The following is a 144,179-nucleotide window of genomic DNA, read 5'->3' as shown; positions in this document are numbered from 1 at the left end:
TAGCATTTGTGAATTATATTGTTGATATGATTTTGATGATAGCTGATTCTTTTCTCTTGATATTGCAGATTAAAGCCATGCGATGCAAGAAGAGCAGGTATGTAGCCTATGCAGCTTACATAATTGGGTTATCTTTCAGATGCAAGGTTCATTGTTTACTTGCGGTTTTAACGATGTAAGATTCCGTTGTACGGAAGACCAAATCGGCCAAAATGTCTATGATGTTTTTATTGGCGCTTTTCTTCGTATTTTTTTTGCACCATTTACAAGTTCTTTTTACAAATAATTTTTTTAATACTGTAATAGTAAAATAAAGATACATTTATTAATTATACGGAAAAAGTATCTCGTAATGTTTTTACACGAGATTTTTTTCCTGTTGATTTCTCTTTTTTTTTTAAATATTAAAATTGATTTACTATTTAAAGTGATTTTAAAGCCTTTAACATGACGGAGTTTATAATGAAAACCAAATTACCGTTAAAATTAAAATAATCTTTATTAGAAATTTGTAACAAAATAACAAAATTATAAAACTATTAGATTAAAATTGAGAACTTTTAATTAAACAACGTGAACATTTTATAATGAGTGTTTTCATGAAATGTATTTTTAATAATAAAAAAATAATAATCTTTATTAGAAATTTGTACCACATCGACTAATTTGTTCATGATTAAATGAAGTTAGAAATCAACAGGAAAAAAATCTTGTGTGAAAACATTACGAGATACTTTTTTCGTATAATTAATAAATGTAACTTTATTTTACTATTACAGTATTAAAAAAAATATTTGTAAAAAAAAAACTTGTAAATGGTGCAAAAAAATGTTATTAAAAAATAAGAAAAGCGCCAATAAAAACATCGTAGACGTATATTATCATTTAAACAGTATATCAATTTAAATATTTAAATTCAGTAAATAAATTTAAATATTTAAATTATGGCCGATTTGATCTTCCGTACAACGGAATCTTACATCGTTACAACCGCAAGTAAACAAGGAACCTTGCATCTGAAAGATAACCCATAATTGAGCTAGTTAGAAATTACAAAGGGAAATAAATTTTGTAATAACATAAAAGCAAATATTTTAAGCAAAGAGAAAAATGTTACAATAAACAAAAAGACAAAATATGGATATTTACAATAACTGATCGAATGGAAAATATTTACATTAACAGAGTTGACTTGTTGATCGAAAATAGTTTTGACAATAAACAAAAGATTATAAACGTAACAAATGACACAATTACATTTTCGTATCAGGTCAGCATTAAAGAACAAAGTGAATATTATTATATGAGGTTGATGCGAATCAAGAGGAGTGCCAAATCAAGAGATGAGTTTGGACTGAGACGTTCACTTGGCGAGATAACGATGATTTAAATCCTGGGAAGCTAAAGCAGGATGCTACAGTGAAGATGTAGCAAAATCTAATGAAGATGTTGCAAACTCTAGGGAAGCCACGGAACTGCGGAGTATGGAAATAAAAGTTTAACAAAGACTTTTGTGTTAACTGCATGATGCTACTCAATTATGTGAAAGGTCCTTTGTTCATGACAGGAAAAAACTACGAGAAACCATCTTGGAGAAAAGAGGTATGGGAATTAGGGCTAGTAGTAGGGCTTATATGTTTATTTGACCCATTTATACAAACTATCCATTTGAATATGCGTAAGAATTCTGCATACCTGCAGGTGATAACATAGTGCATATAAGATTATACACAGCTAAAGACTATACATACATTTAAATGTGGAGTTGTATATACACCCACTATGCAACAGTATATGTTTTATATACATGTTTATATACCTCCACTATGTAACATACATGTTATTTGAACTCAGAATATATAACACTGATTGTTGGAAAACCATTTCTTGGTGAGTTGAATTATCTATGGTAAAGATGATAATGGTGTTTTTGATTGTTGATTGATGGCCAGGATTAATTTCAGTTGTTCATTGGTATCTGAGTGGTTGTGTTGTAACTGACAAAAGTTTAATTGGCAAGCTGTGGTTCTAGTTTCCCTTTGTGCTTGGATTATTACATATATCAATATTCAACAGGCTCCAAATACGACTGTTTCGGATTGGTTGAAATCAGATCTTGATAACCAAACTTTAAGTATTTATAACTAATTAAAATTGAGTATTTTATAGAAATAGTTTTTTTCTTTTTGCTTCTGTTTTTTTTTTTATATTGCTTGTTGTCACTGTTTTTGTTAGTTTGGAACAATTATCTGTTTGGACTGTAGGGAAAAGGGGTATCAACCTGGTCTCCGAATTCATGATCGTGATGAGAGCATAGGTCGAAACTCCTTTCCCTAACAAGAAAAAAAAAAGCATCAGCAAATAGCAATGACTTGAGAACAAAAACAAACATTTAAAATAATAATTTTTATTTAATCAGGAAGGGTTTATTTTTGTGTGTGAAATATGTGCAAGTCATAGTTCTTCTTCAATGTTTGATATCTTCCCATGAATATGGAATTAAAAAGATTGGGGTCCATTAATAACGTGGAAAAATGTGTATTTTAATAAGACGAAAATTCAGGAACATCATTCGAATGGAAAAAAGAATATTTGAGTAATTGTAAAAGTTTTGCTAGAAATCTTTAGTGACTCAGGAAATCCTCCGCAACTGAGGAATTTATTAATGTCAGTATATTTTATGAAGAAAACCCTGTGAATGAAAAATACCAGGAGGGAAACAAGTTTGTGAGCAAAAAATATTCATCCATTGTTGTTTGTGTGAGCTTCATTAGTACAGGGATTGAGTAATTTGTCCATTTACAGTTTGAACATGACACTCTTACTAGTGCAGATTTTTATGTTGTGTGATGGAGAGTCCCACATGCGTGATAATTTTGAGCAGAAGCGATTTTGTAGTACTTACCAACACAACAAACGCCCTCGTGTTTGTGCCTTGTATAGGCATGCGCGACAACAAAACTTGGGTTTTTATAAGCGGAAGTCTCGAGGTTGTCAGGAATCTACAGGCGCATGCGCAAGAGAAGGGATTGAGATAGTGGTATAAAGGCAGGTCGAGTGAGAAGGTTGTTGTTGTTGTTGTTGTCATTGGACGTTACAGTGACGTGTGCGTTAGCAGGTGATTAAGAGGCGGTTTATTTTTGTGTGTCAAGTCGCGCACCTCGCTGAAGGTCATAAATCGTTCACCTCGGTGAAGGTGAAGGTCATAAGCTATTTCGGCGATTTCATTTTGTCTCTTTTCCTGGACAACTATGGCTGGGGCAAAGTTTGATTTAAAACTGATACCCGAATTCGACGGATCCACTTCTGTTGTCGACTGGGTCGAAAGGGTTGAGCTGACCTGCAACCTCTGTGAAGTAAAGGGGGTGCATACCGTGATTCCCCTGAGATTGGCTGGAGGCGCCCTAAGAGTATATCAGCAACTGAGTGCTGTGGAGAAGGCTGATATTACCTGTATAAAAAATGCTTTATACAAGGCATTTGCCATGGATCCCTGTACGGCCTACGAAACATTTGCCACTAGGAAGCTCATGCCAGGAGAAACCGTGGATGTCTTTTTCGCGGAGCTGAAGAAACTTGCAGTTCTATTTGGCAATGGAGTGTCAGAGCAAACACTGGCGTATGCGTTTGTGGCCGGCCTTCCCACCCATGTTAAGCAACTGTTGAGGGCTTCCACCAGCGTATCTGTAACGCCCATGGAACATTTGTTAGAACGCGCTCGAGCCATCATCAGATGATGAGCTGCTAATGACTGAGGTCACTGAGCAAGAGAGTGGTAGTTGTAGTTTGTCTGATCAGGCAGGATCAGAACCAGAACCAGAACCTGAACCTGAATCCGAGAGTGTAAATACCACCCTTCGCAGAAGCCAACGAACTAAGAGGCCACCCCCGGAGTGCACTCTATGTGATCATCAGATCAGGGGGGAGTGTAGTACTTACCAACACAACAAACGCCCTCGTGTTTGTGCCTTGTATAGGCATGCGCGACAACAAAACTTGGGTTTTTATAAGCGGAAGTCTCGAGGTTGTCAGGAATCTACAGGCGCATGCGCAAGAGAAGGGATTGAGATAGTGGTATAAAGGCAGGTCGAGTGAGAAGGTTGTTGTTGTTGTCATTGGACGTTACAGTGACGTGTGCGTTAGCAGGTGATTAAGAGGCGGTTTATTTTTGTGTGTCAAGTCGCGCACCTCGGTGAAGGTCATATAAATCGTTCACCTCGGTGAAGGTGAAGGTCATAGATTTGGCTTGCGAAAGGCGGTCTGAAAATCACGGAATCATTGTTGAGACTTGGTGCTGTTTTAACGTCCTTAAACGGAGTCTGACACGAGCAACAATTAGGGGCGGTGATGATAGTGACCCGTGGAAACAGTCTAGACTGGTTTGGATTTTTGGTGCGCTTATGCTTATATATGGGCCTTCTCGAATGTTCCAAACCATTCACTGTCTACATTCGTGAATAGACAAAAATATAGTCCCATGGATTTGTATGTAAAAGGGACGCATTACAGCTGACAGAACTGTGTGGGCGACCAGTGACAAAGTCAAATTGTTTCTGAAATAAATGAATTCCGGCTGAATAAATTCTTCTGACGACGTGACGAACGACTTGATTTAGTTGGTCTTTGGTCACTACAGGAGAAACACTTTACTTCGAATGAGATCTTGCCAATGATTATGCAACAATTCTCACTTTCTTTTTATCCTCGTCAAATTTTATATAGCCAATATTACGACCTCTTAGGCCTCACAGCTGTGTTCCAAAATTCATAATGATCGGTTAATTAAATACAAGTACACATATCTAACTTTATATAAACATAGATTTATGGGGAAAAAGATGGCCGTAAATGGGGTTTATGTTATAGATTTCGACATTTGAAAATGAGGCGCTTCTACACTATTGGGACGAAATTTCGGAAATTCTAATACTGAATTTCACATAAACAATGTTATTTACGTATTTTTAAGATGATTATATCCAAAAGTTACAAAAATCGATAAGGTAGAAAATTATTTATTAAAGAAAATAAAAGATAGAACTTGATGAAAATGATCGTAAGACACAGTTCAAAAGGGAGGTAATTTTCCGTTTCCGATTTAAACGAGATGGCGGCAATTTTTTACCTGCTAACACGATTAGGGTTACCCTTATTGATCCGTGCTGAAATAATAACTTTATTATTTAAAAAGCCATTCTTAACATAGGGAGGGTATTTTGTACCTATTCTGTACTTTAACCTTACAATTGAATAAAAGAACATATAAAACTTTAATTAAACTTGGAAATACGATTTAAAAAATAGCACGGATCAAAAGGTGGTTTTTTTTTTTTTTTTTTTTAATAATTCAGTAATATTCAACTAATTTCGATTGCATAATTTGAAAGCTACCATTGTAACTTATTAGAATTGACAAAAAAAAAAAAAGAAGAAATAGTCGAAACCATTCTTTTATATCTGAAAACTTCATTTATCGACTACAAAATCTCGTCCAATTCTGTAGAAACACCGAAAATGATGTTGAAGTCTTTAAATTAGTAAATAAAGAGTAATTTCTGGCTAAAATTAAAATGTAAATCGTACAGTCAGAAATTATGGCTTACTCGTGCTTCTCAATATAAGTATTTCTTGAACGTATTCCTAAACGAAGATTAAAATAATTTGATCAAACAAGTTAAACACGTGCTTTTTTTGTTTACCTTGTATAACACGCATTCAATAATTAAATTATGTAAATAAATCACGAAAATTAAGCGTAAATATCCAAACAGATTTTTTAAAATATGTTCTAATTGGACAATTTTTCCGATCGCGATGTTTAAATTACAAACAAAACTTAAAAAAAAAAAAAATTCGCCGAACCTGTCTTTTAAAAATATTCGACATTTGAACGTAAGAAAAAGTTGAAATAAAAGACATAAAACTTAAGCCAGACACAAATAATAATAAAAATATTAGGAAAAGTAAAACAAATAAAGATTCATAATTTGCATAGATATTGTTAAATATAATTTTGCCCAACTTACCTTTTAATAATCCTGTCTCCGAGCCAACAAACACGTTGTAGACGTGGGTCGACATTTTTTTATTATTTTTTTATGAAGTTGTGAATTATCTCCCTTACTGATTGAGTCCTGAAACGAAAAACGAAATTTATCCAGCTTTTTGTTTCATTACTGATTAACGTTGAGAATCCTGTGTGACTAATTTGTAAATTATATTTTTTATTTGCGAATGAATAATTTTTAATATTAAAGGCTTACTATTTAAAATCTTTGAGATTACATTTATTTATTATTTTTCTTTACATCAACATGAAAAAAGTCTTTTAATAATTCTTTCTGTCAGCCCTGTCCCCAGGATTTGGTTGGTACATGATATGTGTCTTTGTTGAGTTAATGGCAAGACTGTGATTGAAGGCATTCAGAATCTGCTGCAGGTGTTCTTTCAAGATGGACGCCACACAGTTGTCATCGGCATACTGAAATTCCATTAGGGATGTGACTGACGTTGTGTTTTTTAACCCCAGGCAGGAGAGATTGAAAGGTTGCCTGTTTGTCCTATAGACGATATCAAGTCCTGAGAGAAGGTCATTCTTGACCATGTGTGTGATGGCTGATGATGAGCGTTGGAGCAATGATGCAGCCCTGTTTGATACCATTTGAACTTTGAAGGAACTCGTCTGTGTTGCATTCATATCTTTGTAGAGAAGCCTGAGGATCTCGATAAATTTCTCTGAGCATCCAAAAGTGGCGAGGGTTTTTCAAATCAGTTCTCTTGGAATCAAGTTGAAGGCCTTGGTCAGGTCGAGAAATGCCATATAGAGAAGTTGATGCTGCTCCCTGCACTTCTCCTGCTGTTGATGCATTGAGAATATCATGTCTGTAGTTCCAAGTACTGGGCGAAAGCCAGTTTGGGTTTCTGGGAGAATTGTTTCAGTGAGTGGAGAGAGCCGGCTGCTCAGCACATGAGCAAGGACCTTTCCAACCATAGCCAGGAGAAAGTTCATTAGACTCTTTGGCTTTTCCAGATTTTGATGATGAGTTGATGCAGTTGGATCAGCAAGAGGTTTCCACCAATCTTGTAGATTTCAGCTGGGATATGATCAAGTTGGAGGGCCCTGTTATTCTTCAAGGATTTGACAGCCTTCTTGACTTTCTGGAGGCTTGGGATTCTGCCAAGAGATTCGTTGACATCCAAGACAAAGTCCAAAGCTGCCTAAAATGTGCTGAAGCACTTCGAACCTGTGTGTTTCAAGACAGAGACATCTGGACAAATACCAAAATGGTTATATACAAAGCTGTCATGCTCCAGATGTCTTGAAACCTGGATGACGTACTGTCAATACTGCAAGCCCCCCCCCTCATAACCTCTTTCCCACAGAAGAGACATTGTGAGACTGTCTTTGCTTTATTGTTATTTTTATGGCAAGTGCTCATCTGAGCTCAAAGTTATGGTCTCCCTTGCCACCAAACGTTCACAAAAAAACACTCAGTTAGCTACAACCACTATCAACAATTTGCTTTTTTCTGTAAGTGTGCCTAAATCTAAATGCAGATTCAATGAACAAAGTTTCTTCCCTAGAACTGCCTGCCTGTGGAACACTGTTCCACTAACCTGTTTCTCAACTGATTACAATATGGTTACCTTTAAGTTCAATATAAACAAGTTTTTGTTGAGCCGTCCCCTTCAATAATCAAATTCTACCCCATCTACACCATTAACCATTATCCTTGAGTGGCCTTCGGGCTTTGATAAGTGCTGATTCCTTTGTAAAAACAAAAAACAAAACAAAAAACGATAAAAATAGTTGCTAAGATTGATAAAATTGAACTTGCCAGGCATAATTTGACATAATGTGTAAGCTCTACATATGTGCAAATATATATTTAAACCTTTAACAACATTATTTTTAATATTTTGATATGCATATGGATTTAGCTCAGGGTAAAATCACTAAATCACGGTGTGAGTATATTTTAAAAATTCAATGTAAGCATTGAAAAATATTTTTTCTTGTGAAATATTATTATATGAGGAGTATTGCTGTCACATTTGGGCTGGTGCATCTGCTGCTAGTCTCTCGCTCCTAGACAAGGTTCAAAAGAGAGTCGCCAATCTGATAGGCCTGAACTGGCATCTAAGCTTCAGCCTCTGTCCCATTGACGAAACGTTGCATCCCTCTGCCTGTTCTACAAGTATTTTAATGGTGAATGCTCTGACGAACTGCCGACACTTGTGCCCCCACAACGTAGACACCCTCGACAAACACGACAGGCAGCTAAATCCCACCCCCACACAGTAGAGATCCCTAGATGTAAAAGATCTTTCTACTCCAGTAGTTTCTTCCCCAGTTCCTTCCACTAGACTCTGGAATTCCATTCCAGATCCCTGCTTCCCCAACTGTACTGACATGCAGAAGTTCAAGTGTAATGTGAACCGACATCTTGCTGCCCAAATCCCAACATAGTGCCCCAGTAGTTGCTGACCCTGATAGTAGCCCCCTACACCACAGTGGCAATGTGCCTTGTTTGGGGTGAAAATGTAATTAAAAAAAAAAATCTATTAAGAAATACACATTTTGTATTGAGGAATTCACACTTTAAATATGTAAACATTAGATAAAAAATAACAAATTATTTACCGTCTCTTTTGGGCCATAAAGCGTGCAATTCTCAATACAAAATGTGTTTCTCAAAATATTTTAACACGAAAAGATTCCTCATATAATAATATTTAACAACAAGAAAAAATATTTTTCAATGCTTATATATACATTATATATATATATATATATATATATATATATATATATATATATATATATATATATATATATATATATATATATATATATATAGAGAGAGAGAGAGAGAGAGAGAGAGAGAGAGAGTATATGTTTGAAAAATCTAGAAAAAAGGGGAAAAGAAAGAAAAGAAAAAAGACATGATTTCGTTTTCCGGTTAGTTTGAATTCTCGATTTTGCATAAATCCTTTCCATTACAAAATGGCTGCTTCCTACCTCGAATCGACGGCGCTTTTTCAATGTCGATGTTTATTATCTCGGCTGACGACTTTTCAGGGACTTTCCCGGACCTTAAACATAGCCCGATGTTCAACGGACGGTATGAATTTTTATAACTTCCAATCATTTTGTTTTGCGTTTCTGATGATTCGAGAACTCAACAGTTTCCGTAACGTCTACTTTCTCTTCTTAGTTTTTCAAATAAAACCATTATTTGCAAATATTTAAGCACATAAAATTATGTTTACGTTAATATGACGCATACAGGCGTTAATGTGCTAGAAAATGGTTAAAGTTGTAATTCATAAAATTTATTTGTTATTTACGTGGTTAAAAATAACATTTTTAGCGCTTCTACACTATTAGGACGAAATTTCGGAAATCGTAAAACTGAGTTTCACATGAAAACAATAGTATCTACGTATTCCTCGTATTTTTAAGATGATCATATCCAAAAATTACAAAAATCGATAAGTAGAAAATTATTTATTAAAGAAAATAAAAATAGAATTTGATGAAAACGATCGTAAGACACTGGAGAGTTCAAAAGAAAGGTAATTTTCCGTTTCTATTTAAATAAGATGGCAGCAATTTTTCACTTGCTAACACGGTTAAAGTTTTTTTATTTTTAATAATTCAGTGGTATTCAGGTAATTTCGATTGCATAATTTAGAAGCTACTATTGTAATTTATTAGAATTGACAAAAAAAAAAAAAAAAAAAATCAGTTGAAACCATTGTTTTTATCTGTGTCCTAATAGTGTAACTGCCGTATTTTTATTTATTTACTTTTTACTATAACGCGACCTGAACGAGAATTCCCCCCTCCCTATAATAATTTTAACCGGTATTCTGCAGTTGGTATTTTTTTATTATTATTATTTTTTTTTTTTAAACCTAACCCAGCGTAGTATAAACACCTCAAATCCCCCCATATTAAGAACGGCTTTCAAAGTTCGAAAACTATACTACATACTATAAAAATTTTAGTGGGAACTGGGACTGGGGAGGTGATTCTCGTTCATGTTCGCTAAATACCGAAAATATCGTATACCAAAAATCACGTAAATTGATCAAGTAGTTTTATTTTTTTATAAAGTTATTTTCTTTCCGTCACGAGTACGGGCATCATTGAGAATTAACCTTTATTTGTAGGTGTTTTTAGCCGCAGTTCATTTTAACGACGTTTTTCTGCAGGGAAGTGTCATCTTCTTACATACGGCGACTAATATTCCCAAATGGTCACCGATCTGGTACTGAATAAAGATTAAGCAGCAATTAGGTGATCTAATGTTAATCTGTGTGTAAACGTGATCATGTCATGAATGACCTATTCGTCCCTAGAATTTTAATAAATAAGGGGGAGTAACTCTTTTGGGCAAATTATTCAAATTTACAGTTCTTTGAAAATCATACTTAAGATGAGAACAGTAGTCCGAAGAATCCCAATAATACGAAAAATTAAATATTATTGCTCATTCTATCATTGTTCAAGTATTCCCCCCCCCCAAAAAAAAAAAACATTATCTTATATGCCACTGCAATATCATAAACTGGAAAACTAGTCTAAGACATTCAATAATAATTCAGGGGTTTTGCTGAAAAATTTTAAATACTGAGGATACTTTTTGATTAGTGGAGGTGGGGAATTATTTTCCAAAAACTTAAAATTGAATTTTTTTTCTTGATTTGTTTTACTTATTTTTTTGTGTTCAAACTTGTCAGTAATTACTTTCAATGAGGGTAGTTTTGCTGTTTAAATTTTACATGAACCATAAGTAATTAGGTTTAAATATTAAATAATAATAATAAAAAAAGCACTTCTTCATAGTTAGAATGAAAATCGAAAGCTGCAAAGTTGAATTTCTATTTAAGAACTAATGGCATATCACAATTCGTAACATATTGCATTATTACATAAAACATGTATTTTTATGATTTCAAGATCTATTGAGATGCAATTATTTGGAGAGGAGAATGTAATAAGACAGACTGTATTAACCCCCCCCCCCCGTTTATTCTGTTTATTATATATTGCAATTTTCTTTCAAAAATTATTTTCATTAATTGATTTTCTACTTTATCATTTTTTATAATTTTGGATATTTAATAATTTCGACATGACAAGTAGATGTGATTGGTTTTAATTGAAATTAAAATTTTCGATTTTCCTTCTCATCCTTAAGAAATGCGAAAAAAAATGCTTTTGGTATAAATAAAAATTATTGTTTATGTTTATTTGCGTGTCTTTTCAATTCAACTTTAAAAAAAAGCAAAATTAACTTATCTCCAATCAATTCACTGGTAATATAAATGTCAATATACAGATCAATCTAATATCAATATACAAATCAATGTATCAATATGATATCAATATACAAATCAATGTATCAATATGATATCAATATACAAATCAATGTATCAATATGATATCAATATACAAATCAATGTATCAATATGATATCAATATACAAATCAATGTATCAATATGATATCAATATACAAATCAATGTATCAATATGATATCAATATACAAATCAATGTATCAATATGATATCAATATACAAATCAATGTATCAATATAATATCAATATACAAATCAATGTATCAATATAATATCAATATATAGATATACAAATTAATATATCAGTATATAAATATACAAATTAATATAATATCAGTATATAAATATACCAATCAATATAATATCAATATACCAATCAATATAATATCAATATACCAATCAATATAATATCAATATATCAATAAATATACAAATCAATATACCAATCAATATACAAATCAATATAATATCAATATACAAATCAATAGAATATCAATATACAAATCAATAGAATATCAATATACAAATCAATATAATATCAATATACCAATCAATATAATATCAATATACCAATCAATATACAAATCAATATAATATCAATATACCAATCAATATACAAACCAATATAATATCAATATACCAATCAATATAATATCAATATACCAATCAATATATAAATCAATATACAAATCAATATAATATCAATATACAAATCAATATCAATATACCAATCAATATATAAATCAATATACCAATCAATATATAAATCAATATACCAATCAATATATAAATCAATGTACCAATCAATATACAAATCAATCTAATATCAATATACCAATCAATATAATATCAATATACCAATCAATATATAAATCAATATACCAATCAATATACAAATCAATATAATATCAATATACCAATCAATATAATATCAATATACCAATCAATATAATATCAATATACCAATCAATATAATATCAATATACCAATCAATATACAAATCAATATAATATCAATATACCAATCAATATAATATCAATATACCAATCAATATACAAATCAATATAATATCAATATACAAATCAAATTCTATTAAATATTTCATCCACTGCTTGTGTTATTTGTGTTATTCAGATTATTGTTCTCATGTTAAGTTTTATTTTCGCAACGTTTTGGTCGATGTAATCTCTGACTTCCTTCATGTGTATCTTAGATCCTTGCAAATAATCTTGCCTCAATAACCGAATATAATACAAATCTCCATCTTAAAAATTCAGTGACATTTCATCTATTAATTCTTAAAAATGTTCCTTTCTGATTGAAATCCACCTTTTTTTAATATGAAAGTTGATTTCTGCTAAATTGCTAGGGCCTTAGCTTCTTATTGATTTTATTTTTGCCATTGTTTAACTGAATTTTCTTTGTTTTTCTTCCTCTCTTTCACTTTCTTTATCTCATTTCACTTTTCTCTCTCTTTCTCTCTTCATCTTGCTTTGTTTTTCTTTTCCCTCTTTGTGAAAAGTGAAAAATGTTAATTTGCCATGAAGGCTAAAACATAAAGGAGGTAGGGAGTTGGATTATTTGTTTCATCAAAGAATGATTTTCTGTCGCTTTCCTCCAACATGGGCACACTACGTGTTTTTCTTAATTTTTACTTTCATAGTTGAGACTAATTGGAGTCGTTTAGGAAAATAGAAAGCCCCCACCCCCACCCCACCCCAATAATCTGAAAAATTGATTTGCCATCAACTCAATCTGACGATTAAATTATTTGTTAATTTTGTTTTTATTTACCAAAATTTTTACTAATTAAACATTTTACAAACTATTTTTAATGTCTTTAGCGCATTATCCAAGTTTCTTCTCCTTCCCTCTGTATTTAGCTCTCCACTGTGGGGAAAATATGGCCCAAGATCAGAGGGTGAAAAGAATAGTCCCACAAAACTGATGCAACCTGGCCCTTGAAAAATTTTCTGAGCAACCCGATTGGCATTTCCCAGTTAAGACGCCTCAGGCTTAAAACTAACTTCACAAAGCAAGAAAGCAAAGACCTTCTACAGCTGAACAAGACGAATACCACAACCTGGCAGAAAAAAAGGCCATGATTGTCTCGATCCCCAAGTTTCTGTTAGATTGATTGTTAAGGATCCTTAACTGGTATGCTTGGCATGAGAAAGAATTTCTTCATATTTGCACTGACCTCTCTCCATACACATATGCACGTCACAATTTCCTTTGTTTATTTACTTTTTTTTTCCATTGCTTACTCGCATTCCTCATACAGTATACTCATGTTGACACACTGGTTCTTGTTAGATCACCAAAGTTAAGGAATGGTATGCCTGGCTAGTATCAGATGGATGACCATTTGAGAATACTTGGTGCTGTATATAGGAGGGCATCGACACTTCCCTGCAAGAACTTAATGTAGTCGTCTCCTGACCAGGGATATACATGCATTTTGTAATCTTAATATTTCCCATGAAACTTTCTCGTTTGGGGGAAGTTGGTTCAACCCATCTAAGGTGTATTCCAGTAATATACATATTCACATCCATGATTCTTTTTTTTATCATTATTTTTGAATTTATTTAATTCTACTTCAAATGTTCTGTTATTTCTTTTTTATTATTACTAGCGGGGGGGGGGGGTACCCGGCGTTGCCCAGGTGTTTCGAGGTGTGTGTGCTCGGGTGGGGGGGTTTTAATCAAAACATAAGAATAAGCGAAGTAAATATTAAAAAAACAAACAAAAAAAACTAACATAAAGCAAACGAACGATGTAAAAATGGGAAAAACAAAAAAAGAAAACGCGAAACAGAAAAACGAACGTTAAAACTTCATTAAAAAATCTGAAAAATAAAAACCAAAAAAAACACGGGGGGGGGGTACCCGGTATTATCCGGGTGTTTTTGGGTGTGTGTGGGGGTTGTTGGGGGGTGTTAATGAAAACCTAAGAATAAGCGAAGTAAAAAAAACAGAAAAACGAACGTTGAAAAATCTGAAAAACACATGAAAAATGACTTAAATAACCCTGTTTCAATATTAAAATTTAAAAAATCGAAAAAAAAAAAAAAGAAGACATCTCACACCAAGATTCAAACCCAAAACCTTTAGATAATGAGGCTGCGCTCTAAGCAACTGAGCCAAGACGTCGCCGAAATTGTGTCGCTTTTTCAAATATTTAAAGTAAATCAGGTTACGACGTTGTATGACGCATGCGTAGAAGCGAATTCGTCATGAGAGGAGGGTTTTTGCTGACAGTTGGTTTTCAGGAGATCTGTGAGGTAGTTCAGCTACTGTGCCTCTCCAGGCAGGTTGGTCCTTTTGGGGCTCTTAGCCAATGGATTTAGGACTTTGGTCAAGTGAAGATCTATAAATGTGTCATTCAATCTTGTGAAAGCGAGCACCAGTTATCTAAAATAATAAACAGTATTTGTTTTGAATGGAATACTCTTTGTTTCAATGCTGACTGGATTGATGGACAACTTAAGCTCAGTCCAACATGTAGGATGATCACGACAGTGTAGTGAGGTGAATGAGCATACAGATATGTTCACATATTTTGCATTTTTTTGTGTCCGCATTCAAAATTTTAAAATATGAACTAATAAAATTTTGGTTTGGGATATTCCCATACAGCTTTTCTGATTGTTGACTGGTGATCTGTCTGACGGTAACTGTAACGATGATGGATGTCTGTACCCTGACTCAACCCAAATCTTGAATATGTATTAACCATATAACAAATGTGACTTACGTTTTTTTGTGTTTTTATTTTTTTTCTCCCTGAAATAAATTTTTTTTCTTCTTTTAATTTCAGTTTCTTCAAATCAAAGCAAACCTGAAAACATCTCAAGAGATCCGTTACCAATATTTTTAGACAAAAAAGTTCAGACATTACTTGAAACAGTTACTGGTTTTGATATTACTAAAATCTTCAGACCCAAGAAAATCCCATTGGAAAAACCTAAATATCGACTTCTGACAACCGAACAGCTTAAAAAGGTACACACATATATGCGTTTTCAGTCTGACTTCATAATTAGTGCTGTGGAATAGAAGTTGGTACAAATTTGTTGCTTCAAAAGTTAGTTGATAAAAATTGTCAGACTCTACCTATATATATAAATGTACATGTGGCCATTGGCTACGATAAATGGGTGTGTAAAAAAAAAGTCTAATTGGCTAACAAACTCAGCACCATTGGAATATATAAAAACTAATGGTAACATCGATTCCATGATGGATCTTAACGAGAATGAAACACAGAAAATTTTGTGTAGCTTAATTGCCATACATACTTTCAAAATATATATGTAGTAATTTTTTTTTAACTGCTTTTAATACAGGAGATAAAAACTCCTTATGTTCATAAATAATTGTTATTTTTTATTAAAGCAAAAAATTGTTTCAGCCCCTACTATTACATAAAATTCATATATGCACTTCTATTTTCCTTAGGCCATCATCATTGCTTAGATAACAAAAACAAATTGCCACGTCCACTGGGAATAACTTCATTGCAGGCTATCCCTTTTACAGTTAGTACTAAAAGGCATTTTAAAAATTTTTTTTAACTCTATACGAGTCCTAACATCCTATTACAATATGGCATGCACAAGTTATATTATATTTCATTGATTCAGATACCATGTTCATTTTGAAGTTAGATAATTTTAAACAAGAAATATAGGAAAATAGAAATACATGTATGGTTCCCTGTATAAAAAGTGATTTAAAAAAAACTATAAGTATTCATACCTCTAGTTCTGCTTTATTGGGCTATTAATGAAAATTTGTTTTATGTCTGACTATATATATATATATATATATATATATATATATATATACACCCCGAGATTAAAAAAAATGTGGTCGCAGCTGAAATTGAACTCACTGTACGAGTTTGTAGTGTAATTCAAATCTTGTCCATAGCTGAATACTTGATGCTTCGCCAGGGCTATCAAGGGTATTTTTTATCGTGACGCCATCACTAGATGGATTGGCTTCCATGGCTTAAGAGAGGCCCATCTATCTACCTTTGCGAGAAGGATAGACTGTGCCAGTTTCCCAACCTGGTATTTTACCTCGCGGTACATTCAGCGCCTCACTTTCCCAAATGGTCACCCATCTAGTACTGGCCAGGCTCAATGTTGCTTAACTTCAGTGATCTGGTGAGAACCGGTGTGTCAATGTGATTGTGCCATAATAACCCCAAGATACGGTGGCCTTATGATACAGTTTTTTTTTTTTTTTTTTTTTAACGATGTGGAATACAGTGTTTTTTCCAGCTCCTGGTTATGGGTAATTTGCTCTGCCTTATGTTGTTATTTATAATGTTATTTAATTATATACATGTGTATTATATACTGTACTGCATTTTGTTACTAATTTTTAATGCCGTATCCCGGGGTTCTACTGTATAAATCTTATATATCTCTAATGTTCTAATTATTTTGTCAGATTCAAAATTTTCAATCATATAGCATTTTATTTTGTTTTAGCCACTTTTTCATTTTCTTCCTTCCAGCATGTTCATTAGAATGTCAAAATATCAGTTCAGTTTGTTTGAAAAAAAATATATTCCCGTTAGAAAGACTGTTAAAATGATGACAATTTTAGATAATGACTAAAATGTCAGTGAGATATACCTTTGCATCTTAAAATATAAGTTATCTCTCTTACATTGTTTGAATTATTATTGAGCATTTTTATATCTCTTATTCTCAATTTTTTTGGTCCCCTGATTTATCGGAGAGGGACTTATGTTTTCAGTGGCGTCTGTGAGTCCGGACGATTGCCAGATATCCGTTGATTAGTTTTTCCTGAAATTTTGCCACAAATTGTATTTTATTAAATTGATGTGCACAGTAAAAAAAAATATTTTTGCAAAAATTCCTGTTGCGTCCCCAGGGGCTTAAAAGAGGTAAAAAATGCCCCAAAATGGGCAAAAATGACAAGTTTTGCTCCATAACTTTTGACCGATCCATTAGATTTTTCTGAAACTTGGTCATTGTTCTTAATATAAATTCAGTATGAGTGACCCTGGCAAAATTCTGGCTCGCATCCCTCTGGGACTTTTAGGGCTAAAAAAACATGCCTTTTTGGAGCTTTTTTATATTACTCAAAAACTTGATATGTATGTCTATATAGTGGTTTTCCATGGTGCTGAATTCAAATATACATGTCTTAAGACATGAAACTGCACTGTTTTCCCATTTTCACTGGGATTTGGCATTCCCAGGAGCTCAAAAGCAGGTTGCAAATGCCCCCAAATTGCAAAAAATGACACTTTTTACCTCATAAATTTTGCCGCATCCATTAGATTTTTCTGAAACTTGGCAAAAATGTGAAGGCAACGTTGGCCCTTCACACTTCTCACATTCATCATTTCTTCACTATTTTTTTGTAGCATCATCTCACATGTAGCACCAGAGGGAGACCACACACGTGTTGCCTGTATATCGCTGTATTGATTAAATATTTCACATGTTTCTCTATGTAACTTTAAAAAGTAGGCAATCCCCAAACTTTATACTTTGATGAATCCCAGGCAATACTAAGCAAGGACAGCTCTCTCCCTCTCTCATATACAGTGGAGGTCAAGTGTTTGCAAATTGTATAAATTGATAAATTTATGCTTCAATATTTTCCAATATAATAACTGTTACTGTTTGATATGAAGTAAATTCCTAGAAACGGAAACCAAATAATCATATTCTGGGTGGGGTGGGGGGTATGGATCTTTAAATGATTTCAGGAAGGAATATGGGCGAAAAAGAGTTCGCAAGCATTCATTTATCCGCAATAAATACCATTTTTAAACATGATATAATTCGAAAAATTGTGTCATCATGCTTATAGTACCATATATTGATAACATATTACAAGAAAACAACAGTTATTACTCAAATAACAATTAACAGAACAATACGAATTTATGAAACTATTTAACCCTTTATTCGCTTTCCTCCATTTTTAATCAAATCAATCAGCCTCCTATCAACAAAGGATGTTAATGTATGCACTTGCTGAGGTGTGATTTCAGAAGATACCTTCTTGATTCTCTCCCAAATGTCTTTTTTACTATGGAATTGATGCCCGTTTTCGTAAACCTTCCTCTTCAGAATCGACCAGAGGTTCTCTATCAGATTCAAATCCGGCTTTGAGGTGGCCAGTCCATCAGACGTTCACCAGAAAGCCAAACTTTTGTGAACCAAGAAGCATGGCTTGGGGCATTGTCTTGATTCTGGTTGAGAGCATCATTTTGTGAATTCAACCAGTGCAATAAATTTGCTTCCAAAAACTTGCAGTAGTTCACAGAATTCATTTTGATACAGTCAGGGATAAGAAAAGGACCAACAATCTTACTTCCAATAATACCAGCCCAAATCATCACTCCTCCTCCTCCCTGTTGACGTCTGAATTGCAAGCGTGGGCTATTGCCTTTAAGAAGCCATCCCTTTGCCCAACCGTCGGGGTCATCGAGGGTTGCTCTGGACTCGTCAGTCCAGAGAACATTTTGAAAATTGGTTTTCAAATATTTAGTGGCCCATGCTAGTCGCTTCTGACAGTTTATATTACTCAAAGCGGACATTTTGTCTGTGTTCTCTGGTCGGCTATCTGTTTCAAAATCCGATTTTGGGTCCTTTTAGAGATGCCAGACACTCCTGCATGGTTGAAAATAGCTTTGCTTGTGCTGTGTGGGTTTGCTAGCAAACTCCTCTTGATTTTTCTAATATCTCGTGGTGAAGTCACCTTTGGTCTGCCACTTTTATGTTTTTTTCTTCCATTTTTGCCGTCAATGACAAAACGTTTCACAGTTCGATGATCTCGTTTCAAAATTTCCAAAATTCCCAATGTAGACTTTGCAGCAAGAAATGTAACAATTTCACCCTTCTCTCTATCTGTCAACATCTTTCTTTAGCCATTATCAATAAATTACGATTACTAGCATAAACTTTTGGCTCACCTGAAAAGTGGAAAATGTCGAACTATTATTAAATTCTGGCTTTTATCGTAAAATGTAGTAATGGAACAAACCAGAATGGCAACCAGCAAATGATGGAAGAGTCCAAAATGAAAAATAAAGCAAAATTAATAAAGAAATTCAGAAAAAATAGGTCTGCGAACTTTTTTGACCCCCACTAATATATATATATATATATATATATATATATATATATATAATGTGTGTGTTAAAGAGATTTTGGCAATAGAGCCTTTCAAAATTTTCATAATTGAGCTAACTCAACATCCTATTGATAATACACATGCCTGAGTTAAATGTTTAGCTGGTGTTATGGCTTTTTTTTTCTTCTTTCTTAACTTTCAGGAACAAGCTGCAATGATTAAGAAGGGCCAGTCACGATTACAGATGCCTCTTGTGATGAAGGTTTCCGAGTTGAAGCCAGATTTGATCTCAGATGATTCCAAATTGGATAAGTTGAATCGGTCGAAATTTGTTTTCACTGATATTTCTTTGGACATTCCTCATAGGGTAAGAATCAAGTTAAATTTCATATTCCTCATTAAACTTCAGAAAATGTTTCACGAAACATATTTGATTCTTTTCTACAATAGAGGCATAAGTAAAAAGTAATGTTTTCCTTTGGTTTAGGAATACGAATTAACCATAATATTTGACTTTAAACTTTTAATCAAGTCAGAAATTATTTTCTAATTGACTTTTGAATCTAAATTTCAGCTATTTTTTAAATTATTAATATTACATTAAAATGGCTGACTTGTGTTAATTATATTGGAGATATTTCACAGAGAACAATCAAGAAAATGCCAGAAAATCATAAGTGTGCTGTTGCCATGCGCAATTTAGCAATTAGTGGCACTTCATGCCTATGCAAATTAGACTGTTTCCATTGCACATAGGCAAGTTGACTTGACTGCCAAACAAATTTCAAGACAAAAGTCAAGTATTGTTTAATTGTGCTTCTAAAAACATTAAATTTCTCAAAACTCTTGTTCTATAAAAGAAGGAAACCTATTTTTGTGCCCAAAAAGTGAAGTTATTACATTATAAGTTTAAACGCTATAAAGATTTAAAAAAAAAGTGTACATTTTGGTAATGTTAGCTAACAGCCAAGAACTTTTTAAAAATATTATAACTAATAACTTTCACCAATTACACAGTAATTTTTTACCAACCTATATATTTTTAACATTCTGAAATTGTTTTTAAGCTTCTATTTTTTTTTTTCTTTGTCAAAATATTGAAATATTTTGAAACTGAACGAAACTGTAGACAGCCATGTTTAATTTTTTACAGGGTCTGAAAGAAACCTATTGATACAATATTATTGTGAAATTAAAAAAAAACAATTAAAATAATTTCAGAATGTTAAAAGTAGACAAGTTGTTAGAAAATTAAATTTTATTGTATTTGGTAAAAGTTATTTGTTGTATATTAAAAATTTTTTTATCAATTTCTCACCTGCTAACTATACTACAACATTATCTAAATATCTAATTCAATTTTACAATTGCAAATATTCCTTTGTTTTTCATTTTCAGAAAAGGATAATTGCTGTTCGAGAATCTAATGGCAAATTACGTCACGCTTCTTTAAATGAACGAGCAAGATTTTTACAGGTTTACTTTCCAATGGAAGGCAGGAAGGTTTTTATGCCAAGAATGTTTGAAGATGAATTTTTGCAGGTAAAAAATAACTTTCAATAATTACAATTTTTATGAGACACTTAATTTTCTTTGTAATTTTTTGCATAGTATTAAAAAGCTGATTCCTCATTTGCAATTGTTAAATCCTTTGGGTAAAAGAAAAGCAGTATACTTGATGGTGGTTTCCAGTTCTGAAATTATAAATTGATAAGCAATCTTTAACGGGAAACACAGTCCCTCATCATTTTCGTCTACTTAAAATTTGACAGAATTTTTTATTAACACATCAGTAATTTCTTTTTCTTTCACTATCAACTATTTAAAAAATATTTTCAACATTCTGATTATAAAAAAAAATTATCTGATTGTTTGTAAAAAAAAAAAAAAAAAAAAAATGGAGAAAACAAATTGTCTCATCATCAAAACACATTTGACCTAATATTTCTTTGGTAACAGTTTTCTCCTTGTCAATTTCTGCTTTAAAAATCAGAAGCTATCATTAAATGGACTGTTTTTTGTTTTTTTACCATTCCATGTTTTTCTGTTGGATGCATTTGAATTGAAATTTGATTTTAAACTAAATTCCTTTTTATTAACCACAATTTTGAATTTGAACTTGAATGGTATGAATGTCTCCATTTATGATAAATATCCATATTTGTTATATTTTAAGGAAAATTTGGTTTTTGTCCAGAATTTTCCCTATTAAATTAAATAATTAAAGAAAAATCTGTGTGAGGAGAAAGTTAAACACCCATGACAACATGGAGATGTCATATTCCAAAAATCATGTAAATTGATTAGTTTCATTTCAGATTTTGTGAGTAACAAGAGTGGTTGTATGGTTTACCACTTTGCAAACATTCTAAAAAACATAAAAGGAGATAACTCAACAATAATTTATACTAGATTTATGATGCCTACAAATTTCCATTAATCGCTTAAAAATGATTTTCTTTAAAAAATGAAACTGCTTGATTAATTTATGTAATTTTAGGAATGTGATATTTTCGTTCTGTTAAAGGTACATGCATCATACAGATTTTTCTTTATTTTTGTTCTCGACAAGAACCAATTTTTTTCTTTTTTTTTTTTTTTTACAATACTAAATTTGAAAAATGATCTTAATTGCTATTAAGATCATTTGTAGTAGAGGTTCTCATTCAATTTAAAGTAATGTCGGATCTTCTCATTAGTATTATATTAAAAAAGTAATAGTTCAATCTTGAAGTTTGATTTTATGTTATTTTGCATTAAAATTTTAATTAAACTAAATTTTAAATAAACTAAATGAAACTAAAATGAATTTGTCACTTTTGTTTAAGTAGATTCTCCTATAATGAAACAACAAATTTTTCACCTCCCCCTTTCTTTTTTGTTTTAGAAATTGTTTGAAAAAGGCTCCTATGAATATGTTTTGGATCGGGCTTGTGTTCAGTTTGAACCAGATCACCCAGATTATATTCGGGTAAGTTTAAAAAGAGAAAAGAAAAACATTCTGCTCTAATAACTTTCGTTTGATTTTGGAGACATGTTGCAAAATACTGTTGTTGTATTAGTGATTATCAAAATGTGATTTAGGGTCATTAAATTTTTTCTATTGTCTAAATATAAACCATTATGAGGATTAATATTTAGTAAATAAAGTTTTGTAAAAGAGTAAAAAATACTAATTTTAGATGTGAAACAGTTAGGGCTTCTGAATTACCAGTCAAAAACAGCAGCCAAACAAGCTGTCATTTCTGTAGCCTCAACCTGTTAGAACAAGAGAAGCCCAGGCTAATTACGTGAAACTGAATGAAAACAAATACCTCATTTCCAGAGATAGAAGAATGGAACAGTTTTCATTGTCTTAGTAAGGAAACAAGGTGAAGCACTTGGTAGTGTAAGCAGACATCTGGCATCAATTGAAATGAATGGCTCTCGTCTTCAGGAGGCCTCAAGTTTTGACAAGCTTCTGGGCTTAACCTTTACTCCTGATCTTAAATGGAACACGTACATCAAATCTGTTGCCAAGGCCACTGGAAAAATGGTGGGATCTTTCTATCGATCCGGTAAATATCTCACTGCTGATGCTATTCTCTATCTATATAAGAGCCAGGTACGTCCAAGGATGGAATATTGTTGCCACATCTGGGCAGGAGCTGCTAGAAAGGTCTTGTCCTGCCTTGACAGAGTTCAAAATAGACTTCGTAGCCTCGTAGGAGATGTCCTTTTCTCTTCCTTGCAACCTCTATCTCACAGAAGAGATGTTGCGAGTTTGTCTCTGATGTATCGTTATTTTCATGGAAGGTGTTCAACTAAGCTTCAATCTATGGTCCCCCCTCGCCAAACTTTCACAAGAAACACTCGTCTAGCTGTACACACTATCAATAATTCCCCCCACTCTTTATCTGTGCCTAAACCTAAACGTAGATTCCATGAACAAAGCTTCTTTCTTAGAACTGCATGCCTGTGGAATTGTCTTCTGTTTTCCTGCTTTCCGGCTGACTACAATATGGTTGTCTTCAAGTCTAACGTAAATAAGTTCTTGATGAGCCGTTCTATATAAGTTATCAAATTTACCAAATTTTCATTACTAATGATTACTATATTGTCCAATGTCTACTGTACACTCTTTAACCCTTATCCTTGAGTGACCTCTTGGCCTTGATAAGTGGTGATGCCTATGTAAAAAAAAAAAAAAAAAAATGGCACTATTTGTCTTGAGTCATTCAACAAGGTAAAGTGAACTATTCTTTTTATATTTCAGGTAACACATCAAACTTATGAACATATCAGGGAAAAATGTGCTTTTGATGTTCTGTATTCAACTCGCCATTTTGGGCCAATGACTTTTTATTACGTATGGCACAAGAATGCTGAGAATTTATTAGTAGAAATGATTCAACGAGAAAGGTAAGACATTAGAATGTTTTGTTTTTTTGTTTATTCAAAATCTATTGATTTATGAACTTAAACTGTATTCACTGATGAAGTCACAATTTAGGAGTTGCTTTTTAGTTGCCGTTACTCCCAAATTCATTTTGACTGGCACAGTTCCAGCTATGGGTTAATTGTTTCAAAATGAATATTAACTGAGTAGAATACCCATCCCAGAATGGGTAAAATGAATTTCTTGTACAGAACAATTTTGCGTCACTTTAAGTCCCCATCACAAAGACTAATTCTAGAGATCCTAAAAAGAAATTGAAATTCGAAGAATCTTGAAGAAATTGAAGATTTTGCTTAAGTAGTGTCTAATAACTATGGATCAAATTTAATGCAAATCTGAAATATTTAAAATTTTCAAATCAGAGTTTTTGCTCGTATTATGCCCCATAAAATAGCAAAGAAAGTGGAAATTATTAATTGGTGTCTTAATATTTAAATTTCGCAAACATAAGTATATGAATTTTCAAAAAAGGGTTCCTAACCTCCCCCCCCTTTATTTTTGTTTTACCTCACTTTGCATAAAACTAAAGTAAATATAGCCCACATTTGAACTTCCTTATACCAAGCTGCTATTTTTCAAAATCCATAATGATCAATAAATTAGTTTAAGAGTGAATGCCGTAGATATACAAATATATAATCATGCGAACATATTTTTATATAGAATTTCAGATGCTGCTGCTGTTGTTCATTTGCATAACATTATTTATCCGGAGAGTGATTGTGCAACAAAATCTGCAGGCGTGGAGGATCATTTGGAATTGGCTAAAGTAAGTATTTGATTCTAGATCACAGACAAATCTTGACTATACATGATTTTTGCTTTTGTGCTCTATCCTTTCCAAAGGTTAGCAAAAAAAAAATATTTAATTGCTACAGAAGCATTGAACAGTGTGTCATCTTAGAAAGATACTGTGTTGATAAATAATGTTGAAATTTGTCTAAAAATTGTTGTTTTATTTGTTAGGCCCAAGACTTATTGAATGATATGAGACTAATTAAGTTGTATTCATTTAAAAATTGGTCTTGATTATTTATTTTTTTTTTGTATTTAAAATTATAATCATGGCAAATTTATCAATCAGTTACCATCTGAATCAAACTCTGATAAGGAAACTTGTACAGATTTCGATCAAATAAGTCAATAAAAACTGTCTATGATATTTAACAAAGTACAGGGTGTGGCAGAAATGCCTTCCACATTTGTATGACACCACATGGTTCCACCGACCAGTTCCTGACCCCATTACTATGTGCCGTTCATGTTATCTTCTTATAGCCATGTCATCATTTTTTACGCATTGGCATCGAGAGCGATGTACATGTTCATAAGTGTAAACATAGAATAAACATAGGGAAACAAGAAAAACACAAACTCTTACACTTATTTATATATATATATATATATATATATATATATATATATAGCAAATTATAGTGATTCAATGAAATTAAAAAAAAAAACCTTTTATTTAAATCAAGGATTTTTTATTATTCCAAGTAAGACAAAGAATACTTTAGAAATTTTATCTCCTTATCGTTTCGATGCCTGCCATCTCTTCAGAGGAGAAAATATTAGAAAATAGATATAATGGTATTCACCCTATTTGCTAAAGTCAGTTAGACATGGAAAATCATAATCAAAAATTGATTAAATAGAAGTCACATACCAGGGGAAATTGAAGAAAAGAATATAAAGGTTTAGTTCCAAATTGCGCGGTAAAATCCAAGGTGACTGTCCTTTAAAGCAGTGAGGTAATGAGATCCAAGCTGTATATTAGGTAATCCAGATCACAGAGTAGAAATTCAAGTTTGGGCATATTTCTGGAGTAAATTCTTCTTTATGGGCCGGTGAAAATATTTTTAAGGTCTGGTTGGAACTTTTTATTAAAGACCTTAGTATTACTGGAATTAAACGTTAGTGAGATAGAATAGGTAGAAAGGGGTAGTGGAGGGGAGAGAAATTTAAAATGAAGACATGGTTGGGGGGGGAGATAACATATATATATATGTATGCATAGCAGAAAGTGACGAAATTGACGAAATTCAAAAAAGCTATAAAAAAGTTGAGTAGCTGCTTTAGTAGGTCAGGTTAGGCTTGGGTATAGGGAAAGGGAGGAAAAAGAAAGAAGCAGAGAAAATATAATGAAAAAAAGAAGAGGAAAAAGAGGCAAATGAAACTCTGCGTTTTTCAAGCTGAAATCAACCTTTGAATTAATTAACCTAATTACATCTTAAATTCTTTACTCTGTTTAAATCTATTAAATCCAGTCAACTTCAAACTATTAATACATAAGGTGCTCTTTTTGTTAATTTTATACTCATTGATAATATCCTTTAAATGAGGGAATTAAACTGAAGATTTAGAGTAATGTCTGTAAGTAAATTGTACAACTAAATCTAAGCGTATTGATAGAATGTGTTATTTTAATTTTATAATACTAATGATAATCCTTTACTGTTAAATAGAAAATAATACCACCTTACTGGGAGGTATAAAAAATTTGGTAATAATAATTATAATATTTAATAATTAACTGGAAGAACTTTATACACACGCACACACACACACATATATATATATATATATATATATATATATATATATATACACACATACATATATTTTCATATACATACATACACACATTCACACACAATTATATATATACATGCATACATACTACATACACACTTTAAAGATTATACATTTAAATATAAAGGAAATATAAAACTAGTCATACTATTAATTATAATAATCAGTGCATGTAATAAAATTAATTATAATAAAAACTAATTAGCTGCTAATTAACCTGAAGAAAATAAGTGTATAGGGTTATGTAACTAAGGCTCTAGAGTTGGGTTACACTAGTACCAACAAGGATGACATATTATTGTGTATTACATGTCCATATTCATGTGTGGATCGGGGAAATTACTTTGCAATGTGGAATGTTTAACACTATTTGTGGGTAGTAAAGAGGGACGAATTCTAAATTTCGTTAATTGAGAAGCTACATATTAGTTTGAAACAGTATTCTAACAAGATCTCAGAGGTGCCAATTATGTGTTAGAATTTAAAATTGTATGTTAATGTGTGTATGGTGTGTCTTTACTTAAAATGTAAATTAACAATAAGAAGGTGTTATTATATAGGTTAGAAATGAGATGTTTGGGAACTTATTTTTAAAAAACATTTTTTAATTCGCAAAGTTTTACCTTAGATTTTAGTCACAAGCGATATGCATTTAGTATTATGTTTTTACCCATTTACATGTATATATAGAGTGTATGTTATTCTATTTTAAGTTGGCTGTATTTAAATTTTTTCTTGTGTTTACATCTAGACACTAGTTCATTCTTGGCATTTATTATGGGTTTATTGAAGGTGATAATGTTAACTGCTTCGGATATACAAAGATTGCAAAATTTGTCCCCTGGGGTATATGATCTAGATTTATTTAGTATACTCCATTTAATTGAATAGGGAATTTTCTTGTCTTCCAGGCTATTGATTAATGTAGTTAAGGATGTGCTATTATCATTGTTTTGAGATCTTTCATTTCTGAAAGAGTGCAAGTGGTTTAAAATTCTTACTTTAAGTTAGAGGATGCGCCTATATAAGTGAATGTTTTCCTTGTTTTATTATTGTTTATTGGTTCATTTATCCCAGTGTTAGGGAGTCTTATATTGGGGAGCTGATTTGAGAGGGGGCCTGAAGATGTATAACACAGGTGCTGTTTAATCCTATTCTGGTTTTCACTGGGAATTATATTATTGGATCTGTTAATCTGGTTTTTGTTGTTATTGTTATTATTAGAACCCAGATCATACGTTTCCCTATATATACTTGCGTCCTGGGTACTTCGATTATCTTCATTATTTCCCCCATTAGATTGGTTGTTTGCATGTTTTGGTAATTGCGTGACTGTGCAAGCGTATACCACGTCTTTGCAATCGTTATTGAGAGGGCATTCATTTTTATTTTGGCAGTTACATTTGTTACTAGGTTTTAGATCAACTGGGATGTTTTGTGCTTGTTTAATTTTCCTGTTATTAGTCGAAATTATTGTCTGTGCTAGATTAGGCATTGTAGAGTATGAAATTTTTATAGAGTTTTTGTTTAATATAGTGCTATACTTATTCGGGTATTTAAAGGATTTTTCCACTATCTGAAAGAATTCTTTTGGTATGTTAGTTTTTACATTGGAGCTGAAAGGAGGATTGAACTAAATGGTCTTTATACGTCTTTTCTATTTTTATTAAATTGTTTTTGGTTTGGGATTGTGTAAGGGGCTGTATCCTTGGTGTGGAGGTTGATATTATTAGGAGCATTATGGATTATTTTGTTGATGTTCTTTTTTATTGTCATATTATGGGTAATCACTGAATTTAGCTTCCTCACTAAAGGTTTTTTTTGTTTTTGTTTTTTTTTTTTGTTATATTCTATGCGTTCTTTATATCCTGAGTTCTTTAAAGCATTGTTGTAGAATGTCGATACTTGGTCAAAGGCTTTTTGTCCGCTGATCAATTTGATATTCTTTTGGAGATAGATGGAACTATTGACTTTGGATGATTAGATTGTTTATGTACATAAAATAGGTTTAGATTTGGTTTATGGTATGGGATGTAAGATTCATAACATAGAGACATCAAAAAAATTGGCTGTTTTTTTATTTGGGTCGATTTCAATTGTTAATCCAAAGTTTTTGAAAAATTTGTGTAGTTCTTTAATAGTGTTATTGTATTGTCTTGGTCTCACGGGGGTAATGTCATCCCTGTGACGCCCTCCTTGTAGGTTGTTGAATTCTATATTAATTTCTTTTAATAGAAAAAGCCCCACTAAGTCAGTTACTTGTGTACTAAAAACCTTAAAATGCTTTTCACCGGCCCATAAAGAAGAATTACTCCAGAAATATGCCCAACTTGGATTTCTACTCTATGAAATGGATTTGGATCTCATTACCTCAATGCTTTAAAGGACACTCACCTTGGATTTTATCGCGCAATTTGGAACTAAACCTTTATATCCTTTTCTTCAATTTCCCCTGCTATGTGACTTCTATTTAATCAATTTTTGATTATGATTTTCCATGTCTAACTGACTTTAGCAAATAGGGTGAATACCATTATATCTATTTGCTAATATTTTCTCTTCTGAAGAGATGGTAGGCATCGAAACCCTATAGGATAAAGAGATAAAATTTCTAAAGTATTCTTTGTCTTACTTGGAATAATAAAAAATCCTTGATTTAAATAAAGTTTTTTTTTTTAAATTTCATTGGATCACTATAATTTGCTTTATTTGCTCTGTCCTGTATATTGAGCAATTCCTATTTAGATGGGATAATACATAGAATATTACGACCAGTAATATTTTGTAAATCTTACAATCACAGGTTTCCATACCAGCTGATTGTTAGATAAATTTATTCAGAAGTGTCTACCTCACTGTTTATTGTTCATTAAGAAGCCCTATTCTTTATTTCTTTTGTTATTCATAAATTCTTTATTTTTTCCTACTTCATAGCATTTCATGACAACAGGCCGACCATGATATCACATTTGAGAGGTTGACAAAACAAAGATTTATGAAAGATTAATGTTAAACAAAAAGTTACAGTTTGGTTCATTTGGTTTTAAATATTACATACTTAAATTTTCTTATGGAAATCGTTCCAGACAAGATATAATGCCACTTGATGTAAGGAGGTAACAAAAGATGATTATTGAAAAAAAAAAATCAAGATTATAGATAGGAGGAAAACAGTCAGCAGGAAGAGTTTCACAAATTTGTAGTTTTTGAAAAAAAAAAAAAAGCTACTGGAATAGTAAGCCGTATCAAAACAATGAATTGATGGAAACCATAAGACCTACAAGTGACCGCTACTCCTTATACATTATTGGATGAGGTTTCTGAAGTTTTCCATTATTCCAAGAGTTATTATAGGAACATTTTGAAAACCAGGGTTGGTTTGTAATCAGTCATTAATTTGTATGGATGTGAGTTATTTTTGCTGCACTCTGTACATTTAATTTTTTCATTTGATTTGCCGCTCAAGTTAGTATTTTATTTTTAATTTATAGAAAGATCTTTTTTAAATTTTAATGTTTAAATTTTCTTTTTCAGATCTTTTGTCAGACTGAGGCCAGCCCAAAGCATTATCTCGAGTTAGCCTTACAGTCATATGAAGACAGACTAAACCGGGATGACCAATTGCAAATCTCCAGCACTAGCTGAAAAAAAAAAAACTTAATTTGGTTTGGGACATAGATTGTTTGTTTGTTTGTTTGGTTTTTTTTAAATTTTGAAAATATAATAAATTTAGTTTTTTTGTTTTTTTTTGTAATATTTTATTTGTATTCAGTTTTGTTTGTCTAAATGAACATCACATGACTTCATTTATGTGATTCCTATTAAAGTTTAAACTGTGAATATACCCGAGCAAGGGTTCTGCTTGTTCTTAAATCCTGGTATGCCACTTCAATGAATGAAGAGGCCATGCGATCAAAAGGAAAGTCATCTGCCCTCTGTTGGAAAAATTCTAGAGACTCTATGTTAAGTTGAATAGACTCCTTGTATGTAGCTGGATGACTCCTGCTGAGCCACCTTTGTGCCTGAGCAACATTTATTTTTTATATTCTTTATTTCATTCTCACCTCGAACACAACCTGGATTCTTCTCTTATTTAAGGATTTAATTGTTAAGTATTCGTTCAGTGATACCGTATGATCTGATTTTCCTGAGAAGACCATTGTGCCATACCCTGTCAAAAAGCCTTAGATATATCTAGGGCTGCCTCCCCTGCTTTGTCCAGTTTATGGATTCAAAGATTACGTTACTATTATCAATAGACAATCTTTGTTCAACAAGTTGATGTGTCATTCTTAGTGAGAATGCAAAGAGAAAGAAGGAACAAAATAAAACGACAGCAACAGTGAAGGGAAATAGACGACAACAGTCAATGACACGAGCCTTTGTTTTGGATTTTCTGAAATATATATTTGAAAACAATGTCGACCAACTACACGGTTCAGGTCGGTGAGAGAATAACAATGGATAACAAAAAATAAAAATAAATAAAAGGAAAGAAAAACAGAATACATCAACACGCTGTACTTCAACAAATCAGGGTCATGCGAGTTATGATTACTTCTCTTTTTCTGATAGTCCTATTCATACATCATAGTAATCGCCCATGTTTGAGGGATAGTAAAAGGGTTATTCACTTCTCGTGTTCTCAATGAAATAATTGTGCTAGTTTGAATTTAGTCTTTTCTTTTCTGGAATATTCTTTTGGCTGGATTGAACGCACCTAAATCTTTCTTGGGTTAACTGGTAATTTCTTGGTAGTTTTCTTTATAATGTCTGCGGAATGCCTTTACTGATCACGAGTTAATTATGGTGGTTCTCCATCTTCAATTTTTTCTTTATTAAGGGTTCAGTTCTTCGTTTCCGAATTACTATTTCTTCCTGGATATTTCAAGAATCTCTGCAATGTCATGATTCTTTCATCTGTCCATCTTTGGGGAACTGATCTGCTTTAAGTCAGAGAGCCTTACCACCCTAACCATCTACTCTGCAACTCAACTCAGCTCTAACTGAGCTCTCAACTCCAAACTTGACTCAAAAACTATAATTTAACTGAAGAAACACAGTTGTGTAGCTCTTTATACTAAGAGCAGTGGTTGGGTCAGAGGACGCTATCTCCCTTTGTCCCCTCATTCAACGCTCACCACACCGACTCTCGCTGAAAGATGATTGGTCAACTGTCTTTGCTACACTGGTTGCACATCAACCATACTTCCAAGGACAAATGCTATTCTCACGACCCGGTTCTTAGGCGGGGTCAATCTCTGGCTTTACACTTCTTGTCAACAATCGAGAATTTTAGCAAATTTGATATTTTCTCATCATTTGAAAACTAATTTTAATCAAAACAATTATTGCTTTTTTTTCCCTTTTGTTGTTTTTTTGTTCAATCTATCATTCGGCCAATATACATATACATCCACCCTGATATCTACTAGAGGACATATAGCTAACATAATCGGGGTCAATAGGAATTATAGTAACACTTCTATTAGATTTAGCAATTAGCCAATGGCTCCGGTCTCACTTCGTTTGGCCTAGGGGTTTAATCTTCTAGAGCTAGTTATACCAATGAGGCACTGGAGTTTTGCTCAAGCAACAGTGTTATATAAATATAAGTCAGTTGTGACTTCTATTTATGTGCATACCTCTGCCTGACAATGTAAATTAGAATTCTGTCAAAATGCCTAACTTAACCAAACTTTTTAAGGTCAAATTCGTATATGCTGTACTTTACTGGCTACAATATGGGCCAAGTAGTGTCTTTAAGAAGAATATTGTCAAAAATGTGACTTTTACCTGCTTTGTAACGTTTGACTTAGATATCCTCAAATTAAATCCATCTCAAGTTAGACCTCATTTATATTTTAACCAAGTTTGGTGACGATTGCTCAAGCTGTGTAGATGCTAGAATGTACATGAATATAGTGACAGATTTGACCAATTATATAATCTCTTTGCTGAAGGTAATACTGAAAACTTTTCATTTTATTCATATTATTCAAATTTTTTTGACTACTGTGCTCATCCTGTGTGTTATTTTCACAATGTTCCAGTTGATGTAACCTACGATCTTCTTCAGGTGTATTCTTTTGAACTTGTGAATCTGCACTGAATTTTGAATGGAAGTCTTTATTTAATCCACTGGGTAGGATGCTCTTGTTCAGTCAACCATGACTGGGTAGAAGTCTTAAGTAATGCACAATTATATTTTGAATGTTGACTGGATTGAACTTTCAACCTTCAGAAGAGTGTCATTTTACAACTGGATTGTACCAATTTTGTCAAAATGATTTTTCATCTAAAAAATTCAAAAACATAATTTAATTCTATGATAATTTATAGTCGCGACAATAAATTGTTCGCTCTTCCAATATCTTTTTATCCACCCTCTTCCCCCGTCCCCCAAAAAATCAAATATGGGTAACGAGTATCTTCAAATGTAAATGGCATAGTCATCAATACATGTCTTCATAAAATTAATATTTGATTGCTCAAAGCATAAAAGGAAATAACTGTTTCTGACATTTGGAAAATCTGAATAATCAAAAATTCCCATAAATACACCTGCTTATATTTATTTGCCTACCCACAAGGGCAGAGTTAAACGCAAGGTTGGTTTTTAATGTGGGGGAAATCCCCCCCCCCCAAAAAAAAAAGGGGTACACTCTGGATTGAAATATAATTGCCTAGGCTTGAAGGAGTTCTTCACTGATTAAGGACAAAATAAACTAAGTGAAGTATCAGAACAGATACTACACTTTCTTCCTAGCAAAAAGTTGAATTGTTTTAGGCAGATGTGGATAGAGTAAGCATGAGATACTAAAAATTAAATGACACAAACTATAAAATCATAAACCTATTAGATTAGAGGCTTTTTTTTTGTTTGTTTAGATCTTGTCTAATTGCAAGAATACCAGTGTGACAACAATACTTCATACATGACCGAATAGTGGCTTTGTAAACGTATAGGTGTTAAAAGTTTTTAGCTTCGTAAATAGTCCACCTACTCTGCAACAGACTTGACAGTTGGTACTGAAAATAAGATGGATAGCCAACCGATCAGAACAAGGTCCAAAAAATTTGTGCTCACTTTTTTTTTTCTTTTTCATTTTAGCTCGGTTAGTTCTCAAAAATCCAGGGGGGGGGGGCTCCATGGGCTTACCTCTGGATTTTTCAAACCTTGAGTAAAAAATATTAATTTTTCTTCGGCAATAATTCCTTTAACTATATTATAGTTTATCTAATTGAACACAATCTTTTTAGCTGTTGATCCTAAAAAAACTGATTATGAGGTCCACCCTCATATGATCTCTACAGTAAAAATTGTATTTGTTTCAAAATTTTTTAGATGAGGATTGATAATTTGGATTATTCAGATTACTGTTCTCATCTTGGATGTTATTTTGATGTTTCAGTTGATGCAACCTTCGAACTGCTTCAGGTTAATCTTATTCAACTCTGAAATCTTTGAACGATATTGAATTTTCAATTGAATCCTTTATTCAATTCACGGGGATAGCTTGCTCTCAATCCATCAGTCATGACATGTAATTGTATTCCTAGTATCACCCACACTTGAAGTTAAACCTAAATTTTGTTAGCCTTAGATTTATTCTTGTTTTATATGCATAGTTTTACTACTAATTACTGTATATTACAAAAAAAAAAAAAAAAAAACCCACACACACGGTATTATAATAATGTATTATTTATAATTAATTAGCAGGGCTACCCAGTGTAACCCAGGACAAAAGTGTAACATATTTCTATTAAAACTTCCATCTCTCTATCCTTCTCTCTTTACTCCTCCCTCTTTCTTCTCTCTCAGGACATACACACGCAAATAACTTTTTATAGATTCCTTGAGGTATATACATATAAGGGAAGTAACTACTTGATAAAAAAAAAATCGGTTTTGCTTTCATTTAGTCAATAGATAATCTGGCTTGAAAATCAATACCACTGTTGATGAAATATGCTCCAGTGTAGAGTCGAAAAATGAATATATACTTTTTTTCTAAATATTAGATATTATTTATGCAGATCAAGAAAATACCAACTCTATGAGTGTTTGTTTCATAGTTTTTGATATTTAGCTGGACATACACACACACACACACAATCACCCTTGATTTTATAGAAGGTTCCCATATTGTATTAGGTTCTATACGAGATTTACTTGGCAGGTTATTGTCAGCCATCATATCTTTTAAGTCATCTTACTCACTACTGTTCTTATGCCTATAATTTTTACTTTGTTCCATATGGAAAGATGGTTTCCTTTTTTTTTCCTCCATACGTGGTCAGCCATACCTGACTTTTCAATATCCAGATATTACGAATTTCCAATGTTCTCCTAGCCTTACTTTTAGTAGACATGTTCAACTTTTGTATATTTTCCACGTTTACATGGAATTGCATCTGCAGTTCTTGGTCATGATCTTTTCTGTAAGATTAAAGATGAGAACAGCAATACAAATAATGCATAGATTGCATGTGTCAAGATGACCTTTACAGGAGAAAGCAATAGATGGATGTCAACAAAAGGGATTAACAAACCTATGATTTAGTCAACATTTTTATTGGCCATGAATGTCCTACGATGTTCACAGCTCGTATTACAGGTTGTGAGACATGCTAAGCAAAGAGCACAAAAAAATGAGAAAACCTCATCCCTCCTTCATGGACGTGTCTTTTTATCGATTTGAGAAAGTCAGTATGGGTGTGCCAGGTTTGTATCCTGAGGTGTCCTTCAGAAATATCTAGTAAGTTTTGTGGCTTAGCTCACAAATTTGTTGGGGACAAGATAGTTAAGAAAATTGCATTATTAATATGAAACTCGTGGGACCTGTGGAAATTTTACAGTTCTGTAATGTAGTTACAGAATGTATCTTATAGGATTTTGTGATATCTTCTCATTCTATGGATGGGCAGCGCAAACACAGACCTTACAATATTATCGTACTGCTTTTGTTCAAACAAGTTTTTGAATTTAGGAAGTTATGAGGGTCTATCTCCAAAATTTCTGAAGGAATTTTTATATTTCCATTCTACAGATGTCCAGCATGAATACAGATTGCAAAATCTTTTTACAGAGTAGATCCTAGTTCAAAGGTCAAAAGCGAGTATGTTTGTTTGAGTTTCACGTTTGATACAGAGCAGACATTTAGGATTTCTGGTTCAAAGTAAGTATATTTAATAGTCAGAATTGCTCAAGGCAGTTTGTGGCTCGGGGAGATCCTCCAAGAGAATTTGGCTTTGAGCAAATCTGGATAGATGTGAAGAAGCAGGCAGAGATTTTACAGATGATAAGATGAGTGGACGACTTCACTTGAACAACAATGATGGCCTCGATAGACAAATTACTTCAGTTGGGTTCTAACTAATACACTGGAACTTTGTGAGTCTTTTATTGTGACTGTATTGTGTGCACACCCAGGGCACAATAGACTTATGCACAATGAGTTTGTTTTCTTTTGTGAATTTGCATTGTTTTTTGTATATTTGTGCCATTGGCGCTTGGCAGTGGAATAGACAACATGACCAGAATGAGAATGAAGACAAACAAAAAAACTCACAGTGCACAAATGTTGGGGTCGACGATCATTTAAAGGAAGTGACACAAGATCTTAACAACAACAGATGAAATTTTTGAAATTAATTTTTTTGCATTGCGTCTTCAGCAATCGTGTACTCCCCCCCTCCAAAAAAAAGAGGTGGTGGCTGATAATATAAGTATGGATATGAAATTGCATTATATATATATTTTATATATATGTATTTTTATATAGATGACATATTCTTAAGGAGTGGGAACAATAGCTGAATTTGTCACTGGTAATGAAAGAGACTCTAAAGTCTTTGAACATCAAACATATTATCACATCCAATATCATACACAAAGCCCAAGTAATGGAGCTAATATTGACATAAAATGTAAAACCATCTCCTTTAATGTTTTGTAAGAAAAGGTTCATGAAATGAGAAAAAAACAAACAACAAATGTTTATATTCAAGTGATCCATAGCAGGTGATTTCTTAGAGCATATCTTCAAATGAAGATAATCTCACTTGGCTTAGATGGAGGCAGGAAAAACGACCTTTTTCTTTGTTGATGCCTAGAAACTATGTGACTACTGTGTGAATCTTAAAAAATCTGGTTGTAGTCCTTTGAAGATTCAGTTGAAATTAATATGGCCAGGAGTCTTTGATCACACCTTGCAAAGGCTGCTCTCCACAAGAGGAAAGAAATGTTAATGAGCACAATAGTAGACCACTTCCATTGTTGGGAGACATTTTGAGAAAATTGTCTAAGGGACAAATGTGAACTTTAGTTGTAGCAAGATTTTCAAATAATGACGCCAATAAATTCTTATCCTACTATCATGTGCTCGGCAGAAATGAGGCCATACTTATAGATAATCTTCTGAAATTTCAAAGAAGATACGTGAGCGAAGATTATGATTTTATTGGAATTTATTTATTTCACGTTTACTGATTGGCTGTTGCTCCATTAAAACCCAATGTGATTGGCCACAAGTAATCCAATCTCTGCTCCCTTATGGGTCACGTGAATCAGCTTATAAAATAACCTTGTACACTCAGTTTTGGTCTTTTTTCTCTTCTCAAGTCAGTTGGACAACGCTTGGCCCCTCAGTAAGAAAAGCCATTGACAACTGAGAGCCATCCTCTTTCTTCTCCATTATCCACCATCTTGGACTTGGCTTGACTACATCTCAACAAAACTCTAGATGACGGTTTGTATTTAGCCAGCTTGCATTCATGGATCTTCAACCTTGGTTGTTATCAGCCTAACTACATTGCAACAGAAGCCCAAAAAGACGGTTTGCACAATAAAGACTATGCTTCCACACTGTAAGAGTCAAAATCGAGAAACCTTAATGTGCAAGCAGTTACTCGAACATCCTTAACCAGGTAAGTTCTCGTGAAATATGTATTTGCAAACATGAGCAAACCTCCTTTCTGTAAAATCATCATTTTCTGTCTAACATTATTGCTTACGGTATCACTGGAAGAATACTCAACATAATTAAATCCTTCTTGGATAAAAGAAAAATTCAGGTTGTCCTCGATAGTCCTACATCTAAACAATATGATATAAATGCGGGAGTACCTCAGGGGTCTATCCTTGGACCTTTATTATTCCTAATATTCATAAATGATCTCCCCGACAAAATTGCCTCTGATATGGGTATATATACTGATGACACCACGCTCTATAACAGGCACGACAAGAAAACAAACGAATACATATCTAAGGAAATGGCAGAAACACTAGAGGATGACCTTCAATCTGTAGTGGAATGGGGACAAAAATGGATGGTCAAATTCAATGCTGCCAAGGCTAAACTTGTTTCCTTCAATAATTACAAGAAACCTTCTCTACTACTAATAGCAATGGCCAAAGATTCATTATCTGAAAGTACTTCTTTTAAACTCCTTGGCCTAATGTTCACAAGAAACATGAGTTGGAACAAGTACATTGAGAGCATTGCCAGGACTGCTGCGAGGAAGATAGGCTCTCTCTACCGTGCTAGAAAGCTACTAACGCCTGAAAGTATCCTATATCTCTATAAGGCCACCATTCGCCCATGTATGGAGTATTGTCATATTTGGGCTGGTGCATTTGCTACTAGTCTCTCGCTTCTAGACAAGGTCCAAAAGAGAGTCTCCAACTTGATAGGTCCTGAACTGTCATCTAAGCTTCAGCCTCTGTCCCACCGACGAAATGTTGCATCCCTCTGCCTGTTCTACAAGTAATTTTAATGGTGAATGCTCTAACGAACTGCAAGCACTTGTGCCCCGTGACATAAATACCCTCGGCAAACCCGACAAGTAGCTAAATCCCACCCTTTCACAGTAGAGATCCCTAGATGTAAGAGAGCTTTTTACTCCAGTAGTTTCTTCCCCAGAACTGCTAAACTTTGGAATTCCATTCCAGGTCCCTGCTTCTCCAACTGTACTGAGATGCAGAAGTTCAAGTGTAACTTTAACCTTACACTTGAATAAAAACATAAAACTTTAATTAAACGTGGAAATACGATGTAAAAAAAATAGCGCAGATCACTCTCTGCATTAGTACCAAATATTATTTAAGCACGTTACCAATCCGTAAATTTTCTTTGAAAAAAAACTGTACTTTCACCTAACAATTTATAGTTTTAATAATAAAAAGTACATATTTTCTTATATCGAAACAACTGTTTAAAAAAACAAAAACAAAGAAAAAAAACAAAAACAAAATAAAACAAAAACAAAAAAAACAAAAACAAAAAAACAACTTCGACTTTTATTCAAAATGCAAGCGAGCAACTTTTTTTTGCCTGATATAAAGAAAAAAAATTTTAAATTAAAAAATTTGGAAGATAAAAAATTAATTTAAATTTTTAAAATAGGGGATGTTTTTTTTTACTTATCGAGTAAACAGAAAATGAAATCTAATTCGTCTCGTCAAATCGTGGTGTATGAAATGAATTGAAACAGGTCCGCAGTATCAGCTTACGAAAAATATTTTTATTTTATTTAATATTTTATAATTGGCGATGTTAATTTATTTTGATAACATAGAAACATCCCTCGACTCTAAAGATGGATTGTCTGAAAATTTCAAATAAATTGGTCATGTAGAAATATGATTTTATCGATTTTGAACGAACCAAGAATTACATTTTTATATATATAGATAGTTGTGTTCTTATAACAAAAGTTGCCACCGCATTTGTTTCAGTGTTTATCTACAGGATTTTTAATACATTCTCAGCTGCAAGAATTGAATTTTGTTTTAGGGTAAAATGATATCCAATAATTGAACAATAACACACGATCTTTGTTCGTGTGTAATACATGTTTAGCTTTTTGGTGTTTTCTTTTGTAAATTTATTGTTTGACTGAATACTCTAAAAGATATTTCAAAGAATGCTATTCTTCTCATCAGAGGATAGAAAGAAATCAGCAAATTATATTTGTAGCAAAGCTAGAATTTGCTGGTTAAGGCATTAAATGAAATTGCGAATTACGATAGTCATAAATTGCAAAAATGTATGCGTCCTTTAAAACAATGTGCTGACGAGAGAATTTGTTTACTTCTTTGTTATAAGTGTAGCGATTTTAATAATTTTTCAATCTCACAACTATTGAGATGACGTAGCAATTTTTATACGGTTTTCTTTTGCATTTGAATGTTCTCGCTCGTGAATTAATGCATTGTTAAGCTAGAACATTTTTGTGTGGGATAGCACTTTCACCCAAACATTTTCTGTCGACTTATAAACAGTCAGACTTTCAGCATTGTGCCTTCTTTGTTTTTTGACTTGGGTGAGAGGTTGAGATAAAAGATTTGAACTCAATCTAACTCTGCCTTTTCTACAAGTATTTTAGTGGTGAATGCTCTGACGAACTGCAAGCACTTGTGCCCCCACGACGTGAGCACCCTCGACAAACCCGACAGGCTGCTAAATCCCACTCCCACACTGTAGAGATCCCTAGATGTAAAAGATCTTTTTACTCCAATAGTTTCTTCCCCAGAACCGCTAGACTCTGGAATTCCATTCCAGGTCTCTGCTTCCCCAACAGTACTGACGTGCAGAAGTTCAAGTGTAATGTGAACCGACATCTTGCAGCCCAAATCCCTACATAGTACCCCAGTAGTTGTTGCCCCTGATAGTAGCCCCCTACACCAAAGTGGCAATTTGCCTTGTTTGGGGTGAAAATGTAATAAAAAAAAAATTTTTTAAAACCCCCCAAAAAATAACATGTCACTTCGACATAATATCCCTGTTTTCATAACTTTTCCACTTTTGGTTTGTTGATATTTAAATAAAATTCATTTAAATTGTACAAGTTTGTCCTTATAACCAAACTATGGTTACCCGTTTTTTCTCATGCATAGCAAGGTCAGTGAATAAATATCTATGCAGCAATTACTACAAAATAAAGATCCTGACATTTTCTCCCCTCTCTACTACTGCACTGTTTTGGTTTTCTGTGCACATCATGAGATCAAGGACACCCACAACTGCAGAGATTGTGGTGGAGTTGGATTCTCACACAATTGAGCCATTTTTCTTTTTATTATTTATTTCAAAGTTTCTACGCCTTCTAATATATTGGTAGCTTTTTTGTGTTTTATTTTTTGTCAGCAGACATTATTTGTTGCAACATAAGCCTTTGTCACTAAATTTTCAAGCTTGGTGGAAAAGAAAACGTGGTTTGGAAGGAGAGTGGAGGAGAGACTATAAACAGGATACAAAGGAATTCGAGTCAAAAACAAGTACATGGAAGAGCAGTGAGGGAGGAATGGACGAGAGAAAGAGGTGATAAGAATAAAAAAAAAAAAGGAAGAAAGAAAGAGGGTAAATACCTACCCCTCACACTCTCTTTTTCTTATCTCCTGAAAATGTTATTCCAATAAACTAACAAAGACTACTATATGGATGTATAGACGTATTTAAAAATGTTATTTTAAACTGATGGAACCTCCTGTAGAGATCCATTTCAAATAAATAAGTAAAATATAATTATTTTAAATTTCACATTCAAGATGACGCTATGTCATCACCACCATTATCATCGTCATCATCATCGGTTTAGCATCTGTTTTATATGCTGGCATGTGTTGGGCGACTTTAAGAAATTGACTTACAAACTAACCTATTTCTACCCAGGTCTTTATTTATCCCTCTTTCTCAGAAGTTAATTTTATCACTTCTTCCCATGTTTTCCTTGGTCTTTCCCTGTGAACTGGATCCACTAACTTAACTGTTGTACATCTACTAACACAAGAACTCTTATCTATTCTTTCAATGTGGCCATTCTATCAAAGTTCTGTACACGGCTCTCTATACTGTCCAAATTAAATCTTTCTCTGAAGTCATCAGAACTAAGCCTCTCTTTAAGGATAACATTTTACATTCATTGTATCTTACTTAAATCATTTCTCTTCATGCAACACATGTCTTCAACCCTCACTTGCCAGTTTTCATTTTCACATATTATAACACTGTGTACACATTCTTGATAGAATTTTCTCTTGGTAATGGTAACGTTCTACTGGTTCCCAACTTTTGTAATCACACTAGCGGCTGTTCAAATTCAAGCTAACCCTAACCCTCTGAACAATCTCAATAGTTTTGTCATCCAGATATATTTTCTGCCCAGCAGAGTTCTCATCCATCTCCATTGTCTTACACTTCTCGCACAAATACTCTTTCAAGGTTAAGTGTGATCGACTAATTGACAGAGCCTCTTACGGGGGACGATTATATGCATCTAAAAAGTGAAGTTCCATAAATAAAGCGGAAATAGAGAGAGGATGAGACAGAGAAAGAGAAACGTAAAAAAAAAAAATTTTAAAGAGAAACGAAATAAACATAAATTTTAAAGAGAAATGAAATAAACATAAATTTTAAAGAGAAACGAAATAAACAGATAAATTTGTAGTGAACTACTACTATGATGCTACTACGGTATGCTTCCCTTATTTCTCTCTTTTTCCCTACTCTTCTACTTTTCCCTTCCTTTCTTCTCTCAACGTCACCAGAGGTTTCAGCCAATCGGAATAGAGGACTGTCTCGGAGGGAGATACAAAGAAGAAATTTGTCTCAGACAAGCGGAAACGATAGAAGCATCAACACACGACGGACCAGTTTCCCTGAATAAAGACTTTTATCAAAGAAAATGTACCATCCTCTTTGTACCCTATATCTTGGAAACCTTTATAAAACATCATCAATCCTAAAGTCTCGTCGCACTTAATTATAACCGATGTTTTCTTTTACCAAACCATTCTTTTTCAGCACTCTTGTTCTCTCTCTAATGTCGGAAGTGCCCCAAAAAGGGGACCGACCAAAATGGTGACCCTTTTTCAAACATCGTTAAAATTTATGGTAACCACCATATATTTTTTTAGAGAGCTTCCCTACAACATCAAAGAAAGACGTTTTTTCTCTTGCTTCTGTTCAGCGCAGACAAACGTTCTTACTTTATTACTTCTTCACTGTGACACTGCTTTAAAATTTGGCAAGCTACACCTAAATATGTCATTGTTATTTATAGAAGGACTTTGTTTTCCTTTCATTTGATGACTCTTTTATTACAAATTATAGGAATTAGTCTTACAGTCCATGCAAAGATTAGTTGCTAAAAATGCACATAAACAACCATCTTTTTCCCTATAAATTACATATGTATTTAATTCTAAAAATAACTTCCATCTCTGGAACATGTTACCACAAGATTATTTCTTTAAGAATTAGAATATGGTCATCTTCAAGTCCAATATCAATCCTCTCACAATATTCATCATCATTTATCTGACAATCTATCCATCTCATTGACTCTTATTCCCGAGTGGCTTTTGGCATTGACAAGTAATGACTTATTAGTAAACAATAAAAAAAAAAGATGGAATCTCCTGTAACCCTGCTATGTTTCATGGTGATCAAAAATTTATTAGGGAGAATTTCATATGTAACAATGATATGACAATGGCAAGAATAATGCAGGACATCTGAGGAACATGAAAGAAGTACTGAAACGACACCTCAGCTGGAAATTAAAAAAGAAAAAATGTGTTTTAACCAAGTTAGCATAGCTGTCAGAAAATTGCAACAAGTCTAACACTTCTAATAGTAGACGATACTACATACAAAACTGGTTTTATCTCAATATATAATAAAATGACTGCAGAAATTCCCCAAGTGTCATAGGTTTGCAACAACAGATACCACATACAAATTCAATACCTCTAAGCTAATAGCCACTATCTTCGGTAGCTTTTGAACACCATTGTAGACACATTCAGTCGTGATAAAATACTACTTTGCATCCTACGAGCAATATCATCACAATCGCAACATCTTTTGACAAAGGAGTCCCTATTTTTCTCTCTAAATATTTAGGTCCTACCACTGCTACCAGTTGTCACCAGGATGAATTCTACATGTTCTGCAGATTCTGTGATTACACCGACCATAACTGGCTCATAAATACATAGACCTAACATAACCTTTTCAATTTCCGATTTATTTCCTCGCCAAAGTCTGTCCATTTTGATTAGCTAAGATCTAAAAATCCTCATATTCCAGTATCAAGTTCTTTGCTTTATAAACAAACGCTTACTAACATTAAAATATTGCATCACTAAGAGACATAGTATTGCACTTGGCGTCAAGTTCAATTAATGCAAAGGTAAAAACACAAACAAACAAAAAACAAATTAAAAAAATACAAAAGTTTATTTGTTAATTATTTCATCTTTTCCATTCGATTTGACAACATTAATATGTTTTCCATTATTATGACAATGAATATCATATGTAAAATTGTTGCTGACAAATAGTTTTTATATAATAATGTCATGCTTTCTGACGGGCAGCCAAACAACATATGAGCACGCATTGTTTGGCTTATGGCTAAACTATTTGTCAGCGACATTTTTACATGTGTTATTTATTTACAGATTAGCCGAAAAAACTATAAATATCGTCAAATTATGATAAATGTAAAAGGCGGTGAAAAACAATCAATTTAACCTTTTTTAACCTTGAACATTACTTTTATTAATGCTCTCTAGAGAGTATGGCTATATTGAAGATGTTAACTTTGGACTAAATTGAAGAGGTTAGTTCACAAATAATTGCGTTTTTTTTTTTATTATTATGCCAAGAAAAATATGGAAGTTTATTGGGCAAAATAAAAGGATCATTTTCTTTTTTTTTGCCAACAAATTTATTTTCATAACATATTTCTTTTAATAAAATTCCATTTTTTTTTTTCAAAACTAGAATGACCCATGTACTGGCGTTGCCTAGTGGAGATATGCCCCCCACCCCACCTGTAAAAACAAAACAATTAAACTACGGTTGTTAGTGGGAGCCACACTCTTTGTTTTTTCACTTTGGCATTTTTGTTTGTGAAAATCTGGCTATCGTTATCAATTTGACCTTTTCTGGCCCTTTTTCTGAAAGATTTGGCTTCAAATATTTAGTAGAGTCTAGCAACCCAATTTGCACATATTTACCCTTTTAGAATTTTTACAACACACACAACTTTCAGATTACAAAAAAAAAAAAAAAGAATTGGTGGGCCTAAACAATGCTTGCCCCAACCATTTACATTTTTTTTTTTTCGCTTATTCCTAAATTTTTCAGGTGATTATCAGCGCTTACAGGCTTAAATTTGGAATTATAAGGTTCTACTACAGTGAACACCCACGTTTGGCCACTCCCATTGTTAATGATGCCACTAGCATTTAGATTTCTCATTTTCAATTTTTCGCAAATTTCTACGGCGCTTATCATAGATTTAGCTTTCACATTACTAAAATACCTTGGAAAAAATTGTATACACTTCACAAACAGAACAGGGAAACATTTAATAGCTAGACACAGCATTAACAACTGATGTGGCAAAAAAGTGTGTGTTCCATTTATCATTACAAATTGATCCCGACATTAAAAATACTACCTTAAATTTCTTTAAGCCTGTACTCGATGATAATCACCAAAAAAAATTATGACAAAGTTAACAGGAGAAATTTAATGGCTTTGGGAATCATTGTTTAGGTCCGCTGCAGTATTTTTTGGTTGTTTCTTTTCCTCTTGGCACAAGGATAACACGTTTGGTGAAAACACAGAATAATCACAGCACATAATCAAATCCCCATATTAAGAATGGGTGTATAGATACTAATGTTGTTACTTCAGCACAGTACATTCATTTTGACCATGGGCGCTACTGGCCACTATTCTACTGAGCTGGCAGTGGCTCCCACTAGCTACCATAGTTTAATTGTTTCTTGGGGGGGGGCATACTTTTATGGGCAGTGGCAGTACACGGATCCTGCTAGTTTGCAATAGAAAGCACAAAAATACACAATAAATTCAACAATTAGCTAATAAATGCAGAAGAAAATGACAAGTTTACTTATATCACAAAAGCACCAAAATTGGAAAATACCAATCAGTTAAAGCCATATTTGGGTATAATAAACATTGTACTATCTATTACATTATGGGGTTAATCGATCAGGATGGCTATGATGATAAAAAGATCAGACGAGAGCATGGTAAACATATGCTTTATTTATGGACGCCATTACATGAAGAAGAAGAATAACTAAGGGCAATAACTTTTCTCAACTTCAGAGTTATAACAAGGGGTCATAAGCCTATCCTTGTTTTATCGTTATTTCCATGGCAGGTGCTCGTCTGAACTCCAATCTCTGGTCCCCCCTCGCCAATCTTTCACGAAAAACACCCGTCTAGCTGAATCCACTGTGAAAAATTTCCCCCACACTTTATCTGTGCTTAAATCAAAACGTGGATTCCATGAACAAAGCTTCTTTCTTAGAACTGCACGCCTGTGGAACTCTGTTCCGTCTGCCTGCTTCCCACCTGACTACAACTTGGATGTCTTCAAGTCCAACGTTAACAAATTCCTAATGAACCGCCCCTTTAAGTAAACACTTCATCAAATCTCCACACTAACGTACTGTACTTGCAATAACCCTTATTCCTAGTGGCTTCCGGGCCTTGATAAGTGGTGACCACTGTGTAAAAAAAAACAAAAAAAAAAAACAAACTATCCCAACATCTCCTTTCTTCAGTTGAAAGTTAAGTTATCTAATTACTTAAAATTTTATTTATTTTTATTTTGTTAATGGGAGAATGTAGAGTCTATTTGTCTTAAAGTGTGAGGAGTTTTATAGATCTAGTCTGCTTGGGGCCTTTATACATTTTTGAGATCTTTTTAGCTTGAGGGTAGATCCACTAATATGTGATTCTGTGGTCAGCTGCATTATCCCTGTAGATGATGCCTGGTTCTCAGATCACCTCTTCTGGCTAAGATTTCCTGCTTTCCGGCTGACTACAATATGGTTGTGTTCAAGTCTAAAGTAAATAAGTTCTTGATGAGCCGTTCCATATAAGTTATTAAATTTACCAAATTTTCATTACTAATGATTACTATATTGACCAACTTCTACTGTACACTCTTTAACCCTTATCCTTGAGTGGCCTCTGGGCCTTGATAATGTGGTAAAAAAAAAAAAAAACCTCTTCGAAGTATGTGTGTGGTGTTGGGTTATTGCTGATATGCAGTTCCTTTTGTGATGCAATTTCTTCAGATGTTGATCAAATCTTTAAAGTATCGAGTTTCTTCTTAGCTAGTCTGATGAATTGCCCATTTCTTCATAAGATTTTACCGCTTTCAGACTCAACTATTTATGATCTTGGTGCCGCAGCAGAATACAAAATGTTTCCGGGCCCCTACAGCTTTTTTTCCTCATGCTGGACATCGACTTTCTGCCCCGCACGTAGAGGTGGGTATTGTCTGTTATGCTACTTGTCATAACATTTCTTTGATCTCTCCTTCTGCTGTTGTAATGCTGTTCTTGCCTGTTCATCACCAAGTTGTTGCTTGGATACTAGTGGTATCCGTATTTGTTGGCCATTGAGCAATTCTGCTGGAAAGTTGATGATCGCAGACATTAGTGTGGCTCTGTATGCCATCATTGCTAGATAACTGTCTTGTCCAGTGTCTTCTGCCTTCAGCAGTATTTTCTTGCATATCTGACCATCTTTTCAGCAAATCCATTAGATTTTGGGTATGTTAAAATGATGTCTTGTGTAAGAAGTTGTATGATCTGGAAAAGATTTTAAGTTCCTTGTGAACTATACACCATTGTCCAAGTTCTCTATCTGTATAAAAGCCAAGTACGTCCAAGGATGGAGTACTGCTGCCACATCTGGGCAGGAGCTGCTAAAAACAGCCTATCCTGCCTTGACAGAGTACAAAATAGACTTTGTGGTTTAGTGGGGGATGCCCTTTTCTCTCCCCAGCAACCTCTCTCCCACAGAAGAGACGTTGCGAGCCTGTCTTTGTTTTATCGTTATTTCCATGGCAGGTGCTCGTCTGAGCTCCAATTCTTCATCTCCCCTCGCCAATCTTTCACGAGAAACACCTGTCTGGCTGAAACTACTGTCAATAATTTTCCCCACTCTTTATCTGTGCCTAAATCCAAACGTAGATTCCATGAGCAAAGCTTCTTTCTTAGAACTACACGCCAGTGGAACTCTCTGCCGCTTGCCTGTTTCCCACCTGACTACAACTTGGACGTCTTCAAGTCCAACATAAACAAACTCCTGACAAACCGCCCCCTTAAGTAAGATTCTCTATCAAAACCCCCAATACTAATGATTACTACAATACTATCTCATTGATTACTGTACACGCAATAACCCTTATCCCTGAGTGGCCTTCGGGCCTTGATAAGTAATGACCCCCATATAAAAAAATAAAAAATAAAAAAGTATAGAACTTCTGGTATACCTCATTCTTCAAATATTGCCTTTATATTTTTAATGATGGCTGCTGATGAGGTGGAGCGGAGGTGTCATATGAATGGACTTCGACTATACTGGTCTGCTACAAGTCCTTCCCAGCTATTGAGAATCAATCCATGCTGACATATTATCATGGGTAAGTAGGGTTTTCATGCTGGTGCATCGAAACTTGCCTGATACTTTCAGGTGTGAAAATTTATAGTGAACCATTAAAAAGCGCTCAATACGTTTTGTGTCTAGATCAGACACAAAGCAAGCTATGCGCAGTAGCACACACATGCAGAATAAGGCACATGACATAATGATATGACAAATTGATACGTGCGCATTTCCTGTAACCTCTGACCTAGCCTTCCATTTTCCTTTTCTTCTTTCTTTCTCTCTCTTGCCTGGCATCAAATGGTCCACATGTATAATTCACATGCTCCATAAACATGCACTCGGAGAGCAACAAACAGACTTATGAGGCAATCTGATCCTTCACAAACTTTAATACCAAGAACAATCAATTATTCCTAAAATTCAACAAATGAACTTTTCTGAACATTCAGTACACGCATTCTTACACAATAAAACTTGCGGTTATCTTCGCTTATTCATGTACACCAACAAATGTTTTCATGTTTGTATAAATAAATATTTCTTGTATATTTTTGTAACTTGGTATTTGGTTATAATTAATTAAGGTCAGAGTTATTAAACACATTATTATTTCTTTACAGATCGGTATACTCCAATCTCAACAAATGAAGCATTATATCCCTGATGCCTTTATTCATCCCTACCCTTGGGCTCTTAATCTTGTTTCCTCAACTCCTTGATGCGATGCATGGAGTTCTTCCAATAAACCTCTTTGCTTCTTCCAATATACTACTCCTGACACCATGTTACATTATAGAGTTAATCGGTCAGGATGGCTACGATAATAAATGGATAAGATGAGAACTAGATAAACGCATTCTTTATTTATGGATTCCATTATATGAAGAGCAATAATAACTAAGAGCAATAACTCTTCTCAACACAGAGTTATAACAAGAAGGCATAACTACCACAACACTATCATGGCTATTATAGAGACTTGGTCTTCACATGGACTGTAAGACCAACTCCTAAAATATTTTGTCATAGAATTTTTGTAATTAAAGTCATAAAATGAAAAGGAAACAAAATCCTTCTATATTTATTGTGTTTTCATTACATCCTTGTTAGAACATTTTTGTCTTTGGATGAACTGTAAGACCAACTTCTATAATATTTTGTAATAAAAGATTCGTAAAAGGAAAGGAGAACAAAGTCCTTTGATAAATAACAAATAATATATTTATTTGAGTGACCTACACCATTGGTTGAAGTTTGATGAACGTAAAAATAGTGTCACAGTTTAGGAAGTAATAAAGTAAGAAGGCTCACCCACTGGTTGCCTTCGAGCCATATATCTTCTATTGGAGTCTTTTTGGATATCAATTTGACTGAGACGAGAGAATAGGACCTTTTTTTTTTGGTGGTGATAGGAAGATCTATGTGACTACTGTCTAATTCCCTAGACGTCTGGAAGTAGTCCTTTAAAAGTTTAGTCGAAATTGCCCAGAAGTCTGATTAGTCCACGTGTGACTAAATCACCTTACAGGGTTTGCTCTCTACAAGAAAAAAGAAATGTTAATGTTTATGACTGCTACATCGTCAGTTATATTCAAACTCTTACACAAGTTGTTGACCAGGAATGAACTGTGGAATTGGTGCTCCAAACAAATCAAAGAGTTATTGCCATTTTTGACACCATTAATGTACCACAACGATTCTAAAGAAAATATACCTGACATGCAATGCATCATAATGTTGTTGGTGCAATAATACAAGGATTGCTCCAAAAATAAAACCTCATATTTTTTAACTCAAAAAGTTGAAGAGCTACGAAAAGGGAAGTGGTACCATTAAAATGAACAACCTTTTGCACTTCAGAATTTATTTTCCTTCATTGTCACCACCATTTTCAATGCACTTTGCCAGGAATTCAATGGCGCATTTCTACTTCTGATGCACATCTATGACAAGGGTTGGTTTCTTAGAGTTTCACACCATCAATATCTGCATCAGAAAGATGAAACCATCAACCCATGAATGAATAAGTTCAGTCATCATAACAATGCAATTTGTAATTCCCTCTGATTCATTCGGGCGGAATAAAATATAGGAGGCATTACTTTTGAAACACCCTTCATATTTCACATTACGAAAAATGGAGATAGAAGACTTAGCTTCCATAGGAAAAAAATATATAGATTGATAAAGAAGATTCTAAAGAAGTGTATGCCATGAAAAAGTTCCACAAAATAATGTATAGTCGATACTTCACCATAACAACAAGTTATAAACACCAAGACACACTCAGAGATGTACACATATGAGTAGACTTAGTGGTTTGGGAAAGGATGTAACATGACACATACTGATTTCCTTAACAGAACTCTTTATTCAATCCACAAAGATAGTAGCCATGACCGGGTAGAAGCTCCAAGTAATTTGCGATTGTATTTTGAGTATCATCCACACTAATGATTGAACCTTAAACCTCTATGGATTTAATAAAGAGTTACGTTGAGAATTCCATGCAGATTCCTGAGTTTGACACATGAAGAAGATTGAGGTTACATCGACCGAAATGATGTGAAAATAACATTCAAGATGAGAAAAGTAGTCTGAAGAATCCAAATAATACTGTGGTTAAAACAATCAAATGGTAAATTCGACACACTGCTGCCAAAAACTTGCTATCCAAATCTCGGCACTTTGCTATAAAAACTCAACTCCAAAACTCGACACTCTATTGTCAAAACTCATCTCTAGAACATGACACACTGCTGACAACACTTGCTACTCTACCATCCAAATCCAAAATCAACCAAGTCTCTGAAAAATCTTTTTATATCCAACCAGAGCATCTCATTTGCATGTTAGGTGACAATATCACAAGCATATAAAGAGGAAACACAGCCTTTCTTTGTTTCTTTTTTCTTGATTCAAAACTCTACAGACTGCACACAAACAGGTTTGTACTAAGCTTTTAAGTATTTAATTACAAAAGAGCAACTTATTTTGCCTTTGATAGAATTTTACAGTGTTAGTACAAGTTTTAGAAAATGGAAAAAGACACAAAAAAAATAACAAAAGCAAAAGAAATGGCAGTGTCAAAACGTCCTCTTGTCGATCCAACACACGAAAGTCCTTGTTTCCTTTCTTTTCTCAACTTGAAACAACTCCTCGTGTATTCGATATTATCTTCCATCGTCAGTTCTCGCTCTAAGCTGTCCAACAAAAATAAATAAATAAATAAATAAAACTCAACCCTCATTCTTTATAATTCGTCCCTTTTAACAGTTAGCAATTGTGTACATATGCAAATTAAGGGCATACGTTTATGAATGAGCGACCTACAAAATTACGATTCTTTTATTTTCTATATTTTCTGCTTCATTTTACAGGCTAAGCAAACATGAGGTCGTTTGCGAGATTGATGATTTATATTATATAATAATGGAGGAGTGGGTAGTATTTTTGAGTGACAGGTCCTCTTTGAATACATGATGTCCACAAAGTCTGGCTACATTATGTAGCCAGACTTTGTGGAAGCCTCCTGTAGATTATGTAGCTATATATATATATATATATATATATATATATATATATATATATATATATATATATATATCTATATATCTATATATCTATATATATATCTCTTTCTCTCTCTCTCTCTCTCTCTATATATATATATATATATATATATATATATATATATATATATATATATGTATATATATATATGTATATATGGCTACATAATCTACAGGATGCTTCCACAAAGTCTGGCTACATAATATAGCCAGACTTTGTGGACACCTAACAGCATGAAGACATGCCGGGAGAATGTTGCAAAGCAAAGCTTTGTTCACAAACCGAATACAATGAACTGACTTGGTTTGCAGTTGGGTTCAACACTGACCATGTTGAGAAAAAGGTACCCGAGAAGCCTACTATAATTTATCAGCCTCGATGGAGCTTAGATGAAATGAAATAATGAATGGGTTTTTAATTAGTAATGATTAAAGATAGCAAGATCAGTTAATAGAGAAAGGCCAAGGAAAAAATGTGAGAAAGTAAAACAGATGAACTTGAGAGGAAGATGGATAAGTAAAAACCTCAGTAAAAATTGGTTAGTTTGGAAGTTAATTTCTAAAAGTTGTGCGACACATGCCAGCATGTACGATGGATGTTAAACCGAATGTGATGATGAAAGAATGGATGAAAGTTATGTAGAACAGTTGAGGTAGCAGGCTTAGTTCACAGGAGAAGGCCAAGGAAAAGATGGGAGACTAATTAGTTTGTACTGAAAGGCAAAAGATCGATCTCCAGTATTTTTAAATACTGGACAAATAATGAGGTTCTCCAAGGTAATGGAAAGCGTTTCTACTTTAGACATCGATTGAATAGATTTGCAAGAATGCATGATAGCTCAAGTTGCATCTTTTTAAGTATTATAACTGGAATATTGTCAGGACTAGTTGCTCTGCTGGCAGCAAGGTTTTTAATGAGTGTGGCAACATCATGAACCGATATGTGAATGCTCTAGTGAGCGCATTCTTTTTAAATATAGAGCATAGGTGTAGTTTTGATATGAACGTTTGAACGTTCCTGTCAGTCATTGTGCGGCCATAGAACATGCATGCGAATACTATTCTTTAACCGCCCCCCCATCCTTTCCCATATCTCAACATAGACTCAAATCCGCACCCCCTATTGAGTCTTATTTACATACAATTAAATCTTATTTTTCACAACATTTGACGGAACCTTCTGTGACGAAGTAAACCTGATATTTTCATTGCAAATTTTGCTTTCATATAAGCTGTATCGCCTGAAGAAGTCTCTAGTTACTGGAAACTAGCTGACCGAAACATGGTGTGTAAATACCTACAAGGTAATATGTTACTGCTTATGTAAAATAAATAGAGTATACCCTGATCTACTTCGGTATTGAGCACTCTTGTATTTTGCACTTCATTGGTTACTTAACCCCTGGAAAACAATAACCTCAGATGATCCGGCATAGCCATGTCAAAAAATATTGGCAGACAGAGTTTTTAGTCACATACACCAAATATCCTAATTCCTGACGATTTTTCTATAAGTGAATCACATGTTGGATTTATAGAAGTATAAGACACATCCATTTTCGTCTATAAAAATTGAACAGGAAATAACTTTTAAAGGGAAAATACCTCTTACACTTATACTTCTTATACTTCTATTTTTAAAGGAAACTGAAAATAAATTAAATTAAATAAAATTAAATTAAAATAAATTAAATAAATCAATTTTAAATAATAATTCTAAATAGAACAATTAAAACAATTCTATTACAACAAACAATTAATAACATGAAGTTAATTATTAAAACAGATTTTCTTTAATGTAATATGCAAATGAGATAACCTACTAATAGACTATTAAATAAATACCGGAAGACTAATCTGTAAGGTGTTAGTTGATATCTGGTCGACCAGTGTAGATCGTTCGTCAGTTATGATGAACAACCCACCTACTGTCTGGTTTTCAATACATGTTGTTACTTTATTTTGGCGTTCTGTTTTTGTTTGTGACCCAAGGCTATAATAGTGGTGACAGCTGATTTCAAACTCACAGAAGTCACTCGAATTTAAAATACCTCCAACATTCAAAAGAACTCATGGCGGAAAGCTGCATTAAACCGTGAAACCACTGATGAAAGGAGAAAAAACAGGAACTCGCGAAAACCAAATAAGTGCGTGGACATAAAAGTTTGAATTGCAAACTTATAGAAAGTAAGAATATTTTCATATTTTTTCTCTTCTCTTTGCTTGGCACTATCACAAATTATGTGGCACACCCATAAATACAAAAGAAAGAAAAATAGGAATTATTTGTGTTTTTTTTTTTCTCGTGTCATTAAATAAGTGTCTCAACAAACTATTTTATTTTAGCTTACTAAAAAAAGTACATACGCCTTTTGGCTTTTTTGTCACAGTCAATATTTTTCTGTTCTATGGAAAAAGACATTTGCTTTGAAAATATATTGAATATTTCTGTTGGCATATATATTTGTCCTCGTCTATGAAAAAGGCATTCTTTTTTGAAGAAATATTCTTTCCAAGGGATTTAAAACTATGTTCAACGCTCGTTTGCAAAGTTATTAAAGGAAACGAAATACTGTTCCTTTTTTCTTAGTTGTTCTAAAAATACTAAAAACTAGTTTTTACTTAATTATGAAGTATTCTTATGAAGACAACGGAAGCAAGTTTCATTTTAACATTTAAAAGCAACTTTATTTGTCAGCTTCTCAGTATTGGAATGAGTCAACATTACTCAAAGATATTACGTGCAGCAAAGTAATAGCACTCAAACAGTTTTTCCGCAATATGGAAGAACTGCTGGACTGTTTTATCTGGCATCTTTTCAAAATAGAGAGTTTATCAAGTTAACAACAATAGTGGAAACCCTTGAGACAGTTGTCTTGTCTGATGGATTATTACAATCAAGGTCCTAAGTGAGGTTTATTGACCCTTAATTACTTGTGGCGGATTATTGACCCATGCAAGTAATGAATTGTTTTACTAAATTTTTGCAATTAATAAACGAGAAAATAGCAATAAAACATTTTTCTTATAGGTCAAAAAGAAAGATTTCAGCCTGAATAATGAATCTCCCCAAAAGTATTGAAATTGTCTATGACACATGTGATATTGAGCCGCCCTAAATCACGCCAGAACTACAATGTTTGGTCAGGAAAAGGAAAATCACAGAGCCATTCATGGGTCACCCAAAGAGGAAAAATACTGATACACTGTCCGGAGTTATCAGCTTGGGAGAAGGGGTGTTGTGGCGAAACTAACATATGTTACCAATAGACTATTCCAATCTCAATAAATACCAGAAGACTGAGTCATAAGGTATCAGTCGATATCTAGTGGACCAACCTAGGTCGTTCATCAGCTACAACAAACAACCAACCTATTGTCTGCTTTGTTGTTACTTTATTTTGGATTTCTGTTTTTATTTATAACAGGGTTACAAATAAAAACAGATTTATATTTATACAAATATATACTATTTATTCAAAGGAATTATACATTCAAGAAGTGTTATAACACTTCTTGAATGTAGGTTTCCTTTGAATAAATAGTATATATAAAAATCATGTTGGAATTAATTCGTGGAACTGTACGTTTTGTACATATTAATCAAATTGTGAACAAAAAAAACACAAACAGACAGGAATACAACTTTATGCACAGATCATCATATAATGATTAGACCACTCTGACAGACGTTAAAAACATGTAAAAATAAATGTTTAAATTCCAACAATATTTCTCACTGTTAATGGTGGCCGAATGGATTCGGTCCTTGCTAATGGAGTCAGACGTGGCTTCGTTGCTGGGTTGAAATCTATCAACCAGTGTTAATCGTGACACTCTGCACTCATGATTCCAGAAAGGATGAAACACTAGTGTCTGTAAGTATTTAATAATAATTATAGTGTGTATATATATATATATATATATATATATATATATATATATATATATATATATATATATACCATTTCAATTAATTGAGTTTTTTAGAAGTATGGTATATATATATATATATATATATATATATATATATATATATATATATATATATATATATATATATGTGTGTGTGTGTGTGTGTGTGTGTTTGTGTGTAAGTGTTTGTATTCATATATATGTATGTATGTATGTATGTATGTATGTATGTATGTATGTATGAATGTATGTATGTATGTATGTATGCATGTATATACATGTGTATGTATTTCAGTTATCATTAATTCATTTGCTTCCTTTAATAATTCCTGCTGATAATTCAATTCTTAACTTGTATATTTCAGTTGACCCCTTTTCTGCTTTAAATTTTAGCGCCTTTTCAACGTCATCTTGCCTTGGTTATTTTGACATTGGCCTTTCTATTCTAATATTAACTCAATCTCAATTCAATTTTTTTTCTTCTTTACTCATTCTCCCAATATTAGCCCAACCTAGACAGTTGATTTAAATTCTTTTTCTACACACATCCTTTCCTTGTCTCCATTTGTGAATTATTCCACGGATTTCTGCCTTTTGGATTACTTTGGACCATCTTCCAATTACGCGATTCCCTTGGATTTTACTTGTGGAAATGGAAACTTAACCAACTTTTTGGGATTTTGATTTTTGGATTTTACCGTTATTGGATATTTTACCCTTCACCAGACTATCCATTCACGTGAAATCACCTTTTTCTTCACCATATTCCCTCTCCTTCACTATTTGTTACCAACTCTTTCCAGGTTTGGGAAAGTGAGTATTTATCTAGCCTAAGGGATTTTCCTAGTATATTAACACTATTATATTTTTCCTTTAGTTTTAAAATTGAAACAGATTGTAAATTACATTTATAAAGTATGATTTCTAAAAATTTATATAATACAATAATTTAAAATCTATAATACAATTACGATTAAAATCCAATTTTACAGACTAAAAACAATTTTAGCGTATAAAAGTTTACTAAAGTTTTTTTTCATATATATAATCAAAATCTAGGTTTTTTCTTTTTCACTGACCCAGTTTATTAGGAGTGCTTTCCTTCTATGTATACAATTTTTCAAAGATTCACTCCTCACATTTAAACGTCTTATTTCTGGGTCATGAATTCCCTGGAGGATGTGGTATTTTTCGCATTACAGAGCGAGAATTGACGTAATTCTGGAGCGTATGCTGGTTTGTGCTCGATTTTTCTCCATTTTATGGTAAAAGGTGTATCCTTTTCTTTAAGCTCCCACACCCGGGTATCTAATGCTGTATTTATCCTTGTTTTAGCTCTAAATGAGCTCATATGCGCATAGTATCTTTGTTTAAATGGGCCTTGTGTCATACCTATATATTTTTCCGGTATGTTTGTAGATTGGTCCGTTATTTTGGCCTTATAAACAAGGGATTCAGCTTTACAATTGTTCTCTAATGGGGCAACGATTTTTGGTCCTACAAGAACAGCCTTCGTTATCTATCTTTTTTTGGTTCCTTAGATTTGATGGACTTGATTGATGGTGCTGTTGAGTAAATGACTTTCACAGTATTTCTATTAAAAATTTTATGCAGTTTGTGTTTTTCTGGAAAATGCTTATCTAGAAGTCTAAGAAAAAAATGTCCTACTCTAATTTTTGTATTCAATGAGAACGGAGGTAAGAACCAGATTATCTTCCGTCTCCTATTTCGTTTTTTATTTTCTTTTTTATTCTGAGTCTGTTGAAATGTAGGTTTATATATATATATATATATATATATATATATATATATATATATATATATATATATATATATATATATATATATACACACACACACACACACACATTTTCTTCTTATTATTATAATTATCAATCCCTTTTAAGGAGGGGCTCTGGGAAATAAAAACTAAAAGAAGACAGTCAACAAGCATTTACGCAAATTTTACGGCTTCCACTCATTTCAACACTCTAGATTGCCTAATGTCTGTGTCTGAATTTGGCGTTTATAAGTTATTAATTTCCTTCATTTCTGTGGCAGTTGTTTGGTGGCTCGGAAGTAAAGGTTAGTGTCTGTAGGTATAAAGAATAATCATTATATATATATATATATATGTATTATATATATATATATAATACATATATATATATACACTCGATATAGCACAAAAAAAAGAAAGAAAAAGGTATATAGAAACACGAAAACATTCAATGATGGGCCGCACGAATGTGGCTTTTAAGCCCTGCTAAACTCTGGCATTCCTTGGCACACATTGTACAGACATGTGTACCACTAGCAGCACGTTCTTGCTGTTCTTTTTTATGCAGGATCAAATGCCGTTTCAAACCTCCTGCCAGTTTGTACATCCACCCGCAGTTGACACAGGTTAACTCTGGCAACTCAAGGCTGCTATGTGGCCCACTGTGCCAATGAGTAGACTGGTGACTGATCAGCTCAGCTCTGCTCAGACATATTCTTCCGCACACCTCACACTCCAGATCAATTTGGTGCCCACTCCCATCCACGGCTCCTTTCACTCTCCCTTTCCGGATATCGCGCTTCAGCTGCTCATACTGGGTTCGATCTGCTTCAAACTTGCCCACACCTCCCTGCAAGGTCCTTCTCCACCCTCCGCGATCCAAAGCAAGACTCTCCCAGGTTCTTTCATCAATCTTACATTTTTTTAAGGTGGATCTTAAACAATTCTTAAATCTCAATTTAGGCTTTTGAGCCAGATGTCTTCCCTCGACGAGCTCGCCATAAAGGAGTTGTTTGGGAAGTCGACTGTCTAACATCCTCACCACATGTCCACTCCATCTCAGTCTATGCTTAATAACGTGAGCCTCAATGCTAAGGCATTGGGTCCGTTCAAGCACCTCCACATCACTGACATACATCTGCCAACCCACACCTAAGATTTGCCGTAGGCACATCTGGTGAAACCGCTCGAGATGTCTCAAATGCTCCCTGTATGTTGTTCAAGTTTCATAACATTAGAGAAGAGTAAAGAGAACGCATGCGCCATAAACCTTAATCTTAGTTGGCAGCAAGATCCCATGACGTCTCCACAAACGCCCGTTCAACTTTCCGAAGGCATCACTTGCCCTGCTGATCCATAACGATACCTCATCATCGAGGGCACTGGACATATTCAGTGTACTACCCAAGTATACAAACTTAGCAACAACCGCTATCCTTGACCCACAGATATACACTGATGGCTCATAGTATGGCATGCTCGGAGCAGGCTGATACATTAAGACAGTTTTTTTCAGATTGATGGTCAGGCCCAATGCATTGCAGGCAACCGCAAAAGCGTCCACAAGATGCTGCATATCAGTCACCGTATGAGCCATCAGATCACAGTCATCCGCATAGAGCAAGTCACAAATCGTGTTGGTGAGTACCTTTGTACTTGCATTGAAGCCCCTAATGTTAAGCAACCCCCCCAGTAGTTCGGTAATCAGAGCCCCCCCCCCAAATGCCATCCAAAAGACCATGGTGAAATACAATGCAAAGAGTGTGGGTGCTGGAATGTCTCCCTGCTTAACACCATTTTCTACTGAGATAGGATCAGCCAGCTTTTTTTTTTTTTACACAGGCATCATCACATTATCAAGGCCAAGAGGTCACTCGAGGATAAGGGTTAAAGAGTGTACAGTAGAAATTGGACAATATAGTAATCATTAGTAATGAAGATTCGGTAAATTTGTTAACTTATATGGAACAGCTCATCAAGAACTTATTTACGTTAGACTTGAACACAACCATATTGTAGTCAGCCGGAAAGCAGGAAAACGGAAGACAATTCCACAGGCGTGCAGTTCTAAGAAAGAAGCTTTGATCATAGAATCTACGTTTAGGTTTAAGCACAGATAAAGAGTGGGGGGAATTATTGATAGTGTTTTCAGCTAGACGAGTGTTTCTTGTGAAAGTTTGGCGAGGGGGGATCAGTCGAACACTTTCCATGAAAATAACGATACATCAGAGACAAACTCACAACATCTCTTCTGTGAGATAGAGGTTGCAGGGAAGAGAAAAGGACATCTCCTACGAGGCTACAAAGTCTATTTTGAACTCTATCAAGGCAGGACAAGTCCTTTCTAGCAGCTCCTGCCCAGATGTAGCAACAGTATTCCATCCTTGGACGTACCTGGCTCTTATATAGATAGAGAATTGCATCAGCAGTGAGATATCTACTGGATCGATAGAAAGATCCCACCATTTTTCCAGCAGCCTTGGCAACAGATTTGATGTACGTGTTCCATTTAAGATCAGGAGTAACGGTCAAGCCCAGAAGCTTGTCAAAACTTGAGGCCTCCTGAAGACGAGAGCCATTCATTTCAATTGATGCCAGATGTGGATCAGAATGTTGATGATGTAAAGAGAGAAGCTTGGTTTTAGATGCATTAAAAGTAACTAGCCACTCCTTTCCTCATTGTACTACGTGCTCAAGATCAGAGGAGAGAGAATCGGAGAGAACTTGGTTGTTTATCACAGCCTTCATATCATCGTGGAAGAGCTTTAAGATGCTTACAAACTTGTCAGGACAGCTAAGCTTTTTCAGAATCTCCCACAAAGCATCCCTATTGACTGTATCAAAGGCCTTAGTTAAATCGATGAACACCTGATACAGTCCCTTTTGCTGTTCTATACATTTCTCCTGCAGTTGCCTGGCTGTAAAAATCATATCCACTATCCCTCGACATCTTCTGAAACCACACTGCGACGCAGGCAAAACATCGTCAGCAATGTGCTCCAGCATTCTGTTTAGCATAATCCTACAGAGCACCTTACCGACTACTGACAGCAAAGAGATGCCCCGATAGTTTCAACATTTATCTCTGCTACCCTTTCCCTTGTATAGCACTACCATCAATGCATCCCGCCAATCCTGCAGAATACACTTATCCCGCCAAGCAGTCTGCAACAATTCCACTAAGCGTTGTAACATCTTGGGTCCAGAACATTTAAAGATTTCCGCATGCAAACGATTCAGGTCAGGAGACTTTCCATTGTTCAGCTTATGGACAGCTGCTTCAACCTCTTGGAGGGAAGGAACCTTTGCCAAGATATCCTTGACCAGATTGCTAGGAATCGACCTAACGAACTCCTGATCAACGTAAGAAGGTCTGTTCAGGAGGTCATCGAAATGCGCTCTCCATCTGTCGGTAGGGTCTCGAAGAAGATCCCCACCATCTCTCGAGTGCAGAGGAGTAATAGGTGATCTGGATGGTCCGTAAACTGCGCGCAGTAGGCTGTATAAGACCTTGGTGTTGTTCGAATCTGAGGTGAGCTGTATTTCCTCAGCTTTCTGCCTCCACCATTCATCCTGCATATTATGCAACCTCCTCTGCACCTCGTGCTTGATTGCCTTAAACTTGTCCCTCAATCGATCTTGTTCACCATCCGTCAAACCACCCCCGAGATAAGCGTGCAATGCCCTGGCCTTTGAATGAAGCAGAGCCTGAATTTCAGTATCATTCTCATTGAACCAATCCTGATGTTTATGCTCACTATAACCTAATACTCTCTCACATACCTCATAGACAGATTCCTTAAAAGCAGGTCAAGTATTTTCACAATCAATCTCTTCTATCTCCTTAACTAGTTTCTCCCTCACAATATTGTCCCTTAGATGGGCAACATTAAGTCGTTTTGGGATAGCCACACTAGCTCCCCTCATCTTGGGCTTCACAACACACGAATATTGGCTGAAGAGAGCTTGATAAGGATACCTTAAACGGGCCTTATTATCGGGCTTGAAACCGACGGTACCAATGACCTGTCTCAACTAACAACTTTCTGTACACAAAATATAAATATATATATATATATATATATATATATATATATATATATATATATATATATATATATGTATAAAGCCCCTCTTGGGTTGAGCACTATCGTAAATAATCTCACTCGCTACTTAATTTAGCTGAAAAAATGCGAAGCTCGCGGTTTGTTTACAAACAAACGTTTGAGCACTTTACGAGTGGCGGACGGATGTTTATTTAAATAGACATTCCAACAGATTAATTGCGGCCACCGCTTCTGTAGTCAGGGGGTAGAACTGCCGACTGTCATCACGACGGTTCTAGGTTCGATCCTCGGCTTGGGATAGGTGTTAGTCTAGCGGCACTGATGAGTTGTGAAACAATGAAACAGGACTGTATGTCGATGACTAAAATATATTTTATATATATATATATATATATATATATATATATATATATATATATATATATAATTTTTAAATTTTTTATTGAGCCCATAATAAATTTACATTACTGTTTCCATTGGATTTTCACCCCAGGAGATGAGGTAGAGTACCAATTTCATCGGAATTTATAGGTGGACTGAAGTTTAAACTTACAGAAATGGATAGAGAGTTATTTGGGGGGGGGGGTATTAAATAGAGAGGGGGGTCGTGTGGTAGTGTGCGGAGGTTTTATAGTTGAATTTCAGTTGTGAAAAACGCTAAAGAGCGTCTATTAGATACGTTCAATTTATCGGTTTTTTTTACCTTATTTCCCTTGAAAATATATATATATATATATATATATATATATATATATATATATATATTAAAAGTTTTACTTATGTTCAGGTAACCTACATCTAAAATTTCAAGTGTTTAGACCCAAAATTGGGGGAGTTTGGTAAAGTCTGTAAAGGTCAACTCTTTCAACTTTGACCTCTTGGCAGCCAAAATTTTGCTAAAAAAATGATTAAAAAGCTTGCTGCATGTTTGAATACACTTTATGTAAACTTTCAACTGTTTAAACCCACAATTAGCTGAATAGTTTGCTAGAGACCGCAAAAGTCAAATCTTTTGAGCTTTTACCCGTTGGCAGCCAAATTTTCGGCCAAAAAAAAACAATTAAAAAGCTTGCCCTACATCTGAATACACTTCATGTAAAATTTCAAATGTTTAGACCAGAAATTGGCTGAGTAATTTGGTAGTGACTGCAAAGGTCAATTTTTCTTTAATTTGACCCCAATTTTGACCCCTTAACATTTATTGTTTTGGGCTTAAATCAAGTTAAAAAGTTTGATCCATGCCTAACTACCCCACATTTAAAGTGTTTCGACCCATAATTGGCAGAGGAGTTTGGTAGAATTTTCAAAGGTCAAATCGTTGAACTTTGACTCCTTGACAGCAAAATTTCTGGCTGAAAACGGATTAAAAAGATTTTCCCAAATCTCAATACTCCTTATGTCAAATTTTGAGTCTGTAGACTGAAAATTGACAGTTATTTGGTAGGGAAATGCACACACACACATTTTACATTTTAACTTTTATAGATATATAGATAAACTAGCAGTTCAGTTCAGCTTTGCTCGGGCCCTATGTATTGTTCATAACTTTATGTGCATATATATATATATATATATATATATATATATATATATTAAAAAGTTTGACTCATGTTCAAGTAACCTACATCTAAAATTTCAAGTGTTTAGACCCAAATTTAGCGGAGGAGTTTGATAGAGTCTGCAAAGGTCAACTCTTTCAACTTTGTCCTCATGGCAGCCAAATTTTCACCCAAAAACTGATTAAAAAGCTTGCTGCATGTCTGAATACCCTTTATGTAAATTTTCAAATGTTTAGACCTAAAATTGGTTGAATAGTTTGCTAGAGATCCCAAGGGTTAAACTTTTTTATTTTGACTCCTTGGCAGACAAATTTTAGGCCAAAAAATGATTAAAAAGCTTGCTCTATGTCTGAACACTTTCAAATGTTTAGATCAAAAATTGGTTGAGTAATTTGGTTAAGACCGCTCAGGTAAATTTAAAAAAAATTTTGACCCATATTTTGACCCCTTAACATTTTTTGTTTTGGGTTCAAATCATATTAAAAAGTTTGATCCATGTCTAAGTAACCTACATCTAAAATTTCAAGTGTTTAGATCCAAAATTAGCAGAGGAGTTTGGTAGAGATTTCAAAGGTTAAATCTTGAGTCTGTAAACTGAAAATTGATAGAGTTATTTGGTAGAGAAATGTATACACACAGACAATTTCACTTTTATAGATATATAGATAGATAAGTAGTAACGTTCATGTGTGTGTGTGTGTGGGTACAGCTCTCCTACAGCCCACATCACTGAACCAATCATGACTAATCCTGGCATGAGAATGGTCCCCCATCTAGAGATGGTGCACACCATTTTTCAAGGTTAAAGTCAATGGTCAAGGTCATAGCCTATATATATATACTCTTCTACAGCCCACACCACTGGACCGATCATGACCAAACCTGACATTGGCTGAGAGGTCAGTTTTTAAAAAACTTTGACCCCAATTTTGACCCCTTAACATTTATTGTTTTGGTCTCAAATCAAGTTAAAAAGTTTGATCCCTGTCCAAGGAACCTACATCTAAAATTTCAAGTGTTTGGACCCCTAATTGGTGTGCAGTGTGGTGCACACCATTTATCAAGGTCAAGGTCAAGGTGCCCACAAAGCATATGGCAAAGCGCGGGTATCTTTGCAAGTATATATATATATATATATATATATATATATATATATATATATATATATATATATATATATATATATACATATATATATATATATGTATATATATATATATACATATATATATATATACATATATATATATATATATATATATATATATATCATACTTCTAAAAGAATTCAATTAAACAAAAGAGATTTAACAAAACGATGAGTTACTGCGATTTATAATTAATTTTTTTCATACAATAATATCTTACAAGAAAGTTTACATGAACAATTATATATATATATATATATATATATATATATATATATATATATATATATATATATATATATATATATATATATATATATATATAATCCAAGGTAATATCTAGTGTAGAGTGGTCAAAAAAAGGGGATCAAAAAGTGCTCAATACTGGAGTAGAGCTAAATGTAATTTTTATTTTTTTTTACCTTCACAAGACATCGGAATTTGTTTTGACAGACACAGACGAATCGTCTGACCTGCTTCGTCAGATATCCTGTATTAAATGGGGAAAAAAGTAAAATGTTAAGTAGAAACACATGATAGCTGGAAAAACAAACCAATGATAAATAATAAATATCATAGAGAATAAAAACATAAAAAGTAGATGTAGTTATATATATGAAAGAAAGAGGAGGGGAAAAGAGGAAAAAATAAGAGAGAAAGAGAGAGGGGAATGGAGGAAAAAAGTAAAAGAAATCAATAGAATGAGAAATAGGGGGAAAAAAGGTTACACATAACTTTATTATAACATCAGATCAATAAGGAAAAAGGTAAGAGTAAAAGAATCCTTTAGGCCACGACATTTCGAAGCTAAATGCTTCTCATCAGAAGAGAAAAAAGGCAACATTATAGAAACTATGAAATATAGATAAAAGCTGGTTAGAACATTTAGATTAGAACTGAAGAAAGTATATATTAATGTATATTAAAAAGATATGATATATAAGAATAAAAAACATTAAAATATACGTAGTTGGAAGGAATTAAATATACAAAGATAGGAGGGTAAAAATATAAAATAGATTTATATTAGATATATATTAAAAAAATGTGATAATGAAATTATATGTAACCTTTATTCTTCATGTTATATCTAATATGTTTTAATTCGATAAAGATATATTCTTTTTGCTAACTTCTTTTTTTTTTAATTTCTTATCACTTTGTTTTTTCTGGGGATGGGGCATTCTACCAGATGCCAAACATTCTCCCATCAGTTTAGTTACTCCTACCGAGAGATCTTTTTAAGATTCTAACCGTCCCTTTAAGTGCAATTATTTGTATTTTTCTTGCACTTGCGAGTATGTTCGCCAGATAGTTTTTGAAATTCTTTTTCATTACCCGGTTGCTCCTATAATGACTGGTATGATTGATATCTTCTTAAGATTTCAGTTTCTTTTCATGTCGTAATGTGTGTGTGTGTGTGTGTGTGTGTGTGTGTGTGTGTGTGTGTGTGTGTGTGTGTACATTATCAATCAGAAAATGAGTTAAATATATAGAGAACATGATGAATGGAAAGAGAGAGAGAGAGAGAGAGAGAGGGGGGGGGAGACAAACTGAAAGGCAGATATGGTATAGGGAAAAGGAGGACAGTTGCTGGGAAGATGGGGAAAAAAAGAAGGAATTTAATGGATGGGAGGATGCTGGTTAGATTGAAAATCTTCAAATCTGTATCATTATCAATTTTTGAAACTTAGCTGCAAGACATAAAGGATCGTAATGTGGTCTATATTTAGTTACATGCAATGGGGCTAAAATGTTAATTTGTAATGAAATTTTAACTAGATCAAATAGAAAAATTCCCCAAATTCTAGTTTCTTTGAGGTATTTAAAAAAGTTTTAGGAGCATAATATGAGTGATACCTCCCATTTGAAAATTTAAATATTTCAGATTTGCATTGAATTTGGTTCGTAATCATTAGACACCAATTAAATCTGAGTTCCTAAATTTCACTTTTTTCTTAAGCGTTAAATTTCAAATCGTGTGATGAATGTGATCAAAATAAGAATAAGTAATCTAGATATAAGGTTTAGTTTCATATCTTGATTTTGATATGCATAAGGGACGTAAAAGTGGTGCAAAACTCTTCTGTTTAGAAATAATTTTACCCGTCCTGAGGTGGGTATTTTTTCTAGTATACATATGAAATATAACTATTCACATACACATATTTTCTTTTTTGTCTAACGACAAAAAAAATGTAACAAGATTTAGACATAACAAGATTCGAACATGGAACTCCAGTGCTCGGCGTTCGCTACTCTACCAACTGCGCCTGAGCAAATGGAACTGTTATTGGAAGTGGGAGATTGTATTCAAATGAAGTTCATTTATTTAAATTTTTAACAAAATTATATCAGCTTATGTTATCTATCATGAAGAAAATGAGTTAAGTGAAGAGAGAAAACATAGAGAGAGAGAGAGAGAGAGAGAGAGAGAGAGAGAGAGAGAGAGAGTAAAAGAACTGAAATGCAGAAATTGTATAGGGAGAGAGAGATACACAAGGAGAGGGTGAAAAAATCGGAGGGTGGATTCTGTAGAAGAGAAGGATGCTGGTTAAATGGGAAATTTAATGTTGCATTTAAAATCTGTAGAAACAAAAAGAGGACGATATTTTAGTTTCAACCTAACCGTAACCCGGACGCCGGTTCCTATTCTTCGACAAACGACTGATTCGAGTCTTTCTCCTTCTTCGTGATGTCAAAACACATTGTCAAATGTCCAATTTTCCTGAAAGACCTGAAAGCAACTCTGTTCACAATAGGCTTTCTTCTTCTCATCGTCTATCCATGTTGGACCCAATCAACAAACCAGAAGGTAAGGTTTTAAAACATTGAAGCTTTTGTAAATTCTGAACTTCGGACTAGGATCAAAGTGTAGTACATGGTCTGCGCTGAGTTAAACAAAAGTGTTCCTTCTTATGAGATTTGATTTTATCCATATTAAAAATCGACCTGATGTTTAACTTTACCCTCGTGGCGAGGCAAGTAAATAGGAACATAAAATAAATACGTCAGGATTATTTTGATATTGTTTACGACATTTATATTTCCAGTCTCTCTCTCCTTCAACATATTTATGTAGTCAGTCACTATATATAATATTTTTTCAATAAATATTAATAAGTTTTTTCTTGAAAAAGACTAGTGTTTTATGTTTACGTATGAAGTGATATATATATATATATATATATATATATATATATATATATATATATATATATATATATATATATATATATATATATATATATATTTCTTTTAATGACCCCTTAATTTGAAGCGTTAAATTTTAGCCATTTCCTAGAATTAAAATCATGTAATGGATTTTAATCAAAATTGGAATAAGGATTCTAGATATAAGGTTTATTATAATTATATGTTGATTTTAATCAAAATTGGAATAAGGATTTTAGATATAAGGTTTATTATAATTATATGTTGATTCTAATAAAAATTGGAATAAGGATTCTAGATATAAGGTTTATTATAATTACATGTTGATTCTAATCAAAATTGGAGAATATTTTGTGAAATTCTTCCAATAGTGCAAAATTAATGTCGTTTTTTACGTTAAATTTATAAAGGAAAAATGATATTATTTTTGCATCAACCTAATATTAGATGTCAATAAATATTCCTCAGATTTCAGTTTTTTGAATATTTAAAAGGTTTTTTGATGGCATAATATAGTTACAACTTCCCATTTTAAAAATTCAAATATTTCAGATTTGCATTGAATTTGATCCATTGTCATTAGGCATCAATTAAACAAGATTCCCTGAATTTCAATTTCTTCTGAAAATTATTCATGAGCATGTTTCAGTAACTAAAGACCCCTTCAGGCAATATTGCTTATAAAAAAGTTTAGCCATAATAAAAATTGTACACGAGGTTAAAAGCACAAAAAAAATTATCAGGAGGTCACATCACGTATCATTCAGAATAAAAAGATAAAAAGATTACACAAAAAACTTTATGTGAAGAAGAGAGAGAAAAGGGGGTGTATCGATATTGAGAAAAGAAACGTAGAGAAAAAAGAAAGAAAGGGGGAAAACAGAAAAGAAAAGAAAAAAAAGAAAAAAAAGAAGGAAAAGATTACAAATAATAATAATAATAATAATAATAATAATTCTGATTTCGCTTATGAACGTCTTTCTGGAAAGGGATAGGATTCATTTCCAGAGGATTTCCCTTAATCCCGGCTTCAAACCAGGAGCTTCAAAGATCAAGAGTTTTCCTAAGGATGTTGGTGGTACCTATAATTGCAGAGGTTTGAAGGCCGCCTAAAACATCTGGGATTTGTACTTTTTTCAATTGTCCTTCCAGACGACTTGATACTACTCCTAGTGTACCAACTACGACCGGGATTATTTGTGTTTTAACCCCGTGTATATGCCTTATCTCCAAGGCCAATGAAGCATAATTGCTCCACTTCTCATTCTCCTTCTCTCTCACATTCCTGTCCCAGGGTACTGAGAAGTCTACAATCTGTCAGTTTTTTGAGACCTTGTCAATGACGACCAAATCCGGACGATTATGTTCCAATTGCTTGGTCGTTATGACACTTTTGTCCCACCATACCTCTACCTTGCCATCCTCACTTGTTCTCACTTCATCAGGCACCTCTTCAAAGAATTTTCCAGCACACTTCACCCCAACCTTCTTACACACCTCCCAATATATCCGGAGTCCCATGCGATCGTGTCTTTTGCAATACTCTCTCTGGGCCAGTCCACTACACCCTGCTGCAAGGTGCACAATTGACTCTGAGGTCATACCACAAATCCGGCATTCTGCAGCAACTTCCTCTCCTAGAACCACTTTTTTGAACAATCGTGTTCCTAATGCCTGCTCTTGTGCTGCACAAACAAAAGCTTCAGTACTCTTAGCCAGATACCCAGCTCTAAGCCATTGCCATGATCTTTCATCAGCCACTTCTGCTATATCCTGGAAGAACCTTCCATGCATTTTCTTCCTAGCAAGTTCCTCTGTCCTTTCTCTTTACATTTCACATAATCAGCCTTGGTCTCACATACCTCCACTTTATTGGCCACAACCTTAAGCATCCACTCCTCACTTCTAACCACATGCTCCTTCAACGACATCTCCTCGGTTCTAACACAATCTTTTACACTTTTCAATCCTCTCCCACCATCTTTCCTCTTTTGATACAGCCTTGCTACGCTACTTCGAATGTGAAATATACCAAACATTGCTAAAACTTTTCTTGTTTTGATATCCATGGCATGCAAACCATTGTCAGACCATTCTAAAATTCCCGCACTGTATCTCAAAACACTGACTGCCCATGCATTCACTGCTTTCATTAGGTTTCCTCCATACAGTTTCGACTTTGCAATTAGTTTCACTCTTCTAAGATACTCCTTCCTGACTTTCTCCTTCATTTCTCTGTTCATGATGCCTACACCCTCCAGCACTTAATAATAATAATAATAATAATAATAATAATAATAATAATAATAATAATAATAATAATAATAATAAAGTTATATATAATACATATAAAATAATAAAATTATAAATAAAATCATTGATAATAAAATAAAATAAAACTAGAAAAATCACAAAACTGTAAAATTTAAAAATTACCTCGATAAAAATGTTAAAACATCAACCAGCTATTACTATGTAAATTGAAATTTCATCAAAATGTCAAACTTAACCGAACTTTTCAAGGTGAAGGTAAAATATAAAGGTGAGGGTCAAAGTCATATAAAATGCTAGGAATAGATTCGCTAGAAGATGAATCAAATTTTCTACTAATAATAATTTTTTGTTAATAATAATTTTTTGCCAATAATTATTTTTTCCTAATATTAATTTTTGCTAATAATCATTTCTTGCAAATAATCATTTTTTGCAAATATTAAATTTTGCAAATAAAAAAAATTTGCAAATGATAATTTTGGCTAATAATAATTTCTTGTAAATAATAATTTTTTGCAATAAAAAAATTTGCAAATAATACCGTTTTGCTAATAATATATATTGAAAATAATGATTTCTGCAAATAATAATTTTTTGCAATAAAAATTTTTTTGAAAATATAAATTTTTGCTAATAATAAAATTTTGCAAATAATAATTTTACCTAGTAATATTTTCGCTAATAATGATTTTTTGCAAATAATAATTTTTGCTGATAATAATTTCTTGCAAAATAATAATATATTTGAAAAATAATTTTTGCAAATAACAATGTTTGCTTATAATACTTTTTTGCGAAAAAAAAAATGTTTCCAAATAATATTTTTTTCCTAATAATTTTTTTTGCAAATAATAATGTTTGCAAATAATAATTTTTGCTAATAAAGATTTTTGGCAAATAATAATTTTCGCCAATAATAATTTTTGCTAATGATAATAAATTTTTTCAAACAATAATTTTTGCTAAAATAATAATTTTTTTAATTCATAATTTTTTCAAACAATAATTTTTGCAAATAATAATTTTTTTAATTCATAATTTTTTCAAATGATAATTTTTGCAAGTAATAATTTTTGCCAATAATAATTTTTGCAAATAATTATTTTCTACTAATAATTATTTTTGTTAATAAGCTTTTTGTCTAATTATAATTTTTTGCAAATAATAAGTTTTGAAAATAATTATTATTAGCAAATAATATTTTTTTGCTGGATATATTATTTTAAAAATAATAAATTTTGCAAGTAATTCTTTTTTGCTAATAATATTTTTTGCAAATAAAATTTCTTTTTTATAAAAAATAATTTTTGCAAATAATAAAAATAATATTTTTTTACAAATATTAATTTTTGCAAATATAAATTTTCTGCAAATAATAATTCTTTGCTAATAATAATTTTTTTGCAGAAAGTAATTTTTGCAAATAATTTTTGATAATAATTAATATTTACAAATAATAATTTTTGCTGATAATATTTTTTTGCTAACAATAATTTCTTGCTAATGATAATTGTTGCAAATAATAATTTCTTCTAATAATAATGTTTGTAAAATAATACTTTTTGCAAAGAATTTTTCCAAATAATAATTTTTTGCAAATAATAATTTTTTGTAAAAATAATTTTTTGCCAATAATAATTTTTTGCTAATAATAATAATAATAATAATAATAATTTGTTCAAATAATAATTTTTGCAAAGATCAATTTTTGCTATTAATATTTTTTGCAAATAAAATTCTTGCCAAAAAGAATTTTTTTCTGATAATGTTTTTTGTCAATTTATAAATTTTGGAAATAATAATTTTTGCTATTAATCTTTTTTGTAAATAAACATTTTTCTTAATAATAATAATAATAATAATAATAATAATAATAATAATAATAATAATAATAATAATAATAATAATAATAATAATAATAATAATAATTTTTCAAATAATAATTTTTGCTTACAATAATCTTCCGCTTATAATAATTTTTTGCAAATAATAATTCTTTCTTATAATATATTTTTTTTTTGCAAATCGTATTTTTACAAATAATTGTGCACCAATAATAATTTCTTGTTCATAATAATTTTTTGCTAATAGGAATTTTTGTGCAAATAATAATATTTGCAAATAATATTTTTTTGCAAATAAAATTTTTTTCCTTATTATAAATTTGTGCAAATAATAATGTTGGCTGATAATAATTTTTGCTAATACTAATATTTTGCAAATACTAATTTTTGTTAATAATAATTTTTATCAAATAATAATTTTGCAAATAATTATTTTTGCTAACAATAATTGTTTGGCAAATAATAATTTTGCTAATATTAATTTTTTAGCAAGTAATAATTTTTTCTAATAATTTATTTTGCAAATAATAACTTTAGCAAATAATATTTTTTGAAAATAATAATTTGGTGAAAATAATAATTTTTGCTAATAATAATTTTTTGCAAATAATAAATTTTTGCTAATAATAATTTTTTGCTAACACTATCTTTTGCAAATAATTTTTGCTAATAATGTTTTTGCCAATAATTAGTTTTACTAATAATACATAAATCAATTCCTCAATAAAATTGTATGTTTATTTACCTCTTCTGCAGACAATTCAACATAAGGTTGGGTAAAGTTTTGATAAACCAGCACTCTAGGTGAAGTGTATTCTAACCTACAAAAATGCCTGAGCAATCCAATTGACAGAGAGACACCTCAGGCGATCAACAATAAAATAATCACAGAAAGAATGTGAAGTTGTGCAAGGTTAAAAATTGTATGAAATTTGAATAAAATAAATTATTAAAATTATTTTTATTTGCTTACATTTTTTCTTTTGTAGGCGACAACAAAACGAGTTTTAAAAGTTACAACGATGCCGGTGAGTTGTTTTTTTTAAATTCTTTATTCAGTACTCAAAAAACTTCAACCAGAACTAGCGCCCATACTTACAAAACTGTTTCAATGTTGTCTTAAGGAGAATTGCTTCCCCTTACCCTGGAAAATCTCATCAGTATGCCCTGTATTTAAGAATTCAGGTAATTGCTCATCTCCCTCTCAGTACTGAGCTCCAATCTATGGTCCCCGCTCACCAAACTTTCACAAGAAACACTCGTCTAGCTGAAAACACTATTAATAATTCCCCCCCACACTTTATCTGTGCCCAAATCTAAACGTAGATTCCATGAACAAAGCTTCTTTCTTAGAACTGCATACCTGTGGAACTTTCTTTAGTTTCCCTGCTTTCCAGATGACTACAATATAGTTGTCTTCAAGTCCAATGTAAACAAATTCTTGATGAACCGTTCACTTTAGTTAACAAATTTACCGAATTTCCATTACTAACGATTACTCTATTGTCCACTTGACTACTGTACATTCTTTAACACTTATCCTCGAGTGTGATCTTGGCCTTGATAAATGGTGATGCCTATGTAAAAAAAAAAATACCTGAAACGTTTGTCATTTGTAATAAATTAAAGATGAAAGTTCTTCCCAACTGAGACTTCAATGTTCACAATGTGGAATGGTTAACCCACTCAAACAAGACAGATGGTAGGGGAGGTTCTGTCACAATTTCTTAATGACCTCACTCAGATTGTTCACAAACCTACCTATGTGTCCAACACAGACGGTCAGTATGCAAGTGTCCTTGACCTTTTTCTCACAACTTGCCCTGAGCTATGTTCATCTTCCGTTCTGTCTCCACTGGGATCTTCTGACCATTCTGTTGTATCAGTTAAGATAAAAACGAAATGTAATAAGTCTTCAGACATACCTCCTCCATCGTATAGTATATCAATATTTTATGGCTGACTGGGATAGCTTCCATACATTTATATCAGATCTACCTCTGCATTCTCTATAGTATCAGATCTGGCGGTTAATTGTATAATTACAGTTAATTCTAGGTATAGACAGTTTCATACCCTCGAAAAATTCATGCAAAAACCTAACAGCCAACTGTGGTTCTCTCCAGAATGTGCTGCTGCCATTACACACAGAAATCAATTTTTCCTTTGCTTCCAACGTAACAGATGTACTGAAACTAAAACCGCTTTCAGGACTGCCAGCGATCACTGTAAAAGAGTAATAAATTGTATCAATTAAGATAAAAATGAAATGTAATAAGTCCCCAGACGTACCTCTCCATCGTACAGTATATCGATACACTATGGCTGACTGGGATAGCTTCCGTACATTTATATTGGATCTACCTCTGCATTCGATGTTTAAAAAGGATGTGTCTTCTATAGTATCAGACCTGACCAAATGGTTAATTGTAGGTATAGACCGTTTCATACCCTCGAAAAAGTTCCAGCAAAAACCTAACAGCCAGCCATGGTTCTCTCCAGAATGTGCTGCTGCCATTGCGCACAGAAATCACTTTTTCCACTGCTTCCAATGTAATAAATGTATGGAAACTAAAGCCGCTTTCAGGACTGTCAGACTTGCTTAAAGCAGGACAGAGAGGGGAAACTAAGAGAGAAAAAGAAACGAAGAAAATTTCTTTTTTCTCTTTTTTTTTGTAAAACATGATAAGGTAAAGCCGTAACAATTACCCACTAATATGGCATTGAGAGGCCCTACCAGAAACTACTGCATGGTCCAGAATCCATTCACCAAATGGAAATACAGCAGCCCCAGTACTTTGCACCTGCTGATAGGACAGCCTCCTTAGTGGTTAATCCAAGGTTCGGGTCCCTGACTATCAGGCGGATAACGTCAGCCCAGATAAAACGTTTACCTCCAGCACCCTTACTAGTGATATGGCTACAAGGATAAACATAGAAACAGAAAATTTCTGCCATCTCTGTCGATTGTTCACGCAAAATACTGCCAACCTAGTAAACAACTTTTTCTTCTCCCCTTGTCAGAAAAATCACTCATTAAAAAAATGGGGACTGAGGGACAAATAAGGAGAAGCGAGAGTAACAGGAGCTGCCGATAACACATCCACAAAGCGTTCTCTACTCTCCATTTAAAAAAAAAAATTTAAGTATTGTACTTAATAAAAGTCCAACTGGCGCGTTATTTAAAGGGAAAGTATGGTGATAAATTCACCTCCCACGCACTAACAATGAATACAATTTCCTAATCTGTTTACGTCAAAGAATAGAGTACTGTTGCTACATCTGGGCAGGAACTGCTAGAAAGACATTATCCTGCCTTTGCAGAGTTCAAAATAGACTTTATAACCTAGTAGGGGATGTCCTTTTCTTTTCCCTGCAACCTCTTTCTCACAGAAGAGACGTTGCGAGCCTGTCTCTTCTTTATCGTTATTTTCATGGCAAGTGCTCGTCTGAGCTCCAATCTATGGTCTCCCCTCACCAAACTTTCACAAGAAACACTCCTCTAGCTGAAAACACTATCAATAATTTCACACACTCTTTATCTGTGCCTAAACCTAAACAAACAAAGCTTCTTTCTTATAACTGTACACCAGTGGAACTCTCTTCCGTTTCCCATCTTCAAGTCCAACGTAAACAAGTTCTTGATGAGTCGTTCCCCTTAAGTAATCCAATTTACCAAATTTCCACTACTAACGATTCCTATGATATTGCCTCATTCATTACTGAAGGGGAACCTGGGGCAAAACGAGATAGCGGGGTAAAACGAGACACCACAGATAACTGAAACAGAGAGAGAGAGAGAGAGAGAGAGAGAGAGAGAGAGAGAGAGCTCTTTTGCGAGGATTCTGATCAAGAGATCACATGATAACGCCTTGCCGTTAACATCTTCCGTTGTTTTATTCAGCCCCGTACATCGAAAAGAGGTAAGTATTCAAAATTTATCCATTTTGCTCTATTTTTATGGTTCTGCTGAATCGAAAAAGATACAGATTTGTCAAACAAGAATTAACGTAGATATTTCTATATACTTTGGTAATAGATTAATCAGTTTGACCGACTTAAGCCTGGCATTTGTGAGCTCTGTGAAGACTGATTTATTCAGACCAAGATCCGTCTCGTTTTGCCCCAAGCATGGGGCAAAATGGGACAATACAGTTAGCTGAATAAATCATCTGTATTTCTTTTGAAAATAATTTCTCATCTTTTTTTTGTGGCATTGTTTTCCAATACTTTGAATGTTCAGTACACAGAATATGGTTTATATGTGTGCGAGCCTTTTCTAGTCTCATACAAAAACACGCATTCACATCTCAAGCTATATTACTTGTCACATACATACGCACAAACAAACATATGTGCGCACGTCCACACACGCACATATAGTCACGTTCGCGTACATACACTCACATTCACATGTATACACACACACGCTAACGTACACATATGTACTCATATACACGCACTTATGGACAACGTCACTTCCCCTTTCAAAGGAAATCCACACATGCGCAAAAGACCACCGGAAACACCTATAAAAGCAAGAGACAAGCTGTTTCTAGCCCTTTTCCAACTCGCTTTCCGAGGTGAGTGGTCGGCGCACCAGCGGCCACCGTTTCGGCAGGCACGTGCACGCGCGTGCCTCATGCCACTTGCTACTATGTGAGACAAAAGGCCAACAGACAGTACGTACACTTTATACGCTTTCTCTCTCCATGAACTGGATTGAACTTCTCACTCTTTCTCTCTCTATCTACTACTTGTGCCAGAGAACACCACCGCGTAGCTGACCTAACATGGCGCGCATTTTAACTGATGTCAACCCTCTATCTTTTTCTTTGTCTACACGCTGGACTATCATTCCCATTTTCCACTACATCACTCACTTCTCTTCCCACACGCGAAAAAACGATAGTGACCCGAACGTGAGATGAACACACATTTCCTTTTTCCTTCTCTACTACCAATCCCGCAACAAACGATGGTTACACCTGCGTGGACATGAACACGTGTTATATCTAAAACATTCATTCTTTCAACAGTAAATAAACAACACGTTTATCTATTCCAGCAATTGAGTCTTTGTTTCCTTCATTCCATTCGTTTCATTATTTTTCTTTTGTAACGGGATTAGGATTTATATATCCTAGTCCTCTACATATGTCGATGCTACCTTTGACTTGACAGTTCTTTTTCACTTAAGTATCTCGTTTTGTCCCAGGTTCCCCTACACTCTTCAACTCTTATCCTCCAGTGGCCTCTGGGCCTTGATAAGTGGTGACTCGTATGGAAAAAAAACAACAAAAAAAAACAAAACTAATGAGGGAAAGTCACATTTAGCGATAACGACAGGTGCTTGTGGAAATACAAAAAGTAATATTGACCAAAGAAAATAAAGAAATTGAACAAATGATAAATGAAATCCATGTGATCATAAGTTTTTTTTTTTTTTTTAATTACTTAGAAGATTCAAGAATAATCTATGTCATGGAATGATTAAATTGTTACCGAAGTTACGACCATAACTTCAGTCTGGCTACATTATGATAAGCCTCCCAGAAGGCAATTCACAGACAAGCGTCATTCCATTTACTATTTTATGCTGCATATCATTTTTTATTACTTATCAAAGTAAAATTGCTAAATTAATATACACTGTTGATATTTATTCTCTCCAAAAGCTGTTGCTCCCAATTCAAACTTCAGTGCTTATCTAAGAGGATTATTCCTTCTTTCTTATGTATGGGAATTGAACTTTATTCTAACGGATAAAAAACGTAGCATACGTTATGCTTAACGTGTGCTACTTTAACTTGGTTTTGTCAACTTTTCATTGCTTTTCTTTATGAAATGTTAAGTTCAAAGCTTTTTTTAATTTTTTTTTTTTTATTATTTCATTTTCACCCCAAATTTGTCGAGGGTGCTTACATCGTGGGGGCACTTCTTTCCTCTTTACAGGCCAACTTTTATTGCACCGTTTCTTTTTCTTTATTTTTTTAACACTCATTCACCCCAAACAGGGAAGCAGGAATCAGAGAAAGAATTCCAAAGTCTAACAGTTCAAGGAAAAAAGCTTGTAGAGTAGAAAGCTTTCTGACATCTAAAGACCTCAACAGTAAAGGGATAGGATTTTGCTGCTTAACAGATTAGTTGAGGTATGTATGTTTAGGAGGGCACAAGTATTAAGAATTTATCAGAGAACATTCCATTAAAGAACTTGTAAAACAGACACCGATATACAATATAGAACCGATGAGACAGGAGTTGGAGTTTAGTTGATAATGCGGGACTTATTAGATTGGAAACAACTATTTTGAATTCTGTATAAGCAGGAGAGATTAATGGTGGATGCGCCAACTGAGATGTGGCAAAACTGCCAATATTTTCCTCTTTCTTTTTCTTTCTCCTATGTCCTCATGGTAAACACTAGAAACAAAATGCAAGAAGTACAAAGTAGTAGTACTGCCAGCCTTACTCTACTCTTTAAATCAAGAGTGTGTGTTTGGATTCTTAATCTGCCAGGGGGATGTGATGCATCTAGTGTGTCAGCTATAAGTTAGTGTTAAGTTCATGCTTGTATGCTTTCTTGCTTTCAGCTAACACTGAATTTCAGCTAACACTGCTGGTTAACCTTGCGGTGAAAAGGGAGCAGCTACACGTAAGTCTTCCTTGCCAGTACATAGCCTCCCCATCATCAAGACTCCTACCAACCCCTACCCCACTGTCTTGTGGGTACCCTTGGTTTTGCAAAGACTAAGAGAGACAACCCTAAAATCAAGCACAACTGCCTTGTAGGCCTTATCATGGCAAAAGGTTAAGAGATGGGAGCTCTGACATCAAATTCTACTGCTGCCTTGTAGTTTTCCTTAAAAAACAAAAACCTCATCCAGACAGAAAAGGCGTAGCAGTGGACACTATAGGGCGACTGTCTACTTCACTGAGATTACTTTTGACCAGAAATTTAGAGATTACTGCTGCTAGTCGTCATGGGTTCGCTCCACTAGACATGAGCATTGGAGCTTCAGAGGACGTCTATCTGATGTGCAACAGATACTACACCTAAACTGCACAAGCAAGTTAAGAGCCAAGGTGGAAAGTCCTGTGGCGATGATGTAAGGATAATGGTGCATAGATGGCTGTGTGTAATGGTCGCAGGTGTACAGAGTGGACAACGATACCCTGAGGCAGCTGCATGGATGACCAAGCAGCTCTGTTCAGGGATAGCACCTGCTTGTCCTGGAAGGGGATGCCTCTATAAAAGGTGAGGTAAACAAAGCTCATCCAAAGACTATCTGACTGCCAAACTGCAGGTAGTGAATCTCCAATCCAGTGGTAACAACAGAAGAAGAATGTCAAAACTATGCTCGATACAAACTCAGGTGACAGACCACATAGAAGAATGGCACTCATAGATCTGGAGCTCAAGAATGCAAATATTGACATAGCCACGTTGCAGGAAACTCAGCGGGGAGGGCCAACTGAGAGAAGCAGGAAGAACTTACTTCTGGAAGGGCTGTCCTGAGGGTCAACCCAAAAGAACTGGAGTCACTTCTGTGGTTAAAATTACCTAGCCAACAGACTCACAGGGAGCCCTAGTAGAGTCTCCAAAAAGATAATAACACTGCAGATCACCAAGTCCCATAATTGTAACATCATCAACACACTGACAATGACCTACTCAGACAAGGGAAAGGAGGTTTTTTACTCTCAGCTGAAAGACACCATAGCAAACGTCCCTGCAGCGGATAAGCTAGTTCTCCTCGGTAACTTCAATGCCAGAGTGGGCCTTGACTACAATACATGGAGCCCTGTTCTCGGAAAGTTTGGAAAGGGAAATCCCAATTCAAATGGAGAACTGTTGCTCTGTTTGTGCACAAAGTTTGAGCTGGCAATTACGAATACTTACTTCCAACATTCGGATAACTATTAATACTTCTTGGAACATCCCAGGTCAAATTATCACAAGAAGGAACGTCCTCAAAGATGCGAAGAACACAAGAGCTATGTGAAGACCAGATTGTCAAGCATACCACTACCTAATCATGACTAATTTCAATTTCACCATAACACTTGCGATAGGCAGGGCAACAAGAAAGCACAAGAGAAGACACATCAAAGCTTGGAGATAGAAGATAGCAAGATAGACTACAACTTGAAAGAAATCATTGATGATTCTGATTCACCAGAACAAACGTGGGACTTGCTAAACAGGCCTGTATTCTCCACTATAGCAGAGGTACTTGGCTACACAAAGAAGTAAAATGCGGATGAAGAAATTAAAGATACAATAGATGAAAGAAACCAAGCATTAAAATCAAAATTAAGTAACCCGACTAGAGCAAACCAGAGAAAGCTGAAAAAATGAGGACAGAAGTCCAGAAAAGACTAAGAGAAATGGAAAACACCTGGTGGCTGGAACAGGTTGAAGTAAGCGGAGGAAAACAATTCTGCCTGTTTCTTCAGATCACTGAACGAAGTGTATGATCCCAGAGCCCAGAAGACTAACACCCTTTTATCAGAAGATGAAAACGCTATACTGACCCAACCAAAACAGTTAATTCAAAGATGGCAAGAGTACTTCAGCACCCTATTGAATGTAGAATCCAATACGGATGAGGAGATCTTAAGCCACATAATAGTCTTCCCCAGCAGATAGACCTGAATAACACACCAACTCTTGGGGAAGTAAGGGAAGCAATTAATAAAACTAAAATGACCAAATCTCCAGGAATTGATGATATACCAATTGAAGTATACAAGTTTGGTGGAGAAAAACTCATAAGAAAAATGCTGACAACAAGGAACGCTGCCACAAGAATTCAAAGATCATTCCAATCTATCAAAACAAATGTGACCACAAGGACTTCAGCAACAACCGGGGTATATCCTTGCCGACCATTGCCAGGAAAATAATGACTAAAGTGATGCAAGCTCGGTTAGCAAGATTGGTGGAAAGGGTCCTAACCGAATCACAGTGCAGGTTCAGGCATGAAAGATCTACAATAGATATTAATTTCCGCCCACAGCAGATCCAAGAAAAAGCGATTGAACAGTACTGGGATTTCTAAATAGTTTTTGTAGACTTCTGCAAAGCATTTGATATGGTTGACCGAAAAATGGCTGTGGAAAGTCCTTATAATGTTTGGATGCCCCGATCACTTTGTGGGAATTATCAAACAATTTCGCAAAGGAACAAAAGAGAGGATTGTAGTAGGGAACCTAGAAAGCGAACTCTTGGAAGTAAACCACAACACCAAACAAAGGTGCGTACTGGCCCCAATACGGTTCACCTTATTTCTGGCAACTGTGCTAATGCTGCTTCATCAAAACATTGAAGAAGGTGTCTTCATCCATACGCATTCCAATGGGAAACTATTCAACCTCCCAAGACTGAAGGTCAAGACCATAACGGAGCTGATAACAAAACTGCTGTTCGCAGACAACACTGCTCTGATACAATCAAGCTCATGTGCAGAGGATAGTGGATACCTTCTCTCAAACAGCCAGGAAGATCGGTCTACAAATCAGCATAGGGAAGACAGAAATGCTGTATCAGCTCTCACCAGATAACAATGACTCCTAAGAGCCTATACTAACAATCAACGGTGAGGTGCTAAAAGTTGATGAAAAGTTCAAATATCTTCGAAGCCGACTGACAACCGTACTGACAAAGAAAGAAGTTGCTGAATTCAAATTTTGCCTCTTTTGCTAGAAAAGCGACTCTGGATAGGGACTAGTATCTGGTTAAACATTAAGTGCAGTGTCTACAAAGCCATCGTCCTGCCAGCCTTGATGTACTCAGCAGAGACCTACGCTCTGTATAGAGAACACATAAGGAGATTGGAAGCCGTCCAGCAGAGACACCTGGAAGTTCTCAGGAGAGCAAACCTAGAAAGCATGGAAACTACCCTTGCTACAATACAACTATGATGGACCGGGCGCATTTCCAGAATGGAAGACAACCGAATTCCAAAGATGATCTACAGGGAACTGGAAAATGGAACCCGCAAGGTAGGAGGTCAGAAGCTTTGCTACAAAGATGCAACAAAGCGGCACCTGAAGGCGATGAACATCAATGTCGAGAGTTGGGAGGAACAAGCCAAAGAAAGGAGTGGTTGGCGGAACAGTCTCCACAAAGGAAAGAAAGAAATAGAGAGAAAGATTAGAAAAGCCTTATCGACGACACAACTCTGACCAGACGTTTCACACAGAAATAGGACTATGCCAACACCGAAGGATGAAGCACTGAGGCCCCGATTAGTCATCAACTGCATGATGATGATGATGATGATGATGATGATATCAGGACCACATTAGAAGGCAGTGCAGCAACGCCACCTCAGAAGAATAATGAAAATTATGCAGAATGATTATGTGACAAATGCAGAAGTCCTAAAAGAGCAAATATTGCAACCACACAACTGCTTTGAACTGGTCGTGTTGTAAACATGGAGGATGACAGGTTCCCGAAAATGCTCCTCTGTGAAGAGCTAGAGAATGGCAATAGAAAAGTGAGTGAGCAAAAATTCCAGTAAAATGACGTAGTTAAACGCCACCTAAAGGAAATGGTCATTGTTATCCTAAACTGGGAGACACAAGCAAGTGACCGGGGGAGTTAGCACAGCAGTTTATATAGTAAGAATAGGAGAGAGGTCAGAGGTCAGCAGAGACACTTTCAAAGACACTATCCTGGCTGCTTCACATGTGCTACCTGTGGAAGGATGTTCCACACTAGGAGAGGAGAGTTTTAAGCATAAGGCACCAGGCCTTTGTGTAATCATCTTCAGACATGAAGGACTGTGGGAAATGAGAGGGTTTAGTCAATTCATTCTCAAACACATATACCCAAATGCATACTTATCTAGAGCATATAAACTGAATCAGGTCATGCGTTCCTTCTAGATTTCACATGGTGGAAAATGACGAGGCAGTGTAAGTCCTGCCTTAAGATAATTTATTAACATTAGTCACAAAACTATGAAGAAGAAAATAATAATGTAGACAGCGATATGAGCAACCCAGCTGGAAAACAAAATATAGCCATAAAAATGCAAAGAATGAACCCTGATTGTTGTGTCTCCCATCATTTTTATTTGCGTCTAAATTCAACAAATCCATTATCAACTCATTTGTGAAAAGAACGACGAATAGTGCTCAAAAACGCCCTCTGATGTATGAAAGAAGTAAACAGACTTATTGTCATTAATGATGAAGACTGATGTCAAACGCTCTTAATGGACCTAAGAGAAATAATATTGATCATTTTTCCTTGATGATGAATTGTAAAATTACTCGGAAAGTGGAAAGTGGAATCCCAAGGTTTGCGGCAATTTGATATTAATTCCACTTTCATATTAACCTATAATATGGCTCTTCTGAAACTCTTACAATTCTAATGCTTCTTTGGTCGATGCCATACTTAAACGGTGATATCTGATAGATATGTTTATCTCTAAAACACTAAAAATGTCAATCAATATAAAATATTGATAATTCAAACTTTTAATGCTGCTTTGTACAGCTTCAATTGCTGACCGTTGGTGAAGGAAGCAGAAACTTTAAACACGTATGAATTATTTTTGTGTCTATTGATTTCATATGTGTAAATAGGCAGTATTTTTATTAATGGATCCAACTTATCTAGTACTAAAAGCCACTCAAGGATAAGGGTTAACGAGATGAATGGATTGTTATTGAAATGATGATATAAGGAGATTGAAAATGATGAATTAAAATGAACAAAATTGGATTGCTTGTGAAATTGGTTTATGACAAGCATTTGTTGACATTGGATTTGTAAAGGAACCGTGTTGTAGCCTGCAAGGAAGCATACCTCTGGTAATGTATTCCACAGATGGAAAGTTTTTGGAAACCCTATTCATTGAAATTCTGGTTTATGCTAGGTATATGGAGAATGAACAGAAAGTTCTTTGCTGTGAATGCCATACAAGAAGACGGAGATTGAAGCTCAGTCAAGCACTGTCCATGGAAATAGCGTTCACAACGCCTCTTCTGTGAGAAGAAAGAAGAAAAGAGGACACACTCCACTAGATTTTAAACTCATCAAAAAAGAGTATTCTAAGCGGCACCTCCTCCGATGTAAAATGAAAGAGGGAAGGACTGCTACAAAGTTAATAAATATACATTAATAATCTTACTTTTTGGTCACCATGTATATTGTTAGTTTAGAATTATTCTTTGAGTGAAAACCTTTCTCCAATTTCATCCTAGTTCGAAATAACTCTACGGTGATTTGATATTTGTGTTTATTCCCTTATAAGGCAAGCTTCACCACAGCTATCATAAATATGCCATGCCCCACCTCAATTTCGAGCCAGGGATGCAGTGAGCTGAATTATCAACTAAATAACGGATTAAATGTATTTCTTTCCAAATTATCTTCTCTTTTATAAGTCACAAATAAGATAGCAGTTATAGTGTTGACTAACTGACTCGGTGTTACTTATAATTGAATTAGAACCCGGATATAAACCTGCTCCTCGCCTTGTGATCCATATTGTCATTTTATATTTTTCTTTTAATTTTTATAATGTCTATAATTTCCAATTTTACAGTTAAAAAATAAATAAAACGTCTTTACTGATTAAGAATACCCAGCATCAACACAGACCTACACTACAAAATTGATACAACTATTGGATTCCTCATTAAAATTTGATTTTGGTAGAAGGCCTTTTTTTAATTACATCCCTGAACAGAGGGACGCCATTACACTGGTATTATTATCTTTATTATATAAAAATGAATTGAAAATGAAATTTTGACTGGTTCTTTTAGCATAATGGTAAGAGTATTTACAAATGCACCCAGAGACCAGGGTTCAATCCACGGTCAAATCATACCAAGGACTTTAACAAAAATGGTCGTTGATATTCCTTTTCTGGTGAAAGGTATGTGGAGTAATTCCTGGAAGGTGTTGCACCTTGGTGTAGTAGATAATGCCCAATTTACTTTTTATATGATAAGTATAGGGAATGGGGAACCAATGTATGAGAATGAAAATATTCGATATTCTCATTCTACTAAGATAAAATTTGGTTAGGGAATAAAAACAAATCTCCTTAACACATGCACACGTCGGTTGCAAAAAACGACACAAGAAGTTGGTTAAATGAACTTGCATTTATTTACAGTTTGTCTTCACAAACTATAACACAACAGAAGGTAAATACGTGTCCCAAAATAATCGTGACATAGAAAAGGAAATCGTGATAAACACACGATGAATTTACTTACAGTCAATACATGAGAATTCATAATAGGAGCAGGTATGAAACTCAGTAGGTCTGCTTCATTCGGTGAAGAGTGAGAAAGAAAAATGTTTAATTTTCTAAGCTCTTTATAGCCGATACGAGATTACGTATTCTCAGGTAATTTCGGAATTTCACCCTTGTTTTACCAATGGTGCACAACTTTGAATCCAAAACCACCAAAAGAAATATAATTAATAATTTTGCAATTTCTTAAAAAGCTTTATTCTATATAGATTTGTATAGTTTTAATTATGAGATGTGCTCGTAGTGATATTCAACCTAATACTCCTTCTGTTATTTTTTTTTATGTGATTTTTTAATGAAATTTGAAACATCAATAGAACACATTATAGGGAGTGTAGTGGGTTATGTTTGATTTATTTTTAAAAGAAACAAGGGATAAGAAATTCCTTGAATAGACAGACCTCATTCTAACATTTAATAATAACTTTATTGGTTATCTTCGTTAGTTTGACTTGTATAGAGAAAAGGTTTAGTATTGGGAGGAGGTAATATGTATGGATGTAGATGAAAAATTAGACAGAGAGTTGTCAGCAAGAGCCAAGAAGAAAAAGAGGAAATTTCCATAGGTTTAATCTTTTATAAACTCAATCATGTGGTCCACTCAACTGAGTGATGGTCTTTGATTGGACAAGCTAGAAAGAAAGTTGACTGCTACAACCAATCAGCAATGGCGTTTTAAACCAAACATATTTAAAATCTTAAGCCACGAGTATATACTGTCCCTGATGCTATGCATTAATGCTGAGACAATTTATCGGAATGGGGAATCAGAAAAATCGGAACTTTTTAGGTCATCAGAATCAGAAAAATAATGCCTTTTTGCTGACGCCAAAAACGATTCTTTAATTTTTTTGTTTGTTTAGTTTGTTTGTTTTTGTTTAACACTTTTTTTTTCATTACCTGCTGGAACTAATGATAAACGCTTATTATTTTTAAACTGCCAATAAAATAAAACGTGATAGTCGCCCCCCCCCCATCCAATCCCATAACTGTATTTTTATGTTTTCAAAAATATATGCACAGTTTTATGGTCATCCAACAATAAAAATAACAACTAAATATTTAGAGATTTTAAAATAATCAGAATCGGTAATAATATCAGAATCAGGAAAATATTGTAATCGTCCCATCACTAAAAGCCATGAAATATATGAAGATGTAAAAAGGAAGAAATTAAATCCAAACAAGAATTACAATTAATCCAGGACAATTAAAAAAGCATGTGTTGAAACGGTAAACTGCAGAGAAGATGTAAATTACTTACAAAAATCTCAATAGGGGCAACACATCACTCGGAGAATAATCTATACAATTATAAAATTCAAATGACCTTGCAATGGGTTTTGTAACCACACATCTGGTTTACGATTTCCGATTGCGCATGCATACGTAAACATGAACCCATACCAGCATAAACAAATAAGCACAAATTGCTACTTTTGCAGAATTTGACCTGCGCACTGAAATATTAACGTTATCATTTAGAAATTATTATTTAACATGGGAAGGGCGGGGATGTATTTCAACTATACTGTCGCAATTTTCTTACAAGTAAATCAGCTTTGACCCGTTGACAACCATAAGAACAATTTTCAATGGCGATTTCGCCACCGCCTTCCTTTTGTTAAAATTTATTCTCCACTTTTTTAATACACCTTTCTTAAAGACATTCATACATTTTCTTCTACACTACCAACATAAATAAAGAACGCCGAAAATATGTTTTTTTTTTAAATTGTGTTAAATAAATAATCAACACGACAATAAAACGTATTGTTTTACTGTGTATGTTTTCAGCGTCCCAATTTTTTTTTTTGCGTTTAAATCATCCAAATAAACAATTGTTAATACTTTCTGCATTTCTTTTACATCATTCATTTATATATTACGTTTAAGTTATTTTAACGCAATATTCTGACAAATAAATCTACTTTAACTCGTTGACAACCATAAGAGTATTTTACAACTAAATAAACATATCCAAATAAACAATTGTTAATACTTTCTGCTTTTTTTTTTTTACATCGTTCATTTCCACATAATTAATTTTATTGACCTTATAACATATAAATTACATATGACCTTATAACATATAAATTACATATGACCTTATAACATATAAATTACATATGACCTTATAACATATTAATTAAATATTTGACCCAATGGGTCATGAATGTTTGTTTAAAATAAATGAAAAAAAGTTACATTTTCTTTTCATTTTCTATTTAAAAAGCCATTCTTAATATGAGGAGAGTGTTTTTTTAACTATTCTGTACTTCCAATTCACAATTTCATTTTAAAAAGATATATCAAAATTAGAATTTAACCTTAAGTATTATGGTATCTGTTCAGTGCATATTTACCTAAAAGTATGGCAAACCACTTATAATTCAATGGCTGTAAGTTTTTTTTTTCAAAAATAAACAATTATAAATAGAACGACTCATATATTCTTTTTTCATTTTAATATACTTTCATAGAAATGTTTCCGTTATATCACAAAAAAACTATTTTCTTTACGTCACAAGCTCATACATGAATTCCATACCCAATATAACAGTCATGGGTTGTCTAGTATACACTAAAATTGACCACTTTTTTGACCATAGTTGATTAAAGCTGAAAGATAGGTTTTGATAATTCATTAGGGTTTAAATGGACTTAGAGTGGATTTGACAACATTCAACCACTTTGAATGCTTTACCAAGAAAAGAGAGTCTTGCTCCTCAATTTTATATCTTGTGAGGAATTAGAGTAAAAAATAATGTGCTAGTAATGTTAAAACCGAATATTTCCAAGTAAGATAAGTTTTGCAAAGAGGAAGGGGGGAAAAAAAACAACAACATCAATGTTCAATACATTTTAAGTCAGGATGCCAGTATCTTCTAATAGCATAATATGGTACCGCCAGCCTGTCCCAATAGAAGTATATGAACAGCAATTTTGTTGCCATTAGATAAATGAAATTCTCTTTGAAATATTCGGAGCTTGTAATCAGACTCATAGGCTGAACAGCAGGAGTGAAAACTAAGGTCACCAATAAAATATCGTTCTTACAATCCAGAGGTTGCCAGTTCAATCCGACTGCTGAGCAGTATAGTTAATTTATTTGTGGCATGTACACAATTGCAATTTATTTTCTTTTTTTGCGTGCATATTTTCACTTGTGGAGTGATTGATGTATTATCCATACAGAACATTTGTGTGCAGGATAGCACCTTCCATCTAAAACTTTGCATGCGATTTATGAACAGTCAAACTTTGGTGACATGACATTTGTTGCTTTTCATTTCAACTTTGGCGAGGGCGAGATAAAAGACATGAACACAACCTTACTTCTATGTTTCCTTTCTATTCCTGTTTTACATAACTTTTTATGGATTTTTTTTGTTGATGAAACTGTTTGGATAAAATTGATTTGTTCTTTAAGCAAAACATGGTAATTTTTTTTTTCATATCCAACAAAACCAGAAGAATAAATATCTATGCAACAATTGTTACTACAAAATTGCAATCCAACATTATTCTCTACAAATTGGAAATTTCACTGTGATATGAACATGGAAATTTCACTGTGATATGCACATGAAAATTTCAATGTGATATGAACATGGAAATTCCAATGTGATATGAACATGCGACCTTCTGATTCCATCAGGATTTTTATTCTGTTTTAGATAACTTTTAATTTTTTTTTTTAAATTTAATTTAGGGATCTCTACAGTGTAAGGGTAAGATTGGGTTAGTTGAGGATATTTACATTGAGGAGGAATAAGTGCTTTGAGAGTACATCCCATTAAAATACTTGTAAAATAGGCACAGGGATATAATACTGCAGCGATGGGACAGGGGTTGGAGCTTGGTTGACAACCTATTAGGTTGGAAATTCTTTTCTGAACCCTGTCTAAAAGTAATGTCTAAGTGCGAAAGATTAATGATAGATGCACCAGCCTAGATGCGGCAACAGTACTCCATGTATGGGCGAATGGTGGCTTTGTAGAGATATAAGACAACATGGGTGTGAGTAGTTTTCTAGCACAGTAGAGAGAGCCCACCTTTTTTGCAGCAACCTTGGCAATGTCTTCAATGTATTTGTTCCAATTAATGTTACATGTGAATGTTAAATCGAAGAGTTTGACTGAAGAGCTTTCAGGCAGCATATTATTAGTCATGACTATTAGTGGTTGAGAAGGTTTCTTGTAATTATTAAATGAAAGAAAATCTTGGCAGTTGGCGGAACAAATAGCGACGTTGACGAAAACGTTAACTGAGAGTTTAATCGCTCAACAAAAAGCCCAAGTGGATTTTCAAAAACAAATGCTAATTCAACAAGAACGTTTCGAAACTCTTGTAATACAGCAAACGATGGATAATCGCTTATTTTGTGAAACGATTTTGTCAGAAAAATCTAAGGAGAGTGCATCCAGATTTATTTCGGCTGAGGGTATAGCGAACTCGCTTTCAGAGTTTAAATATGACCCAGAAAAAGGTGACACTTTTCCAGCCTATTATCGTAGGTTTTGTAAATACAAAACGATGCGAGAAGTGGTCGGATGAGGAAAAAATAACACTATTACTCCAAAAAATGGGCACAGAAGAAAATACTAAATTCACGAATTTGATATTGCCTAAAAAACCGGAAGAGATCTCTTTTTCTGAAACGGTGAAAATTTTGTGTGTTATATTCGGTGAAAGAGATAGTCTTTTTCATACACGGTATAGGTGTTTAAATATGTCAAAAGACGAAACTAATGACATTGTCACATATGCGGGCAAAGTCAACGCCCAGTGTGAACTGTTTAAATTAAAGGATTTATCAGTGGACATGTTTAAGTGCTACATATTTGTCCAGGGACTGAATTCCCCAAAGTTTTTTCAGAGGGATTAGGAGTGTGCACCAAAACTGAAGTAAATTTTGAATTAAAACAGAATGTGAAACCTGTTTTTAGACCAAAAAGAAATGTGCCTTTTTCTTCAAAAGAAGATATTGAAATTGAACTAAAAAGACTACAGAAGAATGGTGTAGTCGAAAAAGTTGACTATTCTGAGTGGGCGAGCCCCACTGTGTATGTTAAAAAGAAAAATAAGAAGATTCGGGTATGTGCCGATTTTTCTACAGGCCTTAATGACTGTCTGATGGATCATAGTTATCCACTTTCATCTCCTGAAGACATTTTTACAAAGCTGAATGGAGGTAGAATTTTCTCCAAAATCGACTTATCGGAAGCTTACCTTCAGGTAAAAGTCAGTGAAGAATATTCTAAGTATTTGTGTATCAATACCCATCTAGGACTTTTCCGACTAAAAAGACTTCCTTTTGGATTAAAAGTGGCCCCAGCACTATTTCAGCAAATAATGGATACGATGCTTGCTGATTCAGCTGTTGCAATCGCATATTTGGATGACATCCTTGTCAAAAGTAAAAATGTACAGGAACATAAGGAACACATCAGAGCAGTTTTCCAAAGAATTGAGGAATTTGGTTTCAAGTTAAGTGCCGAAAAATGTGAATTCTTTTTAAAACAGATAAAATATCTTGGTCAAATTATCGACAGCCAAGGCAGAAGACCGGATCCTCAGAGAACAGAAGCAATCGAGAGGATGCCAGCACCCAATAATGTTGCCCAGTTACAATCTTCGGTTTGGCTCAATATTATGCTATTTATATTCCAAACATGCATAAGTTGAGAGCACCATTGAATGATTTGTTAAAAAAAGGACAAAAGTGGATTTGGTCAAAAGAATGCCAAAATGCGTTTGAAGATATTAAGAAATGCCTGCTATCAGATTTAGCTCTAGCACATTTTGATCCACAGAAAGAATTGATTGTTGCATCAGATGCAAGTGACTACGGAGTAGGAACAGTTCTTCTCCATAAACTTGAAGATGGATCAACAAAGCCAATAGCCCATGCATCCAGATCACTTAGTGGTCGTCGACAGTTTCACAAAATGGCCAGAAGTGTTTAAATACAAACACCCTACTTCGATGAGTACAATAGATGCACTAAGAGTTCTCTTCAGTCGTTTTGGAGTGCCTAAAACTATTGTCAGCGACAACGGCACCCAATTTACCAGCAAAGAATTTGAAGAATTCTACAAGACTCTAGCCATTGAACATTTAACAACGGCAATCTACCACCCAAGGTCAAATGGCCTAGCAGAGAGGTTCGTCGATACATTCAAAAGAGCCTTGAAGAAAAACCAAGGCATGGACACTGACGAAAAGAGTCTTGAACAATTTTTATCGGTGTACAGGATAACTCCGAACCCAAACACTGATACCGGTTCGTCACCAGCCGAACTGATGTTTGCACGGAAAATCAGATCTGTATTTGACAGAATTTTACCAAGTGCAACCAGAGTAACAACAACAAAAGAAAATTTTCCAACAAGGTTTTACAAACCTGGTGACAGAATATTCTACCTGAATTACAGGAGTGGAAAAAATTTTTGGGAGGAGGGGATTATCATGATAAGAATTGGACACATGCTATATTCTGTAAGAAGTAATAAATTCAACTGTCGCAGGCATATAAATCAGCTAAGACCTCGACACACTGATGACTACAAACAGGCAGAAGAAAATGACCTGCCCCTAGAGGTTTTGTATGATTCTTTTAATATTCCCCAACCCTAACAGAACTTATTCCAGATTTGAGAGTTCCAGCTTCTCCACCAACTCCACCCACTCAAACTATATTGAGGAGAAAAAGTATAAGGGTGAAAAGAAAAGTTAACCGGCTGAGCCCCAAGCCAAAAAGCAAAAGATATTAAGCCAAATTCTCTTGGGAGAAATTGTCTTAGGGGGAGGTGTTATGGCGAGATGAGCAATTCACCACCGGAACTTTTTATCGAAAGAACGTTATCACCGGTCACCGGTTGGGAAAGCCTTCCCTGGACGGGAACACTTAAAAACGTAACATGCTGTCTCTGTAAATATTCTCAATAAACTTCTTTATTTCTTTATTACTTCAGAACCTCTTTATCCATTTATTTCCCTGGTGGAATACCTTTCTTGAATATCCTTTTATTACGGCCACCCACCGCAGGATATATCACATTTATTGTAAAGTTTGGAGAGAACTGGAGCAACCTCAGCAGAGCATTTTTTTAATAGCACAGCCGGGAGGAGATTGAGTCCACATGCTTTTGAGGTGTCTAGGTTTTTATGATACCATGTACCTGAGAAGGGGTGATTTTCAAATCGTCTAGTGTGGTGTCTGTCCGCAAAGGAAAGTCGGGGATCGAATGGTGTGCCGGATCCAGTGTGGAGTTTGAGGCAAACCAACTGGCGAGCAGCTTAGCCTTGTCAGTTGCCGTGCAAGCAACCTCATGATTGTTTAATAGTGGGGGAATCGTTGATTAGTATCTATGAAGCTGTATTGATGAAACTGTTTGAATAAAATTGATTTGAATTTTACAGGAAGGAACGATGAAAGTGTCGCCCTAAAGAAAACAACACTACAGTTTTATTTTAAAACTTTTATTGAAAAAATCAATTCAGGTAACTTGATTATGGAGTAGAGCTGACATCTATTCAATGTTGCTGCCTTAAGCCTCAATCATAGCCTCAATGCGGGTTCAGAACTGGGAGCATGCCTTTTCCACAAGCACTGGTAGGAGCTCAGTGAATACTCAATGGATGGTGGTGATCAGGCTGGTTTTGGTATTGTGGGGGGTCATGTTGGTGATGTCCTCGATGAATAGCCAAACAAAGTAGTTCAGCAGGTTCAGGAGAAGGGGGCAGTGAGAGAAGGGTACAAAGTCGTAGCACTCCTTCTGAAGCCAACCCTAGATCTCTTTGGACTTGTGGGTCAGTGCCGAGTTCTGCTGCTGCACTCAGGGTCTGCCAGCAGCCACCTGATTGCACCAGGGGATCACCACACTCTGGCTGGAAACTTTGCATCACACTGAGTACGTCCTTGTTATTTGTGGCAATCCAGTGATGCATTTTGAGGGTGCGGCAATGGTCCTGTTGTTAAAACTTGAATTGGTAGAGCACATGAATTATACAGCGGCACATCTCCAACTTTGCTCGTGGAACATTGTGTCAATTTCGTTTAAGGCTCCTATCACTCTTAGGATTTGTACATAACTAATCAACTAGTAGATGGTCTTCAACAAAAAAAGAAAAACGGTTTTCATCAAACAGAAATGGAATCATGTCGCCTTTTCTTTGGTGATAATTTCAGAAGGATGGATATGCAGTAACTCCTATTACAAAATGGCGATCTCTCTCTCCAGATAATTATGAAGAGTAACATCATCATCATCATCATCATCATCATCATCATCATCTACTAATACATGTTTTATTTTACTCAATTCAGATCTCCCCTTTCTTGATGGTATCTAAAAATGGTAGTCAATCGACCAAGGAGGGTATTATCGTTGACCTTCTGAAAGAAATCGGGAAAGTTATCAACGTTTCCTTTGTGATTGACATAGTAAGGGATGGACATTATGGTACTCAACTTGATCGTAGCAACTGGACAGGAATGATTGGAGAAGTCATATCGGGGGTAAGTAAATCCTTTTTATTTGTTTTTTTTTTTAATCTTTTTGGTTCAGTTCGTTTAATACTGAACAACCTAGCGTCCAAATCACTTGACTAATCGTCACCAAACTTGATTAACATATCATACATTGTCTAAGAATTGATTTAATTTTTGAATATTCAGATGAAAGTCACACTTTTTTCAATAACTTCAATTCTCTTAATCATAGCGACTCACTACTTGGCCCATAGTGTAACCAATGAAGTTTTGCATCTTATATTATTCTGACTTTTGATTTGAAAAGTTCGATCAGGGTCGAAAGTCTTATGGAATTATAATTTTCGATTTTTCAAATTTGTATCGATCTGATGCTTTTTTGATGACAATAACAACCATAACAAAATTTAAGTTTGATCAGATTCAATCGTTTTCAGTTTTCAACATTTCCATAGCAAAATTTTATGGACTACTTTATTTAATATGAAGAAGTAAGACTTTGGGGCATCCTAACATTATTAGATGGAGGCATGCAGTTTCACAACTGACTTATGTTCCTGTTTTATATATAAACCAGCAGTTCAGCCCGGCTTTGCTCGGGCCCTATGTACTGTTCATAACTTTATGTGCATATATATATATTAAAATGTTTGACTGATGTCTAGGTAATCTGCATCTAAAATTTCAAGTGTTTAGACCCAAAATTGGCGAAGGAGTTTGGTAGAGTCTGCAAAGGTCTACTCTTTCTAACTTTGACCTCTTAGCAGCCAAATTTTCGTCCCAAAACTGATTAAATATCTTGCTGCATGTCTGAATGCGCTTTATGTAAAATTTCAGCTATTTAGACCCAAAATTGGCTGAATAGTTTGTTAGAGACCGTGAAGGGAAATGTACACACACACGCAGACAATTTCACTTTTATATATATATATATATATTTATATTTATATATATATATATATATATATATATATATATATATATATATATATATATATATATATATATATATAGAGAGAGAGAGAGAGAGAGAGAGAGAGAGAGAGAGAAAATAAAAAGGAACGAACCGTATTATGTGTTCATCAACGTTTTGTCTTTATTTCGAGATTTCCTCTGGATGAAATAAAGACGAAACATTGATGAACACATAATACGGTTAGTTCATTTTTATTTTCTCTATTTTGTCAGAATACCATTTATTATTTTTTTATTGAGCACTATTAATAACCTTGTTAAATTCATTAGTTATCACTCTCGAATATTTTTATCCCGGGATATATATATATATATATATATATATATATATATATATATATATATATATATATATATATATATATATATATATATATATATATATATATATATATATATCTCCAGTAATGTGATTGATAATTTAAAATTCAAATTAGAATTAAATTAAACATCCGTTTCATAAGAAGGAACAACAACAAAGTCAATAATTTGTACGATCGTTTCGGGAAACAATGTTTTTATTGTGGTAGACATTAAGTCACGGACAATAATTTTTACATATAGTATTTTTAAAAAAACAAAGTTTCCTCATCAACAAAAGTATTGGGAAGGGTTTTTAATATATGTAAAAGACACCATAAATAAACCTAGCATTAAAAGTAAGGCAGATGTATCTTTTAATTCTTCGCCTTTTGAAATCAATAATTAACGACAAAGCATTCATATGGATGTTAATTGTAGCTTTTCAACTTATGAAATGTTCAATGAAATTTTAAAAATACTATATGTCAAAATTATTGTCCGTGACTTAATGTCTACCACAATAAAAACATTGTTTCCCGAAACGATCGTACAAATTATTGACTTTGTTGTTCCTTCTTATGAAACGGATTTTTAATTTAATTCTAATTTGAATTTTAAATTATCAATCACATTACTGAATATTAAATTAGCTCTAGGATATTTACCTATCGAGCTTATTATATATCTAAATTACAACGAGCACTTTTTCTTTTCCTGTATTTTAATTAAATTAGTAATTTTACTATTGCATTAAAATACACTCTGCTCTTTAGACTACTGTTCTAATCTCCTTTATATATATATATATATATATATATATATATATATATATATATATATATACAAGTGAAAGTGTCTGTCTGTCTGCTTGTGCGTCTTTGTGTCTGTCTGTGTACATTTCCCTACGCAATAACTCTGTCAATTTTCAGTCTACAAACTCGAAATTTGATATACGGGGTACGGAGATTTAAAAAATCTTTGCAATCCTTTTTCGGCCAGAAATTTGTCTGTTAAGGAGTCAAAGTTCAACGATTTGACCTTTGAGAACTCTACCAAACTCCTCCAACAATTTTGGGTATAAACAATTGAAATTTTAGATATAGATTCCTTGGACATAGGCCTAACTTAATAACTTGATTTGAGTCCAAAACAATAAATGTTAAGGGGTCACAATAGGGTTCAAAGTTAAAAAAAAAAATTGACCTCTGCAGTCTCTACCAATTTACTCAGACAATTTCTGGTCTAAACATTTGAAATTTTACATAAAGGGTATTCAGAGATTGGACAAGGTTTTAATCAGTTTGGGTCGAAAATTTGAGCTACCAATATATAAATGTATGTATGTATATTTGTATGTCTGTCTAAAGCTTTCGACAGAGGCGACGGATTTTTACAAGATCAGTATCGTTTTGAAGCTCGACCCTTCACACGACAAATACCGAAAAATTGGCTAAAAACATTAATTTCTTCACCCTCAACTGGACACTTTTCAACAGGGAGGAGCCGCTTTTTTCGCCGCTATTTTCGAAAGTCATCCCCTCTTTTTGATTGTCTAGCCTTAATTTAAACCTACGTCACTTCCAGTTTGGCGGTGGGCGTAACAGCAAAGACGTCCCGTTTTTTCCCCATTCTTTTCCTCCTTCGCGGTACGGGTCTTCCTACTACCACTATTTTTTTTTTTGCTCAACACACACCTCCAAACACCTGGGCAACGCTGGGCACTCACGCTAGTATATATATATATATATATATATATATATATATATATATATATATATATATATATGATATATATATATATATATATATGATATATATATATATATATATATATATATATATATATATATATGAAGAATAAAACAAAACATGTATTGAATACATTTGAAGCCAAAACTGTGCCGCGAAATTTTTTTATGAAATAAACGAGTGTTTATTTTTTAAGAAATATATTTTGGAGTAAAACTCCTTTGTCAATCTTTTTTTTTTCTCTTTTTCTTCGCTATGATCTCGAGTAGAAGAACGTTCGATAAAGAGTCCTCTTGATGTTGTTAACTGCGGGTTTTTATGAAGTTGTATAAGTGACGCGTGGTCACGCGGTTTGAAAATCGGGGTAGTTTTTTTTTTTGTTGATATCCGTTTGAAGCACTGAGTGAAAGTTGAAGAATAAAACAAAACATGTATTGAATACGTTTGAAGCCAAAACTACAACGCGAATTTTTTTTATAAAATAAACGATTGTTTATTTTTTAAGAAATATATTTCGGAGTAAAACTCTTTTGTCAATCTTTTTATTTTTTCTCTTTTTCTTCGCCATGATGTCGAGTGCGCGTTGCATTTTTGGCTTTAAACGTATTCAATACATATTTTGTTTTATTCTTCAAATTTCACTCAGCGCTTCTAATGGATATAAACAAAAAAAAAAAACTACCCAGATTTTCAAACCGTGCGACCACACGTCACCTATCCGACTTCATAAAAACCCAGCAGTTAACAACATCACGTGGACTCTTCATCGAACTTTCTTCCACTCGACATCATGGCAAAGAAAAAGAGAGGAAAAAAAAGATTGACAAAAGAGTTTTACTCTGAAATATATTTCTTAAAAAATAAACACTCGTTAAAAAAATTTCACGTTGAAGTTTTGGCTTCAAACATATTCAATACGTGTTTTGTTTTATTCTTCAAATTTCACTCAGCGCTTCTAACGGATACAAACAAAAAAAAACTACCCATATATATATATATATATATATATATATATATATATATATATATATATATATATATATATATATATATAACCTATAATATGGCTATGTCAACCCACAAAAAAAATTACAAAAAATAATCCAACTACAATACAAAACCAAAATAAAGCATACGCATTAGCCATTAACACCAATAAACACCAACACCATGTCAGAAAACGTAAAAACAGACATAGAGATATCCTGTGGTTTAACCCTCCATACTCTAAGAATATTAAAACAAACATAGACAGAGAATTTTTCAAAATATTAGAAAAGAACTTCAAAGCCCCTACCCCATAAATAGAGTAAAATATTTAACAAAACACTATCAAAATATCTTACTCAACAATGCCAAACTTAAATCAGCAAATAATTAGTAACAACAATAAAAAAATTTTTAAATACAAAATAAAATATACAAGCCATCACAACCTGTAACTGTAGAAACAAAAACACTTGTCCTTTACAGGATACCTGTAACAATAAAAGCGTAGTTTACAGCTGCACAGTAACAAAAATTCCAAATATAAATTCTTATAATAGCAACCAAATTAATCATTCGACACAGACTAACACGAACACACAATTAACAAATAACAACACCTCCATTAACCAATCAAACAATTTAGTACAACTAAACCGCTTGCATAAAAATACCACTATTAATCAAACTAAAAATATCTATTAAAACTCTATTAAACAAAATGCAATATACTTCGGATCTACTTCTGGACCTATAAAACAGAATCTAAACACATAAGTACTCTTTCAAAAAAAAGATCCTTAAGAAACCAAACAACATTAACAAAATATATTTGGCATCTCAACGATATGAATATCGCTTATAACATAAAATGGAAAATATTAGGATCTTTTAAAACATATAAACCCAGTGATAAATTCTGTAATCTTTGTAGATTTAAATCTCTGGGTATATAAAAATTCAATGACAATAAGTCAACATGTTTAATCGAAAAGATGAAATATTATCAGGATGCATTCATAAACGATGGATGAAGTTTTTCAGATTTAAACCGCCATAAAACTATTGATCTGATCATCATTATTGTCTATTATTATTATTATTATTATTATTATTATTATTATTATTATTATTATTATTTTACTTATTTGCTAATATTAATACTATTATTACTATTATTATAATAATTACTATTATCATTTTATCATCACTATTATCATCATTATTATTATTATTATTATCATCATTTTTATATATTATTAATATTATTATATTTTTTATTATCGTAACTATTACCATCACAATAACTAAATAATTTACCCCTAAAATAATTAAAAATATACTAGCTACTAATTTAAATTTAGCTCCCGTAGATCATTAAAAGTTTTTTTTATTTTATTGTTAAAATATTTGCATTTATCCCCCATGGATTTTAAACATTAATGTCCGATCGTAATACGGGTTAACTTTCCAGTAAACCAGCATTTTTAAATTTAAAATAAACTGTAAATAACTATTTCAACCATTCAAGCCTAAAACACGAAAGCATGTACACAAAATTTACTGAACAACTTAAAACAAATTTCCTTATGAATCTCAATAAGGTATTAAAAGAAATTTATTTTTCTAATTTTTCTATTTTAATTTTATCGCAATTTTTTCTCCTAATCTTCTATCTTCACATTATCAACATAAAATTCACAACTTCTTTCTTACGTTTTAGAAATTTTGAGGACCATTCACCTTTCTTACTACAAAATGCTAGTTTTATTTTGGTGTATTAAATCCCCCCTTTTTGTGCTGATGAGATGAATATTCAAATACAATTATTCTCAATTGTAAATAAAATGAATATTGTTTCCGAAACGATCGTACACTTTTATTTATCTTTCCTGTTAAAACTGATTCATAATTTATAATTATTACTCTTTAAAATCAATATATATATAAAAAGATTTTTATGCGTACATAATTTTATAATACTTTTAAAGAACACCGAACGTTGCCATAATTAATTACTGAGGGTTTTTTTAAAACTACAAAAAAAAAAACCCTCAGTAATTAATTATGGCACTACGTTCGGTGTTCTTTATATATATATATATATATATATATATATATATATATATATATATATATATATATATATATATATATATATATTGTGACATAATCCTTAATTTGGATTATGTATTTAAATGAAAATTTAAATATTTAATCTTAGGCTGACGAGAAATGTATCGTTTTTTTTTTGTCGTTTTTATATTTTATCACCGAAACAAAATGGACATGGTTTCCGAGAGAGAGAGAGAGAGAGAGAGAGAGAGAGAGAGAGAGAGAGAGAGAGTAAAGAGAAGAAAGAGGGAGAGGTGAGAAAGACGTGTAGCACACAGGCTAGCAGGTTGGCAAATGACCCGGTCAACGAAACACACTTTATGACCCCTGCTAGTTGCTAAGCAACAAAGAAGTAAAAGAGACGAATAAGAAATGTATAAAGAGGAGAGGGAGAGAGAGAGAGAGAGAGAGAGAGAGAGAGAGAGAGAGAGAGAGAGAGAGAGGAGAAAAAAAAACTTTTTGGTACAAGACAGATCCCACCGAGGCGTCGCGCCGAGTGGAGGTGGAATATTTTCCACCACTCCACCAAACGACAGAGAACAAAGCGATGTCGAGACCTCCCCCTCCATCAACAACGAAAGAAAAGAGATAATGCCTGGGAGAACAAGCCGGCGTCGTCGAAATACAGAATGTTAATTCCATGAATACACTAGACATGATACTCCAAGAATAACCAAAACGTTGGATGGATACTATATAAGAATATCGTATGTTACGAACTGTTGTCCGAAGTGAACAAAATGGCGGTTAAACTCCCCGTAAAAGCGAAAAAAAGAAGAAAATAAAATACTGTAAGTGTATTTATGAACATCTCTCTCTCTCTCTCTCTCTCTCTTTCTCTCTCTCTCTCTCTCATGTATTGAGTCAATGAGTTCCTTTTGCCATGGTATCTGTTGATATTAATGTGTTTTTGTATCGTTACATTTTTCGTCAACATTTGCAGATAGTATATCAAGATATCCCTTCCCCATCTTTATAATTTGTTTTATTTTTATTTTTATTTAATTTCATCCCATCCTCCCTACCACAGTTTATTGTTTTGTAATAAAATTTAACTTTGAAAGTTACCATTGTGTGTCATGTCTTCGTCATTTCATACGCTGTTCGTTCGTCTACTGTAAATTTCCGGGTTTTTCAAAGAGTCTCCCCATACTTTCTATTTAAGCAAGATGTACCGAATCCAGGGCACACGTGTTTTTATGTTCAGTTGTAACTCATGAATGTGTTGTTATTATTTCTGTTTGCATTCGTAAATAAAATTTGTAATAATATATATATATATATATATATATATATATATATATGTATGTATATATATATGAGCAAACAGTTAATAAAATATGTTAAAAAACATTTTGAAATGAATTAAAAACATATTTAATCTGAAAAGGAAACACTAGATAAATGGATAGTTCTTAATCCGCGGAGTTTCGAAGAAATACTCTCCTTCTCATCAGAGGGTAATAATTAGCAAAATGCTGGATCGGATTTTGCATGCAGAAGTATTTGATGATATATATATATATCGTCAAAGAATGAGAGTTCATATAGAAACGTTTTAATTTGAATAAAATAAAATACGCATCAAGTGCGCTTGAAATCCAAATACAACGTAATATTAGGAAAATAAACAAATATTTTAATTGTTTGAAATTTATCACAAATATATTTCAGAGGTATACTCCATCTTCAGCGTGTTGTTTCTTTTTTGCTTTTCTTTTTCCTTGTCATGTTGTAAATTTGGAGAAAGAAGTCTGTTTGTAAAGAGCCGCGCGTTGTTTCTAGCAGTAGTATTTTGAAATGCTTGAACTGTGCGTAGGCAACGCGAGAATAAGGTCAAAGAATGAGAGTTCATATCGAAACGTTGTTTTAATTTGAATAAAATAAAATACGCATCAAGTGCGCTTGAAAGCCAAATACAACGTGATATTAGGAAAAACAACGTTTCTATATGAACTGGCAACATCCTCATATTAAGAACAGCTATTGGAATAGACACCCCATCATGCAGTGGCGGCTCGTGCATGGAGCTGTGGGACTGCAACACCCCCAAGTTATTTCTACACAATATTAATAATAAAATTAAAAATAATATTTTTTATTATTATTATTTTATTTTTTCTATGTGTACATTATAAAATCATTAAGGTTAATGTCGGTATCTCCAAATTCATATAAAAAAAAAAAACCTTGCTTGGAGCTGTGAAATTCACAGTTACAGTTCCTTAATGAAATTCTCTTGTGCGCATGCGTGCTTTAGACAGCCGATAACGACCGCTGGGGAACTGTCGCTTGTCGCAGCTACGCATCTCAGATGCTCGTGAAATTCGGTGTTTGCTTAAAGTGTGCGCCTGTGCTTATAGATATGATAACATTTTGTTATTGAAAAAAAAAAGGAGGCTTTTTTACAAATTTTATTATTATTATCATTATTATTATTATTATTATTATTATTATTAATAATAATAATAATAATAATAATAATAATAAAAAAATGTGCATATAACGTGTTCTTGTACGTAAAATATTAACCTTTTTTGTTGAATACGCACACTTTTAGCGTTGCGATTGTATTCGGTAGCAAACGGAAATATATAATATGCAGAACCTGTTTTTTTTTTTTTTTTTTTTTTTAAGTATTCGGGTATTTAGCAGTGAAGCTAACACGCAACTAAGGGTAAAAATCAAATGTACAATAAATAAATCCTACCATAAAAATAAAAGTTACTTTTCCATCTACCTGGCTTTTTGTTTGTTTTAAATAGTTTTAAATGCTATTTATTTTGCAACAACTAAACTTTACAAAATAAAAAACAAACAAAAAAACTGTTTATATTTTTTCCTAGAAGCAAACAAGCGAAGAAACATTTTATGTTAAAAATACATTTTAGTTAGAAATCTTTTTAACTTGTATGTTTTAGATATTAAAAAATTAGCCTTTATTTGCCTCCAAATAGGACACTTTGAAAAATGTTTTTTTTACACAAGGCTTTTTTTAAATTAAAATGTGTTTGTAAGTAAAGAAACAGTTTTTATAATTATGCATTTTTAAACTTTACATTTAATTTGTTAGTAGATGGGGCAGATAATACGCATTAAAAAAAGTAATTAGAAATCCTTCTGGACTGAGACAATTTTAATTTTTTGTTTTCTTTGGGGAGAAAGCTACATTAAATTCGATGTTTTATAATGCTTATATATGACATCCTTTTTTCTCATAATAAATCTCCACTTTATGTCGATCTTTACCGGCATGGGAAGGTCAGTAAATAGCCAAGTTTGTTTGCTCTTTTTATATAAAAAGCAAGTTGTTAAAAGATTCGTAAATAAAATTTTGTATCTTTAAATATTTTTGTTTGTTTGCTCACTATATAAAAATGTAAACTTTTAATTTAAATTTTATTCACAAATACGTTTTGTTATAAATACATTTTTAAAAATAAATTTTGTAAATAAAACTGTTATTAAATAAAACGCTATTTTCAAATAGTGAACTCCTAAATTAACCCTCGTGGGGAGGTAAGTAAATTTCAAAGTTTTTCTTTTTTGTTTTTATAAAAATAATAAGTTATTAAAAAATTGTAAATAAAATGTATTTTTAAAAATGTTTTTCGTTTGTTTGAAAAAAACAAAACAAAAAAAAAACATTTATTTAATCTGAAAAGTTTAAAAGGAATAAATGTATATATTATTTTTATTATTCTGTAAAGTGTACACAATTTAAAAAAATATTTTTAATAAAAAAGTTTTTGCATATTATCCATTTCTGATTGATTATTTGTCTTTGTTATATATTTGAATATTTATTTGAATGTTTGTTTATTATTTGATTAAATATTTACTTATATATTCGAATTTCTTTTACACGATATTAGAACAATATATAGTCCCCAGGATGCGTTTGTTTAAAAACATACGATCCTTAAACAGTTAGCATAAACGCATACTAGCAATCAAAATACTGAAGACAGGAAATTCCATAAACAGGTTTATTGAAGGTAGAAAAAACTGAAAGAAACAAAACAAAACAAAAAACATTGTTCAGAATACAAAGAGAAAAAGTCCAGGAACGAAAAGTTATAAAAGGGCTGAACGGGAAGCGTAAGCGTAAGGAAATGAACAACACAGCTAGGAATAAGGAGGCCGAACACGTGGATAAAGAAAATAAACAAAGTTCGTAGTTGAAATGAAATAATATAAAAAATAAAATTAAGGTATTAAAAAAGTGTCTTTAAGAAGTGAATAATATAATGTTTCTTACTGGAGATGGCTTAAAACGACTAAGGATAATGAGAGATGAAAAACAAAGCCATGCGGCTAGAAATGCAACTGAGTAGGAGGACAAAACACCGATCAATCTGCCGGTGTCAATTCAGGCGAAACTCTATGAGAAAAATGTCCGGCCAAGGGAGATAACTGTTTAAGGCACAAAACTAAGAGACATAACACAATACGTAAAATTTTTGAAGCAGCAGCACCCCCAATAATCTCAGGCACGAGCCGCCAATGCCATTATGTGAGTGGGAAGAGATTCATTAAAATTTTCATGTCATCATTTAGTCATAATTTTGGACGCTAAAAATAAACATTCAAAAAGTGAAGTTCGTCTCATTTAAGATTCGTTCATTTAGTAATATCATAAATTCGACGCTAAAAACAAACATTTAAAAAGTGAGGTTCGTCTTTTTTTTTAAGATTTGTTCAATTAATGTACTAATTTTGGACGCTAAAAATTCAACATTAAAAATGTGAAGTTCGTTCATTTATTGATGTCAAAATTTTGTGACGCTAAAAATCAACATTAAAACAGTGAAGTTCTTCTCATTCAAGATTCGTTTATGTGAAAATTTTGGACGCTAACAACAAATATAAAAAAAAAATAATGTTCGTCTTGTTTACTGATTCATTCATTTAGCTATGTAATAATTTTGGACAGTAAAAACCGTTAAAAAAATGTTGCGGGGCCGAATGTCGGTGGCAATCGACCCTACAACTAAAATATGACACAGACAAGAAAAAGACGAAAAACAACAATGGCAAAGAAGATATGACAAACGCAGTAGGTACTGTCGTGAACGAATATAAATCTGTTCGGGTTTATTTTCCAAAGAAGCAACTGAATGGTGGTAGGAGGCCTTAGGTTGAGGGTTGGAGTCCAGCTGATGTTTGAACTGGTACAGCTACGAGGTTGTCTCCAGTAGCTACAGGAAAATACGCGCTGACTTGAGATAATGGGCTGCTGGGAATCGAGTGAGTTAACGGCGAGTAGTAGCTGCTGCTGCTACTGGGTTCGGCCGTTGTCGGGGAAGTAGTTTAAACCATTCTGTGTGGACACGACTGCTGCTGCTGAGTTGGGTTGGGTAGCTGACGGGCCCAACCTGGCCATGCGTCGATCTAGCTGCGACTGACCGCTTGTTGAAACAAAACCTGTATTTATACTCATCCAAAAAGCTGCTAGCGGCGCTGGTCTGGTCGTCATTTTCGTTCTTGATTTGTGTTTGTTTTTGTGTTTTAACGTACTGTTTTAGGGAGTCCTCTATTTGAGTTCCATGAGATAATTTTTCCCGTCGAAGGGTCGTCGCTCGTCGGCTGTGGTTTTTACGTTTTGAATCGGAATCCTTTTTTTGAAGGCAGTTTCTTTTGGAATAATACAGTAGTACATGTAGATGATATATTTTGTCTTTTTAAGTATTAGTAAAAGTTTTCTATTTGGTCACAATGTAATTTAGATAAATATAAGACGGTAAACCTGATATGATATAAAGAAATCTGTGATATAATTGTTTAAATGTAACAATCTATAATCCCCCAAAGTAAACACACCAAAAAGAAATAAAGGTTTTGTATTTGATACAAAAAAAAAAAAAAAATTAAAAGAAATCAAAAACATGTGTAACGGTAGGTGTGTCAGAATTTTTGGGAAATTTTTGACACCCTTAGCACAAAACTGCGAATAAAATATACAAAACTCGTAATTTCTTCTTCTTTTTTTTAAGTGGGTTGTTTAATTTCTTTATGAATATACTTCCAAAATAAACTATTAAATTAATATTTCTATTATTTTTTTTATTAAAAAAAAAAGTGTTTACAACGTGCATGCGCGCTCATGCAGCCATTTTTCCTATGTAATGAAATGAATTGAATTTTTCAATTTAAAAGTCCATCAAAATTTTTCTATTGGTTTAATTTTTAAAATATTTTCAGGTTTAATGTGAAATTTTATGCTCTTTCCAATAAACCAAATATAATATTCTAGACAAACGTTTATTATTTTTTTTTAATTTACCCCTCCCCATTTTGAAATGTCTATTAAAAAGAAAATAATTAATTTTCTCACCTAAGATTTATATATCACAAATTGAAGATAAAAGATCAATAAATAAAATGATCTAATTTAAAACAAAAACAAAAAAATAGTTATGTGCAAATTTACCTGTAAATTAAAAAAAAAACACGTTGATTTTTGAAAGTGAAACCTCACATTTTGAGAATATTGTCCTGTAAAAATTGGACGCCTACATCAATTTTTTCTATTTCATTGTGTTTTTTGTTGTTGTTTTTTTTTTTTAGATATTAAAAAAAAACAACCCTTGCATAAAGAAGAAATAAAATATTTTAAATCATGTAACTCTTTAAGAGAATAAAAAGAAATGGAAAATTTGTTAGTGTTTTTTTTATTTTTATTTTTAAAAGTAAACTTTGATGAGTGAAATGTGATCATTTTTCAAATACGATGACCCATAATTGACTAATTTGATTGTTGACGGTAAACACACGTCAGGAATTCAAAGGGGAGATAAGACACATATCACCACTTCAAATGTTTGTTTCTTTATATAGTTACTACCGTTAAATATCTAATGTGTTGTTTTTACATTTTTGAAATAATTAATTATGGCTGTTTTAGGCCTCCGTATTTGTCAACTGGAAGAAAGGGAGGCAACTCAGCTCTGTGAACACCTGTTATTAGATTTTAAAATCGCGGTCTTTTCGGATGCTTGCTTAAAAATTCTTTTATATAAAAAGTACGTGGAATATAAAATATAAATATGGACAAATTCTTAATAATGAAGAATGGACGCAGCCATTGATTAGTAATTTATATAGATTTTTTGGAATTTATACTTATTTATTATATTTGGAGTAAGTTAAAATTCGTTGATTTTTGTTTAAATCTCTATTAAACAAAACCGATTTTTTTAAAATTACATTTTTAAGTAGTTATAAGCTTCGAAAGATAGTGAGTCGAATTATTCAAATTTTTATCACTCATTTTTAATGGCGACATCTGCTAGTAAATCAAAAGTTTTATAAACGAAAAACACAAATAGTAAAACACATGAGCGAACATTTCCTGACATTATGCAAATAAATCTGGGACGAAATTTTGTAAATGTAACAAGGTATCCACCAATAAGTAAACACCCCAAAAATAAAATAAGGTTTTGTATTTGATACAAAAAAGAAGTAAATAAAAAATAAGAAACCAACAAAAACAAATCAAATGTAACGGTTTTATTCAGAAATCGAAAGTTTTAAAAACGAAAAAAAGAAGAAAGAAGCAAAACAGGTGAGCCAACATTTCTAAATAATGAAATTCTACTCTTGTAGGCACCGCCAAAACTGGGGGGGGGGGCAGGTAAGTACTTTTTGACGAACCGTATTTTTAAAAATCTACCAAAAATCAGGTAATTATCCGATCAATACGAAATTTTCAGCGATTATTAAGAGAAGAATGAACTTTATAACAGTGTACTTATTTTTCATAAACGATATATATATATATATATATATATATATATATAAATATATATATATATATATATATATATATATATATATATATATATATATATATATATATATATATATATATATATATTGCTTACAATCCCCCCTTGTTTTGTGGGGGTACAAATACGCTTAAAATAATCATCTGAAACTGAACACAACATATTGTGTTGTTGTAAGGGACAGAATTATAGATTAAAAAAAAATTGTTTGCATACCTTATTTTGACGTCTGAATATCAGAACTTCGATTGTGTTTAATTATCCCGCTTTTGAGTTTTGAAGTGTGAAATTCGGTGAATATGTTAAGTAAAATAATTAATTTAAGTTAAGCAAAATAAAAACAAAAATTTTATATTTATACGAAAAAAGCCATTTGAAAATCTTTGACAAATAAATTAACAATTTTTTTTTAGCGAGCCGAATAATGCATGACCATCATTAAACAGGGCATGCTTTGAAGAATCGATACAAAAAAAAAATTCGATAAATATTGTGCCCTTTGTGTTAAAAATAGCATCATTTTTTCGATCCCGTTTGAAAACGTTTGCCGCCTTTCGACTACGGTGGACCAAACGCGCTGAAATTTTTTTTTTTTAATTCTGCTTTAAATCCCCCCCCCCATTTTGGGGAGCCTGGCCCCCACACACATACACATTAAAAACCAAACTCATACAAATGGTCACCCATCTGGTACTGGCCAGCCTCAGCGTTAATAATACATTGACATTTTCGTCACTGAAAAATAAGTTTTTTTGGCCTGTTTGGTCTTCCATAGTTTGCTTTTTATCAAATATAAACGTAAACATTGTCGATCGAAAGATAAAACCCTGAATTTTATCATAGATAAAATTCAGGGTTTTATCTTTCTGGAAAAAAAAAGTTACTCAGAAATAATGGATTTTAATAAATGTAATTTCGTTTTAAAAAACAACAACAACAACTTGATTTTTCTGCCATTTTTGGCGGTGCCTATCTTCAAGTAGCAATAAAAAGGCATATAAGGAAACGAAAAATACAAGTGTATGTTGTGCTAATTATTTTTTAATGTTTTCTAGTTGGTAAAAATGTAAATGAGGGAAATATAGAACTCTAAAACCGGATATGATGTATAGAAAGCTGCGACGTAATTATTTAAGTTCTAACAATATGTAAATAACAGTAAAGCAAGTAATGGAAAAATGCATGTGTAACTTTACAGTGATTAAATGAGTCATAGCAATCCGTGATGGCATGTGTAAGTTTAAATGGAATAAATGATGTATTAACAATATGTGGAGCTTGAACTGCCGAAGTGGAATAGGGCTGCGTGCGGTATTTATTTTTTGTATGTTTGTGTATATTCCAGAATAAGAGACTGTCATCGTTGCAGCCAGTGACAATAAGTGGACTGTTATGGGCGGAAGAAATCGGTATGAGTGTGCAATCCAGTTAATAGCGGTGTCACCTCAATATAGTTATAATGTTTGTAAAAATACCCGGTCCTGTTTAGGAGTGTGGGAGGACTTTTCAGTCAGAGGGGGGGGAAATATGAGTTACTTTGTCTCCTTGGAAAGAAGATAAGATTTTATCATATCTAATAAATGTGTCTGTAACGGCGTTCATAAGTTACATAAGATGGAGCTAGACGCAATAAATTCGGATGTGGCCTCTGTCTTTGCAAACCTATCGTAATTTGGTCCAGAGGGGAATTTCTGCAAGCAAGTTATATCTATCTATCTATCTATCTATAAAAGTGAAAGTGTGTGTGTGTGTGTGTGTGTGTGTGTGTGTGTGTGTGTGTGTGTGTGTGTACATTTCCATACGCAATAATTTTGTCAATTTTAAGTCTACAGACTCGAAATTTGATATACAGGGTACTGAGATTTGGGAAAATCGATGTGACTGGATTTCGGCCAGAAATTTGGCGATTAAGGGATCAAAGTTCAACGATTTGACCTTTGAGAACTCTACCGAACTCCTCCGACAATTTTAGGTCTAAACACTTGAAATTTTAGATATAGGTTCCTTGGACATGGATCTAACTTAATAACTTAATTTGAACCCAAAACAATAAATTTTAAGGGGTCATAATAGGGGTCAAAGTTAAAAAGAAATTGACCGCTTTTTTTTTTTTTTTGCTCAGCATACACCTACAAACACCAGGGCAATGCCGGGCACCCATGCTAGTATATCTATAAAAGTGAATGTGTCTGTGTGTCTGTCTGACAGTCTGTCTGTGGGTCTGTGTACATTTCTCTACGCAATAACTCTGTCAATTTTTAGTCTACAGACTCTAAATTTGATATACAGGGTACTGAGATTTGGGAAAATCGATGTGATTGGTTTTCGGCCAGAAATTTCGCTATTAAGGGGTCAAAGTTCAACGATTTGACCTTTCAGAACTCTTCCGAACTCCTCCGACAATTTTTGGTCTACACACTTGAAATTTTAAATATAGGTTCCTTGGATATGGATCTAACTTAATAACTTGATTTGAGCCCAAAACAATAAATATTAAGGGGTCATAATAGAGGTCAAAGTTTAAAAAAATTGACCGTTTTTTGGGTTTTTTTTTTTGCTCTGCATATACCTCCAAACATGGATCTAACTTAATAACTTAATTTGAGCCCCAAACTATAAATGTTATGGAGTCATAATAGAGGGCAAATTTAAAAAAAAAAATGCCCTCTGCGGTCTCTACCAAATTACTCAGACAATTTCTGGTCTAAATATTTGAAATTTTACATAAAGGGTATTCAGAGATAGTGCAAGCTTTTTCATCGGTTTGGGTCGAAAATTTTTAGTTACCAATATATAAATGTACGTATGTATGTCTGTATATATGTATGTATGTATGTTTGCATGTCTGCCTAAAACTTTTGACAGAGGCAATGGATTTTACCAAGATCAATGTCGTTTTGAAGTCGACCTTTTAGACGACAAATATCGAAAAATTGGCTAAAAACATTAATATCTTCACCTTAAACTGGGAACTTTTCTACAGGGGGGGGGGTCGCTTTTTTCGCCGATATTTTTGAAAGTCATCCTCTCCTTTAGATTGTCTAGCCTTAATTTAAAAAAATGTCACTTCCAGTTTGGCGGTGGTCGTAACAGCATAGACGTCAGGTTTTTCCCGTTCTTTTCCTCCTTCGCAGTACGGGTTCGAGCTTGCCTTACTACTACCACTTTTTTTTTTGCTCAACAGACACATCCAAACACCCGAGCAACGCCGGGCTGAAATGCCAGTACATAATAATAATAATAATAATAATAATAATAATAGATAGATAGATAGATAGATTTTTTTTTTAATTACATTTTCACTCAAAACAAGGCACATTGCCACTTTGGTGTACTATCAGAGACAACAACTACTGGGTACTATGTTGGGATTTGGGCAGTAAGATGTCGGGTCATGTTACACTTGAACTTCTGCATGTCAGTACAGTTGAGGAAGCAGTGGCCTGGAATGGAATTCCAGAGTTTAGCGGTTCTGGGGAAGAAACTACTGGAGTAGACAGATCTTTTACATCTAGTGATCTCTACTATGTGGGGGTGGGATTTAGCTGCCTGTCGGGTTTGTCGAGGATGTCTACGTCGTGGGGGCACAAGTGATTGCAGTTCATCAGAGCATTCACCATTAAAATACTTGTAGAACAGGCAGAGGGATGCAACATCACGTCGATGGGACAGAGGCTGAAGCTTAGATGCCAGTTCAGGGCCTATCAGATTTGCGATTCTCTTTTGAACCTTGTCTAGGAGCGAGAGACTAGTAGCAGATGCACCAGCCCAAATGTGACAGCAATACTCCATACATGGGCGAATGGTGGCCTTATAGAGGTACAGGGTACTTTCAGGTGTTAGTAATTTCTAGCACGGTAGAGAGAGCCCACCTTCTTTGCAGCGGCCCTGGCCACGCTTTCAATGTAATTGTTCCAACTTATGTTTCCTGTGAACGTTAGGCCAAGCAGTTTGAAAGATGTACTCTCAGATAAAGAGTCATTGGCCATTGCTATTGGTGGCAGAGAAGGTTTCTTGTAATTATTGAGGGAAACCAGTTTAGTCTTGGCAGCATTGAATGTGACCATCCATTTTTGTCCCCATTCCACTACAGATTGGAGGTCATCCTCTAGTGTTTTTGCCATTTCTTTAGATATATGTTCATTTGTTTTCCTATCATGCCTGTTATAGAATGTGGTGTCATCAGCATATATACCCATCTCAGAGGCAATTTTGTCAGGGAGATCATTAATGAATATTAGAAACAATAGAGGTCCAAGGATAGACCCCTGAGGCATTCCCGCATTTATATCATATTGTTTAGATGTACGAGCGTCGAGGACAACCTGGATTTTTCTCTTATCTAAGAAGGATTTAATTATGTTAAGTATTCTACCAGTGATACTGTATGATCTAATTTTCCTGAGGAGACCCTCATGCCACACCCTGTCAAAAGCCTTAGATATATCTAGAGCTACCGCTCTGCTCTCCCCCGCTTTGTCCAGTGAATGGTATATACGTTCAGAGATTACAGTGAGGATGTCTGCTGTGGAACGGGCTTGTCTAAATCCATATTGTTTGTCAGTCAGAAGTTTAGCATCTGTAAGGTGATGGACTAGAGCATGGTTAATTAAGGTCTCAAATATTTTGTCGAAAAGTGGGAGGAGGCTAATGGGGCGATAATTAGTTCTTTCAGCAGAATTCTTGAATACTGGTACCACAGAAGCAGTTTTCCAACAGTCCGGAAAGCAAGATTCATTAAGGCATTTGCTGTAGAGTTTGGAGAGAACTGGAGCTACTTCGGCTGAGCACTTTTTTAATAGCACAGCTGGGATGAGATCGGGTCCACATGCTTTTGAAGTGTCAAGGTTTTTTATGATAGCATGCACCTGAGCAGGGGTGATTTTTAAATCGTCTAGCGTGGCGTCTGTCTGCAAAGGAAAGTCAGGCAGGGGGTTGTTGGAAGGGTCCAGTGTGGAGTTTGAGGCAAACCGACTGGCAAGCATGTTAGCCTTGTCGATTTCTGAGCAAACAACCTCATGATTGTTGGTTAGTGGGGAAGATATAGATATAGATAGAATAGAAGAAGAGAGAGTAGAGTAGAATAGAAGATGAAAGATTTTTTTTTCTTTTTACACAGTCATCACCACATTATCAAGGCCAAGAGGCCACTCAAGGATAAGGGTTAAAGAGTGTACAGTAGAAATTGGACAATATAGTAATCATTAGTAATGAAAATTTGGTAAATTTGTTAACTTATATGGAATGGCTAATCAAGAACTTATTTACGTTAGACTTGAAGACAACCATATTGTAGTCAACCGGAAAGCAGGAAAACAGAAGACAATTCCACAGGCGTGCAGTTCTAAGAAAGAAGCTTTGTTCATGGAATCTACGTTTAGGTTTAGGCACAGATAAAGAGTGGGGGGAAATATTGATAGTGTTTTCAGCTAGACGAGTGTTTCTTGTGAAAGTTTGGCGAGGGGGGGGCACAGATTGAAGCTCAATCGAACACTTTCCATGAAAATAACTATACATCAGAGACAAACTCGCAACATCTTTTCTGTAAGATAGAGAAAAGGACATCTCCTACGAGGCTACGAAGTCTATTTTGAACTCTATCAAAACAGGACAAGTCCTTTCTAGCAGCTCCTGCCCAGATGTGGCAACAGTATTCCATCCTTGGACGTACCTGGCTCTTATATAGATAGAGAATTGCATCAGCAGTGAGATATCTACTGGATCGATAGAAAGATCCGACCATTTTTCCAGCGGCCTTGGCAACAGATTTGATGTACGTATTCCATTTAAGATCAGGAGTAATGTTAAAACCCAGAAGCTTGTCAAAACTTGAGGCCTCCTGAAGATGTGAGCCATTCATTTCAATTGATGCCAGATGTGGATCAGAATGTTGATGATGTAAAGAGAGAAACTTGGTTTTAGATGGATTAAAAGTAACCAGCCACTCCTTTCCCCATTGTACCACTGCTCAAGATCAGAGGAGAGAGAATCGGAGAGAACTTGGTCATTTGCTGTCTTAGATGTGCTACCATAAATGGTCGTGTCATCAGCATAAATGTCTACAAATGATGTAAGGATGTGATTTGGAAGATCATTAATGTAGATCAGGAAAAGAGTTGGGCCCAAGATGGACCCCTGAGGGACACCAGCATTAATACTGTGAGCTTCTGATTTTTGCCCCTCAACTACTACTCTTATGATGAATAAAAGTCATATATAACTGTATATCATCAGAACAATGATAATGTCATTTTTACAACGTTTCAGTTGATGTAACCTCCATTAGGTTCATCTTGTCGAACTCAGGAATGTTTTTGTCAAACTCGGAACTCAGATGGAATTTCGAACAGAAACCTTTATTTACTTTATAGGGTAGCATGCTCTTGTTCTGTTAGCCATAACTGGATAGAGGTCCTAAGTAATTTGCAATTGTATTGTTCGGTCGTCCACACTGAGAATATCACTTTTATAATTGATTTTTCTAAGTACTTTAATCATTGTACCATGGGCCCAGTTTTAGTACGAATTTTAAGAACCTTAAACCTAGTTTATTTCTAGCTGTAAGGGTCACTATTTATTACTAATTATCATTATATATATATATATATATATATATATATATATATATATATATATATATATTAGACTGACGGAAGATTCTTGAGGAATTTTTAATTTTGATTTCAAATGATGTATTTTCAAATAAGTTTTCGTTATAATACCTTTACTTTATATATCAGTTTAAAGAGTATCTTTATCTAATCGTTTAAACTACGATCGTTTTAAAACAAGCATGTCTTCTTTTCAGAATGTTGAATACAAGATGGAAAATAAAGCAAATTCGCACAATTTTCTCATTGCAATTCAAGCTAGGCTGAAAAGCTACTGAAACAACTTGCGATGTCAACGAAGCATTTCGTCCAGGAATCACTACTGAATGCAAAGCACAATGGTGGTTTAAGAAATTTTGTGGCGGTGACAAGAGTCTTGAAGATGATGAGCGTAGTGGTTTGCCATTGGATGTTGACAACGATCAATTAAGAGCCTTAGTTGAAGCCAATCCATGCACAACTGTTCGAGAACTCGCTTCTGAATTAGATGTAATGTATACGACGATTTCCAACCACTTGAGAGAGATTGGAGAGACAAAAAAACTTGATAAATTGGTGTCTCATGAAATGAACTACAACCAAGAGCAATGCTGTTATGAAGGATCATCTTCCCTTTTTTATGCAACAAGAACGACCGGGTTGTGACTTGCAATGAAAAGTGGGTTTCTTTGTTCAACACAGTGGTTATATGCTAACGAAGTTCCATGACATTTCCCGAAGCCAGAGTTGCACCAAAAGAAGGTCATGCTGATTGGTTGGTGGTCTGTGACAGGTCTCATCCATTACAGTTTGTTGAATGCTGGCGAAACCATTACAGAGGAGAAGTACTGTCAACAAATGGATGAAATGCATCAGAAACTTCGATAACAACACCCAGCATTAGTAAACAGAAAAGGCCTAATTCTCCTCCATGACAATGCCCCACCGCACATTGCTAAACTGACCCTGTAGAAATTGAACGAATTGGGCTATGAAACTCTGTCTCAATCGTCAAACTCTCCAGACATCTCACCTACCGACTACCACTTTTTCAAGCATGTCAACAACTTTCTGCATGAGAAATGCTTCAGAAACCTAAACGCCTTCAGCGACTTTATCACTTCCAGAATGCAAGATATTTACATTACTGGCATAAATACACTTGTTTTGCGTTGGCATAAGTGTTGATTCTGATGGTACCTATTTTGATCAATAAGTTTTTGTTTGAGCTGAGATATGTTAATCTAAGTTTGAAAGTTAAAAACTTCAGAAACTTTCTTGCAGTGGCGTAGCTAAGGGGGTGGGATGGAGAAGTGGTCTAAATCCTGTATTTTTAAAGTTTTTAATAAGACATTTGATAACATTTGATGACACTCATTTCATTTTTTTAACTATGAAAAAAAATTAGAAAGAAAGGATGAAGTGGTTATGTGTGTGTGTGTGTGTGTGTGTGTGTGTGTGTGTGTGTGTGTGTGTGTGTGTGTGTGTACGGGGGGGGGGTCTCCTAGCCAGCATTCACAAACCTTCCAAGGGATGGTAAAAAAAGTGTGAAAAAAAAAACTTCTAACAATTTCAAAGTGTTGGTTTCAAATAAAGTGGTCATTAATGGAATTAATGAATTCCCAACTTTTTAGCACCTTTATGCAAAAACACTTTTTGGCGGACATTTCTGTTTTGGTTTTAGTTTATGTGTCTGCATAAGAGAAATATCAGGCAATAAAATCTCAGACTAGTGATAGAAATTATTTTTACTTATTGGTATCTTTGATATCGTTTGACAATTTAGTTTTCACGTTTCTCAGCTACTGACAAGAGGCACAAAAGTTCAGCTAAATTTTAAAACAACCACATTTTGGCGTTCGGAGGGGGGGCAAGATCAAAGTGTAGTATCTGTTCTTCAGATGCTGCACTTCAATTTCTTGTTCTCTGTCAGTGGAGGAGAAATCCTTCACGACTGAGACAATTTTTATTTTTGTTCCTTTTCTCCACATTAAAAAATGACCCTGGTGTCTAACTCTGTCCCGTGGGGAGGCATTGTAAATAGCAACCACATTATGAAATCAAACATGATTGCAAAAGTTCCAAACCCAAGCTTTCCGACTCTGACCAAATCTATGAACAACTAGAACATAGACAGGACATGCAGTAAATGTATCATGACGAAACAGTTCATGATTTACCAGCACTTGTCCCTGGACAATGTGTACGAATACGGGATAACCAAACTGGGAAATGGAAACCATCCACAGTACATGCAGAACCAAGATCATACATTCTTCAATTACCAGACGAATCTTCAAAAAACGAAATAAAGTCCAAATAAGAGCGGATAGAAACTTCATTTCCTAATAGGTTCACATCAACTCATCACATCAACTCATCATCACAAACTGGATTCAATAACACAAACAACATCTCACACCAATTAACCCAAAAAGAATCCACACGCAAGACAAGATATGGCCGTGAAATACATAGGCCAAAAAGATTTATACAACAAATGTACTAACAAATATCTGAACAATTTTCTTTTCTGTCTGGTAATGGAGATGTAGTGATATCATGGGACTATTTCCATACACGAAATATCCTTAACACCTTGTCGTATGAAAGACAATATAACTCACTTCAGGCTTGGACACGAGTTAACTAACACGCGCGCTTCTGCCCTCATATATATATATATATATATATATATATATATATATATATATATATATATATATATATATATATATATATATATAAACCATTCGTTCAACAACAATATGTTTTTGTCACATTATATAACAACTAAGCATCATTATTTTACAGATAGGATGAAAAAAATCATCAAACTCAGTATTATGAAAATTAATTGATACAATTATCTCTGTTAGACTAGATAAGGCAGAAGCCGGTGATCTTAGATTTCGACATCTGATTTGCTTTGTGGTCAGAGCAAACAAAAATCGATTTCAATTGTTTTTAATTCCTTTTTTTTTTTTTTTAAATACAAGTACGAGTAATGGATGCGATAATCTTGAGGCACATATTCAGAACTATTAACACAATTGAGACGAGCATTTTTTATAAAGCTTGACCAACATTTAAACAATCTTATACGAACTACTGTTCTTATGATATGAACGCACACAAACGTATCCACTTATATGATTTATGGATTGTTCTTTCAAAAAATAATCATATGGACTTTAAGTCCACGTGTGACACTCTTATCATACAAAAATCAGTAATTTCCAGCCTCGTGCTATTCTCACAAAATCCTCACTTCATAAATCCCTTCATTATTGAACCTTTCCACTAAAAACACTCTTATGTATGAACACTTCGTCTTAATATCTCTAACACATCAGAAAATGTTATTTTATTCATATAAATTCACTGATTACAATCCCTATCTTTATTTTTAATTAAAAAAACACACTTTAAGATAAGTTAAAATACCTCCATACACACACAAAAAAAAAATCCAAATTAGTTTGCCTTTGGTAATGTTTTGTGTTGGCTTATTTCTCCTCCTTTTTCTTTTTGCTTTGTTAGCTATTCTAAAAAATCATTTGTTTTTTCTTTCTTTTTTTTTTTACTTTCTAGTTTAAGACTTCGTTTAGTTTTATTTCTTTTCTTTTTTATTTATTTTTAACTGCACCGATTAATAACAAATAAATGTTACCAAAGGCAAGATAAGTTACCCCTCTATCTACCTGAATACGATTTTTGGTGTTTTAACTTATTTTAAAGCGTATTTGAAGCTTGAATCGCAAGTAGCGTCAAGTTACTGGGTCAGAACGGGGACAGGTAGCAGTCTTCTGAGGAGACTTGAAAATCGCTCAAAACTTGAAAATGAAACAAAATACTGATACAAATCCACCCAGTAAAAGTTACAGTGACAGTAGATGAGTTTCTAGCAGTATTTTGTTTCATTTTCGAGTTTTGAGTGATTATCGAAACTCCAAAATAGGATCGTCTTCGTTCTTCTTAATCATTGTAGCGAAATTTGAAAACTGAAATATTGAATTTCAAATGAAACCAATGGTATCAATATTTCAACTTATGAATTTTTGTTACAATAATGAAGAACCATCGTCTCACATCAGCCACTTTGTTCTCTTCTAACTTAGCAACCTGATACTACTTGTGTTTCACATTAATAAACGCTTTAAAATAAGTTAAAACACAAAAAATAAACTCATCCAAGTATGTAGAAAAGTAACTTATCTTGTCTTTGGTAACATTTATTTGTTTCTTTACCATTTGTTGTCTATAGTAAAAAGTACCATTTTTTTTTTAAATTTTTCATTTCAGAAAGCCGATGTTGCAGCTGCACTTTTAATCCTCACGTCACACAGAATGTTGCATGTTGATATGTCACATCCGTTCATGACATACGGTGTGAAAATAGTCATAAAAAAACCACAAATTGTCGACACACGGAACAATATATTATTTGTGTTGCAACCATTTACACCGAGCATGTGGCTACTTGTCTTGCTTGCATTTGGCGTGGCAGGAACAGCACTCGGTATCATCGGACGCTTCAGCCCACTTGAATGGACCAACACGTCGGCCGTGCAAGTAGACAAAGAAAAACGTGAAAGCTTCAACTGGGGAAACAGCTTTTGGTACATCCTTACAACTTTCTTGCGCCAGGGTAGGTAGCAATATCCGAAAGTTGTCATGAATATCAACATGCAAACACAAACAAATAGCTTGTGTCTTTCAATCATAGACGTGTCCCTTTTTTCCTGAGATTCTTCTCCACACCAGGGATTTTTTTCCTTCAGCCCCAAATCAACCATTTTTGTAATGACCTTTTCCCTGTTGATTGCAGTGTAAAAGCTGATCCTGTGCAGTTTTACGAGGTCCACCCTCTTGGGCATTGCCTTCTCTCTTTTAGAAGGGGGTTAGTTTATTGCTGATAACCTGAGGCGCCTCTACCGGAAAATGACGACGAGGCTGCTCAGGCACCTTTTGCAAGATTAGATTACTCCTTTTCTGAAATGCTGACTTCTCAATTACATTTTTCAACCCTTATGTCAAATTTCTCACCGTGGGAGACAAATAAATACCTTCTTATGGATGGCTCTGCTCTTGAGGAGAAAATGGGTCTGAAACTTCTTGAACTTTTTTCCTCATCAAATCTTTCTTTTAGTTCATATATTACATCCATTGCTCTTTCTGCTTCTCATAAAGTTGGTTCTTTCTATTGCTCTAAAATTTCTCATATCTGAGACTATCTTTACAAATCTGCAATCAGACAATATATAGCGTGTTGTTTTCATATTTAGGCTGATGAATCTTATTCGACAATAAAAAAAAAGTTACACACAATGTTGCTCTCTTTGTAATTCACAATTCATAATGGAATATTTTCACGATTTCAAACTTAACGGAGATACCATTGCACTTTCTAGACTGGAGCAATTTCGTTTCGGCTATTGTCCATTTTTGTATTATCTCCTCTTACAAATATTAAGTCAATTTTATACTCAATATTAATTGTTTCAGAGCATTCATTTGCATAAGATATTTTAAATTCTTTCATAGCCGATATTATTTTTTTTATCTATTAAGGTATATTGCAGTAAAGACAACAAAACGAAAAACTGGCCAAAATCAAATGAATTAATAAATTTTACCATTTTTTATACATCCATTGATTATTATCCAATATATAGTAATGATTTCAAAAGTTATAAAAAGATATAACTTGGGTACCATCTGACAGAATCGACTAGCCTTAGCTATTATTTCTCTCCCCAGTGTCGTTACTGTCTGACCTATGAACAGATGGATACAAAAGATTAAAATTAAGTGACTTTGAGCTATGGTTGTTTCATTTTGCACATGCACAAAAGTAACAGCAGGAGTAAGTTACCTTGACAAGATCAACTGTTTTGTTTTCAATTTTGATCCTTTAGCAGCAATTTTTTCTAGTTAAAAACCAAGTACAGATCCAAATACTCTATATATCAAGTTTCAACTCTGTAGATCAAATATTCAGAGAGGAGTTTGGTAGAGACTTTTTGCACACACACTAAAAAATTCACTTATATATATATATATATATATATATATATATATATATATATATATATATATATATATATAGAGAGAGAGAGAGAGAGAGAGAGAGAGAGACAGAGAGAGAGAAAGAGAGAGATAATATTTCTGTGTGCTAGAACATTTTCATTTTAAATTCTGTGTAATACGTCATGTACTCCCCGCTGCCAACATATCGCAACCACATTATTGTGCATTCCATGGATTTTATATTCTCTTTCAATTCTCTTTTCTTAACCGTAATCATCGTGGTCTTTAACGTTGGCGAATTTACGGGGTGGGGTGCATGCGAGGTCACAAGTGTAAAACAAAAAATATCAAAGGAGAAATAACACAACTTCATCATTTAACATGTATTAAAGTCGGCTGGATTTGGTGTGTGCCACAATCTAATCTATCTGCCGAGGCTAACTCTCTATTCGTTGTCAATTCATTCCGGCAGGTTCAATCTCTCTCAGGAGCATACAATCTGCTTCCTCGAGCGTACAACGCTAGATTCAGACTGACTCTTATTGTCCTAAAGACTGTCTCCTCAAGAACATAATGACGTTTATATAAAGAATTCTGCCGAATTTTCCAGACTCAAGTATCAAAGATATTTATGCGATATGGCAGTGATCGCATAAACAATTCTGACATACAATTTGCATAAATTGACTTTTGATTATTTCTGTGTAAACATTTCCACTGTGTGAAAAGAATCTATTTTTAGAACTGATGTTAATTTCAAATTTTCCGTTTTTAGTCGTTTGATAAACATATATTCTATGACCTATTTATAGTATCACATATGCAATTATGCAGAATGTAGAAACTATGCATAAATAGAATTTGGTGTAATAGTGAAATGAAAGCAATTATCTAATGTTCTTATTAGATAATTTCATAAAAATGAATAGTTAAACTTAGTTAATTTGCATGCAGTCGCTTGCATTCACATGACTAAGTATATTAAGAAGCTCATTGTAATAATTTTTAAATCGAAAAAGTGGGCTTAAAAAACTCAACTTTATAGATAGATAGATAGATTACAATAAATTATTTTCGAAATATTTCTTTTTCAGTAAAATATTTTTAAAAACATTCATTACGATTGTCTAAACAAACTCTAACCAGTCACTGAAATTTAGGTAACTTTGTGGTAAAGCCAAATTATTAACGTATTTAAAATACTAGAATAGCCCAGAAATGGGGATCATTTTATGTTAAATTTATTTACAAAACTGATCCTTTATTCTAAATTTTAAAATAACAAAATAAAATAATCACCTCAAAAAAGCAGAACCTCATCTTTTTTTTCTTCTTTTGGTGGGTGAGTATAGCAGAAGGTGTAAATCTACAAATATACCAAAAAACGGTAAAGACAATAAAATAAAACCATACTAATAAACAATAAAATAAAACCATACTAATAAACAATAAAATAAAACCATACTAATAAACAATAAAATAAAACCATACTAATAAACAATAAAATAAAACCATACTAATAAACAATAAAATAAAACCATACTAATAAACAATAAAATAAAACCATACTAATAAACAATAAAAAATTAATTGAAACGAAATTTCACCAGTCAAGAAAGTTTTAAAATACCTGAAAACCAGATCACTATTGTTAGATAAATATGAAATATTATGGGTGTCTTTGGTTGTGGTAAAATGTATTTTTATTTTATAAATATGTAATTTGTTAAGCGATTTGACAAAAGCTATAAAGCAAATGGCCCTGATTGCTACATTCTTTCTTTCTCCGCTTTGTTTGGATTCACTTTCCTCTTAACTTTTAAAGGCAAGTAAGTTTTCACAAGTATATGGTATCTCAAAATATTTTGAAACAAGGAAAATTATTTCCGAACCCAAAAGTAACACGTCTATGTAGAAGCAATAACCCATGCAAACTTAAAATTTCCTATAAAACAAATAGGCAAAAGCTACAGAGACGATCACGCCTCAAAGAAAACCACAAGAGCATATTTTCAGCAATTACTTCCCCATGCAATTGGCTAGGAAAGGTAAGGTTGAAAAAAATCTTCAATGACTCACATACAAGCCTTCTTCATTTGGTGTACACACTTACCCACTTGTGAGAGACAAATGAACAGAAATGAATTGCTACTTACGTCTAGACATACCTAACAAGAACAAGGTAAACCAACGCACATACACAATGCCACACTGCCAAATACTCACATACGTATATTACATATGAATATTCTTCATACTATGGATATATTGATCTACACATTTCTAAGCATTACTAACACAACTTTTTTACCCAAACAAGAACTAGCATACATGAACATTCACTAATTGAAATAACCTTTTTTATTTTTATAAAGAAAATGTTTTGTTATAAAATTTCGTTACTAACTGGTGACCCTGATATTCTTCAATGTTCCATTTGTTTCCATTATAATATGCATGCCTATATATATGTGTGTGTGTGTGTGTGTGTGTGTGTGTGTGTGTGATTTTCTTTCTTTGCTAGAATATAACTTTTTTACCCAATTTATATAAAATGTTGGTGAAATTCTAATAATAATAATAATAATAATAATAATAATAATAATAATAATAATAATAATAATATGTTCCAAAAAATAATAATAAAATAATAATAATAATAATAATAATAATAATAATAATCATAATCATAATAATAATACAAATTCTAATAATAATAATAGAATTATAGCAATAATAATAAGAATTCTAATAATCACAAAAATAAAATAAATTCTGACATAAAAAATAATAATATTAATAATAATAATAATAATAATAATAATAATAATAATAATAATAATAATAATAATAATAAATATTAATGCTAAAAATAATTATAAAAACTATAATAATAATAATCATAAAATAATAATAATAATAATAATAATAATAATAATAATAATAATAATAATAATAATAATTATAATAATAATAAGAAGAATTTAAGTGATAATGGTAATTCTAATAAAAATAAAATAATATTATAAATAATATAAATTCTTATAATAATAAAAATAAAGAATAATGATAATAATAAAAATCTTAATGATAATAATACTTCTAATTCTGATAATAATAATAGTAATACAATAATAATAAAACAGCAATAAAATAGTAATAATAATAAAAGTATTAATGATGATAATAATAATAATAATAATAATAATAATAATAATAATAATAATAATAATAATTCTGATTTCCTTTATCAACGTCTCTCTGGAAAGGGATGGGATTCATTTCCAAAGGATTTCCCTCAATCAAGAGCTTCAAAGATCAAGGGTTTTTCTAAGGATGTTGGTGGTACCTACAATAGCAGAGGTCTGAAGGCCGCCTAAAACATCAGGGATTTGTAGTTTTTTCAATTTTCCTTCCAGACGACTTGATACTACTCCAAGTGTACCAACTACAACCGGGATTATTTGTGTTTTAACCCCGTGTATACACCTTATCTCCAAGGCCAATGAAGCATAATTGCTCCACTTCTCATTCTGCTTCTCTCTCACATTCCTGTCCCAGGGTACTGAAAAATCTACAATCTGCCAGTTTTTTGAGACTTTGTCACTGACGGCCACATCCGGACGATTATGTTCCAATTGCTTGGTTGTTATGACACTTTTGTCCCACCATACCTCTACCTTGCCATCCTCACTTGTTCTCACTTCATCAGACACCTCTTCAAAGAATTTTCCAGCACACTTCACCCCAACCCTCTTACACACCTCTCAATATATCCAGAATCCCATGCGATCGTGTCTTTGCGATACTCTCTCTGGGCCAGTCCACTACACCCTGCTGCAAGGTGCGCAATTGACTCTTAGGTCTTACCACAAATCCGGCATTCTGTAGCAATTTCCTCTCCTAGAACCACTTTTTTGAACAATCGTGTTCCTAATGCCTTCTCTTGTGTTGCATTCAGTACTCTTAGCCAGATACCCAGCTCTAAGCCACTGCCATGATCTTTCATCAGCCACTTCTGCTATATCCTGAAAGAACCTTCTATGCATTTTCTTCCTAGCCAGTTCCTCTGCCCTTTCTCTATCCATACGTTTCACATAATCAGCCTTGGTCTCACATATCTCCACTTCATTGGCCACAACCTTAAGCATCCACTCCTCACTTCTAACCACATGCTCCTTCAACGACATCTCCTCGGTTCTAGCACAATCTTTTACACTTTTCAATCCTCTCCCACCGTCTTTCCTCTTTTGATACAGCCTTGCTACGCTACTTCGAATGTGAAATTTACCAAACATTGCTAAAACTTTTCTTGTTTTGATATCCATGGCATGCAACTCCTTGTCAGACCATTCTAAAATTCCTGCACTGTATCTCAAAACATGCTTATGCATTCACTGCTTTCAGTAGGTTTTCTCCATACAGTTTCGACTTTGCAATTAGTTACACTCTTCTAAGATACTCCTTCCTGACTTTCTCCTTGATTTCTCTGTTCATAATGCCTACACCCTCCAACACTCCCAAATACTTATACCCTGTATCTTTTATTTCTTTCATGATTTCTCCATTTGGCAGCACTATTCCATTAGAATGAACCTTTACTCCTCTTTTCATTACAAGCACCACGCATTTACTAATCCCAAACTCGATCCCAATGTCTTTTGAGTATGTCCCCACAAATTCTATCAGTCTCTCCATTTCCTTTTCACTTCTACTGAATATTTTCAAATCATCCATAAACAGTAGATGGTTGAGGTGCCTATCACCAGATCCAAAGTTATACCCAAGTTTTTCTCTCTTCAAGAGGATGCTCAGTGGCATCATTATCGTTACAAAAAGAAGTGAAGATAACGAATCTCCTTGGAATATTCCATGTTTAATGCCAACCTGACCCATATCCTCTCTGTTTGCTGTCAGCACCGTTTTCCATTGAGCCATACTTGTCTCCAAAAGCCCTACCACATTCTCAGCAACCTTCATCATCAATAGTGTTTCACGTATCCATGAATGAGGAACCATGTCATAAGCCTTTCTGTAATCGATCCATGCTACACTCAGATTCTTCTTCTTCTTTGCATCCTGTATTAATGCTTTATCAATTAATAGTTGCTCTTTGGTACCTCCCGAGCCTTTCCGACACCTCTTCTGTTCGTCAGGAAAAACACCATTGCTCTCAAGATGTCATAAATTTTTTCTGCAAAGATTCCAGTCAACAGTTTCCACATCAGTAGCAAACATGTAATTGGTCTACAATTATTGGCATCTATTCCCTTTGCAGGATCCTAATCAGTGTTGTTCTTCCCTTCGCAAGCCAATCAGGGAATCTCCCGACTCTACGACCCTTTGCAGGGCAGTAGCTATAGATGGATAAAGGCATGGAAACTGTTTAAACCAGAAGTCCATCATTCCATCTGGACCAGGTGCCTTCCAGTTTGTCATCCTTCGTATGCCAGCCTTAATGTCATCGATGGTTATTTCAATATTCTTCATCTGCTGCATTCCTGATAGCCTTTCTCTAACCTGTCCCAACCAGCTTGTCTTCCTATTATATTACCCTTCGACAGACCAAATCCCACTCCAGAACTTCCTGGCATCTTTTGCATTTGGAGTGTTGTCATTTCCCACCTGTTTACTTCCATTTAATTCTTTATACATATCATCATCATCATCATCATCATCATCATCATCATCACCACCACCACCACCACCACCACCACCACCACCACCACCACCACCACCACCACCATCATCATCATCATCATCATCATCATCATTATAATAATAATAATAATAATAATAATAATAACAAATAATAATAATAATTAATATATTGATAAAATAATTACAATGATAGTTCTAATTAAGAAAAAAGAATTCAATTAGAAATTTCGTATAGATTTCTGAGTTTAACATAAAAATTCTCACGTTTAACAATACGCTCCTGAAGAAGGTTATATTGGCTGAAATATGAAATTAATATCCAAGATGAGAACACTAGTTGCATATACATGATTTTGACGAGAACACTTTAAATTTTCTTCTTTTTTTTTTGTCCCTAGGATACCAACATTATCCTCGCTCATATTCTGGTCGAATTGTAAGTGTTTCCTGGAGGATCTTTGCCCTTTTGACGCTAGTAATATACTTCGCATGCATGATTGGAGAGCTGCAGTCGAACTTGAGCCAGATGGTTACACTCCCATTTTATACATTTGATGAGATGTCTCGGCAAACGGAAGTTCAGTATGGCACTTTGAAGTATTCGACACTGTTCAAATATTTAAAGCATTCACACCGAATAACCGAACAACGCATGTACAAGTACATGGTTAATTCCACGAACAATATGTTCAGTACTTCAAAAGCATTGGACAAGGTACGTACTTCGAATGGGCGCTACGCATTCATCATGCCAGGTGCAACAGCTGAGCACATAGTCAACAGATATCCATGTGACTTGATGCTGGTCGGCGAGGATATTTATAAGCACAGTTATTCCTTTGTGACAAAAAAGGGTTCTGCACTCACAGCAGAACTTAACTATGCTATTCTGAAATTGAGAGAGCAGAGTGTTATTGAAAGGATTCATTCCAAGTGGAAGTCTGGTGAATGTTTCAAGAACTCCGATCAAAATGATTTTTTAAGGGAAAGGAGATATTATAATAAAATGGAAAAGGCACCTGTCTCAGACTGGTTTGGTGTTTTGGGGCCCCATTTGATAGCTGGGCCACTGGTTATATTGCTCGTTGGTATCTTGGTGTCTGCAAGTGTTTTGGCCATAGAGATTTTTGGGGCCAGAAAAGCAACAAAGGTAAGTGCTTCTCATTTACATTTCATTCTTTGTTTATTTTCACCTCTTGACACACATTCTATCTTCATTTTGCGGAATTATTGCCAAAATTATTGTAGATGAGTGAGAAACTTGTTGTATGAGGAATGGACCTAGCTAGATTTGAAGAAAATAGTTGATCAAGTTTGAAGTACAAACTTTATCTATGATTTGAATCAATGTTATGCATACAGTTTCATTCATGTCCAGAAACATGTAGAGAGGAATACAAAAATATGTTGAATATGAGGTACGTGCAAATAATGGTTATGGTTTATATGGACTACAATTATTAAAAGCAGCTTAACATTAATTTTTTTTACTCGCTTTCGTTTAAATTTTGATTGTGTTTGGAAGATAAAAGCCTAAAGTTACTTTCTAAATGAAAAACTGTATTTTTCCACGCGAAATCGTAAAACTCACTACTCGTTCAAGCAGCCGCCAATAGCGTAATGGTTAGGAGCCTTGACTGCCGTACAAACGGTCGGGTTTCAATCCTGGCTTGAGGTAGTTGCCTGTCTAGCCGCACTGATGAGCTGTGAAACAGCGAAACAGTACTGTATGTGGATGACTATATATATATATATATATATATATATATATATATATATATATATATATATATAAAAGTGAACGTGTCTGTCCGTCTGTCTGTCTGTCTGTGTACATTTCCCTACGCAATAACTCTGTCAATATTTAGTCTATAGACTCGAAATTTGAAATACCGGGTACTGAGATTTGGGAAAATCGATGTGACGGGTGTCAGCCAGAAATTTGGCTGTTAAGGGGTCAAATTTCAACGATTTGACCTTTAAGAACTCTACCAAACTCCTCCGACAATTTTGGGTCTAGACACTTGAAATTTTAGATATAGGTTCCTTGAACCTGGATCTAATTTAATAAAGTGATTTGAGCCCGAAACTATGAATTTTAAGGGGTCATAATAGGGGTCAAATTAAAAAAAAATTTACTTTTTTTTTTTTGCTCAGCATACACCTCAAAACACCCGGGCAACGCCGGGCTGAAATGCTAGTATATATATATATATATATATATATATATATATATATATATATATATTTTACTCATGTTCACCCTTACAAAGTACATCGTCACTTGGATGTAAGGTGCTACTATTTGGTGCCATGTTTAGGAAAGATTAACAAGATATTTGCTCATTTTACATTTAAACTTCTGCATATCAGTACAGCCAGGGAAGCAGGCAGCAGGAAGGGAATTCCAAAGTCTAGGGAAGTTCGAGGGAAGAAACTACTAGAATAGAAATCTTTTTGGCATTTAGAGACATCAACAATGAAGGGTCGAGATCTTATTGCTATGCAAGTTTGTCGGAATATGTACGTCGAGAGGGTACAAAAGAAACGAGTTCATCAAAACACCTTCCATTAAAATATTTGTAAAACAGGCACAGTGATGCAACATTGTGGCGATGGGACGGGGGCTGCGGCTTAGTTGATAAAGTGGGACCGATTAGATTGCCAACTCTTTTTTGGACTTTATCTAAGAGGGAGAGACTAGTAGTAGATGCACCAGCCCAAACGTGACAACAATACTCCATGCATGGGCGAATGGTGGCCTTGTAAAGGTACAGGATACTCTCAGGTGTGAGTAGTCTTCTAGCTCGATAGAGGGAACCCACCTTCTTTGCAGCAGCCTTTGCAATGTCCTCTTTGTATTTGATTCAGTCAATATTGCCCGCCAATGTTAGGCCAAGGAGTTTGAAGGTAGAATTCTCAGGTAGGGTGTTATTTGTCATCGATATAAGCGGTTGGAGAGGCGTCTTGTAATTGTTAAAAGAGAGCAGCTGAGTTTTACTAGCATTAAATGCTATCATTTGTGGCCCCATTCCACTATAGTCTGGAGGTCATTTTCTAACGATTCTGCCATTGTCTTAGGCTTATGTACATCCTTTTTTCCCCTCATGCATATTATAGCGTTGAGTCATCAGCAAATACACTCATATTTTAACAGTAATTTCTAAACGCATTTACCATGTACTGGATAAGGTAGAATAAGCAAGAACTGTGACCCTTGATATATCCAAGGCCTTTGACAAAGTCTGGCACAGAGAGCTGCTAATGAAAATTAAATTGTATGGTATAACTGAACGTATACTAAATATAATTAGATCCTTCTTAGACAAGAGAAACATATTTACACGGGAGGTAAAATTTAAAATAAAACAATTTATATTTACATAGGAGGTAAAATTAAAAATAAAACAATTTATATTTACACGGGAGGTAAAATTTAAAATAAAACAATTTATATTTACATGTGAAAGAAAATTTACAATAAACAATCTATATTTACATGTGAAAGAAAATTTACAATAAAAAATCTATATTTACAAGTGAAATAAAATTTAGAATAAAAAATTTATATAAACACGCAAAATAAAATTTAGAATAAAAAATTTATATTTTGATTTGAAATAAAATTTAGAATAAAAAAATTGTATATTTACATGTAAAATAATATAAAAAAAATTATATTTATATGTGAAATAAAATTTACAATACAAAATGTATATTTTTACATGTGAAATAAAATTTAGAATAAAATTGTATATATGACTGTTAAAGAAAAATATTACAATAAAAAATGTATATTTACATGTGAAATAAAATTTACAATAAAAAATCTATATTTGTATGTGAAATAAGATTAAGTATAACAAATGTATATTTACATGTGAAATGAAATTTTTAATGAAAAATATATATTTACATTTAAAATAAAATTTAGAATGAAAATGTATATTTACATGCGAAAAAAAAAATCTGCCATGAAAAATGCATGAAATAAAATGAATAATAAAAAAATTATATTTACATGTGAAATAAAATTTCCAATAAAAAATGTATATTTACATGTGAAATAAAATTTAGAATAATATATATATATATATATATATATATATATATATATATATATATATATATATATATATATATGTAAAATAAAATTTAGAATAAAAATATATATATTTACATGTGAAATAAAATTCAGAATAAAAAAATGTCATTACAATCTCTAAAAAAAATGATTTAGTGAAAATTGATGTTTAAATAAACTAGTTTTAAAATTCTCTGGAAAGATAAATATCAGTTGTCTGGAACTATCTCAAAGATAATTATTAAATTAAAGTCTTATTTTCATGTTAGACTGAACAAATAATTTTGTATTATATTTTCTTTATTTCTAGTGTTATATAAACTTGGAACTTTTCCAAACAAGAAAATTGTACAAAGACTTTTTGTGTACTTACCTGCTACTGTACACAAAAACTGACACAAAGTAATCCAACATTTTTAAAAATAAAATCAAACTAAATTCAGAAAGCCATACTTAATATGGGGAGGGTTAATCTGGAGAATAACTGCTGATGTCAGTTGTTTTTACTTAGAATTTAAAATAAAACATTTGTAAACTGTTGTTCAAAACTTCATTTTTTACTGTGAACTGCCTACTGTGTTATTATTTATTTATTTATTTTATTTTATTTTTTTGCATGATGTCTCAATTTATTCTTAAACATGTCATAACGATAAATTAAATTAATTCCTTTTAAAAAAGCTGAAAGTGTATTTTAAGTGTGAAAAAGTCAATTAAAATCATTGATTACACTGCAAATTTATTCATTAAAAAAATTAAACTAAAACAATTATTTGCTAATGATTAATTTAATCATTAGCAAATAATTGTTTTAGTTTAATTGTCACATTTGGAAGAAAATGATTCATTCTTAGTGAAAAAATTACATGAAAAATACAAACATTTTATTTTTCCAAATGATTGACAGTGAATTATGAAACTGATGAAATCATTGATTATCTGAAAATAATATTTGGATTACAGTGGGTGGGGTGCTGATTGTCTATTTTGTTGTTCTGTTCATCCTTACTTCTACAAATTAATCATTAGAAGAAATGCTCCCATTTTGGGGTGTGTATGTTTATGGTGTTAATATCTTTGCATTTTGTTTTACAATAAAAAAAATTTTCTTTTTAATTATTTATGATCTTTTTTTATTTGTGTAATGTTATAGTGCATGATCCTTAAGTTTATGTGAAATGTGTTTGGATTGCCTTGGTGGAGACAAGGCGTTTTAACCTGTGTTGTTTGGGGACAGCTATGCGTCCTTTGTGTGTTGTTTTTGCAACATGTTTGGAAGGAGGGTGGGAGATTCATGGGTTCTTCGTTGTCAGCCTCAGTGTAGGTTCTATGGTAGTGGGCAATAGAATTGAGGGTATGTTAGTAAGTCAGTCATTAGTCATTAGCGTCTCCAGAATTTATAAATATGTATTCATATAAACATATATTTATATGGATAATCAGACAGACAAAAAGCAAAAACTCCCAATTCTTGCAATCACACTAGCACCTGATCCACCCTGTGTTCTAATGGTATCACCAAGGTAACAAAACTTCTCAACAACTTCAATAGCTTTGCCATCAATAAATACTTTCTCCACATCTGAGTTGTCATCCATCTCTGTTGACTTAGATTTTTTGTACTCAAATTGCTTATCCTCTCACAACCTGCCAGAAATATAATGATCTTTCTTAATTGATGACTTTCTTTCTTTCATTTCACTTTAGCGTGGATCATCATCAAGCGAAGATGGACACAAACTGACCGATAATTTTGAAAATGAGAATTAGCGGAAGTTGACAACAACGAATGGAAAGCTGACAAAAATAATGTGTAAATGATGAACACAGTGAAACCGTAGCCATGGAAATCAAGTAAAAATATGGCAACATAAAAATAAAAATTTTGTTGGAACAAATTCTAACACAAATGTTCTCAGACATTTATTCCAAAATTATGTTTTGTTTTCTGGTGGCACAAGAAATAAAAAAAAAACATTACAAGAATGTTTCCAGGCCTTAATTTACAAAGAAATGTTTATTCCTTCTGTAATATTTAAAATCTGTTCATAAATAAAATATCCAAGTTTAATTCAGAACTTATTTTTAATGCTTTGAAATTCATTTAAGTTGTTTCTTTGTTGTTGTTATTTTTATAACCTTTTCATTTTTGTACTCTTCGGCTTTCTCTGGGTAGCTTTTGTTATGGTTAGTAAACTTCCCAGACAGATAGTTTGAACTGAAAACTTTTGTTTAATCTCCTCATATAGCAATTGCTCTTTTATGAACTAGTTTCCTTTGTTGCAAATAGATAGGTGTAATGCTGATGGAAATGCCAATCTGACATCAGAGGTCTTTGTATAGGAACACAATAATGTGTTGATCTATTTATTATAGCAATTACAAATCTATCTTTTCCACTTAAGCAGTTAGAGTTAAAACATAATCTGAACAAGACATATTTCGTTGGCTTTCCCAACCGTCAATGACATGATGCATGGCAAAAAAAGTGCGTGCCATTCTTTATAAAACGGATTTTTATCTGTTTTAATTCCTTTCCAGCACAGCATAAATAGAAGGTATTTTTATGTGAAACTTTGATATTTTCTATTTTCATCTAATAATATGTCTAGATAGTCAGACATACTTTATAGTATGCTCTATTATAATTATGACAATGCATGCATACATACATTGTAGGGAAACAAAGGAGAATGACACCAGTTGCTAAAAACATCGGTGGGTTATTTCCCTTTGGGCAAAGAGACCCAAACTATTTGCCAAGAGAGAACAAGTGTTCATCATGTCAAACAGGATCCTACACGATTGAATATAAAGGAACTTTGTTTCAGATTCGAAGCCTACTGTGTATGGTAGAGACGACTATTAGTGGTTCCCCATACTATTAAGTTTAATTTATACGATTTCCTTTACAGAATAATGAAGGTAATGAAAATAAATACCAACACTCTCATCCCTTTTTAGATATTTCATATCAATTAACGTTTGTTAAGATCCTTCACCAAGGATTGAACTCACAACTGCTAGGTAGAATTCATATTAAAATATCTCAACCAACGTCTTTATCAATAAAACTATTTGCCCATAATTCTGTAGTAATTGCATGATTACGATCCACTTCCTTTTGTACTAAAGTGTAATCATCCACATATTGATTGTTATGTAGTTTGGTCAGATAACACAGACGTTTTCAGACTTACGTGATGATACATTATCATTGTGCACTTTTTCATCTGTTTTCATCCGAGCTTATTTAGCATGCTTTACAAACAGTTCCTCGAGACGTCAGGTGTACCAAGATATCATATTGCCTTCCTCACTGCTCACTATGACTTAATGAGAAGTGAGGTATAAATTCTCGTTCAAGACTAAAGACCAAGTCAGGTGAATATAGATACAGCCACGCTTCGTTTTGTATTCAGTAACGTTTTGGAGGAAATCGATCAAGTGTTTGAAATGATATTTAAGTTCTAAACTAAAATTATAATTGATTTTTTTAATGTGTTTTTTTTTTGTTGAAACTTTATTGCTGTTATCAAGATTTTGTTGGCAATTTGTAACTTAAAAACAATTGTTGATCAGACTCGAGAAGAAAGATGCTAGACGTCATACCAGTTTTTTTTTTTTTTTTAGTTTTAAGTATTTTGGATGTTATTCTGTAGAAATAGTAAAGTTTAGAAAGGTCTTCCTCTCCTTCTCCATTTAAAAACTATAGAATCAAAATTAAAATAGTGAAATGACACTATTCAAATTATGTCAAACTCAGGTTTGGATGCAGGTTATTTTTATTTTTTATAGCTCGTAAAAATAAGACAGCATGTAGCAGCAGTATGGCTAAATAGACTCATTCTAACTTCTTTGTCAGGACAACTTTCTTGGGACGCAATAGAATTCCCCTGGGCCTGTGGCCCTTGGTTCAACTTTGACAAGGAGATATGTAATTCATTACAGTGTTGGTCCCCAAAATATAGAATAAAAATGCAAAGTATTATTTCAATATTTATAGCAACTTAATTCATTATCTTTGTTAAGTTTAAGAGGAATAGAAAGTTTAGAGGATGTGTCGAAGCCACATGGAGTTGTTGTCGGTACTATGTAATGATCAAGGAAAGAGGAAGTTGCCAGTATCTAATTCCTTTTATTAACTTTGTCACATAGTCAGCTCACCTGAGAAATGGTCTTTGATTGGGCAAGCCAAAAGGGAAAGTGAATGCTTGCACCATTCAGTACTGGGCTTATAATAATCATTCAATTTCCTGTCTGGCTTGCTCAATCAGAGGCAATCTCTCAGTTGAGCAGGGCATGTGATAGAAATTGATAAAAAGCGTTAACATATAGCTTACTTCCTTTTTTCTTGGATTAGGACATGGTGCTGACAATAATTCTACATGGCTTGAACCAAACCCTAATTTCTCTCTTGGGGCACAATAGAACCTGAGCTTTTGGCCCTGGGTTTGACTTTGACAAGAAGATACATAATCCATTATGGCTACTGCTGGACCCTGACATGAACACTTGTGTACGCTACACATATAAAATCATGAATATTTACTTTTCGGCAAGTTACAGCTAATTTCTGATATTTTTAAATAGTTGACTTTTTAAAATTATTCAAGTTTTACCACTTGAAATATTAGCAGCAGTCTGCTGCTATGGCTCCTGTTAGTGCTGCTTAGCAGCACTAACAGGAGCCATAAAGCAGCAGAAGAAGTATACAATACAATTATTAATGCCTGCTTTTAAACGCAATAAAAATATTGCCATTAGCAAAGAATCTGAGGCCCCAGACTTAACAATGGAAATTGTTTTCAATCTCCACTAACATGAACTTTCTTATTTATTTTGTATTTTTTCAAACAACCAAAACTTTACATTAGCCAAAAATAATTATGCTTTTATAACAATTTGGCGATATTAATAACTAGCATGTCCCGTTAATTGGTGTTGTCCGGTGGTAATATGCCCCCCACCCCACGTAAAGATTTAAAATACGGCTGTTGTTGGCCAACCCCCAACCTCCTCGTGTTAAAATGGCTTTCGAAATAGACACCCCATTTTGTGCCTGGAGGTGGGCTTGTCACAAAATTTGCTGGAAGGGTCAGGGTATTTTTCAGGGTAAAGTTAAGGGCAAGGTATTTTTGTTGGCAATACTGGAGTTAGAGTGGCAAAAAAATATTGAACTCTGTGTCCTTTAAAGAGAACTAAATTCCAATAGTCACCTATACGTTACCAAGTATAAATGTAAGCAGTATTTAAGAAAGTAGCCATTTTAATTGAGCTGTAAAAGTAAACATTATAAACAGAACGGTTTATTTAAATAACAAACAATAGACGAAACAATATATTTTTGTTTACGATTTATTTGCATTTCCCAAAAACAAATGCAAAAAGTAATCCAAGCCTTCTGTGTTAAAAAAAAATAAAAATAAAAAAAATGAAAAAAATAAAAAAAAATTATCCGCAGAAGTCGGGATCGAACGTGCAGTGAAAGTTGTAAAAGGAGTAACGAAGAAGAGAAACCACGATCAACGTACGACGTTACGGCCCTCGAAATAACTTATTTAAACTTTAAATGGGTTTAATTTAATCACGTTATTATTGAAAATGCAATTATTTTTTTTTTTTTTTTTTTTTTTTTTTTTACAAAGGCATCACCACATTATCAAGGCCCAGAGGCCACTCAAGGATAAGGGTTAAAGAGTGTACAGTAGAAGTTGGTCAATATAGTAATCATTAGTAATGAAAATTTGGTAAATTTAATAACTTATATGGAACGGCTCATCAAGAACTTATTTACCTTAGACTTGAACACAACCATATTGTAGTCAGCCGGAAAGCAGGAAAACGGAAGACAATTCCACAGGCGTGCAGTTCTAAGAAAGAAGCTTTGTTCATGGAATCTACGTTTAGGTTTAGGCACAGATAAAGAGTGGGGGAAATTATTGATAGTGTTTACAGTTAGACGAGTGTTTCTTGTGAAAGTTTGGCGAGGGGGGACCATAGATTGAAGCTCAGTTGAACACTTTCCATGAAAATAACGATACATCAGAGACAAACTCGCAACATCTCTTCTGTGAGATAGAGGTTGTAAGGAGGAGAAAAGGACATCTCCTACGAGGCTACGAAGTCTATTTTGAACTCTATCAAGGCAGGACAAGTCCTTTCTAGCAGCTCCTGCCCAGATGTGGCAACAGTATTCCATCCTTGGACGTACCTGGCTCTTATATAGATAGAGAATAGCATCAGCAGTGAGATATCTACTGGATCGAGAGAAAGATCCCACCATTTTTCCAGCGGCCTTGGCAACAGATTTGATATACGTGTTCCATTTAAGATCAGGAGTAATGGTCAAGCCCAGAAGCTTGTCAAAACTTGAGGCCTCCTGAAGACGAGAGCCATTCATTTCAATTGATGACAAATGTGGATTAAAATGTTGATGATGTAAAGAGAGAAGCTTGGTTTTAGATGCATTAAAAGTAACCAGCCACTCCTTTCCCCATTGTACTACATGCTCAAGATCAGAGGAGAGAGAATTGGAGAGTACTTGCTCGTTTACTGTCTTAGATGTGGTACCATAAATGGTAGTGTCGTCAGCATAAATGTCTACAAATGATGTAAGGATATGATTTGGAAGATCATTAATGTAGATCAGGAAAAGAGTTGGGCCCAGGATGGATCCCTGAGGGACACCGGCATTAATACTGTGAGCTTCTGATTTTTGCCCCTCAACTACTACTCTTATGAACCTATCAGAAAGAAATGATTTAATAATTGAGAAGACTTTTCCAGCTATACCATAGCTAGCGATCTTATGAAGTAAACCTTTATGCCATACCCTATCAAAGGCCTTAGATATGTCAAGAGCAATTGCCCTAGAAAGATTGCCACCGTCGAGAGATTTGCTAATCCTATGCGATATAACTGTAAGGACATCTGCTGTAGATCTACAGAACGGAAACCATATTGAGTGTCACTAAGAAGGTTATTTTTGTTGAGATGTTTGATTACTTCTGTATTTAACACAGATTCTAGCAACTTACTCATGACGCACAGGAGACTTATTGGCCTGTACTGAGAGGGGGATGAGCGATCACCTGAATTCTTAAATACAGGGCATACTGATGAGATTTTCCAGGGAGATGGGAAACTATTCTCCTTAAGACAACGTTTAAACAGTTTTGTAAGTATGGGCGCTAGTTCAGGTTGAAGTTTTTTGAGTACTATAATTGGAATACCATCAGGGCCAGTTGCTTTACTGGAATCAAGGTTTTTGATTAGCTTGGCAACATCACGTACAGATATACGTATATCACATAGCATGTTTTCTGATACAGGAGGAAATATTGGGGGTTGGCGGTCTTGGTCGCAAAGGGTAGAATTAGCTGCAAAGTTCTTGACAAAGAGTTTGGCTTTGTCTGATGCTGACGAGATTACCTCAGGTCCATTGGGATGGAGCACACGCTTCTGTTCAGGATTCTGTTTGCTATTTGCCAAAACTGGTGGGAACCAAGCCGCTGCTCAGCTACTTTGGACTTAACAGATTGAGCATACAACTCTCTTGCGTTCCTTATTACTTTCTTACAATGGTTGCTGGCAGTCCTGAAAACGGCTTTAGTTTCCATACATCTATTACGTTTGAAGCAGTGGAAAAAGTGATTTCTGTGCGCAATGGCAGCAGCACATTCTGGAGAGAACCATGGCTGGCTGTTAGGTTTTTGCTGAAACTTTTTAGAGGGTATGAAATGGTCAATACCTACAATTAACCATTCAGTTAGGTCTAATACTATAGAGGACACATCCTTTTTAAACATGGAATGCAGAGGTAGATCAGATATAAATGTACGGAAGCTATCCCAGTCAGCCTTAGTGTATCGATATACTGTACGATGAAGTGGTACGTCTGGGGACTTATTACATTTCATTTTTATCTTAATTGATACAACAGAATGGTCGGAAGATCCAAGAGGCGACAGAACAGAAACTGAACATAGTTCAGGGCAAGTTGTGAGAAAAAGGTCTAGTAGGCTCGCATACTGGCCGTCATTATCGGGCACACGGGTAGGTTCCTGAACAATCTGAGTGAGGTCATAGGCAATGGAGAAATCATGACAGAACCTCCCCTCATCATCGGTCTTGTTTGAGTGGGTCAACCATTCGACGTTGTGAACATTGAAGTCTCCACATACGTGAATGTTAGCTGAAGGATAAGTAGAAAGGACTTGGTCAATTTTCTCAGATATGCTTTGAAAGATAGTAACTCCGCTGTTGTGGGGGCGATAGAGAGTAAATATAAATGCAGTAGTGTGAGCTAAAGCAACCCGGAAGCACATATAGGGTAAGTTAGGATCTTCCCTGGAGATGTCCCTCCCACATGGAAAGCTATCTTTAATATAGGCACATATTCCATGCCCATGGCGATCTTGGGGGTCAGATTTAGAAGTTAAGTTAGAGTATCCTGTAATTGCAAACTCATCTAGGGAAATAGCCTGTCCAATGCCAGTTTCACTTAAAAATAAAAGGTCTGGTTTAGTCTCCTGTAATTGGGTTTCAACCTCTGGAAGGTTAGAACGTAGACCCCTGATGTTGGAGAAGGAGACATGGTAGTAGGGGTCTACGTTGGAAGTTGGAGAACCGGGTTTAATCGTGTATTTTTTCTTGAAACTTGTCATGATGAAATTTTGGAAATTGTGGACTAGGTCGACAGATTTACTTAGAGCAGGACAGAGAGGGGAAACTAAGAGAGAAAAAGAAACGAAGAATTTTTTTTTTTTTTTTTTGTACCACATGATAAGGTAAAGCCGTAACAATTACCCACTAGTATGGCATCGAGAGGCCCCACCAGAAGCTACTGCATGGTCCAGATTCCATTCACCAAATGGCAATACAGCAGCCCCAGTACTTTGCACCTGCTGATAGGACAGCCTCCTTAGTGGTTAATCCAAGGTTCGGGTCCCTGACTATCAGGCGGATAACGTCAGCCAAGACAAAACGTTTACCTCCAGCACCCTTACTAGTGACATGGCTACAAGGATAGACATAGAAACAGAAAATTTCCACCAACTCTGCCAACTGTTCGCGCAAAAATACTGCCAACCTAGAAAACAGCTTTTTCTTCTCCCTTTGTCAGAAAAATCACTCATTTAAAAAATGAGGACTGAGGGACAAATAAGAAGAAGCGAGAGTAACAGGAGCTGCCGATAACGCATCCACAATGCGTTTTCTACTCTCCATTAAAAAAAAAAAAAAAAAAAAAAAAAAAAAACTATTAAGTATTGTACTTAATAAAAGTCCAACGGACCTGTTTAAGGGAAAGTATGGTGATAGATTCCCCTCCCACGAACTAAAAATGAGTACAATTAGGTAATCTATTTTTGCAATCAACTCGGTAGATAAATAAACATTTATGGACGAGAGAAAAAAAAAAAAAAAAAAAAAAAAGAAGCTAGCATTTAATACAACAGAAATACATAAATTAAATACTGAAATAAAATGTAGTTATTAATATTTGAATCTTAAAATAAAAAGTGCGAATTAGTAGAGAAAAAAAATCACTTATCACAACAACGCATTCCGTCTCCAAACTAGTGAAGAATTAAACTTTTAATAGCGTTCAGAAGATTTTTTTTTTTTTTTTTAATTAACCGTTAAGAGAAAGCGTGATTTTATTCTGAACTTTAACTAATAACGTTTTAAGCAACTTATGATATAAAACAAAATCGGATGGGGGGGGGGTTCTTCCGAAGTTAGTTGGTGACGTTATAAGTAATTGCGAGATAAGATGGGAGCCAGAAATTAGGGGTGGGGGACTGAAAATGATAATATAATGGATTGATTATACAATATTTAAGATCAACTTGGTAGATAAACATTTATGGACGAGAAAAAAAAAAAAAAAGAAGCTAGCATTTAATACAACAGAAATACATAAATTAAATACTGAAATAAAATGTAGTTATTAATATTTGAATCTTAAAATAAAAAGAGCGAATTAGTAGAGAAAAAAATCACTTATCACAACAACGCATTCCGTCTCCAAACTAGTGAAGAATTTAACTTTTAATAGCGTTCAGAAGATTTTTTTTTTTTTTTTTTTTAATTAACCGTTAAGAGAAAGCGTGATTTTATTCTGAACTTTAACTAATAACGTTTTAAGCAACTTATGATATAAAACAAAATCGGATGGGGGGGGGGGTTCTTCCGAAGTTAGTTGGTGACGTTATAAGTAATTGCGAGATAAGATGGGAGCCAGAAATTAGGGGTGGGGGACTGAAAATGATAATATAATGGATTGATTATACAATATTTAAGATCAACTTGGTAGATAAACATTTATGGACGAGAAAAAAAAAAAAAAAAAAAAAAAGAAGCTAGCATTTAATACAACAGAAATACATAAGTTAAATACTGAAATAAAATGTAGTTATTAATATTTGAATCTTAAAATAAAAAGTGCGAATTAGTAGAGAAAAAAATCACTTATCACAACAACGCATTCCGTCTCCAAACTAGTGAAGAATTTAACTTTTAATAGCGTTCAGAAGATTTTTTTTTTTTTTTTTTTTAATTAACCGTTAAGAGAAAGCGTGATTTTATGCGATTATATTTCAATGTAAATTATACACGTTGTTTAACAAATACAAAAAATAATAATAATTAAAAATTAAGTCTTTAACTGTTAGGTACTTATGAATTTTTTTTGTTCCGTGCTGCAATTATAATGTTATTATTTTTATATTTATTTATTTATTTTTTTTTACTAAGTTCTCACCACTTATCAAGGCCCGGAAGCCACTCAGGGATAAGGGTTATTGCAAGTACAGAACGTTAGTGTGGATATTTAATAAAGTGTCTACTTAAGGGGGCGGTTCATCAGGAATTTGTTTACATTGGACTTGAAGACATCCAAGTTGTAGTTAGGAGTGAAGCAGGCAGACGGAACAGAGTTCCATAGGCGTGCAGTTCTAAGAAAGAAGCTTTGTTCATGGAATCTACGTTTTGATTTAGGCATAGATAAAGAGTGGGGAAAGTTTTTGACAGTGGATTCAGCTAGACGGGTGTTTTTCGTAAAAGATTGGCGAGGAGGGACCAGAGATTGGAGTTCAGACGAGCACTTGACATGGAAATAACGATAGCACAAAGATAGGCTTGCAACGTCTCTTCTGTGGGAGAGAGGTTGCAAGGAAGAGAAAAGGGCATCCCCCACTAAGCCACGAAGTCTATTTTGTACTCTGTCAAGGCAGGATAGGCTGTTTTTAGCAGCTCCTGCCCAGATATGGCAGCAGTATTCCATCCTTGGACGTACTTGGCTTTTATATAGATAGAGAATTGCATCAGTAGTGAGATATCTTCTGGAGCGGTAGAAGGATCCCACCATCTTTCCAGCGACCTTGGCAACAGACTTGATGTATGTGTTCCATTTCAGATCAGGAGTGAAGATCAAGCCCAGAAGCTTGTCAAAACATGGGGCTTCTCCTAGACGAGAGCCATCCATTTCAATTGATAATGTAAAGTTGATAATGTAAAGATAGGAGTTTGGTTTTAGATGCATTAAAGGTAACCAGCCACGTCTTCCCCCACTGAACCACTCGTTCGAGATCAGAGGAGAGAGAATCAGAGAGTGTTGTCATTTACAGCCTTTGATGTGTTGCCATAGATGGTCGTGTTATCAGCATAGATGTCAACGAATAATTTAAGTATGTGTTTAGGGAGATCATTGCTGTAGATCAGGAAGAGAGTTGGGCCCAGGATGGACCCTTGAAGGACTCCAGCATTAATACTGCAGGCCTCTGATTTTTGTCCATCAACCACTACTCCTATGAGCCTATCAGAGAGAAATGATTTAATGATAGAGACAATATTTCTAGTTATACCGTAGCTGGAAATCTTGTGAAGTAGGCCTTTATGCCATACCTTGTCGAAGGCCTTTGATATGTCAAGAGCAATTGACCTGGAAAGGAAGCCTTTTTCAAGAGATTCACTAATCCTATGAGATATAACTGTTAGCACATCTGCGGTAGATCTTGCAGAACGGAAACCATATTGCGTGTCACTAAGAAGGTTATTTCTGCTGAGGTGGTTGACTATTTCTCTGTTTAATATGGATTCCAGCAACTTACTCATGACACACAGGAGACTTATTTGTCTGTACTGAGAAGGAGATGACTTATCACCTGAGTTCTTAAATACAGGGCATACTAATAAGGTTTTCTAGAGTGTTGGAAAGCACTTCTCCTTAAGGCAACATTTAAACAGTTTCGTAAGTATGGGAGCAAGTTCTGGTTGAAGCTTTTTAAACACTATAATTGGGATGCCGTCAGGGCCAGTAGCTTTATTGGAATCAAGGTTCTTGATTAGCTTATTTAAAAAAAAAAACTTTCTTTACATGGGGAGGGCGTTTTGTAATTAATCTGTGCCTTAAAATATAAGAAAAAGATATTGTAAAACTTGAATTTTACCTGTAAAAACTATTTAAGAATAGCGCTGTATCAAAAAATGCATAAGAACCAAGTTTAAGTTTAATGTTACAGTAGATATAGTTCTCAGGTGCATATGTTGCGGGACTACGGTGTCGATGTTAGTCTGCAAACTCAAAAAAAAAAAAAAAAATGTGTAAAATGGAGTTGAACAATCAAATAAAAATGACTGAGCAGGAGAATAAATTTTATACAAAAGTTATTTTTTCACAATCGTAAATAAGTGAAAAGAGAAGACCAGAAAGTTTCTTCTGAATTGAGAGTTTCTTCCTGCGACTGAGGTAATTAAATGAAATGAAGTAGAAAAAGTAAAAGTTATCGGTTAGAAATAACCAGTCCTTTTCAGAAATACTTAAAAAACATAAAAGGCGGTTGCTTACTTCAGCAAAAAAAGAGTAAAAAGTCAATCTCTATGTTGAAAATCAAATGATGGGTGCACACGAGTTTAACGTCCTGTTTTTATAGATTTCAAACGGGCTCCATGAATGCTATCGGAAAAACAATATTTTTTAAATTTGTTTTCTTTGTAATCCGATTGGATGAAAGAAACAACATCTTTGTGACGTAAGGTGTTTTTGGAAGACATTTGCGTGAAAAGGTAGAGTTTCAGTTTTTATGCCCACTGAATTTGCGTGGGTGTAGAAAGGCAACGTGCGTACACCGTCGTGCGCGTGCAACTGGGTTTTACAGTTGGAGCTGCGCATATGTCGACGGCGAGTCTACGATACATATGATGGCAGATGGTATCGCGCTCTTCCATCATATGCATCTGAGATCAATATCTACTTTAAAATTTGGTGCTTATGCATTTTTGGTACCGCGCTATTTGTAAATATTGGTTCCAGGTTAGATTCAAGTATCACGCTAATTATTTTTATAATCAATCGTAAGGTGGAAGAATAGTTACAAAAACCATCCTCCCCAAGCTAAAAATGGCTTTGAAGAAAAATTTAAAAAATCATTATTTCAGCATGGTACCAAAAATACATAAAGTAACCAAAATTGTACTTTGTATTGTTCCACGCTTTTAATTCTAAATTATAAAATAAAGCACATTTACTCATTTTAAAACTTCATTTTGCATTTTTTTATTTTATTTTTTTGTTAAAAAACGTGTTTAATTTAAATCAAATTTTAATCACACCCTCATTGTCGTTTATTTATGTTTGTTATTATAAGTAATTGATAACCAAGTTGTGGTTTTATTTGATATAGAACTTTATTACATATTTACATAGGAAGAGAGATTGAAGGTACGTGTGTAGAAGTCTACGCCATGTTGTCGAATACGATATGTATTAGGCGGTTTACATCAATATTCATACGCCATGATTTCCTTGTTACGCGTATGAAAGTAGTTCTATGATAACACTACACCCCCCTTACCAGAAGGAAGAAAAGTAGTACACATTGTTCAGATGTTTATTGTTTAAATCTGTTTGGCCTATGGATTTCACGACCATGTCTTGTTATATTTGGTGCGTGTTTCTTAGTGTTTATTTGGTTTGAGATGCTTGTGTTAGGGAGTTCAGATTGAGATTGGGTTTGGTCACTGAAGTGAACATGTTTATGGGTTGCTTTTCCATCTGCTCTGATATGGACTCTGTTACGTCTTTTTGACGATCCATCTGGCAATTTGAGGATGTACGATCTAGGTTCTGTACATTTGCTGAGAATTGTTACTGGTTTCCTTTTTCCAGTTTGGTTATCCCACATACGTACGTGTTGTCCAGGGACAAGTGCTGGTAAGTCATGGGCTGTTTTATCGTGATAGGTTTTTTGTATATCCTGTCTGTGCTTTAGTTCTTCGTGGATATGGTCACGGTTGGGAAATCTGTGATTCGTGATTTTTGCAATCAGGTTCGATTTCATGATGCGACTGTTTAGAACTTCAGCTGGGCTTGGAAGTTTGTGGCTGATAGGCGTTGTTCTTAAACACAGCATTGCAAGGTTAATATCTCTTCCTGCTTGCTTTGCTTTGACTATTGTTCTTTTAATGGTTTGAATCTGTCGTTCAATGAAACCATTTGATTTAGGAAACCTTGGAGATGATGTGATATGATCGAATTGCCATTCTTGAGCAAATTCTTTAAATGCTTCACTGGAGTACTGTGGTCCGTTGTCACTAATAACTCTGGTGGGAATACCATGTTCTGAAAATATCTGCTTCATTGTTGATATGACCATGTTGCTTGTGGCCATGCCATTCATTTTCCGTATGATTGGGAATTTACTATAATAATCAGCAATTATGAGGTATTCCTGGTCGTTACAGTGGAACAAGTC

General features: G+C 33.7%; 3 protein-coding genes across 3 annotated transcripts in view; 2 read left to right on the top strand and 1 right to left on the bottom strand.

The window, feature by feature from the left end:
• The window catches only part of LOC145255710 (WD repeat-containing protein 74-like), a 42,669-nt gene extending 36,535 nt beyond the window's left edge, over nt 1-6,134 (bottom strand). Inside the window, exon 1 of the mRNA XM_080114299.1 lies at nt 6,027-6,134. Coding sequence (XP_079970425.1) covers nt 6,027-6,081 — 55 coding nt within the window. The 5' untranslated portion in view covers nt 6,082-6,134. The remainder of the gene's footprint in view (nt 1-6,026) is intronic.
• Nucleotides 6,135-8,968: 2,834 nt separating this feature from the next.
• Nucleotides 8,969-30,385, top strand: LOC145255705 (small ribosomal subunit protein mS22-like). The gene is made up of 8 exons (XM_080114293.1): nt 8,969-9,125; nt 15,191-15,375; nt 19,706-19,870; nt 20,902-21,045; nt 22,391-22,474; nt 23,759-23,904; nt 24,605-24,710; nt 30,071-30,385. The coding sequence occupies exons 1-8, from the start codon at nt 9,008-9,010 to the stop codon at nt 30,179-30,181; spliced, it is 1,059 nt and encodes a 352-aa protein (XP_079970419.1). The 5' UTR covers nt 8,969-9,007; the 3' UTR covers nt 30,182-30,385.
• Nucleotides 30,386-66,482: 36,097 nt separating this feature from the next.
• LOC145255709 (glutamate receptor 1-like) lies at nt 66,483-131,498 on the top strand. The gene is made up of 6 exons (XM_080114298.1): nt 66,483-66,858; nt 72,325-72,363; nt 92,966-93,157; nt 117,948-118,293; nt 125,735-126,486; nt 131,128-131,498. Exons 1-6 carry the CDS (start codon nt 66,739-66,741, stop codon nt 131,188-131,190), a joined length of 1,512 nt encoding a protein of 503 aa, XP_079970424.1. The 5' UTR covers nt 66,483-66,738; the 3' UTR covers nt 131,191-131,498.
• Nucleotides 131,499-144,179: the final 12,681 nt, after the last annotated feature.

This window comes from Euprymna scolopes, chromosome 31, assembly GCF_053919585.1.
Source record: "Euprymna scolopes isolate OS-2025 chromosome 31, ASM5391958v1, whole genome shotgun sequence".
Lineage (NCBI taxonomy): Eukaryota > Metazoa > Mollusca > Cephalopoda > Sepiida > Sepiolidae > Euprymna > Euprymna scolopes.
Note: the sequence above shows the minus strand (reverse complement) of the source record. Positions and strands in the feature narration are given on the sequence as shown.

Bases quoted from the DNA above. Each gene is read 5' to 3' on its own strand.
- LOC145255705 (XM_080114293.1), top strand. From the start codon at position 9,008: ATGGCTGCTTCCTACCTCGAATCGACGGCGCTTTTTCAATGTCGATGT. The intron at 19,871-20,901 runs GTAAGAATCAAG...TTTCATTTTCAG, and splicing joins CTTTGGACATTCCTCATAGG to AAAAGGATAATTGCTGTTCG. The intron at 24,711-30,070 runs GTAAGTATTTGA...TTTCTTTTTCAG, and splicing joins ATCATTTGGAATTGGCTAAA to ATCTTTTGTCAGACTGAGGC.
- LOC145255709 (XM_080114298.1), top strand. From the start codon at position 66,739: ATGTCAAAACACATTGTCAAATGTCCAATTTTCCTGAAAGACCTGAAA. The intron at 66,859-72,324 runs GTAAGGTTTTAA...TTTCTTTTGTAG, and splicing joins CCCAATCAACAAACCAGAAG to GCGACAACAAAACGAGTTTT. The intron at 72,364-92,965 runs GTGAGTTGTTTT...TACTCAATTCAG, and splicing joins TAAAAGTTACAACGATGCCG to ATCTCCCCTTTCTTGATGGT.